Source organism: Lepidochelys kempii, chromosome 4 (assembly GCF_965140265.1).
Source record: "Lepidochelys kempii isolate rLepKem1 chromosome 4, rLepKem1.hap2, whole genome shotgun sequence".
NCBI classification, from domain to species: Eukaryota; Metazoa; Chordata; order Testudines; family Cheloniidae; genus Lepidochelys; species Lepidochelys kempii.
Window position 1 is genome coordinate 68,236,879 of NC_133259.1, and position 110,108 is coordinate 68,346,986.

General features: G+C 40.1%; 2 protein-coding genes across 9 annotated transcripts; one reads left to right on the forward strand and one right to left on the reverse strand.

The window, feature by feature from the left end:
• Nucleotides 1–346: 346 nt before the first annotated feature.
• LOC140910509 (uncharacterized) lies at nucleotides 347–18,935 on the forward strand. 3 transcript variants are annotated; one of them, XM_073341563.1, is made up of 9 exons: nucleotides 347–1,008; nucleotides 2,446–2,532; nucleotides 5,321–5,551; nucleotides 7,066–7,088; nucleotides 10,335–10,480; nucleotides 10,733–10,833; nucleotides 10,963–11,064; nucleotides 13,035–14,907; nucleotides 17,843–18,935. In XM_073341563.1, the coding sequence occupies exons 1-9, from the start codon at nucleotides 529–531 to the stop codon at nucleotides 17,890–17,892; spliced, it is 3,093 nt and encodes a 1,030-aa protein (XP_073197664.1). In that variant the 5' UTR covers nucleotides 347–528; the 3' UTR covers nucleotides 17,893–18,935. The 3 variants fall into 3 exon arrangements, with proteins under 3 accessions (XP_073197664.1, XP_073197666.1, XP_073197665.1); XM_073341565.1 differs by lacking the exons at nucleotides 347–1,008; nucleotides 2,446–2,532 and adding an exon at nucleotides 4,206–4,273; XM_073341564.1 differs by lacking the exons at nucleotides 347–1,008; nucleotides 2,446–2,532 and adding an exon at nucleotides 4,283–4,366.
• A 2,580-nt stretch (nucleotides 18,936–21,515) lies between these two features.
• On the reverse strand, nucleotides 21,516–100,352 carry LOC140910510 (probable ATP-dependent RNA helicase DDX60). Of its 6 annotated transcripts, XM_073341568.1 has the most exons (38): nucleotides 100,103–100,352; nucleotides 95,008–95,306; nucleotides 94,496–94,565; nucleotides 92,841–93,018; nucleotides 89,362–89,703; nucleotides 87,824–87,937; nucleotides 86,730–86,903; nucleotides 85,333–85,491; nucleotides 84,785–84,926; nucleotides 80,076–80,231; nucleotides 78,827–78,929; nucleotides 77,558–77,673; nucleotides 74,416–74,588; nucleotides 68,351–68,603; nucleotides 67,038–67,201; nucleotides 66,099–66,251; nucleotides 64,375–64,524; nucleotides 59,997–60,116; nucleotides 57,965–58,060; nucleotides 57,306–57,421; nucleotides 56,295–56,434; nucleotides 55,992–56,101; nucleotides 55,785–55,889; nucleotides 55,568–55,696; nucleotides 53,845–53,972; nucleotides 52,496–52,654; nucleotides 50,469–50,613; nucleotides 45,376–45,528; nucleotides 44,273–44,377; nucleotides 42,911–43,111; nucleotides 40,442–40,546; nucleotides 39,708–39,849; nucleotides 35,709–35,830; nucleotides 33,908–34,055; nucleotides 28,813–28,955; nucleotides 27,581–27,732; nucleotides 22,181–22,243; nucleotides 21,516–22,093 (listed from the first exon to the last, which is right to left on the reverse strand). In XM_073341568.1, exons 2-38 carry the CDS (start codon nucleotides 95,285–95,287, stop codon nucleotides 22,003–22,005), a joined length of 5,400 nt encoding a protein of 1,799 aa, XP_073197669.1. In that variant the 5' UTR covers nucleotides 95,288–95,306; nucleotides 100,103–100,352; the 3' UTR covers nucleotides 21,516–22,002. The 6 variants fall into 6 exon arrangements, 3 of the variants coding, with proteins under 3 accessions (XP_073197669.1, XP_073197667.1, XP_073197668.1); XR_012158614.1 differs by lacking the exons at nucleotides 22,181–22,243; nucleotides 28,813–28,955 and having other exon boundaries at nucleotides 22,014–22,093; nucleotides 95,104–95,306; XR_012158613.1 differs by lacking the exons at nucleotides 22,181–22,243; nucleotides 28,813–28,955 and having other exon boundaries at nucleotides 22,014–22,093; nucleotides 95,026–95,306.
• Between the last annotated feature and the right edge of the window lie 9,756 nt (nucleotides 100,353–110,108).

A 110,108-nucleotide genomic window follows, 5' to 3' on the forward strand; every position in this document is an offset into this window, starting at 1 on the left:
CATAGGGAACCCTACGCCTAATAGTTGTTTATACTGCACTGGGGCCATTGCCTTAGGCTCTTTACACAGGTACGTTCCCTGCCCTTCAGAGATCACAAGACCTAGAGCTGCTCCAGACTACGGCTCCCGCACGCGCTGCCGCCCCGTGGGAAACAGCAGCTGCCCCAGCACCTACATCTCAGCCCAAACCTCCTATTGGGTAGGGCTGCTTTAGTCCCGCCCCTCTCATTGTGATACGATTGGTGTTTTCCCGGGCCGCATGTTTCGACGAGTAGCAGCTAGCGTTGTCAATCTCTCACATTCCTCCAATCACAGCCGCTCCCCGGCTTGCAGTTCCGCAGCCGCTCTTTCCTCATCTCGCCCAGCTTGGAGCGCGAGGCGGGCGGTTGAAGTTCAGGGGGCTGCTGTGCCCGGCCGGGGGCGAGCTCCGTGGGAGCTGGCCGCAGGGCGGCGGCTCCAGCCCCCGGGGGAGCGGGTCTCTGCGAAGGGCGGCCCGCCGCGCCGCGCCGCGCCCCCGGCTTGGCCCCGATGGAAGCCAGCCTGACCTGCGCCGTCTGCCTCGGCCTCTTTGAGGATCCGGTCACGCTGCCGCTCTGCTCGCACAACTTCTGCAAGGGCTGCGTGCTGGAGTGCCTGGCCTCCGGGGAGCCCGGCCCGCTCCCCTCGCCCCGCGCGGGCCAGGGCCTGCGCTTCTCCTGCCCGCTCTGCAGGAAACTCTGCCCGCTGCCGCGCGGCGGCTACGCGGCGCTGCCCGTCAACACCACGCTGGCGGAGGTGGTGAAGTTGTACAGGGCCGGCGGGGGCCGGCCGGGGCCGGGGCGCGGCGAGGCGGGGGCGCTGAGCCCCCCGCCGGCGTTCGGAGCAACCTGCGAGAAGCACCCGGCCCGGCTGGTGCAGCTGTACTGCCGGATGTGCCGCCAGGCGGGCTGCGGACAGTGCGTGTCTGAGGGGCACCAGGGCATCTTCCACGCCGTCAACCTCCTGGACACCGTGTACCAGGAGGAGAAAGTAAGCCCCGCGCCCCCGACCGGCCGGCCGGCCGGCTGTGCCCATTGCGGGGTGAAATAGCAACCTGCCTACCCAGCCGCTGCCTCCCTCGAGGCTTAGCCCAGACCACCCAGCAGCGCAGGCCTGGTTGGCGAACACAATAAGCGGGGCTGCCTCCTGAGAACCTGTTAGAGCCAAATGGGCCGAGTGTTGTAATAAGTCAGAGCATTCCCCTGAAAGCTTTCAGGGCCAGGACGCTGCATTAACAAGTCCTGGTCTTTCCTGTTTATCCTGCATACCTAAGGCCAAGCCATGTAGTAACATGGCAGTGTCCTGACCTAATTATCACAGTGCCCTAACAAGCTGTTTCTCCCTCCACCTCCTCGTAGATAGTTTTATGATTTTAACTGAATAGACTGTAGACGGGTTCAAGATGTTGAAGCTGATAATCTTAGGCCTGCTCTAAACCTAAAACTGTGGTGGTTCTAGCTCTGTAAAAAAAATTCACACACCCCGCCCCCAAAAATGTAGTTAAGCCAACCTAAACCCCAGGATAGACATTGTTAGATCAACTCAGGAATTATTCTGTCAACCTACCTACAGCTCCTTGAGGGAGTAGATTAGCTATAGCAGGAGGAGGAGGAAAACCACTTCGTCATTATATCAAGTGTCACCTGTAGACAGGCCCTTAATGTCTTGTATGTTAACCGTGTTTCCCTAAAACCAAGAATATGCTAGTCCAGCCATCCGATGTAGAGGCGCTTCTTGGCAGTCACGTTACCTATCTGCTTTTTGGCCTAACACTTTTGGATTTGGATAGTGGATTAAGGAAAAGCAGTTAAGGTGAAAGAGATGGCTCCTGGGATATTTTAGCATGAAGAAGGCATGTGCCTTTTTTAGTACTTTATCTGCAGTGTATTTTTGCCAGAGAGTGGACATTCAACCACTTTTCCAGGCTCCATCTGAAGTACAAGCTAGGTAGTACATTATTAAGCAGTCCCTTTATGCTGCAGTTTAATTGCACTTGCAGAATGTCCCTGGTACATTGGATGGGTATGGGGCATAGTAGAGCACATGGCACTGTGGCTGTTCTATACTGATGTTGCAGCTTGACCAGTGGAAATGCAGGCTGGAAGTGCGGAGGGGCAAAGGCAGCTTGTCCCCTCAGCACAGGAAAAGAGGAACACACAATCTGGTCTGGAGTTTAACTATACTGGTATAGTTAAAGCAGCAAAACTTTCTAGAGTAGACAAGCCTAAAGAGGAGAGAGGAAAAATACCAAATGCAAGTTTCTTCATTGTCCTAAAGCATGAAGAGTCTTTTTATATAAGTAATGCCTTAATAGTCTAGTTAAACTCTGTGCAGTCTGTAGATATAGTATGATTAAAGAGGATAATGTAGATTTTTTTTAATTAAAAAAAAAAGTAGATTAAGTGGTTATAAATTTATGTCCTGCAGTTAACCTTCTTTAGCAGCCTGAAGAAACTGAGAGCAATAAATGAGAACTTGGTGAAGGAACTATCAAGTCATCCAAAAGATACTGAGGTGAGTTAGACATAATGACATCTGTAGAGAATAGTGGAGCCCTGTGTTTTTTGCAAATGTGAGAGAACACAAAATAAAATAAAAACAACCTGTAAAATAAAATGAAAAACATACCCTGCAGCATCTGCCCCTGCTGGCCCAGCTGTGTGTGGCGGAAGCCACTGCTGCAGGGTGAGTACAGGGCCGGCTTATTCTGCAATGCCGCTCCCGGGGAAGGATCCAACCGCATCCCCACCCCTGCAGTGGGAGAAGGACCTGATCCCTTCCCTCCTCCCCACCTGGGCGATGGTAAGAGAGAGACACACACACCCCACCCCCTGGGGACCTGGAACTAACACCTCAAGACCTCCTCATCCAGACCAGCATCATAAGTAAGGCCATACTGGGTCAGACCATGGTCCATCTCTAGCCTATCTTCTGACAGTGGCCAATGTCGGGTGCCTCAGAAGGAATGAACAAATAGGTAATCATCGAGGTATCCACCCCCTATCATCCTCTCCCTGCTTCTGGCAGTCAGATGGTACGGACACCCACAGCATGAGGTTGTATCCCTGGCTATCAAACATAAGAATGGCCATATTGGGTCAGACCAAAGGTCCATCTTGCCCAATATCCTGTCTTCCAACCATGGCAAATGCCAGGTGCCCCAGGGGGAATGAACAGACAGATAATCATCTTCTGATCCATCCCCTGTCGCCCATTCCCAGCTTCTGGCAGACAGAGGTTAGGGACACCATCCTAGCCCATCCTGACTAATAGCCATTGATGGACCTATCCTCCATGAATTTATCTAGTTCCTTTTTGAACCCTGTTATAGTTTTGGCCTTCACAACATCCCTTGGCTGTGAGTTCCACAGATTGGCTCAGCGCTGTGTGAAGAAATCCTTCCTTTTGTTTGTTTTAAACCTGCTGCCTATTAATTTAATTTGGTGACCTCTGGTTCTTGTGTTATCTGAAGGTGTAAATAACAGTTTGGTATTCACTTTCTCTAAACCATTCATGATTTTATAGACTTATTTTGTATCCCACGTAGTCATCTCTTTCCCAAGTTGAAAAATATCCAGGTTTTTAATCTCTCTTTGAACGGAAACTGTTCCATACCCTTAATTATTTTTGTTGCCTTTCTCCTTACCTTTTCCTATTCAAATATCTCTTTTTTTGAGATGGGGTAACCAGAACTGCACATTGTATTCAAGCTGTGGGCAATTTATATAGTGGCATTATGATATTTAGTGCCATCGTATCTATCCCTTGCTTAAAGGTTCATAATATTGTTAGGGCGTGCCCCCCCCTTTTTTTTTTTTGACTGCCACTGCATATTGAATAGATGTTTTCAGACAACTACCCATGATGACTTCAAGATCGCTTTCTTGAGTGGTAACATCTAATTCAGACCCCATCATTTTATATGTATCATTGGGATTATGTTTTCCAATGTGCATTACTTTGCATTTATCAACATTGAATTTCATCTGCCATTTTGTTGCCCAGTCTCCGAGTTTTGAGAGGTCCTTTTGTAGTTCTTCGCAGACTGCCTGGGACTTAACTATCTTGAGTAGTTTTGTATCATCTGCAAATTTTGCCACCTTACTGTTTACCCCTTTTTCCAGATCATTTATGCATATGTTGAAAACTGACCATTTATTCCTACCCTTTGTTTCCTATCTTTTAGCCAGTTACCAGTCCATGAGAGGACCTTCCCTCTTATCCCATGACAGCTTACTTTGCTTAAGAGCCTTTGGTGAGGGACCTTGTCAAAGGCTTTCTGAAAATCTCCGTACACTGTATCCCCCTTGTCCACATGCTTGTTGACCCCCTCAATTCTAGTAGATTGGTGAGGCATGATTTCTATTTAACAAACACTATGTTGACACTTCCCCAACAAATTATTGTAATCTATGTGGCTGACAATTTTGTTCTTTACTATAGTTTTAACCAGTTTGCCCGGTAGTGAAGTCAGGCTTATGGGCCTGTAATTGCTGGGATCACCTCTGGAGTCCTCTTTTAAAAATTGGAGTCACATTTAGCTATCCTCCAGTCATTTGGTACAGAAGCTGAGTTAAAAGATAGATTACAGACTACAGTTAGTAGTTCTGCAATTTCACATTTGAGTTCCTTCAGAACTCTTGGGTGAATACCATCTGGTCCTGGTCACTTATTACTGTTTAGTTTATCAATTTGTTCCAAAACCACCTCTAATGACACCTCAATCTGGGACAGTTCCTCAGAGCCATAAAAAGAATGGCTCAGGTTTGGGAATCTCTCTTATATCCTCAGTCATGAAGACCGATTCAAAGAATTCATTTTGTTTCTCCGCAATGGCCTTATCGTCCTTGAGTGGTCCTTTAGCATCTTGATTGTCCAGTGGCCCTACTGGTTGTTTAGCAGGCTTCCTGTTTCTGATGTACTTTTAAAAAAAAATAAAATAAAAAAAAAAACGCTATTACTTAGTTTTTGGCTAGCTGGTCTTCAAATTCTATTTTGGACTTCCTAATTATATTTTTACACTTCATTTGCCAGAGTTTATGTTCCTTTCTATTTTCCTCACTAAGATTTAACTTCCGCTGTTTAAAGAATGCCTTTTTGCCTCTCACTGCTTCTTTTAGTTTGTTGTTTAGCCACAGTGGCACTTTTTTGGTTCTCTTATTATGTTTTTTAATTTTGGGGTATACATGTAAATTGAGCCTCTGTTGTGGTGTCTTTAAAAAGTTTCCATGCAGCTTGCAGGGATGACATAGTGTAAAGACTTACTGTTATTAGATCTTTGTGCAAAATACTTTGTTTCTAGATCTTGAACAAAGAAGCAGAGATAATTATGTTGGAATTTGAAGAAATTTTCAAAACTCTGGAAATGAGAAAAAAGGAATTGCTAGAAGACATTGAAAGTCAGAGAAGTAAGAAAGAGAAGGAATATCAAATTTGGAAGAAAATGAAGGAAACTCACAAGAAAACCATTGAGAGTTTCCTGAAGGACTGTGAAAAGCTTGTTGATGAATGTGATCCTGAGCGTTTCCTGGAGGTGATAATTTTTACATTACAGTGATCTGCCATCAAGTAGTATGTGCATGTGACACCCCCCACCCCCTGTTTGGGACATCCTTTGAGATACTTAAGGCATGGCCACACTGGAAACTTCAAAGCGCTGTCATGGGAGAGAGCTCTCCCAGCGCTCCTGGTAATCCACCTCCACAAGGGGATTAGCTTCGAGCACTGGGAGCCTATTTACACTAGCGCTTTAAAGCGCTCTGACTTGCTGCGATCAGAGGGGTGATTTTTCATGCCCCTGAGACAGCAAGTTAGAGCGCTATAAAATGTAAGTGTAGCCAAGCTCTTACACTCAAGGCGAATTCTGTTTAGATGTTGCCGTATAATCTGCTTCTCTGAAGGTGCAATTCTGACAGGAGTCTCACTTCCCTTCAGAGTGTAGAAGAGAACCTTATTTTGATGTGGGGGATGTGAAGGGTTCCCACCCCTTGTATTGCACAATCTGTTTTAAAGCACTAATTTCTAATTCACTTGAATTTTTGTGAGTGACTTATTTTATTCCTTTCCAGCTCAATCAGGAACTGATTGGAAAGTTCCTAGAGACTTGGTTAAAATTCTGTGAGGCATGTACTCAAAGTAGTGGGGTGGGGCAAGTGGCTGCATTATAAAACACTATGTGACCCTCAGTGACCAAAATTTTTACGATTTTGGGAACTCTTTCTAGACTTGTCTACATGATGGGGAAAGCCACTCTATGGAGTGTGATTTCCAGTGCCCACTAACTTGTTGAACATTAATTGCTTTGTACAGATGCCATTAGTGTGCTTTAACATAGTTATTTTATAGCTGTCTTCTGTTGAAGTACCCTAGGGAGCCTTTTATGCACGCCAACAGGGTCTACATGGTCCAGTTAGCATGCTCTAGAAATCACTCCCCTGTAGAGAGTGCACTACCCTACCGTGTAGAAAAAGTCCCTTAGGGCTGGTCTACACTAACAAATTAGATCAACCTAGCTATGTCACTCAGGGTATGAAAAATCCACACCCCGAGAGCTGTAGTTAAGCTGATTTAGATCCCTGTGTAGATAGTGCTGGGTCGACAGAAGAATTCTTCTATCGACCTAGCTACCACCTCTCGGGATAGCATTTCAAGTGTAGACCGACTCTTAGTCTTGCACTAAGGAGCACAAGTCCATGGTATGGAAATCCTGCCAAAATGTTTTCAAGTACATTTTGATCTCAAAGACAGCCATGTGGCTTTTGCCTCATGCACAGTGTCTTGGATTTGACTTTTAGGAAAGATTTCTCCTTTGGCCTCAGAACAAAATATTACAAGATAAATAATTTTCCCAGACATGACACTCCCTGTGTGTGATTATTGCTCTTCTACTTCTGTGAGCCCTTAAAGTTCTGATTATGTCTTGATGAAATGAAGAGTTATTTTTTAACAAGTTGAACAGTTAACTTCTCTCAGATATTCTGGTAAAGTACTTTTGTTTTATTTTTAAATAACATCCTTAACTCTAATGCAGTCTTATTTTAATTACAGGTGGCATGTGGCTTGAATAAAAGGTACATACATTTCATGTGTTCTAGTTTCTGTAGTTTGTTAGTGTATAGTTGAGTAAGGTGGTAAGATACAAAAAAGTTTAGTTTAATATTCATATCATGACTGTGGGGGGTTGGGAGAGGAGTGTCCAGGGAATACAGTGGATTAATTAATATGGAGAGATACACAGAACAGTTTTGAACAGTTGTAGAAGTTCTGTGAATATTTGAGATCATTACTTTCTAACATTTAATTTCAAAATTCTTCTAGAGCTGTTGGAATTTCACAGATTTATTATTGAACAGATAAAAGTGGATCTTGAAATAATCACTTCAGATACTACTTCATGTTTTTCTGTAAACACTGTCCTAAAAAAGCCTTAATACTGTCTTTTTGCTTTGTCTCAGAAAATAATATAAGAACATAAGAATGGCTATACTGGGTCAAACCAGTGGTACATCTAGCCCAGTATTCTGTCTTCTGACAATGGCTAATGGCAGATGTTTCAGAGGAAATGAACAGAATAGGGCAATTGTCAAGTTATCCATTCCCTGTCTTCCAGTCCCAGTGTCCGTCCGTCAGAGGCTTAGGGACACCTGCTGCATGGGGTTGCATCCCTGATAATCTTGGCTAATAGCCATTGATGGACCTATCCTCCATGAACTTATGTAATTCTGTTTTGAGTCCAGTTATGGCTTTTGCCTTTACAACATTCCATGGCAACCAGTTCTGCAGATTGACTGCGTTGTGTGAAGAAGTACTTCCTTTTGTTTGTTTTAAACCTGCAACCTATTAATTTCATTGGGCAACCCCAGATTCTTGTGTTTTGAGAAGGGGTGAATAACATTTAGTTATTCGCTTTCTTTACACCATTCATGATTTTATAGACCTCTATCATATCCTCCCTGAGTCATCTCTTTTTCCAAGATGAAAATAGTCTGTCTTTTTAATCTCGCCTCCTCTGGAAGCTATTCCATACCCTTGATTGTTTTTGTAGCCCTTCTCTGTATCTTTTCCATTTCAAGTATCTTTTTTTTTTTTTTGAGATAGGGTGACTAGAACTGCACACAGTATTCAAGTTGTGGGCGAATCATGAATTTATGTATTGGCATTATGATATTTATGGTCTTATCTATCCCTTAATGGTTCCTAACATTGTTAGCATTTTTCTTTCTTTGACCGCAACTGCACATTGTACAGATGTTGTTGTCAGAGAACTATCCACAGTGACTCCAAGATCTCTTTCTTGAGTGGTAATAGCTAATTTAGACCCCATTATTCTGTATGAGTAGTTGGGATTATGTTTGGCAATGTGCACTACTTTGCATTTATCAATATAGAATTTCATTTGCCATTTTGTTGCCTAGTCACACAGTTTTGTGACATACCTTTGTAACCCTTGGCAGTCTGCTTTGGACTTAACTGTCTTGAGTAATTTTGTATCCTCTGCAAACTTTTCCCCCTCACTGTTCATCCCTTTTTCCAGATCACTTATGAATATGTTGAACAGCGCTGATCCCAGTGCTGATCCCTGGGGAACACAGCTATTTACCTCTCCATTCTGAAAACTGACCCTTTGAATATTTTAATCTCTTTCTGACTTAAGTTTGTGCTTTAGTTTATCAGATGCCATGCTGCTGTGGGACTGTAAAAATCTAGTTTTTGTGGGAGTATTAAAGAAGGTTTCAGGAATTATGCTTATAGGTCCTGCTAACATAATTAGATAAAATAGCTTCTTTATGTATGAAATGTTACTGAGACACACTATAAATCCGGTGATTTAAATTTTATATTAAATTGAATATAATGAATTTACTGTATGTTGAACTGTATATTAATCTTGTAATTTTCTCTGAGAAACAAAATGCTCCAATTCAGGAGCATCATGTTTTTAAAACTAATTTTTGAATACTTTAATGAATTAGAATCAAGAATGTTTGAGCATATACAGATTTGTTCAGTCAGCTCTAATATAATTAATGGAATTAAATTTCTTATTCAAACTTTCCATGAAAAGCTTGCAAAGTGTGTTTTTGTTGTTGTTGAAGTAATGGAGTACAGTACCTTCTCTTGCAATTTAAATGTTTGCTGTGGGATGCACAAAATGCCATATTTGGCTTTTTTATGGTTTTGTACTTACTTAATTAGGCAAAGCCTTTTAAAAAAAAAAAATTACAGTAAGTGAGAACAGAACTTTAAAATTCTCTTTCACAGAATGAGGAATGACCTCTGGGGGAAAAAGGTGTAATTTGGGTTCAGACACAGTGGACTAACAGTACTTTATCTCTTATTACTGAAGAATATATTTGGCAACAGTATTTCGGCCACATCTCTTATATTTTCATAGTGTACGTATTTCAGAGTAACAGCCGTGTTAGTCTGTATTCGCAAAAAGAAAAGGAGGACTTGTGGCACCTTAGAGACTAACCAATTTATTTGAGCATGAGCTTTCGTGAGCTACAGCTCCGATGGAGTGAGCTGTAGCTCACGAAAGCTCATGCTCAAATAAATTGGTTAGTCTCTAAGGTGCCACAAGTACTCCTTTTCTTATAGTGTACATATTAACCTTTTTCTGCTTGACTAGTTAATTATTTCAAAAACAGGTACAGGAGAGGTGCAGAATTCTGGATAAATAAATAAATAAAACTTGCAGTTTCTTCAAATTCTCCTATTGTGTATTTAGAATTTCTCAATGGAATGATTTGCCTCCTTGCTGATTGGTGGTTTGACAAAATTAATTGTTCTGAACAATTACCGTAAGAAGAATGTGCTTTGATGGTTATTGCCGCCTACTTGTTTAAATTTCATTATGCTGGATTATGGGCCTTTAAATGTAGGGCAAACTAAACAAATGCTTAAATAATAATATCAGTTCTTCAGTTCCCCTCCCCCCCACACACAGACACCTTTTGCTCCCTCCCACCTCCCCCAAAAAACCTTTCTCACTGAAACTTCTTTTGCTATCTGTACAGCTAGAAGGGGTTAATCCTTTTAGACCATGACATACAGCTTCTCTGGCAGACTGAGATCCCTTTTGGCTATTTTGATCACAGAATTTTTTCCAACAGATTCTCAAGTGGCCTTTTCTAAGAAAGGAAATTAGAAAATTCTAAGTAGAGGAAGATCAATCTCTTCAGATATTTTTCTGCCATCTACTGACTTCCTTTTTTAATGTAATTATTTTTATTAAGTAGGTATAACTTTTTTCTGTTTTGAGCCCAGCGGAACACACATAATTGTGTAAAAGATTTTTTTCACTTCTTTTCCAGAATGAAGACTCAGTTTGACCTGATGCACATAGCATCTAGCTATGAAAAAGCACCAGAGTCTACCCAAAAGCAAATGGACATCAAATCTGTGGTTAATGAAATCTTGGCTTTGCAGCTGACTTCAGTTGATTCATTCATTGTTAAAGGTAGAAAAAAGATACATATATTTTGAACACAGTGCACAGTTCATTATTTTTAACACATATGTTGAAAATAAATCTGTTATCCTACCACAATAAACTTTATATTAAAGCAATACTCAGTTTGCAAAATGGAAAGTGTTTTAGCTGCCCTGGTTTCATAACTTGGTAAGTTACATCTGATGAGTCAAGTGTTCTTTGTATTGTATTTAAAAAAAAAAACACATCAGTCTTATTTTTATTCCTCTTTTCGAACAGAACTTTCTTCTGGAGGAAATGAAGGTTTAACTGGAAAGTGTGTATATAAAAATAGTGCAAAACAATGGAAAGATCAGAAAAACATACACAGCACGTATTATGTAAGTTCTTGTTTACAAGAGTTACTACAGGTTTTTTGTTTGTTTGTTTTTTGTTTTTTTAATGGTTAAGTATGTTCTTTTGGCTTTGTAAAATCCAAAATGGGCAATGTCTAATGCAACTTTTTTCAGCCTGTAGTGGGACATGAGGAAACTTTGACTGACGGTAGTAAGATCTGTACTCGCTTAATGTCAATATCAGAAATGTCAGCATTTCAAAACATGAGTCATGAGGTAAGAATGCATTTTGGTGTAAGTATTGCTCAACTACTAATTGTGTTTGGATAAACAAGTTAATGTTTCATATTGTGACAGTCTTTTACTTCGGGCTCTCCCCCCTCTCATTTTGCTTAGGGCTCTACCAAATTCACAGTCCATTATGGTCAATTTCATCATCATAAGATTTGAAAATTGGTAAATTTCACACTTTCAGATGTTTAAACCTGAAATTTCATGGTGGTGTAACTACGGGTCCCGACCCAAAGGGGGATTGTGTGTTGGGGGGAGGGGCACAAACCTACTTGTAATGAGATTGCCACCCTCACTTCTGTGAAAAGTGCAGAGCTTCCTGCAACAGCAGGAGGTTCCCGGGGGCTCCCCGCTCCTACTGCGCACATGCACACAGCAATTGTGCAGGGGATGGACAGGTCCTCTTCCTGCCCAGCCAAAGCTAGGAACCGCCTTTGCTGGGGTGCTCCCAACAGCACAGGGAAGATTGGACCCAACTCTACAAGTCTCCTCCAGCTGCAGGAACCTCTGGGGCTGCTGCCCAGTCCCATAGTGTCCTGCAGCAGAGGGAGGCACCCAGAGGTGGGTCTGATGGTTTTTCTCTCTCTCCTCCTCCTCCTCTCCCCTCCCCCCCCAAACAGCAGTGCAGGGGACAGACAAGTCCTGTCCCTGCCCAGCTGGAGCTAGAAGCCCCCTTTTCTGGGACGCTCCTAGAAGCAAGGGGACATTCGATTTCACGGGGAAGGGCTTATTTCACAGTCCATGATGCCCTAATTATACTAAACTGATACTCTTGATGGGTCAGTCACCTACTTTTAATTCAGGCTACTGCACACTAACTTTTTTCTTAAATGAAATGTAGAACTACAACCTAATAGCTTTTATAGAAAAATGTCTCACTGTTGTGGATTGTTAAAAGTGCAAGTGGATTATTTTTAAACTTTATTTGAGAAGTTCACATTTTTTTGGCCACACTTCAAGTCCAAGTAGTCCATACTTAAAGATAAGGTAAGGCCCAGTTTCAGTGGGAAAGATACTGTGATCAAACCGAAGTATGAATGAGTGCCACATCTTTTCCTGAGAAGTAGTTAGTATGTGTTGATATTGGGCCTATGCTTTTGTGTGCATTTAAAGTGATAACTCATGCTCAAATTTTTAAACACTTAGTAGATTGTATGTCACAGTTTCTGCAATGATGGGTTATATGTGTCCCCTAGTATTCCAAATCCCAGTTTCTTTTGACTGCAGTCAGTGAAGGAGTATCTGAGTTGCTGTGTCAGGCATGATTCAGTGCAGCTGATAAAGCTTATCTAGCTTCTTCCTCAAGACATTTTCTGCTAAAAAAGATCTTCCCTCCGTAGTCATTTGATAGCTGTTTTGGCCTTCCATAACTGTTGCCTCTCCAGTTCCATATTCTTGAGTGTTAGAGGCATTTGAGTATTGTAGACATAAAATGAAACTTTTGCCTTGTTACCATAGATACACAGCAGTCAAAGTGGTTATCTTAATGTGACTAAGAAATTCAGAGAAATTCATTGGCGCTGGATAAAAGTACTGCATTGGATTTAGGTTTTCATTCTCAGATGAGAATATTCTCTTGCATCTTAAACAATTTTTGCTAAAATCAGAATTGATCAGTTTTTTAACTTGAAGTTATAAAGATATTACTTCTGTGTAGTCTCATTCTTTGATACTTATGTCACTGAAGTATTTGGATTTTGGTTTTGTTTAAGTCACTTAAATATTTTACTTTTAAAAAGTTATAGATTTCTTCTAATCCGAACAGTTTGTATATTTTTTTCTGTTGCCTTTTAAGTGTCCAGCAAAATATTCTAAGTAATTTAAAGTAGTCTTAGAACATATAAGCACAACAAATTAATAGTTTGCCTTCACATAATATTTAAAGAACTTGTAACTCTGATGGCTTATTACTTTTCCTTGTACTAAATAATTTGGTGATTTTTCTATAATTGTAGGAGGTACGTTATAATTATTATATGGATCATCGGAAATCAGATCCGTTGAAGATGCAGACTTCACCTGCAAATACAAAGCATACATTTGTGATAACTGATTCTTTGAAGGGTACATTCTCAGCAGTTCCCCTTCTGTCCTCACCTCCCAAAGTGAAAGATGCACAGAGAATAAAAACACAAAAATTACAAAAAGGAAGTTTTAGTAACACTAGTTTTTCCAGTTCCAGTAGTTACAAATTCAGCTTTCCACCTGTGAACTGGAATTTCTCTGAATTGAACAGTGACTTGAACTTATTTAATGGAACAAGATCTCCGGAAGTAAGCAAACTAACCTCCACATCAGAAAATTCCAATGGCTTGGTAATAAAAAACAAAGTAAAAATGGAACAGTCATCACCGGTTCCCATTTCTGCAAAAACATTAGCAAGTCCTAGCACTTCACCTGGCTTACCAGCATCAGCAATAAAACCTGTTCCTGTTTCAAAACCAAACTTTTTAGGTGCTCCTACTCAGAGCCTTTCTGTTCCACTTTTTAGCCCCAATTCGGGTAATGACTCATCATTACCCAATTTAAATAAGGCAGCCGCTACATTTTTCTTCAAAAAAGAAAAGAATAATTCGGTTTTCCCCACTTTTTATGTGGGAAGATGTGATATTCAAGATAAAATGGGCAATCAACATGGAAATTATACGAAGTTTAAGTCTTCAGCTTTAACTGAGGCTAAAGCTTCTGCTGCCTTTACAAGTCCTAAACTAGGATCATCAGAAAGTGGAAAGCCAGTTTTTTCATTTACCTTTAGCAATTCGGAAAGAGATTGTTTTACAGTATCCAAACTCAGCAATTCATTGAAGATGTCACCATTTTCAAGCCTATCTGAGAAGCCAGCTGAACAAAGTACAATATTTCAAACCGGAAAAGAGAACGTTTCTGTAAGCAAAGACGTAAAATATAACTGGCTAAAATCTCCTACAGTAGTCCCACAGGAGCAGAGTGCCAGTACCCCTGATTCCACTGCTACTGTAGCCTGTAGTACATCTAGTAGTGACACTGGGAAGAAAGATGTTTCCAAGAGCCAGCCTGTCCCCTGTAGTAATATATTTTCCTTCTCATCCAATAATTGTATTCTGGAATGTAAATCTTCACCTGTAACCTCATTTGAAGGTTCTGTCAAAAGTACTTCCAACTCACTATCTTCCTCCTCGATGCTGTTTTTATCGAATAGTGAAATTGAAAAAATGAAAATAGAATCAATTGACAAAGCACATCCAGTTGTAGAAAAATCTACACCTTCAATATGTACAGTAGCCATATCTGAACTTACAAGTCCAAAGTGTACCAATTCCTTTTTTTCTTTTGACCTATCTATGAAGACTGAAACTGAAGACACGCTTGCTCAACAGAATTCTTTGTGTGGTCCAGCTATAGTCAACTCTCTGTTTTCAACAGGCTTTCCTAGTAAAGAAAGCAATGTATTTTCCACTCATCCTGGTGTTGCATCAATTAAACCTCATATAGATGTGAAAGTTGAAGATAATGTAAATACTGCTGAAACCTATAAGTCACACCAAGATTTAGAAGAGATTTCTAGGAAGCAAGATGAACTTGACACTCTGCAGTTACAGAATGCAGCTTGTCTTAGTCCAGTGACATGTGGTGGTACATTTTTAGGAGGCTCGGCACATGCAGTAGGTAAAGAACATGAAACGCTAAATCTTTCAGACTCTGATACAGAAGAGCTAAGTCAAGCATCAATGTCTAGTGACTGTAGCAATGCATCAGAATATTTTTTGGTTGCAGAAGACAAAATAACAGTTAATGAAAAACCAGGTACATGCACTATAGAGAACGAAATTGAAGAGAATTCCCTTCAAGGTAAATAATATTCAGATATCTGTTTAGATATGTTGGAATTAGGTAAACGTTTGTACTGAAATACATAGCCAGTTTAAAAAGAGAGAACTCTCTCCTCCCTCCGAGCTCGTTTTGTGTCTTGCTATGAATCTTAAATGGGGTTTATCTGTAATAGGAACAACTATCACAATCAAGTATAATTCATAATAAAGTAGGGTTACTATGTTTGTGGTACAAACTGACAAAACAATATCAACCTCCAAAATGTCTTCCATTGTTAGAATTTAGGGTTAAACATGGTTTCTATGTCCTTATGAAGGTTGAAGCTAGAACTCTAGTTTCTTGCCTCTCTACCAGTTACCCCCAAATTTGGACCTAAATCACTCTAATACTGGCCTGCTTATAACCATAAACCAATTGTTAATTTGTTCTGTCCAAATGGGTAATAACGAGGTGGCTCGCCCTAGAGGAAATGCCAGGGTTTTACCAGGAGGGTTGTCTCTGGACTGCAGAGGACTCCCCAGAGCCAACTAATTCTGATAACTCATGGGAGGACATGGATACAGCCTTCTGCTGAAAGGATTGACGTACAAGCAGCAATTCTTCGTAAACAAAGTGTCATTTATTTAAAGGAAAATAAGCAGTTACAATACATTCAGTAAAGCAAGGAAGAATACACTAACCTGTTAAGACATCCTAAACTGCTGTTAAATCTTAATTAGAAATCATACATTAAAGTGGCAAAATAAAATAAGACCGCACAAAACACACAGCATACATAGACCATATAGCAGTTATGTAATATTCAAGGTTCATAGAGACCCCTCGTACACATGCATAAAGCCCCAATACAGTTAGTAAACAGCATATATGTACAGGGAAGCATTACAATGTTACACATTAAAACACATGAAGACCTCCAATTCATATGTATGAAGCCTACATGTAACATTACAGTATAATCCTGAATTTGATACAGTATAGCACACAAGGCTTCTATATATAGGCATAAGAGAACATCACAGTATTACATGCCTTTGCTGTTCTTCAGTCTTCTCTGTTATTCATTTGGCTACACGCACACCCACCACCACCACCCCGGCTGTCAGCCTTATATTCAGTTTCTGGTCTTCTCTGACTGGTTGCTTTCTCAAATTCAGAAATTAGCATAGATCCTCCCTGCCTAATTATACCAGTTCAGCCAATCAGCTTCATCTGTCATTCAAGCTGGTTGATCCTCCTCCTGAGACTTCCTTGCTATTATCATAGATCTTCCTCCTAGCCGCATCCTTTAGTTCTCTTTAAATATGCTGACTCATTCCCATCGAACTCTTATTTAACCCTTATCTCCTCTCAATCAAATCTGCTTCCATTCTGAGGTTTCTGATAGGAAATCACTGTGGCTGCCATTTTGGATTTTTAGCTCTAAACTATTATTACTTACCTAAAGCCTTAATTCTAAAATTAGCTACTGTTTTATGCAAGCTAAAGCGTTATGATACTGTCACCACTGTTGGTAGGTTAATTTGGAGAAGTGATTTTTAAAGATGTTTTAAACCCCTCTCTAGCTGCTTTTCTGCATGTCTCTGCTGTAGGCTGCTACACAGGATCAGAGCAGCTTAATGAAAACCTTTTTATATTAGCAGTAGAGATATGGAATGATCTTTTGCTGCATCTTGACTGTGTTATCCATGCCATTTTATTCCAATAATAGAATATTTTAGATTTCTTCCATGCTTCTTAAATAAAACCTCTGAATTAATATTCAGAATCAGTTCTTACTATTGGTATATATTGGTGGAGAATATTGCTTACACTTTATGAAATATAGTCCTAAATCAATAGTAACACAGTCATTTTGAGTGAGTTGGTGATAGTGAATCTTTGCATGATGGGCAGAGACTTCCATCTAAAGAGGAAATCAAGTGTTGTGGAAAACAGATTCTAAAACAGAAAAACCTACATAAATTAAAGGTCGATATGACAGCAAAAATTTTAACAATGACTATGCTGCATTAAATCGCCCACTGAGGAAGGACTAATCAGGTGAATTTTCAGATTGTGAAATATGACACATACTAGAGATCAAAAAATCAGTCCAGTTACATTTGATGATTATTGTTCGATATACTGCCACCTCTAAAAGAATATTACTACTGTCTTATAACTATGGCAAAATAGTATGAGGCTTAACAGCCCTTCCAAAATCATATTAACTATGATAATTATGGATATTCTTGATATCCGTATACATGGCCAAATACCTTTTTTTTTAATCTTGTCAAATTCTTGGCCTCAACCATTTCTTGTGCAGAAGTCCATCACCAAATTATTGTGTAAAAAAGTATTTCCTTTTATCAGGTTTCAATTGGCCACCTTTTCAGTTTCATTTAATCTCTCCTTGTGTTTTGAGATGGGGAGTATAGCATTTCCTGATTGATCTATCTTTTCTATACCATTTATTATTTTACATATTTATCACATGCCGTCTATTAATCTTTATAAAATAAAATCCCAGTCTTTTTTCTGTCTCATGAGTTTTTCCTATACCCTGGATTATTCTTGTCATCCTTCTCCGAACCCACTCTAATTCTGCAATATCCTTTTTTGAGATGGGGTGACCAGTATTACACCCCATCTGTTGGCCTTGTTTGTGGAAAGCTACAGACTGAAGTTGCCATAGGATAAGAGCTGATCATAGAGCTAAAGAACTGAGAGCATGGATGGACTGGTTTATGTATATATGGAAGGTGCTGGCTGAGGCCCCTATTTTGTACAGGGCTCTTCTAATCATAGAAATGGCCATGTCACTAAAACTTCATATAACTGTACCCTATATGATTTATAGACCTAAATGTTTACTGTGTAGATCAACATATTTTATAGCAGAAACATTCCGAAGAGTTAATACCGACATTCAAAAAATTAAATATGTATTGTATGTTTCTTTTCACAGGACAGGAAATTAAGTCTACGTCCATACAGAACAGTTGGTCAGAAATGTAAATGAATTTTCTAGAAACATTGGTTTTGGGCAAATCTCTCTTTCAGTTTACAGTAACGTATTTATCATAGTCTGTTGAATCTATCCTGTATGTATATGCATCTCCAGATATTTAGATTAGTGAAATGTGCCTTTTACTCTCTGAAAAGGTACATTCTAAAACTAGCAACCAGCTAAAATAGGGCTAGAATAAAGCATGCCTTTTAATAAAGACAAACATATAGATTTGAAAGGCTGTTCTTTCTACCCTTGAGCGATATATTGAATATAATCAAGTGCTGCAAGTTATTTTCTATAATAGTTCTTAGGTGACAAGAAAGTGGTGTCTTTGCATGAAATGTTTATACTTATAAAATTTTAGACACTAAACAGGATATCTAAACAAATCTGTCTTATCAGAATACATAGTTAATGGCTGAAGTGATGATATTTCTTCTTGAGTTCTAATCTTCTGATCAATTTCTCCAGGTTCAGTTATTGATCTTTACTGACCTCTATAGAGGAAGCAAGTATTGAATGCATTATTAAAGGCAAAATTTTAGTTACAGTAGTTGTCACTAATTAAGTAACAACTTTTGACATTCTCCGCTATATAAAATGGTACCAAAACTCTTCCCAATAGGTATATTTAGTATCTTCTGTACCACTACTGTTTTCATCCAAGTTTTATGCAGAATTAGATCCAACAAAGAAGTGACTTTTGTAATAATGTCTTCAGTACCACTTGACGTGGTTTTTCTGTGGCATAGAGTTCTTGGCTCATCCATCATCCAGGCTATACATAATACTAATATAATGCTGTTCTCATTGACTTCATCAATAATTAGAATGATAACACTCGCAGCTGATGCTGTTAAGAGGTTGGGATTCAGAATTGTTCTTAACTACTAATGTTATGCTTAACTTGTACACAGTGTATAGGAAAGAACACTGGAAATCATTTTCTAGCTAATCTTTATAGCATGGATTTATTTGCTTATCTGTTAGCACCAGTGTCAAGTGCTTAGTATATCACCACCTAATATATTAAAATATTTAAAACCAACGGTAGTAACTTGTTCCAGTCTGTTTTTGTCTTGTAATTTAATTACACTCAAGTGATTTGATTATTTGAGTTTGTAACTTTTTAACAGTAGCATGCTATTTCTCATTTATTTTATAGTTTACATGTAGGCCAATGTGTATGGGTCCCCATTAATGAAACCAGAGACTTTTTGTATGTGAAGATAGTTCTGGAAATTAGAATTTTATTTTTTGCCATTGCAGCAGTGCTAGTGGAAGCTAAAGTAGACATTTAGTAGACAGCATGTGCACTTCTAAACTGAAATAATCCCTGAGTTGCAAAGCATCTTTTAACAAACTGCATCTGAGACCCAGAAGGGAGCCTGATCCTTGTGAATGGCTCCTGAAAGTATATGGTTAGGTAGAGGCTGAAGCAGTCCTAAATGTGCTTGGAACAGCGTTCGAGCCATGACCATAGGTTTTTCCCTTGTAAGTCTTCTGAGTGTGAGATACAGGTAGACAATGAAGCTGAATTATTGGGGGAAGCATCCATACTGTGCTAGAAAGAAGAACTCAGAATTGTTCTGTGTCTTACGGGCTAATTGGGTGCCATTGATCTCAAGTCAATAACAGCTCTTTTTGACTTCAGCGGTATAGACTCACACTCAGAATAAATTGCAGGATTGGGCTCTAAGCAAGCCGATCCTGTGACTTCAAACTACTTCACAAGATCTTAATCGTCCTTTCATTCTCTTACATGAATAACCCATTACTTGGAAGCAAATTTACCTCTCTGCCTGTATGCTACTATTGATATGAAAGTAATCTTTTTTTTTTTTAATTAGAACATAGCAAAAACCTAAATATGCTGAAGGAGAAATTTCATAGAATCCCCTGAACATTCATTCCATAGAATGATTTTATTGGTGACAACATACTGCATTCCTCTTCCATGCTTTTATTGTGTAATACTAACAACTTTTCTGCAGATCTAATAGACTTGTAGTGGTGTTGGAGAAGTTTTTTTCCTTGATCTCAGTAAAGAGCTACCTTAGTGATTTCTCCCTTAAACCAAAAGAGCATGCTTATAAGAGAGCCATCCATTGGAATGTTCATATGGAATGCTATGGTAAAAGGACCAGTTGGCTGTCCACTCTGTGTATTCTAAAACACTAGTAAAATACTGTTTCTCTTCAGAAAAGTCCCTCTTATGGGATTGAAGTAGCAGCATTCGGACTTCTGTTAGGGCTGGTGTACATTGAGAACATATATTGGCATAGCTACCTCTCTTGGGCCTGAAAAAAATCCACACCCCGAAAGACCTAGCTATACTCACCTTAACTCTGGTTACTTGCAGAGAGGTGGATTACCTGGGCTGATAGGAGAACCCCTCCCATTGGCATAGGTAGTATCTACATTGAAGCACTGCAGCAGTTGTGCTGCTGTAACATTTCAAGTGCAGACGAGCTCTTGGAGCTTATTTCTATTTCAGGAAAGTATGATTTCAGACATTCTGTCAGTTAAATGGGGTACTAAGTACTTTATCTGGTATAGATGAGCTAGATAAATTGAACTTCACACAAGTCAGCTGGTGCCAAGCAGCCATTTTCATAGTTAGACACCAGTTGGCTTTTACTACAGTGCACATTAGCAGTACTTGGTCATGTGCTAGCTGTATCTGGCTTCATTTTTTTTTTTCAGTTCACATCTTTAGCATGGATTGTTCAGATCACTCAAGATTGAACTAACTGCTATCACTGCAGCCAATGGGGTTGTGTCATTTATTCCAGTGGTTACAGGAACAGGCCATTACTGAGCTCTTTTGAAAATCCCACACTAAAGCACCATTAATTATTAATGAAAACTAGGCATCCAGATCCCTAGGTGTCTTTAAAAATCTCAACCTAAAGCTTTAATAACATCTCCAATTCCTCGTATTCTAGGCTACAAACCATTTTCTCTAGTAATTGAAAGAGTGCAAGACTACTAGAGTGATTGCTGAAGCTTTGTTTCACTATCCTTTCCTGAAGTTTGATACAAGCTAGGTTCCACTTGTCTGATTATGAATAATTAAAGCAAATAACTTATTTAGGATCCACTACCAAGGTTGATAGGCTCCAACTTTATGTATTTTTAAAAAATAATTGGATTAAGACAATATGGGACATCTGAAAATCATCCTAATAGCTAAAAAAATAATGTATTCTTGTGAGGGACCTCCCACGGTTGAGCCTTGTCTTTAGACAAACAGTTTAGTTAACTGGTGTAAATCTCTACTTGGATATTCTGAATAAGTATTTCCATGAAGGGCAATGTACCACTTAAGTGGCTGAAACTATTTGCATATGTGGGTGTAGATATGGGCAAAGTCTACCTGCTGACACGTAGCGCAAGCCTGTGTGAACAATTTGCTACTAGCTTTTGTGCAGCCTACTTAAGATAACTTTGCAGATGTCATGCAGGATCTTTTTGGAGAATAGAGATGCTCCAGCATTGTCAAAGGGTTGTCTCTACAAGGTCATAGGTCAGGTAAGGAGGATAAATCAGATAAGTGTGAAGTCGGTATGCATAAATTAAAGGCCAGGCCAATTGATGCTTGTGTGAGAGCATCCTTACAGCAGTTTAACATGGTTTATTAGTGTACAATGACTTGCATGTCCCCTGTAGACATCGGTTAATGACAGAGAGTGAGCTACAAGTAGCTGTCCCTAGAAACTTCCAAGTGTATATAGACACTTCAAAAAACACTGGTTAAAACGAATTTTAATTTGAAAAATGATACAATTGTCTAGTTACATCCTTTTTTACAAAACCACTAAAGGTTCAATCTTAAGCTTAAGACATCTGTTTTAAATTAATCCTCGCAAGTATAGTACAAGTTTTAAAAATCATTTATATTTATAATTCAAAGAAAATGAACCTATGCCTTACTGACTAAAACCCAATATATCTATTGTAATTTTATTCCAAGTGTGTTTGAGAATGAAGAGTGATCATCCTCTACTCACTTAGCTTAAATTAGCTGCTAAAACTATTTTTTGTCCAGGTCTTCCGTCCAGAAGATTGTTACTGTCATTTCTTCATGCTTTACAGAGTATGTGATGCTCAGACTACAGTTTTTCACAGTAGCTTTCACTCAGTTGTTGAAATGCAAGTACAACATTGTCATTTGGATCATCACAAAGTTCACCTAAGGATGTTCTGTTTCAAAAAAAACAAAAAAGTGTTAAAATTGCTTAATAGGTATACATTAAAATTCTATTTTGTCAGTACATGTGTATATCATACCCGATTGCTTTAATAAGAAGTGAAAAATCTTTGAGTAGATTGTAAGCATCTCCTTCATTTAACCTAGTAAAGGGGGAAAAAAATCTCAAATTATTTTAAATAGTTATTAAAAGGAAACTTGTTACTACTCTATAACTCCTCTCTCATTGCTCTCAGCTGGTAGGCAAAGTCCAGAGTAAACAGACAGCCCTTACACAAGGCCACAAAGATCAATAAGTCTAACTTTAGCAGATTAATAGGAAATTAATTTCAAAATTGAGCTCATAATTCAGGCAAAACAAAGTTGCTGTACAGAGAGTAAGATTATACATATTTACATAATCATGCGTAACCTATTAAAGTATTCAAAACATTAGAAAAGAGTAAAAACACATCTGGGGAAATAGTTATTTAATGCATTTGTTAATTTTATTGGATAGAAAACTGCTATTGGAACTGCATGCAAAAGCAAAGCTATCTAAACTGTAATAGAAAGTGGAACAGTCAGCATGGATTCACCAAGGGCAAGTCATGCCTGACTAATCTAATTGCCTTCTATGATGAGATAACTGGCTCTGTGGATGAGGGGAAAGCAGTGGATGTGTTGTTCCTTGACTTTAGCAAAGGTTTTGACACGGTCTCCCACAGTATTCTTGCCAGCAAGTTAAAGAAGTATGGGCTGGATGAATGGACTATAAGGTGGATAGAAAGCTGGCTAAATTGTCGGGCTCAACGGGTAGTGATCAATGGCTCCATGTCTAGTTGGCAGTGGGTATCAAGTGGAGTGCCCCAAGGATCAGTCCTTGGGCCAGTTTTGTTCAATATCTTCATGATATCTTCAATGATCTGGAGGATGGTGTAGATTGCACCCTCAGCAAGTTTGCAGATGAAACTGGGAGGAGAGGTAGATACGCTGGAGGATAGGGATAGGATACAGAGGGCCCTAGACAAATTAGAGGATTGGGCCAAAAGAAATATGATGAGGTTCAACACGGACAAGTGCAGAGTCCTACACTTACGGAAGAATCCCATGCACCACTACAGACTAGGGACCGAATGGCTAGGCAGCAGTTCTGCAGAAAAGGACCTAGGGGTTACAGTGGACAAGAAGCTGGATATGAGTCAACAGTGTGTCCTTGTTGCCAAGAAGGCCAATGGCATTTTGGGATGTATATGTAGGGGCATTGCCAGGAGAGCGAGGGACGTGATCGTTCCCCTCTATTCGACATTGGTGAGGCCTCATCTGGAGTACTGTGTGCAGTTTTGGGCCCCACACTCCAGTTTTTCCACATCCTTTTTGTAAAGAGTCCAGCAGAGGGCAACAAAAATTATTAGGGGACTGGAACACATGACTTATGAGGAGAGGCTGAGGGAACTGGGATTGTTTAGTCTGCAGAAGAGAAGAAAGAGGGGGGATTTGATAGCTGCTTTCAACTACCTGAGAGGGGGTTCCAAAGAGGATGGATCTAGACTGTTCTCAGTGGTAGCTGATGACAGAACAAGGAGTAATGGTCTCAAGTTGCAGTGGGGGAGGTTTAAACTGGATATTAGGAAAAACTTTTTCACTAGGAGGGTGGTGAAACACTGGAATGTGTTACCTAAGGAGGTGGTGGAATCTCCTTCCTTAGATATTTTTAAGGTCAGGCTTGACAAAGCCCTGGCTTGGATGTTTTAGTTTGGGATTGGTCCTGCTTTGAGCAGGAGGTTGGACTAGATGACCGCCTGAGGTCCCTTCCAACCCTGATATTCTATGATTCAGACCAATATATTGTCTACATTAGGAATAAGAAGAGATCAAAGACTAGCTGTTTTGTCTATAGGCAAATAAACTGAATTCTGCAGATTGGCCCTCAGGTTATTAGTGCAATATTCCTTGCAGTGGGCTGGAAGTTTTGCATCAGCTTCAGGTAAATTAACATTTGTGGTGTTTCAGTACACTCTTTCTGTTGATATAAACTCAACTATTTGTATTGCCCCATATTTCTGTTTTCACTGTGTTTCAGAATTTTGTATAGAAAACATTGTGAGCACTACTATAAACAATGTACTAAGCATTTGTCAAACATTTGAAGATGAATGATCGCTAAGGAGCTAGCAATCAAAAGACAGACAAAAAGAAAAGGAGGACTTGTGGCACCTTAGAGACTAACCAATTTATTAGAGCATAAGCTTTCGTGAGCTACAGCTCACTTCCTCAGATGCATATCGTGGAAACTGCAGCAGGCTTTATATATACACAGAGAATATGAAACAATACCTATTCCCACCCCACTGTCCTGCTGGTAATAGCTTATCTAAAGTGATTTCCAGCACAAATCCAGGTTTTCTCACCCTCCACCCCCCCCACACAAATTCACTCTCCTGCTGGTGATAGCCCATCCAAAGTGACAACTCTTTACACAATGTGCATGACAATCAAGCTGGGCTATTTCCTGCATAAATCCAGGTTCTCACATCCCCCCCACCCCCATACACACACAAACTCACTCTCCTGCTGGTAATAGCTCATCCAAACTGACCACTCTTCAAGTTAAAATCCAAGTTAAACCAGAACATCTGGGGAGGGGGGTAGGAAAAAACAAGAGGAAACAGGCTACCTTGCATAATGACTTAGCCACTCCAAGTCTCTGTTTAAGCCTAAATTAATAGTATCCAATTTGCAAATGAATTCCAATTCAGCAGTTTCTCGCTGGAGTCTGGATTTGAAGTTTTTTTGTTTTAAGATAGCGACCTTCATGTCTGTGATCGCGTGACCAGAGAGATTGAAGTGTTCTTCGACTGGTTTATGAATGTTATAATTCTTGACATCTGATTTGTGTCCATTTATTCTTTTACGTAGAGACTGTCCAGTTTGACCAATGTACATGGCAGAGGGGCATTGCTGGCACATGATGGCATATATCACATTGGTGGATGCGCAGGTGAACGAGCCTCTGATAGTGTGGCTGATGTTATTAGGCCCTGTGATGGTGTCCCCTGAATAGATATGTGGGCACAGTTGGCAACGGGCTTTGTTGCAAGGATAAGTTCCTGGGTACTACAGGACAGGCCTAACAAAGAAAATAACAGAACGCCACTAGCCGTCACCTTCAGCCCCCAACTAAAACCCCTCCAACGCATTATTAAGGATCTACAACCTATCCTAAAGGATGACCCAACACTCTCACAAATCTTGGGAGACAGGCCAGTCCTTGCCTACAGACAGCCCCGCAACCTGAAGCAATTACTCACCAACAACCACATACCACACAACAGAACCACTAACCCAGGAACTTATCCTTGCAACAAAGCCCGTTGCCAACTGTGGATTTATGCAGGAAATAGCCCAGCTTGATTGTCATGCACATTGTGTAAAGAGTTGTCACTTTGGATGGGCTATCACCAGCAGGAGAGTGAATTTGTGTGGGGGGGTGGAGGGTGAGAAAACCTGGATTTGTGCTGGAAATCACTTTAGATAAGCTATTACCAGCAGGACAGTGGGGTGGGAATAGGTATTGTTTCATATTCTCTGTGTATATATAAAGCCTGCTGCAGTTTCCACGATATGCATCTGAGGAAGTGAGCTGTAGCTCACGAAAGCTTATGCTCTAATAAATTGGTTAGTCTCTAAGGTGCCACAAGTCCTCCTTTTCTTTTTGCGAATACAGACTAACACGGCTGTTACTCTGAAAAAAGACAGACAAGTATACACAGGTTGGGGGAAAACAGGAAATTTTTGTACAAGTTAACTAGATTCACAATAGGCAGCAGGGGAGAAATAAGCCTATCAGAGCAATTTAGGACTTATCGACATGGTAAATTAGTGTGTGTGGCAAGTCAGGGTGTGAATCTACAGCATGCTAGCTTGCTGTGCAGTCAAGTCCCATGTTGACCATAGTACAGTGCTCTAAAAGTTCCATAGTGTGCTGTAGCAGGGCCCACATGGGTGGTTACTGTATGGCAAGCTCGTGTGCTGTAGATTCACACCTTGGCTTAACAACACATTAACTCTGTGTAGACCTTAAATATGGAGAAGGGAGATGAGCTTAGAATAGTACTATATCTAAGGGGCTGCATGACAGAGTATGGAAGTGACTGAACAAGAAGCTGAGAACAAGGCAGAGAATGGATCGGGCAGGAGGCTTTGCAAAGCTTGACCAAAGAGGATAAGTTGAGAGAGGTAAACCAAACTTTGAAGGCAATGACAAGAAACTTAAATGTGATAAAAGAGCAGAGGGAGCCAGTGGAGGGATTCAAAAATATTCATAGGCAAGTAATCCGCTCAAATTCACAGGCAAGGAAGATGAGTTTAGCAAATGTGTGTTGAATGCACTGATGTGGGCTCGTAGGCTGTGTGTGTTTGGTAGGCCAGAAAGAAGAGTGTAGCAGTAGCAAAAGAAGAAAAGAGAGGGCCTAAAAGAGATTTGGCTCTGGGCAGCGGAGTTGAAAACAATGACCAGAAAGATCACAATGTGCATGGTGTGACGCGGGGTCAGCTCCAGCATTTTTGCCACCCCAAACGGCAAAAAAAAAAAAAAAAAAAACAACCTTGCCGCCCGCTGAACACGGAGGCGGAATAATGGTGCGGCTGCCAAAGTGCTGCCAGCAACTGAAGAAGAGTCGTGTTCCCGTCGCCGAATTGCCGCTGAGCGCGAAATGCGCTGTGATGGAGTGGCTGCTGAATTCCCGCCACCACCGAGGGCGGATTGCCGCCCCAGAGCCCGATGTCCTGCCACCCCTTTACATTTGCCACCCCAGGCACCTGCTTGGTTCTCTGGTGCCTGGAGCTGGCCCTGGTGTGACAGCTCCTGGAGACCAGTTAAATTGACGTAAGCAATGCAGTGTCTACGCTGATTAAGTTGACGTAGCAGGCAAGTTACATCAGTGGGAGGAACGCTCTAGTATAGAAACTGACATTAAGTCCCCGTAAGCTGCCTTACATCAACATAACTCTGTAGTGTATACCAGGCCTAGTTGTCAGGGGAAGCTGGAAATCTTAGCAGTCTGAGAGGAGATGGAGATAGTAGGAGCGTTTGATGCTTGGGACACAGTGGGAGGTGGTGTGCATTTGTAGGCTAAGTGCATTAGCCACAACGATTGGAATTGAAGTTGTGATCATGAGTTGACATTTAAATTGCCATTTTTAGGTTTTACTACTACTTGCTACTTAAATGAAGAGGCCTGTTCACGCTTCTGACATTGTATGTAGCCTCAGCAAGTCACACTGTTCACACTTGGAAGTTTGTAACTATAAATACCAGAAACTTAATATTTTAATAAGGAAAAATTCTATGCTAGTGGATAATAATGACAAGGGAGGGATCCTGTCCTATATTTTGTGGCTATGCAATTGCAGGTAGTTAACTTATATCCCATGTTCAAAAGATATTCAGCCATTACAACTTTGCAGCAAAGTATTCAAATTAAACAAGAAGTCCATACCAGTTATCTCTTGTCAGTGCAATCAAGGAGCCATGTTTAAAGAAGTCAAGGGCATAAGCATTCAGTGGCATTCTTCTTCCTTGATTATCATATTTCTCCAACCAACACAGAGGAGCATTTCTGACATTAACACCAATTGTACGCAAGACAGCCTGAGAAAATACAATTGTTTTTCAAATGTTTGTGTTTATGATACTTTTGGTGTGTTACTAATTATTGTATGCACTCTAGGATTTTAGACCTATTGCTAAAAGGAGTTGCATGTCTATAATCTGTGCCACTCTGAAAATTTAGGATCATGTTGTCTGTGGGTTGATATAGCAGACCCTTTGCACTTGCAGAGGGTCAATTTTCATTTTCTATGTTGAAGTAGCTGGAGTTTTGGCCTGTAATTGATAGGTGTTCTGAGCTCTATAGATTGCAACAAAGGCCCCGTGGTGTTGCAGTAGCTTACAGAGCAGCATGACTCTGAGCTGCCCTAGACTGCTCTCTCAACATTCAGCATTTTCTTATCCATTCTCTTATTATACATTCTCTTATCCATGAGATGTTTCTGAAGTTGGGGTGGCTATTGACCCACATACAGAGAATGTGTTCAGATCTGTTTGAAATGGGCTGAATATGAACTCCAAACTCAAACACCTTAAAACATGGAACTGTTTGGTGGTGGACTTGTATTTCCTGCTCCCAATTTCAGGAGTGTTAGGAGGTTGGGATTTATTTAGTCTATTATAGAAATAGGGGTCCTGCTGTAACCTGGGGATGGTCCTTGCACTGGGCTGCACCCTAAAGGGAGACAGCTTGCACTTCCTGTATGTTGGGGTTGGGTAGGGTTGCTGTGACAGTAGACCTAACTTACACCATGACTGCTATAGCCTATACGCTTCATAGCTTATGTAAGAACACCCCCAGCTCATGCCTTTTTCCCCACCCCCAACTTACTCTGTAATGCCCTCTTTACTCGAGGTCTTCACTAAGAGTCTTTATGGCTGCTTCATAATTGGTGCAAAGGGGCCATAGAGAAGTTAAGAATTACCCTCTCCCCCAGAATGAAATTCAGATGCAGAACATAACGACCATACTGCATCAGACCAAAGGTCCATCTAGCCCAGTATCCTGTCTTCCAACAGTGGCCAATGTCAGGTGCTTCAGAGGGAATGAACAGAACAGGTAATCATCAAGTGATCCATCCCCTTCTGATTTTGAGGCCCTCTCTACAAAAAATAACTTACTTCATTAACATTCTCAGCATCAAATAAATCCTGGTCAACGGTTCCAGACAGGCATGTGAACGGTGACACAGAAGCTATGCTTTTGGTGCTATTCATCAAATGAGATGTCAGTTCAGAGTTATCACATTCTTTATGTGTAAAATCTAATGAGAACAAGTTTTAAAATGTGAATGTAGTAAAATTTTCACAAGCTTAAGTGCCCTTTAATAATCAGTGCATTTGAAAAGCAGTTAATTTTTTTTCAGTTTTAATAGGTAATTTTAACTATCAAAATCTCAATTAGTTTGGAACTGTGTGTAAAGTATAAGTCTCCCTAATGCTTCAAAAATTAAACCTAAGATATCCTGGGTCTTGCTAAAACTGATTAAGATTTACCATATGATTGATTTTTTTTTTAAACTAAAATTAACCACCTCAAATATCTTTTTTTTCCTGCTACCTTTAAAAGAAATTTTAAACTAGGATCAAAATAATAGTGCACACTAAACACACTGAAATAGTGAGAAAATGGGCTCATTGAAATATCTTTAAAGAGATATTATTATAGTTCCTATAGGGAAAAGGGAGCGCAAAGGAACAGCTTTTCCTGAGATGATTAAAAAGAAGCAACAATGAGGGGACTGGAGGAATGGAACCTGCAGAGGGTGGCACTGAGGAACTAATCCATGAGTGTGATCCTGTATTCCCTGCACATAAAAAATAATCCCTAATGTAAATGGGATTATATGAAAGAGGCTGTCTGATGAAGCCACAATTTTCTCTTGAGCATTTAGTTGCACACACAAACCAGTCGAAGCTTCAATTTCCTGGTTTGTGACACCACCCCCACTAATTTACAATTACTTGTACCACAAATAAATATTCACTAATTAATAAATCAGTATTTGGGTTTCTCCAACAGTGCAAAGCATTTCCTTAATTATTAAAATAAATAATTTCAATATTAACATGAAAAACACTGGTATTTCACATCATTCTTGCCGATAACCACCAATGCAGCACTTCATAACTGACAGGGCATGAACCACTTTGGAAGACTCAGTGGGTCGCACCCAGCTGCCTGAGAGCTGCAAAGTTCTATGGTTGTTAGGAATCAGCAGGAGCCTAGATGGAAAGGAAGGAGCAGCCCATCTGGAATTGTATGGTGGTTCCTGCTGCTGTCGCCATCTTCTCCCTGCTCTGCCTCTTACTGCCTGTGACCTTATTACGCTGGAAGTCTGTTGTGATCCTGCTATCCATCCAGAGGAGCATAGACCTGATGGTGGTGGTGAAGCCAGGCAGCCTTCCTCCAGCTCTAGTGGCTGCTTGTCATCCCTCTGCAGGAAGCTGTCTGCAGAACCAGGCAGTCATCACTTGATCAATGACATTTGGGTCACATTTTCAGCCTTATCTTTCCCATTATTAGGACTAGACCCTTTCTTTAAATGAAAGCTGAGATTCTGATGTCAACACACGACTGACAGCTGGGGCCCAAGGGATGTGTGCGTTATCTATTTGCCTTAAACTTGCTCTGCCCAGAGCTGTGTTGGAATCCTGCGAAGGAGGCAAAGCTGAGGTGACAGTAGGAGCCTATCAGAGCATGTGATCCCATTTTGAACATTAGCACAGTGTATTGTGAGTGGCATCTCATTTGAACATCTCAGATAGGAAGAGTGGTTTGTAGGTGGAACCTGGGTGAGTGAGTTTTATTTTTTTGTCCCCAATTTGAGCGCTGCCCAGCAGTACCAGCTCCCTCCCCTTACAGTCTCTCACACCAAGAGCACCAGTCCCCCTCACCTAGATGACTCTCCCAACTCAGAAACACCAGCCTCCTCTCCTCTCCCCATCCTTAAAAGCATCAGCACACTCTCCTAGAAGGCCCTCCCCCAAACCTTTTTTGATCTGCAATCCACAAAGCGGCAGAAAAAAAAAACCCCTACCCCGTGACCAAAATTATTCAATCCTTTTGTGACACTAACAGACTGGTCAACTTGGATATGACCCATAACAATTAAACAAGAGTCACTGAAATGTAACCAAGAAAATCTACTTGTATATCTACAGTTCAAAGATATGTCCCAGACCAGCAATCATGATCCCATTTATTTGTAGTAATAGAAATCAAGGGTAGATGCTAAGTGTATTTGTCTATGTTTACCTATATCTTAGAAGTTTAACAAATGTAATAAGATTAGCTTGTAGATGCTAATTTCCTTTCATGTCTTAATGGCCCTATATTATGTATGTGGATGATTCAGTTAAGCTCAAAATTAAAGATATAAGATACTACAGGAACTAATAATATTATTTACATTATTTTCAGTTTAATTATCTATGCTATAATGAACTGTCTTGATAGTTTGAATGGCTAATTGCCCTATGTTAATAAATGCAACTAGTCTACCTGTGTATACACAGGAAATAGAAGATTAGCTTCACAGCAACAATCTGCACTGCCTATAGGGGGGAAGGTCCTGCTGCGACAATTGCTGGCAAGAGGCTTATTAGCTTGTAGGGAACTATAAAGCAAGCTTTGGGACTGATCCTTTTTATCTCAGGTCTGCTTAAACTTTAATAGGGAGGGTCTAAGCCACAACACTGAGGTCTCTAGGTTTATTCTGGATTTAGCCTGGAATGCTCATGGAAGAATTTGAACAATCTCCACCTGGACTGCCTATTGCACTATAATGTTTTTAATTGATTCCAAAAAGACTTTTACAAATCAGCAGCCTCAGCATCTCTGCTATGAAACTAACATGAGGACTTTTCACATCTCTGCACATATACTGATCTCTTAACCACGGCAACACTTTTCCTTCTTCTTCTTTTTATTATTAAAACCTTTAGTTTTAATTACTGGCATCTGAGTGATTATTGGGTAAGATCTGAGACTTATATTAACCTGAGGATCTGCGTCCAGTCCTTTGGGTTTGATGAACCACACATATGGTGAATCAGATTTTCTATAACCTCTCACTAAATTAGACTGGGCTGTCTAGATGGGGGGGGGGGCAGAATGGGGCATCAAGGGCTGGATTGCTTAAAGGGGACTGTACTTGGCTTCTTGGTAACCAGTGTGGTATTACAGAAGCTGTTTTGTTATTGGCTTGTTGAATCTAACTATAGAATAAACCCCAGCTTGGGGATTGTCTACCCTATTCTTTGCAGTCTGCCTGGAGTATAGCATCCTCAGTGTGGCCCATGTAGAAACCCGGTCACACCTTTGTACCCAAAATAGATCATGGGATATGATGGGCTGTAGGATGATTTTGTTGACCATTTTGTTTGTTATAGATCAAAAGAGGCTGAGAACCATTACACTAATGTGAAAAGGGATTAGACCTATGGAATGAATACAGTTTAATCTACAATTCATGTTCTGCCTCATCTAAAAAAAAATATCTCCGCTTGTAGCCAATAGGGCTAGCTTAGCCTTTATTATATTCAGCTTTAATGCAAGGAACCTACAGGCCTGTATCCTGTAAGACATTAGCTTCAGCAAGTTAGCATAAGTATAATCGGCCTGTGACATTTGGCAGAGATAAATGGTCTGACAGTTACTCTTAGATATTGGGGAACTAAGGATAGCTTACGTAATGGTCGGAGTTGGAACTTAATGGTAAACGGCAACTGCAGGAACACCGCAAGAATTGGAAGTAATAACTGTACACCAGCTTAAGCAAGAAATGACGGATTTGATAATGAGCTAAATGACACTAATATGTATTAATATGTTAACTTCTAGAATAAGTACACCTCAATATTATGTGGGTGAGGAAGTTAGATTTGGGCATGGAAGGTTGAGTACTATCATGAATATTCATGATGGTGCTCAGGCCCTATAAGGGGGCAAACTACCATGTACAGTTAGCTTGGCTTCTCCATCACTGTTAGCTTTTTCCATCATTTGACCCTTCAGCCCTACCATCAATCTCGGCCATTGAGGAACCTGGACCATCTGACTCATTTGGCATGCCAGAGACAGGGCTGTACTTTGTCTCTTACCACCAGCTCCTCAAGGAACAGTGTAAGTATGCAAAACTAAGAGATTATGCAAAGAATGATACCACTGATATCCCCAATTCTGTATTACTCCTATCTTTCTATGTGGCGTGGAGATTTTCTGGCTTTATTCCTTAGTTTAATAAAGATCTCTAATGCTTTGCTTTGTTCTCAATGTGAGGGTCCTTGCCATACACCCTGAGGGTCCCTGCAAGATATTGAACTTATTTGTTTTAGTTCTGTGTAGCCTGATTCTTGGACCAGAACCTTCTGATTAACTGACAATTAATACTAATATTATTAACCTTTAAAAAGGGTCAGGCAACACCCTAAAATACTAAATATTTAGGGGTGGGGGGGGGATTATAAGGTATAATATCCATCCTTGTCAAACAAAGCAACATTTAATTAGTCCACCTAGCATCTTTCTTTCCAGGAAGCCATATGATAATATGCAGCCAGTCAAGCAATTTGACTAGATGAAAATCTAGGGCTCTGTAATCTTATGATGATGTCTTTTCATATTGCTTTCTGACTGCCGTAGATTGCTTATTGGCTTATGAGGAATTCAGTTGTTTTACTCCTGGTACAATGCTCATCTATAATGGGTTACCTATCTATTTATATTCTATGATTCTATTTCATTAGGATGATGTGAGGATTAATGTTTGTAGTACACCCTGAAAACCATTATTGTATCAAACATACCTCAGAAGTTCTGACTGGATTTTTGAGCTGACAGATAATTGCCTGTTTAGCTTTTTTCTGCACAAGACAAGGCAATTTAGGGGTTCTGGCACTTTTTTCCCTTTCATAAAGGAGTATCTTTGATTTTATTCTTATTCCCTGAATCCTGAAAGAATAGCAGCTAATCCATATGCCACATTCCTACACCCCATAACACCTCCAATATCTCAATATAATCTACAACTACAGTACCTACTGTAGAATGAAAGAAGCAATGGAACTTATATCTCTGTATTAGGTTGGCTGAATTCACCAGCCTTTAGTGGCATAACATTTCATTCACCTAAGTTCCCATTATCAAAACTATCAGTCATTCACAATATAGCTTGTATCCACATTAATATGCATATGTGTTCCCAGTGCCTACCTATCTTTGATAAAGGAAGTTGGTATTCTTGTTTCATGTCAGCCAGCTTGGCAACTGTTAGAAGAAAACAACCAAAATTCTTCTCTATTTTGCAGTTGTATTCATGAACAGCAGCAGCAAACTCTTCTGGAAGATCTTCTAGAAACACCTGAAATAACATACAGCTTATTATCTTATTTAGGTAAACTATTTCTGTGTATCTGAGGTGCATTAGTCCTACCTTGATGCATACACACATTTGTGAAGATCACATGCACACACTGGAAAGACTATAGTGCCAAATACCTTAGCCCAAATCTTTAAAATGCCCAACTTTAGACACTTGGAGTTGGTCTACAATGAACAAAACTTAAAGCTGAATAGGGCTTTCACAAAACAATGTATGGAATTTCCAGAGCTTCTACTCACAGAGAGCTCAGCATATAATTCCACTTGACATGAGGGATTCATGCTGGTGCAGATGGAGGGGGGAGGGGAGTGGGGCAGTGACTGCACATAGCTCAAGAACCCACAAGGAATCCCTATGCCAGCGCTGCACATCTCAGTGCCTGACCTTCTACAGGCACCCTAGCAACATGAATGCTTCTGCTGCTTTGCTGCCACTGGTCACAGCTCTCCAATAACATCTCCTAAGAGGTTAGAAGCTATACACTGAAAATTAAAAATGTTCTTTTCCTGCTTAGATATTAAAAAGATGGCTAGAGGAGTAGCTCCACATACACTGGCTGTTCTCTGGCTCTGTCCCTTTAGCCCATCCCCAGCTGGTTTCATCCAAAATCACTTGAAGTCCCAAATACGTATTGTTTGGGTGGAAGAGCTACCAGTGACTACATTTAATGGAGGCTCCCCTCTTCTGCTCTCCCCCTGCCCTTCCCCTGTGCATAATCAATGTTACTGCCCATCTTATTACATTATCACACTTCTAAAAGGTTTGACCCTAAGTTTGGATCTAGGTGTACCAGGGGTGAAAGTAACTTAAAGGACTTACCGGTACTCCAGAGTCCTGAGCAGGGGGGCGTGGCCTCAACCAGAAGAGGTGTGGCCTTTAAAGGCCCCAGGGCTCCGGCTGCGACTGGGAGCCCCCGGGCCTTTAAATCACCAGAGCCCAGCCACAGCTACCCCAGGGGCTCCGGCAGCGGGGCTCAGGCAGCACTTTAAAGGGCCCAGGGCTCGGGCCACTGAAGGGAGCCCGGGGCCCTTTAAAGCGCCAGCCTGGGGAAGCTGGTCCGGTCCAGCACGGCATACTGGCTCTTGCTGGTACACCGTACTGCGCCATACCAGCTTACTTTCACCTCTGAGGTGTACCAAAGAAAAGGTTAAAATCTCTAGAGCCAACGCTCTTCTAGTCAATTTGTAAATTTCACTGATGCTAGTACTTTAGACTGGAGGTCAAAAGTAAAATGTGGGGAAAGAAAAGAGGAATTACTTTGATTTGGGGAAAGAGATACATGAACAGTCTTTGGAATTTTTAGTAAAGAACGATTTAATCAACACACTTAAAAGATAAAATACCAGCATGACAAGAACTGTGTAAGCAGCTGTGTCATCTCTGAAAGAATGCTTGGATAGTTTGATATTATTCACATAAACCAGGACCCACTGGTCCTTTCTTGGTTAATTACTACTGCTTTATAGTCCTTAGTAATTAGATCTTTCAAAAAGGAATTGTCTTTTCACTATATGTATGTACCCTCTGTAGAATAATGGATCACAATCCCTAATTGGAGCTTCTAAACATTATCACAATGCAAGTAATAAGTTAATTAAAAAATTGAAATAATAATAAATGTTTTTTCTTTACCTTTGACTGGCAAGATGTTCTTCTAAATTTTGTAGCACAGGCTGGTAGATATCGCCTTCCAAATAAATTTGCTAGCACTAACACTAGTTGTTCCATCACATCTTCAGAAAAAACAGTCGAGCCTATTTCAGACAGAAAGTACAATAAATATGCAAAATAAGAAAATTCTCTTTAACTTTTAAACAAACACTTCCAACTTGAATCTAGTCATTTTAAAAATTAATTCAATGTACAGTAGTTTCAGGGTCTATACATGTCTATGAGTTTCTCTACCAATTGTAGTAATTTTTACAGTCACTTTTTCTGTTTTTTAAAAAAAAATTTCTCTTCATGTTGCTGTGTGAAAGACCCACATAAATAACAAGGGAAACTGACCAACTCATTTACTGTTACATACAAAAAGCTACATTAAGCAGAACATTAAGGTTGCAAAGTACTCAAAAAATAGAAAAGGCTAGATTTAAAGTTGTCTGTGCACCCTTAATTCAGCCCCTTATATACTCATAGACTTTAAGGCCAGAAGGGACTATTATGATCATCTAGTCTGACCTCCTGCACATTGAAGGCCACAGAACCTCACCCACCCCCTCCTGTAATAGACCCATAACCTCAGGCTGAGTTACTGAAGTCCTCACATCATGATTTAAAGTCTTCAAATTACAGAGAATCCACCATTTACTCCAGCAAGTGACCCATGTCTTGTGCTGCAGAGGAAGGCAAACATTCACAAACATTCATTTATTTTCACAGACACCCATGAGATGCTGGGGTGGTATTATTCCTTTCTATGTACAGGGAGCTGAGGCAAAGAGAATATGGTCAAAAGTATTCACTAATGTGGGGTGCCCAGTTTGAGAAGACTAGGGCCAGTTTTCTCAGATTATTTAGCATTATATAGTATTTCATATATTCAAGCACAGCTCTCATTGACTTCATTTGGAGCTATGAGTGCTCAGCACATCTGCAACTCACACACCAGGATCTCATCTCAGGCATCCAGAAAATAAAGAACACACAAGTAGTGACTATCTGTGAAAAGTTTGGTTTAAGTGACTTGTCCACCATCATACAGGAACTCTATGCCAGAGTTAGGGATAGAATCCAACTCTCAATGGCAGTATTCAACTGCCTTAAGCATGAGACCATCCTTTCTCATGCTGCAGTTGTCTGCCTCATGCATTACACACCTTCAAACTTCTGCAATAAATGAAACGGGTCCTATAGATGACAATTTTTCACTAAACAACCCTGACACCTCCCCAGAGGACAGTCTATCCTGTGCATCAAATGAGGTATGCTTCCTGTGGATTTTTTTTTTAATGTGGTCATGTAATAAAAAAGTCTGTATCATGATGTAGGGGGGCCCAATTAAAGTTTCATGGGAAATTCTGGCATTTCTTAACTTCTGAGTGCTCGACTTTGCAACTTTAATAATGTTTTAAACATAGTTTATGTGCATATAATTTCCCAAGATTTTAAAAAGGCAAAGTGAAAAAACAGAATTTCTACATGTGGCTTAATACTGGCACCCCTCATGATTCACCAACACAGTAGGAGCCTTTAGATCCAACACACAGATCTCTGTCACTTGAGCTACCTGAATAACTGAGAGCAATAGTAGATTGCTATCCTCTCTGTGGACCAACACTGGAGGGGTATGACACACACACTTTGCCTGTGGGTTTCACAGAATTTGCTGACAGCAGAGGAATGGTGAGACTCGGGAATCTGGGGATCCATTGCAGGCTCTGGAAGGGAATGTGCTATACTGGACACAGGCTCTTCTACACTTTAACTCCCTTCTATTCTGTCCCCTCCAATCTGTCCCAGTCCTTTCTCTTTCCCAGTCCTGGCTCCTCATCCCAGTCCTATTCACCTCACGTAACCAATTCAGCCTCCCCTCCTCAGGCTTCTCATCCCAGTCCTGATCTCTCCCAAGTCAGTTTTAGATCTCCCCTGCTTCATTCCCTGTCCCAGTCACTCTCTGAGTCCCAGTCTTCTCCCCTTCTCCTAGCCCCCTTACCTAGCCAATACCATTTCTCTCCCTCCCCTTGTTCCTCATACAATGTGTGTCTCCCCACACTGACCTTGAATCACCCTGCTACCCACACTGGTTCCTTGTCCCAGTCTCCTCATCCAATCTCATCCCCCACCTCCTCTCTGGTTCCTTGTCCCACTCTTAGCCCTCCCCAGCTCCTGACAGTCTCTTTTCCCAGCCAATGCCAGTTCTCGCTCTGCACCCCAGCTCCTCATCTGTCTCAACTCCCTTCACCACCACACTAGTGCCAGTTCCAGTCTCTTTGCACAACCACTCCCAGTCTCTCCCATCTGGCTTCCAGTTACAGTTTCCTTGTTCAGCCAGTCCTAGTCTTCCTGGCACTGCAACTTCCAGTCCTCCTTTTCCCTCAGCCTCCAGCACCAGCCTCTGCCCGGGCTCCTTATCCCAATCTACTCCCTCCCCCTCCAACCTCTAGTCTGGCTCTTATCTCTGCATTGAAATCAAGAAGCTTCTTCCTCCACACTGTCTGCACCAAGCACAAAAGAGACAATCTCCTTCCTCTCAGTTCAGGCCTGGCACAGACTGCAGGAGCCCAGAGTTTCAATTGCAGGAAAAGTTCTGCTCAGCCCCCTGCAACCCTGGACTGGAGCATGCTCAGTGCAAACAGATTCTTCTGAGATTTTAGCTGTTAAGGTCTAGCACATTTCTACTGAGCATATGCAAACCACAATTTTTTAAAGCTTATACCATAGCCAAATTTGGAAACATTTTCATGAGACCACCAAAAGGCACATCCATGACATAAAGGCCACCCTCTGCCAAATTTCAAGTCCCTGCTCCAAAGCATGGGAGTGATAGAGCATTTCAAATAAAAAGGTTGCCAGACTGTTTTAACATGAGCAGCCTCATTCTTGGAAACACCTGACCACTTTGGCTGAAATTTTCCAAACCTGTTCAGGCAGAGGCAGGCCTCATCATGAAAAATGTCAGCCCAAATGGTTAATGTTTGACAAAAGCATGAGTGTGATGTGTCTGGCAAACTTCATAATAGGTGGTGCTACCAACCTCACCTGTAATACAGGAGAATTAGTGATACCGAGTATACAAAAAGTGCTGTCAAATGCAATAACACACTGAAAGCAAAAAGTTTTTTTCCTCTGTAAACTCTTTCAACTTTGATAATCTTTGGCATTACTTGTAACAATAGACAAACATTCAGACACATGGGTGATTTTTAAGATGAAGGCATCATTGAAACTAAACAAATCTACGATTTGAAAATTTTAAACATCTACCTACTTCCCATATTAATTACATGCCAGAACCATATTGTAATATGGACTGAAAATCAATGAAAACTAGAAGTTTGGTAAAAATTCTTAGGCCCCCATCCATGTTTACAGGATGAGGGCCTTTGTTTTTTCTTCACTCACCTCTGTTTTTGTCTGTATGTTTCAGCACAGATGATACACATGACAGCTCCAGTACTTTTGTACAGAACAACAGGGTGAATCAAAGACAAACTGGGTTTAAAAAAATCTTAATACATTTTCATTTTTGACTGGGGTGATGGAAGGGACTTCAGGAATAGACATCTATTGAATGGGGATTCAAAAGGGACCTTATAATGCAACCCAGTTGCAGCCTTAACTATGGAGTGACTGCTGTAACTCCATAATTACAATGAAGTTTTATATGATATCTTTTTAGATTTTTTTTTTTACACAATACCAATTACTAAATTTGAAAACAACTTACATTTACACTATCTAGCATGGGAACTACAAATGCTTTAGACTTCAAACTTAGTGAACATATAACAATAGAAAGGTTCTACTAACCTTATATGGAAGGAAGTACATGTCACATTTGTTTTGTAATTGTCTAAGATAATTACAGATCATTAACTTTAGAGCACATAATAAAATATGAGCACGATTTAGATGGTCATTCACAAAAATGTAGTTACATTAATTAAAAAGTATGAAATATTAACTTACTGTTCTCAACTGGCTGGCACAGTTTGTGGAATAAGCCTTTCACAAGAAAGCTAACTAGAACAAAATTTGAAGGTTCATGATAATGTAAATGGGTCACAAGTCCAGTAAATCCCATAGGGTTACCTTCTTGATCCAAGTAGCCCTAGTTAATAAAATATTTTGTTAAGCTAGTTCAAATGTGCAAGATACAAAGTGCTTGACATTGTGAAGTCTCGTGAACTGGGGCTTGATAGAAGTACAATTATTAACATGCTGTCTTTGGGAAAATTCTGTCTTTAAATGAATTTTATGTATTTGCATCTTAAAATATCATATGGATGGATACCTCAGTTCATATTTTGCCCTGTGTGCCATCCTTGATCATACTTATACATGCAACAGGATTAGCACTCTCCCTATTGTCTTGCTTCACAAAAAATGAACAGCCTTCCTTTAAATGTAGGATTGGAATACTTATTATATTTTAAAAATTGGGCTAAAAGTCTCTTTCTTTATCTGGTTTTCTTCACCCAGTTTTTCTTAACTAATGCCTGAATGCTGCTATAGAACATAAAATAAGTGGTACAATAATTATATGAAAGAAACAATACAGTTTGTAAGATTTCTGGCTTTGTTTCCAGTAATGTTTGAGAACAAATATATAATACAGAGTGCAATTCTGGATATATTCTCTTAACCTTAATCTCTTATCTCTGGATATATTCTCTCTTTAATTCTTAAGAATTAAAGCTTACCTCTTTGACAAGAAACTGCAAGGAAAAGATAAAGTATACTTTTAACATTTCAGTATTCCGTGGTTGTTTGAAGGACAGCAGTGAGTGCTTCAACACTGACAGAACCTTGGTAAAAAGATAGATGAATTTAGGAACTGCGATGTTTTAATGTCTCAAACAAACAAAGAAACTAAGACCCAACTCCTATAGAATGTTTTTAACTTTAATGGGGAGTTGGGTACCTAACTCTTTCAGGTCTTTTGAAAATACCATCCCAATGACCTGATCCTGCAAAGATTTAGGCATGTGTGTAACTTTATGTGATGGGTAAATACATAAAGTTAAGCACATGCCTAAATCTTTGCAGGATCAGGGCATTAATATGTATTTGAATATTTAAACTAAAATGTGCATTGTTTTAATATTGAACATATTACACACACTGCTAAGGGCTATGTTCAGTATTTTAATAAGCATATTTACTTTCTTATTTTAAGTAGTTAATTCAGAATTAACAGTAGTTAATTTTTCTGTAAATGAATTTAAATTAGTGCTTTTTTTCCCTTCTATTCTAGGCCTTTTATTTTTCCTCCAGCGTGACCAAATTGCTGTTCACAGTTATTTCCCACCCTCATCCCCTTTTACTCATTTCCTTCACATGTAGTTGAAATCCTGAATCCCACAGGATCTTCTGATTCCGAATGTATAATTAACATGAACAATATGAAAATGTAGGCAGAATGGACACACACCAAGCTCCATGCAGCATTCACCAGCCATGAGTTCAGAGGAGGCAGATCAGGCTCCCAGAGGAAAAGCCATCCCTGAAAGCTCTAAAAAAGTAGTCCTCAACCAGGAGTATGCATACCCATGGGAGTATGCAAAGGTCTTCCAGGGGGTACATCAACTCATCTAGATATTTGCCTAGTTTTACAACAGGCTACATAAAAAGCGCTAGCAAAGTCAGTACAAACTAGAATTTCATACAGACAATGACTTGTTTATACTGCTCTATATACTATTCACTGAAATGTAAGTACAATATTTATATATACATTGATTTATTTTATAATGATATGGTAAAAATGAGAGAATAAGCAATTTTTCAGTAATAATGTGCTGTGACACTTTTTTATTTTTATGTCTGATTTTGTAAGCAAGTAGTTTTTAAGTGAGGTGGAACTTGGGGGTACACAAGACAAATCAGACTCCAGACAGGGGTACGGTAGTCTGGAAAGGTGGAGAGTCACTGCTCTAAGACACACCCGAGCAGGAGGCCAGAAGCAGCAAAGCTTCACAACCCCTGGGGCCTGTCAATGTCCTCAGACCATTCCTTCTGTAGGTTAGATTCTGGGCATTTTTCTTCTTTGCTTGATGGTTTTTTGCTCTGACATCTTCACTCTTTCCCCTCACAATCCCTGCCAGTTTTGCTCTGTCCACCATCCTTGGTCTTCCCCATCCTCTTTATTACTCTTCCCCTCATTGACCTCTGTGCCCTCCTTTGTCTTTCTTGTTGCCTCTTTTCTATCTGCCTTCCCCACCCTTGTCCTACATCTGCTCCATAAGACATGAAAAATACAACACAAAACAAAAATGTTGAACTAATCTGATGTTTTCCAACCAACAGTGATTAAGTCTGTATGTTTCATCACTTTCTCTCTCCTTTTGTCTGGCTTCTCTAGTTAAACTAAAAACATGCTGGGGCAGTCTCTTACGTGTTTTTATAGCACCTAGCACATTAGGGCCATAATCCTGACTGGGACCTCTGATGCTACTGTTATCAAAAGGTGAAGGGGGAGAAAAGAGGAGAAAATAGAACCAGTAGAAAGAGATAAGGAGGAGACACAAAGAGAGGAAGTGAAAGACAAAATCAAAACAGTGACTTCTATAAGCAAAACTAATATTTTAACACTAAAATGTCTTTCTACAAGTAGCTATCTTGTGCTTCTTGAAAGACTAAACTTTTTAGCCATCTTGTTGGCAGCATCTTTTTTCCTATCAGTGAGATTTGGTGTCCTTATAGCACAAGAGACTTTTAGGGTACGGCTACAATGCAAAATGAAAAAAACCAACAAAACCTCACAGCAGTGAGTCTCAAAGCCCAGGTCAACAGACTCTGGCTCCCAGGGCTTGCATTGTGGGGCTAAAAATAGCAGTGCTAACATTCCCACTCAGGTTGGAGCTTGAGCTCTGATACCCACCCGAGTGGCTGAGTCTCGGAGCGCAACCTCCAGCCTGAGCAGGAACGTCTACACTGCTATTTTTAGCTCAGTAGCACAAGCCCAAGTCGGTTGACCCAGGCTCTGGGACTTGCTTCCGCAGGTTTTTTTCCTGCAGCAGAGATTTACCCTAAGAGGCTCCAGTAGGAAAATATACACTTTATTTGGTGTCAGACTGTTTACATTTGAAATGCATACTTTGTACTTGAGTTAGAGAGAATATATAAATATAATAAAATTAAAAGATTTTTTTTAAAATGAATTAATATACCTTTGCTCTGGCATCTGCTTTGTCATCTGCTTTTGCAGCCAATAGCATGAGTCTCAGTACCAGGGAAATACTCAGAGGGAACTGGCCTTTCAGTTGGGGTACATTGGATTTTATAAGTTTTTCAACCTTAGGCAGTGGGATATCATAGAAGAACACACTTCCTATCATATCTTGTCCACGTCTTCCAGCACGTCCAGACATCTAAAAGGGGTTATTTATAAATTCTAAAGATTAATATTTCACAAAAATTCTGTTCTATTTTCTTTAGAATCATAGAATATCAGGGTTGGAAGGGACCTCAGGAGGTCATCTAGTCCAACCCCCTGCTCAAAGCAGGACCAATTTCCAATTTTTGCCCCAGATCCCAAATGGCCCCCTCCAGGATTGAACTCACAACCCTGGGTTTAGCAGGCCAATGCTTAAACCACTGAGCTATCTCCCCCCCCCCAGCCTTTATTTAAATTGTATATGGTGCTCCTCTCCATAGTATATTAGGGTACAAAAGCATTTACACTAATGATACTAGTTTGAAAAATAACATATGCAACCCACAATTTTTTAAAGAAGATCTTAGGAAGCAATATAACCAGTTAATATGCCCTTAGGTAATACTGGTTTCCTTATCACCCCAGCTATAATTATATGTGGCAGTGTAGGTGTTTTCTCCTAATATTCACTAAACATCTAAAGTGATAGTGATGTTACACTTTGTATCTTTCTTGTCAAAGGATCCCAGTGTACCTCACAAACTTATGGTGTGGTGCATCTGTAAAAATGGTGTCATGGTGTTCCTCTTTTAGCATCTCTAAATACATTCTACATCAAATATAGTCAATTTATAAGTAAAGAAGTGGGCTGGTGTTTTTAATTTCAGTCTTTCAAACTCACCCTGGGCTCTGAACTTCAACCTGGATTCTTTCCTTCTCTCACATCATTACCTTAATAAAAGGTTCTACAGGCTGAACTGTACCTTAATTTAAACCTGCACACCCCTTTGTCTTCACATTATGTCTTCCATTTTACCTGTGTAACTGCATTACCTGCAATAGGTTTGCACAGATGTAACTGACTAATTTAGTAAATAGCTGTGTTGATAATGCACAAGAAAGTATACAATGCAGCTCAATCTCTGAGCAGTGTCAACTCTGTAGTGCTAACGAAAGTATCAAGCAGTAAAAACTCATTTTTGGCATTAAAGGCAGCACATATGATTCAGAATACACAGAAGCAATTTGAAAAAGAAGGTATTTTCTGCACTAGTGTGAGGAAAAGTATGTCTGTGTGTGTGTGTATATATATATATATATATATATATATATATATATATGTTCAATACAAATGCGACTTGGTGTATTTCAATACCTGTCTATAATTCAGAGCATCTAAAAAGACAGAATCTTCACTAAAGACAACCGATTTACATGGCATATTGATTCCCAAAGCAAGTGATCCAGTAGCTGTAACCACCTAGGAAAGTCAAAAGTAAGTGCATTTATTAGCAGTAAGAGAAGCAATTTTTAATTTAGTTTGCATATTTATTTGTTTTATTTTAAAAAATTGGTTTATTACTATATATTTAAAATAATGTTTGCAATCCTGGCCCACTGAAGTCATCGGGAATTTTACCAATAACTTAGTGGAGCCAGGATTTCAGCCAAATAGATTTAATAGAATTATGAATATAACTTTAACTTTTCTTCATTTATCTTTTTTAAAACTGTGCAAATAAAATATTTATGTAACTTTTTAATATAAAATTATAAAAAAGTAGTAATTTAAAGAATACAATATCTGCACCCTGGGAAATCTGCTTCTATTTCAATAATGCTAAAGCCAAGTAGCAGCACAGTTGGAAATAATTCAACAGCATGAGAAAGCATGATCTACATTTGATGCAAAGTACATACATTAAGTTTTAACATTATCTCATTAGTGCTTCCAAACATGCCATTATGTAGTTAATTTCCCTAAATATAATCACATTCAATTTTAAAGAAACTTTCACTGTTAATTAGTAAATACAGAGGCTGTGATATGGAGGTACTGTATTGATATAATGTGGCAGAAATGGGCTTTGGAATCACTACACCCATAACTATACAGTGTCATAAAAATCAAAAGGCAGATCTAGTATCTGTTTACTTATTATTTTTGTGTGCAGAGATTTACGAAAATTTTCTGATTCAGTGCCCTAATCTTGAAGATGGTAACATTTAGTCCTGAACCAGTCAATTTATTATTTTTAGAGTTTTTAGATATTTTGTTTCTAATTTAGGAACTCTCCTGTCAATGTATTAAAAATTAATGCTGGGAAACCAAGTGCAATATATTTTACCATAGTCAATGAAAATAAATTTATATCTGAATTATATGGGTCAAGCTGTGATTTAATGAAATGTAATGAGAAATTATGAAATTATTCCTTATAAAAGAATTGTCCATAAAAATGATTATAAGTTACCAACCCGGATATATCCCATCCTGAAAAGCATCTCCACGACTTGTCTTTCTTTGTATGCCATTGAAGCATGATGATATCCAATACCCTTCTGTGCCAACATTCTCAGCTGGAAACACTTCCTTTGAAACCTAATTCGATGAAAGATCTCCATCAAGGTCTACATGTAAAGAAATGTTAAGTATTAATCACAATCATTTAAGTGTTGTAAAACAAAATAAGAAAATTCTTACCTGATTAATTTTTTCTGTGAGCAGCTTCTCTCCCCACTCCTCACTAACAGGTAATACAGGCCACCTGTGGAATTCAGAGGTGGTCCAATGTTGTTGCTGGAGTCCTCCAAGACTAAGCCCACCCATCAGCTCAGGCTACCAGAATTGTTCTTCCAAAACTGTAGCAATACTCCACCAACCAATTATTAGCATTAAGAAAATCTAATATAATATATTAATAACTTTCAGGTAAGTCTATATCTAAATCTCCCTTTAGAGAAAATTTTGAATTTGTTACAAATTGTATTCCAGACACTTACCAGTCTACCAGGGTGTGCTGAATGAGGAGAGAAGCTGCTAACAGAAAGAAAATGATCATGTAAGACATTTCTCATTCTGCAGCACAGCTTCTCTTCTCATTAATTAGAAATATAAATTGACCAGATGATGAAATTTTCTGGCTGAGGTATGTCTAGATATCCAAAAGTATGAGGAAGCTAATGGAGAAACCCTCCTGAACTACACTTCTCTTCCGGTGTCTAGGCTAACTTGATCTGGATGAAGACGTCCCTGCTTCAAGACATCTGGTGTTTTCTACAGGTGCAATGTAGGTTCCCTGGCTGCCTAAAAGGTCTGAAGTGCCTTCTGGGCCAACTGGGGACTATAAAGAGGTCTTCATAGAGATCAGGAGGTCTTCAGCTCTCACTTTTCTGAACCCCTATGTAAGAACTGTCCTGAAAAAACAGCAGATTCTTCTTCTCTGCCCAGAACATTATTTCCATTGCCAAAGTCTAGAAGCTTTTACCCTGGTTTTGGAAGGGATATGAACACTCATGCTTCAATCATAAGAAAGCTGCTAATAAGAGGTATGAGAAAACTTCTCTGAGAGCACTATAGCTGTCTTCTTGTTGCGCCTTCTTCTGAAGTAACTGGTACTGGTCATAGACATGATACATAAACTTGATGGACCATTGGTACGAACCGGTATGGTCATGTCTATGTTTCTGTTCAGACATGTTACTGATAGGGCTGTTAAAGTGAATACTTTGATTGTGGGAATTGCCTGCTAGATGGCCCCAGGAGCCTGAAGGGATGCCTGCCTGCTTCCATAGGATGGCTAGCGCCCAGGTAAGTACTGTAGAAGAGACCTAGTGCCTCTTAGTGCACTACTCAGTTATTAGGTTTGGAAGGATTAGATTTTTATTGGTAAATATCAATTTCACCGTACACACACAGACAAAACATATTTTCATTGATAATAATTGATATCTACAGATAGGCAAAGCAAGAAAAGTTCTGCTTGAGAACTTATTACAGTTTGATTTAAAGACAATTGCTTTGTATATTTTGACATGTGATGTTGACAACTTGTGTTTTAACAGCTATAAAGCTTTAGCTTTTTGAACCTCATTGTCTACCATCATTAAATTATTATCATCTAAGCCCCCATAATTTTCCACAACTGTGAACATTTAAAATAAATAAAAATAGAAAACAATGTTTTAAAATAGACAATTGATATTAGCTGTCAAAATTATTTTTAAAAATTCAGATTTTGCCAAGCCTTTCAGTAGATCTGAAGTCATTTGAACATGGGGAGGGATTTTTACATATCTCCTTGTAATCCATGATGATGCAGCTGTCTGAGGAATGGAGTCCTTTGTTCTAGTCACAGTCTGCCTGAAATGTTTGTTATGCTTTAGTGTGGAGCCAACCCGTGGAAAGAAAGACCCTTTCCCACCTATCATACTCTTAGCCCCCTTCTCCTGGCAGACCAACAGGCTTTGGGCTGAAAACCAGGCAGGCACAATTCCCATTATACTGCAGCCTGAGACAGAGCTTCACAAGAGTAACAGGCCTCTCTGCATGCCGGCCAGACTGGAGGGTGATAGAAGGGTGATACGCCTTATACAGCATGTGAAAGAGCCCTTGTGAGGAGAAAAGTGTTAGCAAACACTTCCCTCAAGGTGGGAAGGCAAAAACCAAAGGGTGTCAACCCCAATTTTTACCTCACTTGCTCGTTAAAAATACACATTGTTATGAAGGATATAATGACTTTTACAGTTTTGCAATCTGAAGCCTCTGTAGTTTGCAAGACTTACCCTGAAGCAGACTGTGAGGGGATCTCCTCTCTATGGGAATCCTCATGCTACTGACCAGCCCTCCCATGGTGGAGTCGCGTCTTTAGGCAGGAGTCAATCTTTACACACCAGTCTGGCTGAAAGCCCATACCCTGGCAGTGCAAGGGTCAGCAGCTTGTAGCTGAAGGGTATAGCTTGCCCTCTCAAGCCCCATGCCCTGGCAGAGCAAAGGTCAATACTTGTGCAACAGAATATAGTTTTCCCTGAGACTCCTGAAAAGCTACCTATAGCCTCTCTTGAACTTGGCTAGATGCTTGCAAGGCTTTTCTGCTCTGACAGTAGGAGGCAGAGGGAGCCCATTCAAGAGGTGCTGTACTGGAGAAGCCAGAAAGTTAGAGCTTCAATACTGTGGTAATGCCTCACCATAAAAGAGGAGATAGAAATTGAAATGAGGCTGCCACAGCACAAAAACAAAATCAAAATTATAGTTATAGAACAAAATGCTCAGAAGAAACTGAACCACCAATTTTTTCTGCCACCAGAGGCAGAAAATCTGGTGGCCTAAATTGAAGGGTGGGGCTTAGTCCTGTAGCTTTCAGCATCAACACCAGACCAATCCTGAATCCCACAAGTGGGAGGCTTTACCCATTAGTAATGAATGAGGAAAGACACTGCACAGAAGAAACATGCACACCAGTTAATATTTCCTTATCATGAAGGTAAAGTTAAAGGCTTATATTTTCAAAAACAGCTTTCACTGTTTCACGTGCAATATTGATTAGCTTACTAGTACCTATCAAAGGCTGGGGTTTGGTTAAGAGCTAGCTGGCTAAGTCTGAACCTGTATAAGACTGAAGTGGTACTGAAGGTTTTAAGAAAGTGTCATGGTTACAGGGCTAGCTGCTCCTCTGGCAGAATTAAAAAAGGATCTTCATCTCTTGACAGCAAGGATATAATTGCTGTCTATCTATACATTCAGAATGTGGGGGGCAAACACCAGGGAGGAAGAAGAGCTATTTAAGTTAAGGATAATGTTGGCACAAAAACAAATTATTATAAACTGGCCATGAATAAATTTAGGCTGGAAATTAGAAGAAACTTTCTAACTTCAGAGGAGTGAGATTCTTGAAGAGCCTTCCAGCTGGAGTTGTAGGGGCAACAACCTAAACAGTTTTAAAACGGAGCTTGATAAATGTATGAATGGGATTATATGACAGGGTTGCTTGCAGTGACCCAGGATGTCACTTCCAAGCCTATGCCCTTGCCAGAGTTCGTTTGTCCTTCTGCCCTGGTCCTGTCTGGTCCTTCTCCTGTCCTATTCCAAAGCAGTTTTATAGTTTGGCTGGAGAGGAGGTAAAATAATAACTAGTAGTTCTGGAATTGTCCCTTAACAACTCTTAACTGTTTTCTGAGAGGTGGCTATCTTGAGCCATTCTCTTCCTTCTTGCCTGTTTTCCCCAGACAGCCTTCTCTTGAATTAACCTAATATAGTCATAGAGAAAACATCCTTACAATCTACAATTCTGGAATATGCCTTTCCTAACCACTGTCCCTATTGTGTGGTTTGACAAAGTCCACCTTTGTTGACTTTCATGGCATGCTGCAAGGCCTCTGTATTTTCTCAGGTTTTTCCTTAGGGAGCGGGTTTACAGGGGTACAAGTGTATTGAGAGGAAAACATTTATTTCTTTGTTGTAAACTGGGACTTTTTTGTACTTTGATCCAATGTAACTGTAATGGATGTATTTATTCCAAAAATAATGTTTACATACCTAGAGCTGATGTACATGATTTGAAGAAATTTAAATAAACACACACACACACACACACAGAGGAAATATGCATTAAGACTCTGATTCCAGAAAGTATTTAAATATGTGTTTAAGCATGTGCTTAAATGGTTTCCTGAATTGGATCAGAAAATCTAACTGGGAACATCCATCATCTGTTTACCTAAATAATTAGCTAATTTATTGAAATTTAACATATACAATATTTGTGGTTTTATCCTGATGAACTCCATTTTGCAAAACAAATATTTATTCATCAGAATGTCTTATTCTCTAGTCTGATAGTTTGAAGACAGAATCTATCTTTTCAAAAAGCCAAATCCAGAATTACTGGTATAAGGCACTTGAACCTATGCTTAAATTCATTCCTGTTCAAGAAAGCACTTAAGCATGTGTTTTGTCATGTATCAATGGAACTTCATCAATATTAAATTTAACATGGCAGTCAATGTTACATAAAGTTGAGTATGTGCTAAACGCTTTCCTACATAGATACCCTTGCCTGAAATGACACCATATGGCTATTTTGTGATGTGTACAAGACTGGGAAAGTCATGCTAGCTCCAAAGTGAGTTAATCAACTAATCAAAAAATACGAGTCCCAGATCAAAAACTGATGGAGCTGTGCATTGAGGAGAGTTCACAGGAATGGATTCCTTGCCTTCTGCACTCCATAATTCCCAACGGCTGGGCAAATCATCCTCTCCCCTCAGGGCATAGTGTCTGCAGGAATTACAAGAAGCTCTAATGCTAGAGTAACTCCCCTGCCTGGATCTCAGTGGGAGGATGAATGAGTCTGGATCCATCTTAAAAATAAAAGTCAAATGAAGGTGAAGGCACTCAGCATCTCACTAGAGGTGCTCTGTATCTTGCAGGACCGTGCTTTCAATTTAGACAAGTTTCATGACAGATTAAGCACACAGTTATAAAGTACAGCAATATCAGACATATAATCCTACATTTAAACATTTAAAAAAACAAAAACAAAAGTTATGTTTATCAATAATAAATTACTCACTTCTTTATCCACAGCTTTAGAATTAGCATAAGTACTGTCTGGAGGGACCTTAGTAAGCTTTTCAAGTCTTTTCCTTAAATGTTGTTTTTCATTCAAATTAAGGATCATTCTCTCAAGGTTAGTGGAAGACTGCTTTTTTAGGGTACTGTATAAAACATACAATTTTAAAGAAGTAATTTTTTGTAATTAAAATTGATTACAAAGTACTCTTTTGACTTTTCAACTTTTAAATATGCATTTCCTTTTCAAGTGACTCATACATTAAGATCTCAAAATGAATGTAAATTCACAAATCATTAAATATATATCAATTGAATTTTATATCATCGCCTTCATACAAAGCAACAAAAACATTTTAAAGGATACGGCAGAATATAAAGTGACTTACATGGGCAAAAAAGATAATGATATACAAAAATGGAGGAAACTGAAAAGAAAGCAGAAATGTAAAAGTGGAAAATATTGCCAAGAAAGTACAATATTCTTGCAAACTAAGAATAGGTACTCTACTATACAGTAAGAGAAGAGTGAAAGAATGCTACAGTAGTGTGGGAAGAGAAAGGTGAAAGGGGTTTAACACCAGTTATATGCTAACATGAATGGAAAGATTTGAAGTCATGAATCTGAAAAGGGAAGAGTGACTTTGGGCCACATATGTAAAGGTATTCGGGTGCCTAAAGATGGGAATCTACTAGGATTTTCAAGAGCAACTAGGTGCCTAACTCCCATTGAAATAAGTTAATTTAATTTCATCATGACATCAGACTCCAGCCCCCTAAATGTATACTCCAGGAGGTTACAAAGATGGCACGTAGACACTTTCGAAAATCCCATTAGGCACTTATATGTATCTTTAGGTGCCTAAATACCTTTAAAAATCTGAGTCTTAGTGTTTGACAAAAATAAGCAAGTTAAAGGTAGACAATGGAGCAGAAATGAAAGAGCTGCTCTCAACTGTAGACACTTTCAGTGCAGGCAGGGAAACACACTTAACATTCATTCACTTTGAAGTAACATACCCTTCATGGAACAATCACCACCTCAGTCCACATGAGCCCGTGCTCCAGGGGTCCATCTCTTAAACTCAGGTTGTAAGATAAGGCTGGCTATATTGGAAAGCAGCTATCAAAAGAAAAGCACTTTTTCTGCCAAAATGCCTGGCCTATAGTTTTGGAGTGAGATTCTGTGCTGCATCCTAAAAGATACATCACAGAACTCACAGCACCTCCCAGTTCTAGGCTGCTCTGGGAGCTGAAGAGGCCTCCAGCATAACTTTGACAGCCCTGGGGGCCTGGCTAAATTAAGAAAGCCTCCCAAGACTGCCCTAGGGACTGCAGCACTGCTTAGAATCTCCATATTGCTGTTTGTTGCAGCACTGCCTCCTACACCTTCTGTGCTAGAGTTTACAAACAGGTCCTTGGAAAACAGCCTTATGGCTCTCTTCTGATGTGCCTGCTCTAGAAGAATCCTCATAAAGGAGCTTTTAATGGCCCCTTTATGCTGCTCTGGCCCTTGTACATGGTGCAAAGGGGCCATAGCAGGGCTGAAAATCTCACATCTGGCATGTACTTTTCTTAGGTCTGATGTCATGACTATATATTTCATTACACCATGTTATGTCTGCCATGTCTGAATTTGAAAGTTCGATTTTGATTTGGGGGACTCAGACAGGAGTTGTTTGGACATCACAAAAATCACTCTGCTCTATTGATTATGTACAGTTAGGCTCAATGATAATACAGGAGCTGGACATTGTTAGTATTTGAAGGATGTAAATAAGTTTTTTTTATTCCATATAGGTAGCCTGCCAAAGGAAATGGTGGAAACCATCATCTCTCCCTTGCCCGTTTCATCTGTTTGTCTGTTACATCCACTTGTTATTCCTGGTATTAAAATTATAAACTCATTGAAGCAGAAATTGTCTCATGCTATGTGTTTTTACAGCATCAAACTCAATTAGGCCCTGATCCTGATTCAGGCCTCTGAGCACTAACAGAATAAAATAATAAATATATAGTAATACTTACGCAGCCAGACATCTCCCGAGGGTTTTATTCGTTTTTCTTAATTTATCTGTTAACCTTTCTATTTTTTTCTCAGTATTTGGATCTTGTTCACTCCTTTGTTTTTTCATCAAATTATAAAATGCATCCATGGCTGTTTTTTCTACTGAATGAATGTTAAACCTAAAAACAAAATTTTAGTAAGATTAGTTAACACTGATAGTTAAAGAGATACATATTTTAAACAAGGTACTTATGTCATACTGTTAGAGTAATAGTCACAAGTAGGTCTTGTAATCTGTCAGTTAATTCCATACATTAAAAAGTCCCTATCTCTATTAAACAAATCACTTAAGCACATGCTTAACTTTAAACATATGAATAGTACTATTGACATCAATGGAATTACTCAAATGCTTAAAAAGTTTAGCATGTGCTTAATGATTTGCTGAACTGGACCTTACACCTAAGCAAAGTGGGTAAGTGGATGGTAGAATTCTATGCCTACTTTGTACAGGTGTAAGTATTTATGTAAGATACAAGGCAGCTGAGAATCAGGTCCCTTAATATGGTTTGCTGACTCAATTTCTCAGAATTTTCTTTTTTACTTTTGTCATTCTGTATAGACTCTGACTTATCTCTGAGCAGTCAAATCAGTTTCCTATATTGCTGAGGACAATTTCTTGTTTTAGATTATTTTCTCTCTCTCAGTTATACTTGTAATTGTTTAAAGAATTAAACAAAATGTATGTTTTGAGTTTTTTTAAATCTATTCATTTAGATTTTTGTTTGACATTGTATACACATGTGCAAACATACACATACCACCCAACAACTCCATTGTCCATTTTCTTCAGGAGACAAAGGAGAGAAAAAAGAATAAAGCGTTTTTTATTTAAAAACATTATTGATAACACAAAATGGATTATATACCATAAATATATACACATGTGCATATACCTCTCTATATATTTATACCTATGAACCTTAACAATTCTAATGTTGCAAGGAGCTGAGCACCTTCCTGATATGCCTTTAAGTATGTAGTGTGTGTGTGTACATGTACATACGCACACGCAGTTTAAAAGCTTCCAATTGTGGTTCAGCTAGACTTTTTAACATCTCATGGAAGCAAACAGGATGAGAGTGCTTCTGATCTACAATATGAGCATTTACTTCAAATGTTTTTAAACAAATGGATATTCATACCTACTACAGTCTAACAAACCAAACTTAATCTCAGGCGATGCTTGTAAATAAATAGCACATTACAAAACATACCTTGCTGAGCCATGTCAGTATTAGCTCCAATACACAGCATTTTAACTCTTGTAAAAAGATATACATTAAAACAAATGAATTTGTATATTTACATAAAAAATATGGCAGGCAATTTATCCATGTCTTGTAGTTTTTCAACAAAATGTGCAAATCTGATCCGCTTTTCATTTTTTGAACAATCAACAGGATGAGGCTTAAGGGACTCCAGCAGCTGATGCACCTAGACAAAGTAGTGTTAGTAATCTGATTTATATTGCAAACTGTATGTTATGGAGCAGGCTATAAACTTTGTTATCTGAGGCAACTATCCTTCCTAAAGTCTTTGTTCAACGAAGTCAGAAATTCCAGACACTGAATCATGTGCTCGCTCCATTAGAGTACATTGCTCCCTTACCACTGAATCCTAAATTCTAATTGTGGGTCAGTCACTGATTAGTCAGCTCACTTCACCTCTTTCATGATTTCCCCATTTTAAAATGGGGATAATGCTTACAGGGCTGTTGTGATTATTATTCAGGGCCAAATTCTGGAACACTTGCTCAGTGTAATCCCACTGGCAACAATGGAGTCACAAGGATGTAGTTTAGGACACAACCTGGCCCAGTATATTCACAATACATATACAAGTTCTGGTAACCACAAAAGATTTCAGCAATTATTGAGTTTATTTGTACTTAAATTTAGGAATTTAACTAGCCCAAAAGATGGTACAAAGCAATGATTCCTAGTGGGTCAATCTTAAAGGAAAACACAAAATTTGGTGAGACCTGAAAGAAATCAAAGGGTGCACAATAATAATGTAAATGTTGAATGTAAATAAAGGTAATTTAAAACTCCAGCTTTCTGTTTAAACTTTCTATCTATTTAGCTTTTTATAAGGTCACCCATAATAGTGGCAGCAGTATACAGCCTATGGATGAATCCTTTGAGGACTCTGTGAAACTCAGATTAATTTCAATAAGAATTCCACATGTAGACTGAGGCCTTAAACTGCTGTATGAATGCTGCATTATTGTGAATGTAAGAATCATTGCACCACTAGACATTTTGTTGAAAATACCACATTTTAAAGAGATTTTGCTTTTTCACATTATTCATTATTGTTTCCCTTGTCCTCCATCCAGTGCCCCATCTTACTGCTTGTTATGATATATCCACTGATGTATCTTGCCTTAATTAGAGGCTGGATTCTCTTCTCACTTATACAGGTTTTACACTGGTGTGACTCCACTGATTTCAACAGAGATGCTCTTGATTTATACCTGTGTAACTGAGAGTGGAGTGAGGCCCTAGATTGTGAGCTGCTAGGATAAGAGAACTTCTATTCTGTGTTTGTAAAGTGTTTAGGACAACCCTATAAGTGTGAATGTAATCCAAATAATAATAATAATTAATATAATTAATCAGAAAAAAAGGTTTCTTCAACTGGAAACATGCCCACTACTTATAGTTTGTGCAAAGGGATTCAAGAATGCACCAAGATAAGAAGTGGACTAAAGCAAAGCAGGGTCAGTGAGAAGGCATTAAACACAAAATGTGGGATTTTTAAAACTATCTAAGGAAGTCAGGACTCCAGCTCCCCACCATGGCAGTTACATGACCCATTCACTTGAGTGCTTTTGAAAATCTCACCCAAACACATTAGAAACACCACTGATATTAGGAGTCATTGGAACTTTAGCCATAGAAAATGCTTTCAACTATTAACAAAAGAAACAGCAAAAAGTTAGTTTTAATAACTTAGGGGGTACTTGTACTGTATTAATATTGTATTTACGCTTCAGAAGGGGACATGCTTCTGACATTTTTACTTACCTTCTCTCTTTGGCCAAGTATAATCCAGTTGATTAGTTCTTTCTTCAGCTCCTGTTCATAATTTTTTGCATCTGCCTTTGTGATTACTATTTTATTCTTGAAAGAGGTAAATTCCTCAGGATCTAACTCCTTGAAAACACCAGCAATAAAAATAATAGCAAACTGCTCTCTCAGTATCTTCAAAAAATATAGTCCGTGTACAATTGTGTATACACACCTGTAATCTTGGCCACTCTTCCCAGACTTTTGCCATCATGTCATATAGCTGGATACTCTCTCGTGGAGAGAAGGTAGTGTCTGAAGGAATGCCATAGTTCTCAATCTATACGTACATTAAACAAAAGAATCAGCAGAATGATTTTTTTGGTTAATGTTGCTAATATAAGAACTGATAAAACCATTTTGTCTCTGCTATTATACTTACATGACTGACTGTTAATGCAGCACATGGGTGATAGTGATCAATGACGAAATCATTATCCTTGAGAGAACAAACATACTTTTCCAGATCATTGTATCTGTCTCCATGAAGTACTGTATATACAAGCATACATTTATTTATGAAATTGCATCAATGCTTGTTTCTTTTAAAAATTAAGGCCCCATTCTGTAAAGATTTTTACTTTGATGGAACTATTCACAGTTCATAAACTTTAGCACGTGTAAGTCTTTGCAGGATTGGGGCACAAATTGTATTTTCTATATTTAAAAATATTCTGATACAGACCTAGTCTAACTCTATATGATTTTTTTGTTTTTTGTAGTTTTTGCTTCCTTGTACATTTCCTGGCAGTTGTAGAAGAACCAGAGCTTTCTTCTATTGTACTTTCAGCAAGTTGCCAGTATCTTTTTACTGATTGTAGCCATCTAGAGTGCAAGAACAAAATAAAGGTAAAGCTTCTGTAAAAGAACTGAAATAAAATAGTTAGGTGTATTTAGAATAGGTTAAAAGGAAAGATATGTATATATGTGGCTATGTTTTTAAAATCCGAGCCTCAGCTACATTCCTTGATTTTGTAGAAATTTTGTGAAAGCAACCTTTACTACTCCCTTAACCAAACTTTCCTGCTACTTCACCAAAAAAAAAAAAATAAAAAAAAATCCTTGAATTTGAATTTTGTTCTTGGAATGGGGGAAGAAAGTCCAGCAAGAAAAAGGAGTTCTTACTTCTGCCAAACTGAATCACCCATGACTAGATGTAGACAAGAAAACAAAAATATGGCCATCAATGTAATAACAAATTACTGTTTTGTGAATGCATCTGATGAAGTGAGCTGTAGCTCACGAAAGCTTATGCTCAAATAAATTGGTTAGTCTCTAAGGTGCCACTAGTACTCCTTTTCTTTTTGTTTTGTGTATGTATGTCTATACGTGTTTCCGGAGCAGATATAGATAATTATGAAAATCAATTTCTGGCACTTCTCCGGGCAGAAGCAAGTAGTGGGGTGGAGTAGTGGAGATCATTCCACTATCTCCTCCCTGCTCGTGGCAGCGGGTATAAGGGAGGAACTTCTGCTCTCTCCACCACAGCTGGAGTCACAATGTGAGCTGGGCCAGGCAGAGGTATTGGGTCTTACCAAGTAAGAGCTGTAGCAATCCAGCTCTGAACCAGATATTTTTTTAAATAAACTGAATATTTTCATCTGTGTTTCATGCTGTACTCTCTGAGGTAATTTTGTCCCATCCAAATTTATATAATTCACATGCTCTTATAAGTAAAAAAAAAGTTCATGCTTACTCAGTAAGATGTTCAGGGTTACTGATAGTTGCAGAGAGAGCCAGAAATGGACATCGAATCATAACCAGGAGGTGCTCCCAAACTTCTGCTCCAATTTCCCCACCAAGACAATGGACCTATATATATGTGAAAAAAATCAGCCTAAAATATGGAATGACATTTTAATGAGAAAAATAACTTACTTCATAAAATGAGTGCCAAAAATTCAGAAATTGCTGCATGTGTCATTAAGGACACACTCCCTATGCCCACTGAGTCCTTCTAATGACTTCAGTGGTATTGGATCAAATCTGAAGGACTCAATACTATATTCATTTTGGACCCAAGCCTCCCACTGACTTCCCTAGCAGTCTTAGATGCATAAGGAATACAGAATCTGCCCCTAAATTGTATGTTAGGTGTCAGATTTGGTGAGATTTAGGATTTCAATTTAAAAAAAAAAATTTGGTAAATTTCTATGCAGTTAAATATAGCGGTACTATGAGGGACAAGATGGAAGTGGAAGAATTTATGTCTTGAAAATTAAGAAATTTACAGCTATATTGCCAGAGATGGGCGCTGGCCAGTAATAACAGATATTTTGAAAAATCCAGTCTTTGGTTCCTTCTTTCAAACATTTCATACATTAGCAAATTTGATTTCTGTTAAAAGACACCTACCTCATCAAATATAACATATCTTATTCTTTTGACCCAATCCTGGCGATGAGGGGATAGCAACAAGATTTCTAAACACTGAGGCACAGTCACAAGTATCTGAAAAGAAATGTTTGTGACCTATTACTTCTAAGCCTACTGACAAATGAAATGTAAAAAAAAAAAAAAAATAGCTTTCATCATTGAAAAGGGAGGGTAACTATAAATGTATAATGTCAGCAATGAGGACTTGCAGCTGCACCTGCCTAGTTCCTGGGTTGCCTATGAGCACAGCTGACCCACAGCAGGGACACTTGACTGACTACACCAGCTGATTGGCCAAGTCAGCAAGCCGGCTCTTAAGCCCAACAGCAACAAATGATCTCTGGCTGTCCAATGCATATGCCCACAGCTGTGATCTCGCTTGTGCCTGTCTTGCTCCATCTGTTCTAGGCCTGCTTCCCTACTGATTCTGACCACAGGCTTTGGTTCCTGACTCTGGCTCTGGCTCCAGCCTTTAGGCCTTACCATCCACATCCCAGGTCATGACATAGTTGCCTGATCCCCAGATATGCAAGATATAAATAAACTTTACGTTTAACCTGATCCACCATGCACTAATGCTATTATGTATATGAGAATCACAACATTTTGCTAGAGTGGCTACTGCACCAAGGTCCCTATGTACTGCATATAGTTTATGACTTGTTTCACTTTTTCCCTGAACAAGGATGCTGCTTTGGGATTGGGCCCAATATGTGTTACAGATAACAAAAAAACTTTGGCCTACTTCTGTTGGAATAATTTAAAAAATGCAGTTCTATTTATTATATTTTATGTGTTTTTAAAAGTAGTGTTCTTTTTGTGGAAGAACATCAGCACAGGAACAAGTCCTCAAATGCAATGCAGTGTATATCTCACTGATGAGAAAATAATGAATATTGATGTTGTTTACTTTATGGCAAAGCTAACAGTGTTTCCAAAACTGTAAGGGCCAAGGTAATACTATAGCTTAACTATCATGTTCAATAAATGTGATCCTATCTAGATATCTTAGGGTTTTATAATGCTGCCCACCATCACTGCAGCTGAGTATCTTCCACAGAAAATTAATAGCAACAGCAAAGTCCCTAATGGACTTTACAGAGTCTCCTCCTTTTTCAGGGTGAAAACCCTGTTTGGGGTTTTGAATCTTTAATTAGCTTGGCTGTAATAGTACTACACCTGACTTTCAGTTTAAGGCATCCATAGAAGCTGTTTTCAACCAAGACAGCAAATCTATCCATCAGTTTTTTGCCAGGATCAATCTAAATCCTACAGTTTGCACTCTTGGAGGCCATTCACTGTGTGACTGGATATCAAGAACCCCAGTGTGGTTTTGGTGATGGATGCTGAATAGGAAAACACTGGGTATGAAGACTGGTGGGGATATATGGTTTGGTGAGGCTATTGGAAGGAAGGCTGGTGCTCATGGGAGCCACTAGCGATGGGAGATATTGAAGGCTCTGGAGGTGAGCAAAAGTGTGCTGGTGCTAAATGGGCTGTATTTCCCCATCCTCTGTCAATTCCACACACAGCCTTATGTGGGCTCCACACTTTCTTGCAGCACCTCAATCTGGAGCTGAGCACTATAACAGAAGGTTAGGAGTTGAGCATGTGGAAGGGAGGGTTTGAGTTTCCATTGGAGTTGGTTTGTACAGCAGCAGCAAGAGAAAAGAAGGGAGCAGAGAATCTCTTTCATTACCCTATCCTTGAACCTGCTGGGTGCTGATGCCTGAAGGATTTTGATTGGTTTTCTTTCTGTATTTCTCAACTATAGCATACAATCAAGCAAAGGCCCCTCACGACCAATACGTAGGTTGTGCCCTACAGGTAGAGAGTTCCTAGTAGGCAGGATGGAACCTTGGGCTCAAGTAACTCAGATTTTTTCTAATCTTTACATAGTTATGTCAACATTATTTTTATCAAAAATAAACTTTATGAGGAGTCAATCAAAAGTGCAAAAGGCACTATTTAAATCAATTTAGTATGCAGTAATACATCTAGAATACTGTACCTGACAGTTCAGGGTATCATGGCGATAATCCCTTGTGAAAGTTCCACCTACTACTAATCCATGAGGCAATGTCTTGGTGAACCGATTGTATATAGTTCCCATCACTTGGTTTACAAGAGCCTAGTCATTATTACATAAAACAGATCATTAATAAAGCTACTAGAAAATGTACATCTACATTAGTATGGTGCTCTGAGATGTGCACAGGCTTCAAAATTTTCGACACCAATATTAATTTAGATCAGCAATAGAAGTTAAGAGTACTATAACAACATTTATTTTTTAGTTTTATTCATAACTGATATTGAAGAAACTTGATGTGTGAGCTGGTGTATATAATATTAATTCTGGATTTTAACTCTTTTTGCAAAAGTTTAAAACACAGATTCATAGATTCATAGATACTAAGGTCAGAAGGGACAATTATGATCATCTAGTCCGACCTCCTGCACAACGCAGGCCACAGAATCTCACCCACCCACTCCTGCAAAAAACCTCTCACCTATGTCTGAGCTATTGAAGTCCTCAAATCGTGGTTTAAAGACTTCAAGGAGCAGAGAATCCTCCAGCAAGTGACCTGTGCCCCATGCTACAGAGGAAGGCGAAAAACCTTCAGGGCCTCTTCCAATCTGCCCTGGAGGAAAATTCCTTCTCGACCCCAAATATGGCGATCAGCTAAACCCTGAGCATATGGGCAAGATTCATCAGCCAGATACTACAGAAAATTCTTTCCTGGGTAACTCATATCCCATCCCATCTAACATCCCATCACAGGCCATTAGGCCTATTTACCATGAATATTTAAAGATCAATTAATTACCAAAATCATGTTATCCCATCATACCATCTCCTCCATAAACTTATCGAGTTTAATCTTAAAGCCAGATAGATCTTTTGCCCCCACTGCTTCCCGTGGAAGGCTATTCCAAAACTTCACTCCTCTGATGGTTAGAAACCTTCGTCTAATTTCAAGTCTAAACTTCCCGATGACCAGTTTATATCCATTTGTTCTTGTGTCCACATTGGTACTGAGCTTAAATAATTCCTCTCCCTCTCTGGTATTTATCCCTCTGATATATTTATAGAGAGCAATCATATCTCCCCTCAGCCTTCTTTTAGTTAGGCTAAACAAGCCAAGCTCCTTGAGTCTCCTTTCATAAGACAAGTTTTCCATTCCTCAGATCATCCTAGTAGCCCTTCTCTGTACCTGTTGCAGTTTGAATTCATCCTTCTTAAACATGGGAGACCAGAACTGCACACAGTATTCCAGGATAGGTCTCACCAGTGCCTTGTATAATGGTACTAAAACCTCCTTATCTCTACTGGAAATGCCTCTCCTGATGCATCCCAAGACCGCATTAGCTTTTTTCACGGCTATATCACATTGGCGGCTCATAGTCATCCTATGATCAACCAATACGCTAAGGTCCTTCTCCTCCTCCATTACTTCTAATTGATGCGTCCCCATCTTATAACTAAAATTCTTGTTATTAATCCCTAAATGCATAACCTTACACTTCTCACTATTAAATTTCATCATATTACTATTACTCCAGTTTACAAGGTCATCCAGATCCTCCTGTATGATATCCCGGTCCTTCTCTAAATTGGCAATACCTCCCAGCTTTGTATCATCCACAAACTTTATTAGCACACTCCCACTTTTTGTGCCGAGGTCAGTAATAAAAAGATTAAATAAGATTGGTCCCAAAACTGATCCTTGAGGAACTCCACTGGTAACCTCCCTCCAGCCTGTGAATTCACCTTTCAGTAGGACCCGTTGTAGTCTCCCCTTTAACCAATTCCTTATCCACCTTTCAATTTTCCTATTGATCCCCATCTTTTCCAATTTAAATAATAATTCCCCATGTGGCACAGTATCAAATGCCTTACTGAAATCTAGGTAAATTAGATCCACTGTGTTTCCTTTGTGTAAAAAATCTGTTACTTTCTCAAAGAAGGAGATCAGGTTGGTTTGGCATGATCAAACTTTTGTAAAATCATGTTGTATTTTGTCCCATTTACCATTGACTTCAATGTCCTTAACTACTTTCTCCTTCAAAAATTTTTCCAAGACTTTGCATACTACAGATGTCAAACTAACAGGCCTGTAGTTACCCGAATCACTTCTTTCCCCTTTCTTAAAAATAGGAACTATGTTAGCAATTCTCCAATCATACGGTACAACCCCTGAGTTTACAGATTCATTAAAAATTCTTGCTAACGGGCTTGCAATTTTGGGTCCCAATTCCTTTAATATTCTTGGATGAAGATTATCTGGGCCCCCTGATTTAGTCCCATTAAGCTGTTTGAGTTTCGCTTCTACCTCAGATATGGTAATATCTACCTCCATATCCTCATTCCCATTTGACTTGCTACCATTATCCCTAAGATCCTCTTTAGCCTTATTAAAGACTGAGGCAAAGTATTTGTTTAGATATTGGGCCATGCCTAGATTATCCTTGACCTCCACTCCATCCTCAGTGTTTAGTGGTCCTACTTCTTCTTTCTTTGTTTTCTTCTTATTTATATGGCTATGGAACCTTTTACTATTGGTTTTAATTCCATTTGCAAGGTCCAACTCTACTTGACTTTTAGCCTGTCTCACTTTATCCCTACATGTTCTGACCTCAAAAAGGTAGCTTTCCTTGCTGATCCCTCCCATCTTCTACTCCCTGTATGCTTTCTGCTTTTTCTTAATCACCTCTCTGAGATGCTTGCTCATCCAGCTTGGTCTACAACTCCTGCCTATGAATTTTTTCCCATTTCTTGGGATGCAGGCTTCCGATAGCTTCTGCAGCTTTGATTTAAAGTAATCCCAGGCCTCCTCTGCCTTTAGATCCATAAGTTCTTCAGTCCAATCCACTTTCCTAACTAATTTCCTTAATTTTTGAAAGTCAGCCCTTTTGAAATCAAAAACCCTAGTTGCAGATTTATTTTTATTTATCCTTCCATTCAGTTTGAACTGAATTAGCTCATGATCACTTGAACCAAGATTGTCCCCTAAAACCATTTCTTCTATGAGGTCCTCACTACTCACCAAAACCAAATCTAAAATGGCATCCCCTCTAGTCAGTTCAGCAACTACTTGATGATGGAATCCATCAACTATTGCACCTAGGAAAATCTGAGCCCTATTATTATTACTAGCGCTCATCCTCCAGTCTATATCTGGGAAGTTAAAGTCTCCCATGATCATGCAGTTTCCATTAGTATTTACTTAGTTAAAAACATTTAAGAGGGCTCTATCCATATCCAAATTAGATCCTGGTGGTCTATAGCACAGCCCAACCACTATCCCAGGGGAGGCTCTAATAGTTTTCTTCCCCAATGTAATTTTTGCCCAGACGAACTCTGTCTTATCCATTTCATTGCTTCTTATTTCTTTACATTCTACCTCCTCATTGATATACAATGCTACTCCACCACCTTTACCTTTATTTCTGTCTATCCTAAACAGCACATACCCTTCAATACCTGTAGTCCAGTCATGACGACTATTCCACCATGTTTCTGTTATCCCTATAATATCTGGTTTCACGTCCTGCACCAGTAGCTCTAGTTCCTCCATTTTGTTACGTAGGCTCCTCGCACTGGTGTACAAACATCTTAATTTTTGCTGTTTGGCCTACAGTATGTTCCAGAATTTTCCAAAAGTCAGACTCTGAGGGTGCAGGCAAAATTTGTGTGCACAGATTCTTTATTTGCAAATGCAAATGCCATTTGGATTCCCAACAATCACAAATGTGCACAGAATTTGATTTCACATGCAGTATTGAAAAACTGCACATGTATTACATGCATCATATATGCACTGAATGTGCATTCCTAGTTTTCTGTGTGTTAATATCCAGACTTATAACAGTTAATGCTAAAAATTAGCTTTGAAAGGATTATAAAACCCCAAGCTTCACAGTTTAAGACGATTTCTAACTATCTGGGATTAGGATAAAACCCTCATTAAAAAGATTATCCCACATTTGCCTATTATGGGGTTTCTTGCTTCTTTCTCTGAAGCATCTGGTACTACCGCTATCAGAGACTGGATATTTGACTAGATTGACCTTAGGTCCGATCCAGCAGGCAATTACTAGGTTCCTATGTTTTTTGATACCCTGATCAAATGCTACTTTCATCATTGACATAATATACACTTATTTAGTGCTTGCCACCTTCAAAGTGCTGTATGAACATTAACACAAACTAAATTCTGTATATCAGATGGGATATTTCTAAACATGTTTAATTAAAGTAGATATGTCTAATTAAAACAGACATATATAATCTAAACCAGTTTAAATAATCACTAAAATTGTTTTAATCGTATCGGGAAACACTATAGTCAACATACAAAATATGTAATTAGATATAGCCATACCTTTGTTGGTGAAACATATACAACTACTCCTTCATTGCTCTCTTTCAGAACTTTCTCCATGCAATAATATGAAGCATAGGTTTTCCCTGATGAAGTAGGAGCAACAATCACTGCAGACTCATTATTGTCTACAACATCAAGAAGCTCTCGCTGGAGATAAAACAAGTCATTTCTTTCAATACATTTCATTTTATATATATATAGATTCTAGATTGATATGCTTAATATCAATATTATAAAGTTCAAAACATTTTTCTCTGTTGCTGCAGTAGTGTTATATTTTTTCCATCACACTTTGATTTTTAATTGTAAACTATCTTTTTCTGTAATTTGGCCTGGAAAATTCATTTGGGCTTGAATTGTTGATGCAAGGAAGTTTTCAGTTCAAAAGGGAACTTTTCCAAAAAAAAAGCAAAATATGAACCAGTCAGTTCAGCAGTATATAATTTAAAAGCAAAAAAGTCACCATTTTCTCTAATGCAGTCATTGTTTCTTACATCAGAAATGTTATACCAGTACTGCTTAACCACACAGCCCAGAGCTCTCCCCAACTCCCACTCCCCAGCATTTCATTATTCTTCTCCCCACCCTACCAATGACCTTTAGAAGTTGGCCAGGGTGGAGGTCAGAGGGAGGAAGTGGCAGCACTGCCAATCTCTTCCCCACTCCCAGCATATTTGCCAAGTTTTATGTTGCTCCTCAAGCAAGTGACATTTTTGCAGGTGTGAACATGAGAAAAGAGCAAGCTGTTTCTGATTCAGCCTTTCTCCCCCTTTCTACTGATAATATGGAGAGAGCTATGTTTGCTATGTTTGCTGAGGGAACAGGCGTTCCTTCAGAACATGCAGCAGCTTGGATCAACTGTTCTTTTCCTAGAGACAGGTGGATGGAGAAGGTCAGCCAATTCAACAAGGATTTACCCATAGACTAGGAGCTTTCCCCTGACAAAAAATTGTTTCTCTGCAGTGTAAACCCAGAGATTTGACAAGTTTTCTTATCCTTGGGCCATTGGAAGCTTTGGGTGTACAAGAAATGTGGGATTGTTTCCCAGACAGTCCAATGAAATAGTTAAATGTAAAACCCCACTACAGTGTATTTGTTACAGATATTGTGTAAATAAGTAATAACACACTAAATGCACTGAAACTATTACTCTCCACCCTGTGTAAAAAAAAAAAAGTTTGTACTTCACTGGTACATTTCTAATTGTCTTTCAATAAATAACTTAAAATTAAAACTCAGATTATGCATGAAAGTGAATCATATTACAATTATTACCACCCATGCACACAAAGTTCCAGAGGTATTCTTGATACTTAACAGACAGGTAAAAAATGATAGGTTGCTGCCCTGCAGAGTTTAGATTCTAAGGCCCTGATCTCGAATGGGGATCTGTGACTGCAGAGTCTTGTACCATGCAGTTTCACTGCCTTCCACAGGACATCACTGCATTGTCTTCTGGGACACCATATGGCCTTGGGAGTCAGTGTTAGAAGATCCCAATGCAGGACTGGGGCTTCAAGTAGCATAAGACAGAAAGTAGCATAAGACTGTAAACAACAGATAAAAGGGGGTAAATGAGAGGATAAATTACAACAGTGAGAGAAATGAAATATGTTTATTATCATGTATGACTCTCATTTATTGCTTTTTTAAATTTTGAAAGAAAACCTTGACAGAATCTCTAACAGCACTATTTAAAAATAGTTTACATGTAACATTACCTGCCATGTGTCTGGTATAAAATGCTGTACTCTGGGATCTGGATCTTTCCTCTCTTCTCTGAACAAGTAGCAGCCCATATATTGCAGCTGAAAACGAGCTGCTCCCATCTCAGTAGTATATTCAGTTATCTTCTCATTGTCACTTTCTATTATCTGCAAGGTCAAATTAAAATTCAAGACAGATTTAGAATTAGGGATAGAGTAATTGAAAATGGCATCTGGCTTTTGCATTGTAGAACATTATACAAGCTTTGAAAAAATAGTTTGATGTGTGCTGAGGAGGCGAGGTGACTTTCAGACACTTCCATACCGAAGACCATACAATGCTGGCTTGAGCAATGCATGAAATCATAAAAGTTAATGGGAATTCTACATGCAGATGTAGTGAGAATGGTGACCATAATTTTTTAATGGATCTGATAGTTATCAGCAAAGTCCATGTACTCTAAGGCAAGCTGAATATACATCTGCATTTGTCTGCTATGGAAAGATTTGATTCCACAAGTATTATTCAATGTTAAATTACAGACTGATGTAATACATGAAACAAGTATAAATGGCTGCAGTTATGTCTCCCTGAGCCTGCAGAAAGCCTAAAACAACAGCTCATACTGTATAAATAATTGCATATCAGCTACATTTTATGAAGGACTGAATAACTTGTATAAATTTTTGTTAAGATTCTATTTTATATCATTCTGTGAGGTTTAGAACCATCTTTTCTTGTTCTACAGTGTTACAATGCAACATTTGGATGATAAAAGTGGCAGTGTAAAGTAACACATTGGGAAGTTGGCTTCAATTTGGCCAGGTTCAGGCCCAATGGGTGTAAACTGTCAGGAAATGGGCACAAGTGCCAAAGTAATCTTTGTTGTACCACTTTAAATTGCATTGGTTAATTATATTCTGTAAAAATTAATTGTATTCTATAAGAATTACCTGGCTAGACAAAGAGCATGCCAAATTCTCAAATCCAAGGTATTTCAGACATCTGGACAACTTTTGTACATGTGACTTCTTTAATAGTTCCTGGTGTTTTTCAAGAAGTATATGAATTCTCCTCATCACTTGTACAGCTATGCTTAAATCTCTCGATTTTTTGCCTAAAATAAATAAAGGAACCATTTGATATATAATCAAATCATCAGAAGCTATTTCAATCTACCCTTCAGGTTTTGGGACCAGACCCCACTCCTCCAACCATGTGTGCGGTGTTTTTTAAATTTTATTTTATTTTTAAAAGATCCCAGGAGAGGTGGCATGGCTCTTTCCCCATACTTGGACTATGTGATTGGACTATGTGCAGACGAAATGCTCTAGCTGCTCATACAGGCCAAACCTGCAAGGGGCCAGGGCATAGGCTGTCTGGCCTAGTGGTCACTGCTGGGTTGGTGTCACCAAGTCAAGGATGGCCACAATGCACTAGTCTGCGAGCAGGTACCAGTGTAATTGCTACAGCTGGGCTCACTAGGCAAATGTCAGGGTCAGAGTCAAGCAAAGGTCAAAGACCAGAGGTCAGCAGTAGTTACCAGGCTGGAATCAGGAGGCAAGAGTCTAGGTCAGAGTCAAAGACCAGAGATCAGTACCAGGCTGAAGTCAGGGTAAGAGACTAGAGATTGGAAACACAAGGCAAGGTCTAGAGCCACAGCAAGTTACATGTCTGCTTGGTTGTTCAGACACCTTCCTAGGGCACCTTCTAGGATGAAATAGTAAGCATGGGCCAATCAGAGGGGTATAGGTTGCTATTGCTCTGGCCCCTTCAGGACGTACTTCCTGTGGCACCTAATCTCCATAATACTCTTTAGCTGCAGCTTTACACATGCTCCTGATAGTGTTGTGGGGATGTTAACTGCCCCAGGCTCTACAGACCAGTCCAGTCACCTTCCGTTGTACAACTCAGCTCAGTGAACAGCTTATGCATTCTTCTACATTTTGTACAGTGAAATCAAGATTTTATGTTTGTAATGTGTGCCTACTGTTTGGTGATATAAGAAAACAGTTACAATATAGTTTAAGTGGGTAATTTAAATCTGACTCATGGCATCCCTAATTTGCCAATAGTGGGCTAAATTCTGGCCAGCAATTGAAAAGAGGCTTAATTCTTCCCATACTTCAAAATTAGCATTACTATGTGCCTTTATTCTAGCTGTGAAAGTCTAATGAAAGCTTTGGAGGTGGTGGGGGTTGGGGGCTGGGACTGGGGATGCAGGATGCAGAATGATTGTGGCCCAAAATGAATTCAGAAAACATACCTTGGCTTCTACAGTGTTCCTTCCAAACTTCTAAACAAACATTCAGTCCTGCCATTTCTGCTGTGAATTTCACAGAATTACTTTGACATGTCTTAAGGAAATTCTCCAGTCTATTTATTCCACAGGTAAAATTCTCTTTAATTTCACTTTCAGTTGACACAGATAAGGCACTCCATTGTTCCTGTTCTTTCTTCTCTTCTTTAGCTTCTAGTCGCTTCTGGTTTTCCTCTGCAATTATTTCTGCTTTACTTTTCTACAAAAAAATTAATAAAGATATACAGAACTAAACACCAATGTGTGCAAGCAATATGAAAAATTGCAATATGTAATATGTAAGCCTTGAGCCCAATCCTTGGAAGTAAATGGGAGTTTCGCCTGAATAATGACTGACTGCAAATTATAGGATTTTGCCCCATTTGTGTGTTTTGTTTTGCTTTGAATTTTGTTTAAAATAGTACTGAATTCTGTGCAGGTCATAATTTATTGGTAAATACTGGTACATGTTTTACAAAAAAAGGCTTATTCAACAAATCATACTAAAAGTATACGAAATAGTTCTTTAACTTTCTAATAACTAAAGAGCCACAAACATGAACAATGAAAAAGATGGTTTAAGTCACAACCTTAAGGCATTTATTTTAAGCCTGGAAAATGAAAATTCTAATTGTAGTTCCAGGTATTTCAGTAAACTGAAGACAATTAGGGACTAATCAAATGCCCACTGAAGTCAATGAAAAGACTCTTGGGGATTTCAATGGGCATTTGATCAGGCCCTAAAACTATACTCCACACTGAATGATACAAAATGGTAATGATATTTTAACTAAGAAATACAGTAATAATTATTATTGCTCAATCTTGCCCATTAACACTTTTTCATGTATCCTGTGAAATCAGAAACAGTGCACGTATTATTCTAGTCAGCAATTTAATATGGAATAGTGCTTGCAGGATCAAATCTTTCTTGATATATAAATTCAGACATTATTTGTCACAAATGCAGGGAAATCAAAATCAAAGATCTTTTAGATTTTGCATTGGTTAGGAATATTTTCTCAAAACAAACACAAACTAATGTCCTCTATTTCCATCCCTGTCACCCCAAATGTTAGTACTAGCCATGAGTGCAACTAAGACTTGAGACTTTAACCCACAAATTGTAGCTCAGAACCAAGAGTACAGTACCTGCCTGAGAGGAGGTACGCTAAGGGCTGCATTAAGGAGGCTGTGTTGGTGAGTATCTGAGTGTTTGTTTGTTGTGAGTATCTGAGTGTTTGTATCTGAGTGTTTGTTGTGAGGACAGTTTGACCGTGTGCTTGATTGGTTGTTTGAAAAGGGCGGGAACTGGGAGTGCTTTGTTCCAGGTGAGCCTTAAGTGGGCCTGACTGTATAAAATGCCAGTCAGCTGCGAACCAGCTGAGCAGCTAACAGAAGGAGTTTGCCTGGGTGTTTGCCTGGGGAGAGCCCACTGAGGCTTACATCTTGCCAGCTTCTCTGAGTAATTACTACAAATCCTGAGGAAGCTCATAGAAGGAAGGTAATATGGATGGGGGTGTTCAGCTGTTGTGACCTGCACTGGATGTGCTATGTTTGTCTTTCTTCCACAGGACAGAAGCAACTTTGTCTGTACAAAGTGCAAGCTGGTCTCCATATTGGAAGAGAAGGTTCAAGGTCTGGAGCAACAGGTATTGACCCTGCATTGCATAAGAGAAACTGAAGATTTCCTGGACAGATGTCAGGATATGCTTCTACGGGCACAAGGTTCAGAAGATTCAGAGCAGGCTGTACATCGGGGACAGGAGTACGGTGAAGAAATTTGGCATCATGTGACCTCCAGAAGTAAAAAGGGGAACGTCCATGTACCAGCAACGCATATACAGGTAAGTAACCATTTTCATGTTCTCTCCACAGGTACTAATGCGGAGAGTGGACCAAATGATACGTCTGAGGGAAGGGAGCAGAAGGAGACTCCGCTGATTGGAAGGCATGAGATGCACTGTCCTAGGGTTGGGGGTTCCACGACCACCGCTCCCAAGAGAAGGAGGCGGGTGGTGGTGGTCAGGGACTCTCTCCTCAGGGGGACTGAGTCATCTATCTGCCACCCCGACCAGGAAAACGGAGAAGTCTGCTGCTTGCCAGGAGCTAAGATTCGCGATGTGACAGAGAGACTGCCGAGACTCATCAAGCCCTCGGATCGCTACCCCTTCCTGCTTCTCCACGTGGGCACCAATGATACTGCCAAGAATGACCTTGAGCGGATCACTGCAGACTATGTGGCTCTGGGAAGAAGGATAAAGGAGTTTGAGGTGCAAGTGGTGTTCTCATCCATCCTCCCCGTGGAAGGAAAAGGCCTGGGTAGAGACTGTCGAATTGTGGAAGTCAACGAATGGCTACGCAGGTGGTGTCGGAGAGAAGGCTTTGGATTCTTTGACCATGGGATGGTGTTCCAAGAAGGAGGAGTGCTAGGCAGAGACGGGCTCCACCTAACCAAGAGAGAGAAGAGCATCTTCACAAGTAGGCTGGCTAACCTAGTGAACTAGGTTCACCGGGGGAAGGAGACCAAAGCCCTGAGGTAAGTGGGGAAGTGGGATACCGGGAGGAAGCACCAGCAGGAGCGCGTGAGAGGGGAGGGTTCCTGCCTCATACTGAGAAAGAGGGGCAATCAGCGGGTTATCTCAAGTGCCTATACACAAATGCACGAAGCCTGGCAAACAAGCAGGGAGAACTGGAAGTCCTGGCAAAGTCAAGGAATTATGATGTGATTGGAATAACAGAGACTTGGTGGGATAACTCACATGACTGGAGTACTGTCATGGATGGATATAAGCTGTTCAGGAAGGACAGAAAAAGTGGGGGAGTTGCACTGTATGTAAGAGAGCAGTATGATTGCTCAGAGCTCAAGTATGAAACTGCAGAAAAACCTGAGAGTCTCTGGATTAAGTTTAGAAGTGAGAGCAACAAGGGTGATGTCGTGGTGGGAGTCTACTATAGACCACCAGACCAGGGGGATGAGGTGGACGAGACTTTCTTCCGGCAACTCGCAGAAGTTACTAGATCGCACGCCCTGGTTCTCATGGGAGACTTCAAACACCCTGATATCTTCTGGGAGAGCAATACAGTGGTGCACAGACAATCCAGGAAGTTTTTGGAAAATGTAGGTGACAATTTCCTGGTGCAAGTGCTGGAGGAAACAACTAGGGGCAGAGCTCTTCTTGACCTGCTGCTCACAAACCGGGAAGAATTAGTAGGGGAAGCAAAAGTGGATGGGAACCTGGGAGGCAGTGACCATGAGATGGTTGAGTTCAGGATCCTGACAAAAGGAAGAAACAAAAGCAGCAGAATACGAACCCTGGACTTCAGAAAAGCAGACTCTGACTCCCTCAGGGAACTGATGGGCAAGATCCCCTGGGAGAATAACATGAGGGGGAAAGGAGTCCAGGAGAGCTGGCTATATTTTAAAGAATCCTTATTGAGGTTACAGGGACAAACCATCCCGATGTGTAGAAAGAATAGTAAATATGGCAGGCGACCAGCTTGGCTTAAATATAAAAAGGAAGCTTACAAGAAGTGGAAGATTGGACAAATGACCAGGGATGAGTATAAAAATATTGCTCGGGCATGCAGGAGTGAAATCAGGAAGGCCAAATCACACCTGGAGTTGCAGCTAGCAAGAGATGTTAAGAGTAACAAGAAAGGTTTCTTCATGTATGTTAGCAACAAGAAGAAAGTCAAGGAAAGTGTGGGCCCCTTACTGAATGAGGGAGGCAATCTAGTGACAGAGGATGTGGAAAAAGCTAATGTACTCAAGGCTTTTTTTGCCTCTCTCTTCACAAACAAGGTCAGCTCCCAGACTGCTGCACTGGGCAGCATAGCATGGGGAGGAGGTGACCAGCCCTCTGTGGAGAAAGAAGTGGTTCGGGACTATTTAGAAAAGCTGGACGTGCACAAGTCCATGGGGCCAGATGCATTGCATTCGAGAGTGCTAAAGGAGTTGGCGGATGTGATTGCAAAGCCACTGGCCATTATCTTTGAAAACTCATGGCGATCCGGGGAAGTCCCGGACGACTGGAAAAAGGCTAATGTAGTGCCCATCTTTAAAAAACGGAAGAAGGAGGATCCTGGGAACTACAGGCCAGTCAGCCTCACCTCAGTCCCTGGAAAAATCATGGAGCAGGTCCTCAAGGAATCAATTCTGAAGCACTTAGAGGAGAGGAAAGTGATCAGGAACAGTTAGCATGGATTCACCAAGGGCAAGTCATGCCTGACTAATCTAATTGCCTTCTATGATGAGATAACTGGCTCTGTGGATGAAGGGAAAGCAGAGGACGTGTTGTTTCTTGACTTTAGCAAAGCTTTTGACACTGTCTCCCACAGTATTCTTGCCAGCAAGTTAAAGAAGTATGGGCCGGATGAATGGACTATAAGGTGGATAGAAAGCTGGCTAGATTGTCGGGCTCAACGGGTAGTGATCAATGGCTCCATGTCTAGTTGGCAGCTGGTATCAAGTGGAGCACCCCAAGGGTCGGTCCTCGGGCCGGTTTTGTTCAATATCTTCATAAACAATATGGAGGATGGTGTGGATTGCACCCTCAGCAAGTTTGCAGATGACACTAAACTGGGAGGAGAGGTAGATACACTGGAGGGTAGGGATAGGATACAGAGGGACCTAGACAAATTGGAGGATTGGGCCAAAAGAAATCTGATGAGGTTCAACAAGGACAAGTGCAGAGTCCTGCACTTAGGACGGAAGAATCCCATGCACCGCTACAGACTAGGGACCGAATAGCTAGGCAGCAGTTCTGCAGAAAAGGAGGTAGGGGTTACAGTGGACGAGAAGCTGGATATGAGTCAACAGTGTGCCCTTGTTGCCAAGAAGGCCAATGGCATTTTGGGATGTATAAGTAGGGGCACTGCCAGCAGATCGAGGGACGTGATCGTTCCCCTCTATTCGACACTGGTGAGGCATCATCTGGAGTACTGTGTCCAGTTTTGGGCCCCACACTACAAGAAGGATGTGGAAAAATTGGAAAGAGTCCAGCGGAGGGCAACAAATGATTAGGGGACTGGAACACATGAGTTATGAGGAGAGGCTGAGGGAACTGGGGATGTTTAGTCTACGGAAGAGAAGAATGAGGGGAGATTTGATAGCTGCTTTCAACTACATGAAAGGGGGTTCCAAAGAGGATGGCTCTAGACTGTTCCCAGTGGTAGCAGATGACAGAACAAGGAGTAATGGTCTCAAGTTGCAGTGGGGGAGATTTAGGTTGGATATTAGGAAAAACTTTTTCACTAGGAGGGTGATGAAACACTGGAATGCGTTACCTAGGGAGGTGGTGGAATCTCCTTTCTTAGACGTTTTTAAGGACAGGCTTGACAAAGCCCTGGCTGGGATGATTTAGTTGGGGATCGGTCCTGCTTTGAGCAGGGGGTTGGACTAGATGACCTCCTGAGGTCCCTTCCAACCCTGATATTCTATGGTTCTATGATTCTATTCAACTGTACTGTATTGACATTAATTTGATCCACAAACACTGACATAAAAGATGTGTCATATACATGTATTTTTCAAATTTGGAATATTCATATGAGCCACCTGCATCTTCCGTGTGATTGTTTCAATCTTTTTAATGGCTATTTTGATATAGTTTTCAAGCAGCATATTTAAACAAACCTCAAAAATCTCATTCAATTTTTAAACTGATTATTTCTGAAAAGGTTTTGTAAAAAGCCAACCCTACCTTAAATTTATTTTTTGTTTCCTACCCAATCACATATTAATTGTATAAGTCTCCAAAATTAAAGCTTTCTGTTATTTTACTGCTCCAGCTCCAAACACAGGTACTTGTTTATATTTCTGTACAGGGATAAAAATGGGTTTACACTAATTACCAGTTAAATCTAGGGTGCAAGGATGGATTTATTCTTTCAATAAAAATTACTAATGTTTGACAAATGAAAAATCCCAGGTAAGTATTCTTGACTAAAGCAACTACACCAGAAGGAAAAATCTTAGCTTTTACAGCAGAAAGCATAGGTATGCTATGGAACAACTTGAATATGCTTACATGTAATTTTTTTGTCTTTGTGACAGCAGCCTTAGTGCTTGTGGGAACCAAGGGCACATCCACCTGGGTTACAATTGTCTTTGAAATGTTGCCTTCCAACGATCTTCCATAAAGTCGATAATAAGACTGTAACTTTTGTATGCCCCTTCTTTCTTTTGGACCTTTGGACTTTGCTACAGCAAACAAAGAACATTATTTTTGACTTATAAGGTAATTGGTGGAATTCCAATGTGTTAGTTTTTTGGCAAGAGATGAAAGCTCCAAATTTAGGCCTTGGATAAAATTTTCAAAAGTGCCCCAAGGCCAGAATTTGAAAGGTATATAGACATTTAGCTCTCTTTAACCCCTTTTCAAAATCTGACCCTAGCTGACATAAGAATTTAAGTCCCAGTTTCAAAACTGATTTAGGTACTTAAGGCCAGATTCACAAAGGTACTTAGGCACTTATGCCCAACATTTAGGCATTTTCAAAACTATGCTCAACTGCTGCCTATATCCCCGCAGATGGGCATGTGTAAAGCCACCTAAGTCCTGAATGCTCCCTCACAGCTAGTGAGCTTCTCAGAACCCTACTGCAAACCAAAATCCTGGCAACCATGAAGCAGAATTCTCAAACTAGGTTAGGGTACATATATTTCACAAACACATCTACAGCTCAGGGCCAGCACAAAAGACAGCATACTTGTGTATTTCCAAAATACTCCCATGGGATGTGGGAGATCCAAGTTTGAATCCCCACTCTGCTTGATCTGGAGCAGGACTATAGTCTCCAACATCCCAGCTGAGTGCCCTAATCACTGGGCTATTGGTATTCTGAGGACACACACCATCCATCTATTGTTTGTGCTGGGCCTGCACCTGTAGGCATGCTGGCAAGAGAGTCATTCTCTCACCTAGTTTGAGAATCCTGCTTCAGAGCCACTGGGGCTTTGGCTTGCATTTAGGCTTTGAGCTGCTTATTTACTATGGGGTGGCATCAAGACTTAGGCAGCTTTGCATGTGCCCACCTATGGAAACTAGGTTCCATGAAGACTTAGGTCTCTACACAGCAGTTGAACAACTGTGGCTGGTCTAAGTCAGCTGATTCAGACTTACAGACCTCATATTACACGGCTGTGGAATTGTGGTATAGATATCTGGGATCAGACTGGAGCCCAAGCTCTGAGACTCTGTAGATGAGGATGGTCCCAGAGCCCATGCTCCAGCCCAAGCATCTACACTGCAGTTTTACAGTCCTACAGCCTGAGCCCTGCAAGCCCAAGTCAGCTGGCCTTGGCCAGCCGCGTGTTTAACCGCTATGTAGACATACCCTATGGGGTTAGGCAGCAGCGGGGTAGTAGTTTTGAGAATGTGAGTTGCACCAAAGTGTTAGACTAAAGAGGCATTTCGGTGTGAATCTGGACCTTAGACCTTGCAATGCTAAGTAAAGCAATGGATCTTTGAAAATCTAGGCATTAGGCACCTAAAGATGCAGATAGGTACCTACTGGGATTTTCAAAAACACCTGGATGCCAGCACATAACCTTCAAAGGAAATCCCATTTGGTCCCTTTTTGCCACTTTAGGTGCCTAAATACTTTTTAAAATCTGGCTCAAAGCTATTATACTCCCAGTAATAAGTCATATACCATCATGAATCATTTCATATTGACCCTTACATAAATGTTCAAACTACAGTAGTAAAGACCTCTCATTAAGACTAGCAGTGTTAAACAGTTTACACAAAGTTTACATTACAATAAATAATAATGAGAAGGTGTTACTTAAGCAAGGATAGAAAGATGGTTAAAACAACCTAATAGTAAAACTTCATAGCAGCTGAGAGATCTTGTCATGAGAGGGATGTGGTAGTTTCTTTTGAAGTTATAGTCACCAGTGCTTCTCAAGTGGCTGAACTTCAAGGAGCAATGCCACATATCTTCTCTACACCATATATCATAGAGATTCAGAGAAGTCTTTAAAGTTGGTCATTTTTTTAGAAAGCTGAATTAGAAACCATTTTTGTGCTACTAATTCAATTACTTAACTTAAAAGTAAAAGTATAAAGCAGCTTATCTATCTGCAACATACAGCAACTGGGCTGGAGTGGAAAAAAATGACTAATGTAATGGATTGTGGAGTTCCACCAGGAATGAAGCTCTTAAAGAAGAACATCCAACATCAATTATAATATGGCTTGAGACACTTATTGGTCAAAGGCATTTTCTGTTCTAGTTTATTCTGTTCCATTCACATTCTTATCTTATGCCCATTGCCATGGCATCTGAGCATCTGGCCACTTAGTGTCATATTCATGTTTAATCCCTACAAAACACAATCACTAGACATATATACATAGCAGGTGTACATATCCATTATAAGTAAATAGTAAAGTGATACCAGAGATGAATCTGATGCATTGAGTTTACACTAGTTATTTTATAAATGAATAACTATCTGTTAATAATCACACAGAAGTCCTGTAAAATGCCTCATAAGATGTTTTATTCACTATATAATGCTCTGGCAGATGGTAATTTTTCAACAGAGCAAGAGTTTTGTATACAAGTGGCTGGTAGCCCCTCAAATGTATATTTAACTTGATAATACAAATGTGCAAATCTAAGATCAATGTGGAGTCCTGGTTTATTTTCTGGGTATGTGAAAACAGGAAAAATTGCCAGAAAATTAAAAAGTATACAAGTTATTTTGCTTTCTACTGCTATTTTCATAGGGTAAATCTAGCCATGGCCCCATTTGTGCAGTCATCTGAACTCTTATGCATATGAACTGAGTAGTTAAATACAGTTACCCAAACTGCAATTTTAAATACCAAATTGTATGTGTACATATATATTGTCTATGTGTAAAGTTCTGCACAAGTGACAAATTTTTGCACAAATTTTTGCAAAAGGGAGCCTCATGAAAATATGGCTTATAGCATTGATTGTATCATAAATCTTTGGTCTATTCAAGATAAATTAATGTAATCAGGCAAAATATATTTACTATAAAACTAATTATTGTAATAATACCCATTTGAAGTATATTTATATAATATGTGGAAAATTATCTGGAATGAAAGCAGTCTTTCCTCTAAAATGTGATAACCTTGACAACAGTAGAGTTTTATCCAACTAGACAAGTAGGTCTTATGTTTTTACCATCATTGGTGCACTTCGTTCTGTCATAATCATCACTGAGAGGTTTGCCTGAATGCCAATGCCGAAGTTCATCAAATTCTGTTTGTTTAATAAGTGAAGTAACTGCAGGATCATTGCTGAAAAATACACACAGTATATACAGTGATACTTATGTATTTTTAGTTTTCTGGCACATCCTATATAACAAGCCTTATACCCACTTCATTATAAACAAAATGTTTTGGCATTCGTTGTAATACCTAATACTGACTAGAAGAGTATGTCATACCAAAGAGATCTTTTTTTCACTTGTATATTCTTAATTTTTCTGTGGCAGGCACCTGATTCCTCATGACTTCATTTTGCTCTTGTAGCTTCCTGTCCTCCCCACTTAACTCTTTATGGATTAGTGAAGAATCATATTGCATAAGTCACAGAATTAATCTTTAATAGTGCACATCTGTATTGTCTGACTTTGTATTTGATACTTAGTTTACTGCAAATCCACACTTCTTGGCCACAGAAACAACAAAGTTCCATGCATAATTTTGTCAAAGCAGGATTTGGGAGTCAGTACAGGAGGGGTACATCCTTTGTGTGTCACAGAACACAACTCTGTTAGGACTCCCTGTATGGGAATACAAAGCAGGTGTTTGAGCAGAGCAGGGGAACACTGAGAAAGGGACAAATGAAGAGAATCTACTGCCATAAAGATTCTCCACTCACAGCAGGGGTTCATTGAGGGTTTAAACGGCTACTACCCCCACCCCTCCAGGTAGCTTTCATGGAGCAACTCTGAAGCCATTTATGGGCCTGAGTGGAGGGAAAGGTTTTCTCCTCAGCATCCCAATACAGAGCCTGTTACTGGGGTTAAATCCTGTTATCCATAAAACCTACAAATCTATAGTTACTTAATCTTTATTCAGGTAACGCTCTCATTTGAATCAATTTGCATTCTGTGATTGGCTTCTATGGGATCAGTATCTGGCCCTTCAAGTACACATTGTATGGTAAAAGCAGCTATTTGAAACTGTAGAGCAAGCATTATCAGAGACTGTAAGGCTAATCAACAACTGGATAAAGAATACAACATGGAGTCAGGATTTAGAATCTGAGTCATCCTTACTCTGCACCTAATGTTAATATTTACACCAGTTCAAAGTGGATGTAAAATACTACCTACTGCACAAGTGTAAATAATGACATAAGATGCAGGGCAGTAAAGAATCAGCTCATAGCATCTCATTTAATTAAAAAAGAAAAACCCGGACAAATGTAAAAAGAATGTACCTGCTTAAAATAGGTAAATCTGCCAAAACAGCTCCAGCATAATCTTCAACAAGGTCAGATTTCACTGGGATGAGCCCTATACTGGGAATTTCTTCCTTAGATTCTTTGCAGGGTTAATGAAAACATGATAAATACTGGTTAACTAAAACATACACTCTTATGTTACCTTCTGCAATTCCAAAGAGCAAAAAGTATATACAACATCCTGCTAATTTTTGTCAAGTGTATGTTATAAATCAAATGGTAACAAGAAATACAAGTTAAGTAATAATCAGTGATGTTAAAGGAGAATTTGTAATATTATGGTATACATTGAATATAAATTATGAGTCTGATTGTAAATGGCCTCTATGTTGATTCACAAGAGATGTGGGGAACACAAGAGACTTCCTTTTATATTACAAAAGGTCTTCTGGAGAGCGCTGCGGTGTTTTAACAAAACATTTGAAAAACTTAACCGAAGTTACTCTCAAGTATGGAAAGAATAAATGCCTGATAACGATAGACAGGAAAGTCACAGACCTTGCAGCTCAGTCCAGAGGCAGGGGATAAATGGTCCTTAAGCCAACTGTGCATCCTTCTGATTCTGAGCTGCTATATGGCTCCCAGTGTAATTAGACAGCCCAGAGGGCATGTTTAGGTTGCAGTATCCTCCCAGGACTGCCTTATGGGCTGCAGTGCTGCCTGGAATCTCCACAGCACTGTATGCTATAGACTACCCCTGCCATACCTGTCCCTGCTCCAGCTCTGCCCCCAGCACACCCCACATGCCAGGGCTTTTGAGGAAGTCCTCGATAGACAGCCTTCTTGCTATCTACCACAATGCCTGCACATTGAGACAATTTGTCCCTGGACTGAAACAGGGCTTTTAGATTATCATTTTATTTACTCTGTTTTAGCTCTTTTGCCAGCACGAAGAGCCTGGTTTAGGGCTGAGAATCAAACCAACAGGGTGCCATCCTGGCCCCAGTAAAGTCAATAGCAAAATTCTTATTGACTTCAATGGGGCCAGGATTTCATGCACAGGGCCTAATCAGACTCCTTTTGGCATCAAATGGGAGTTTTGTCACTGATTTCAATAAAGTCATAAATTATTAGAAGACCCATAAAGACCCATAAAGTCATAAATTATTAGAAGGGAAAGAATTAAAAAGCTCATAACTGTATAGCACTTTGACTATGTAAAACATTTTATAACTGTCAATTATTATTATGCTTATACCAGTCATTTTTATACAGTTGTTAGTACCTTTAAATAACATTTGTTTCTGTTCAAGAAACAGTTGTGAGGTGGTTCTCACAGGGAAAGCATCTCCAAAATCACAGCTGGCAGCTAATTTTGTTACAGTATTCCACAGATACTGGTATTCATTCTTCATTTTTTTGCCCAATTCCAAATTTAACCCTATGAAGAAAAAAAAATGAGATTTTACAATGAAAGTTTTCTGGAAAAGGGACTGCCTCTTTATCTGTGTTTATACAGCATCCACAACAATAGGGCACAGTTCTGACAGTGTCCTTTGGGTATTACAACAGGGCAGAAAAAAACAGGTGCATTCACAATTGTTAGTAGCCATGGATGTATCTAAATATGGTCAGGAAAATATATTGGGGAGTATACAAATAGCAATTTTAGGGCTCAATCCTGCAACTGAAGCCCATGGGGCCCTGCACAGAGATGAGGGTCCTCCCACAAGAAAGCTCATTGCAGGATCTGGGCTTTAGAAAATTCCCTTTATTCCCCAAAGAATAATGGATGGTGTTATAAATGCCAACTATTGTTATATGCCCAAATTATACTTTCGTGAAAGTTCCTTAAAGATTGTTTGGATTAGATATATGCAGGAGAACTGAACCTTTAGACTGGATTCATTTTACTGCATAAATTGCTTTCATGTGCCCATTACCCTTCCCACAGAGAAACCTTTGGAAGAGGGTATCAGGGGAGCAGGAAAACTCTGGAAGAAGTTCCTGCTACAAAGTTTCATCCTCAACCTGTTGTGTTGCCAGCTCTCACAATTTTATTGTTAGTCTCCTGATATCAGATGGTTTTCTTAAAGCCCAAGCTCCCATATTCATGTGATTTCATGACATCTCAATTTCATTTTTTTAAATTTCTAGCCTTCATCGTTAATCTTATGTCATGAGATCTTTAATGTCTATATAGAGCAGAGAGAACCCCAGTTTTTAAAATTTTATTTGAAACAGAAGAATTAAAAATAAAACTTCCTGGGATTTTAACCTGCAACTCCAGTGACTCAAGGATCAGAACCTGCTCCCTATTCTGGTTTCTTTGAGTTACTCTGACAAAATAAAACAGGTGAGAAAGCTGGCCAAATCAAAAAGGAATCCCCCAACATCTGTTGGGAAAATAACATGGCACGGCACAGATTACCCAACAAGTTCTTGGAATGTATGGAGATATTTTTTTAGTTCAGAAGGTGGAGCAAGCTACTAAGGGAGAGGCTGTTCTAGATTTATGTTGACAAATAGGGAGGAACTAGCTGAGAATTTGAAAGTGGAAGGCAGCTTAGGTGAGGGCGTTCATGAAATGGTAGAGTTCATGATTCTAAGGAATGGTAGGAGGTAAAACAGCACAATAAAGATAATGGATTTCAACAAAGCAGACTTTAGCGAACTCAGGAAGCTGGTATGTAAGATCCCTTGAGAAGCAAGTCTAAGGGGAAAAAAGTTCAAGAAAGTTGGTAGTTTTTCAAAGAGACATCATTAAGGGCAGAAGAGCAAACTATCCCACTGCATAGGAAAGATAGAAAGTATGGCAAGAGACCACCTTGGCTTAAGTGGCAGATCTTCAGTTACCTGAAACTCAAAAAAGAGTCCAACAAAAAGTGAAACTAGGTCAAATTAGAAAGGATGACTATAAACAAACACAAAAGGATGTAGCAACAAAATTAGAAAAGCCAAGGCACAAAGCAAGATTAAACTAACTAGAGATGTAAAGCATAACAAGAAAGCATTCTACAAATACGTTAGAAGCATGAGGAAGACCAAGGACAGGGTAAGCCCATTACTCAGTGGGAAGGAGGGGAACAATAACAGAAAATGTGGAAATGGCAGAAGTGCCAAATTACTTTTATGTTTCAGTTTTCACTAAAAAGGTTAGTAGAGATTGGATGTATAACATTGTGAATGCCAGTGAAACTGAGGTAGGATCAGAGGCTAAAATAGGGAAAGAACAAGTTAAAAATTATTTAGACAAGTTAGATGTCTTCAAGTCACCAGGGCCAGATGAAATACATCCTAGAATACTCAAGGAGTTGACAGAGGAGATATCTGAGCCATTAGTGATTATGTCTGAAAAGTCATGGAAGATGGGAGAGATTCCAGAGGACTGGAAAAGAGCAAATACAGTGCCCGTCTATAAACAGGGAAATAAGGACAACCTGGGGTATTATAGACCAGTCAGCATAACTGAAGCTGAAAGATAATGGAGCAAATAATTAAGCAATCAATTTTCAAACACCTAGAAGATAATAAAGGTGATAAGTAACAGTCAGCATGGATTTGTCAAGAACAAATCATGTCAAACCAACCTGATAGCTTTCTTTAACAGAGTAACAAGCCTCGTGGATGGGGGAAAGCAATAGATCTGGTATATCTTGACTTTAGTAAGGATTTTGATACTATCTCGCATGATCTTCTCATAAACAAACTAGGGAAATACAAACTGGAAGGAGCTACTATAAGGTGGGTACATAACTGGTTGGAAAACCATTCCCAGAGAATAGTTATGAGTGGTTCACAGCCAAGATGGAAGGGCATATTAAGTGGAGTATTACAGGGATCAGTTCTGGGCCTGGTTCTGTTCGATAGATTCATGAATGGTTTAGATAATGGCATAGAGAGTACACTTATGAAGTTTATGGACAATACCAAGCTGGGAGGGGTTACAAGTGCTTTGGAGGGTAGGATTAACATTCAAAATGATCTGGACAAACTGGAGAAATGGTATGAAGTAAACAGGATGAAATTCAATAAGGACAAACGCAAAGTACTTCACTTAAGAAGGAACAATCAGTTGCACACATACAAAATGGGAAATGAGTGCCTAGGAAAGAGTACTGCAGAAAGGGATCTGGGGTCATAGTGGATCACAAGCTAAATATGAGTCAACAGTGTAACACTGTTGCAAAAAAAGAAAACATTATTCTGGGATGTATTAGCAGGAGTGTTGTAAGCAAGACAATTGCTGTAAGTAAGTAAATTGCTGTAAGTAAGTAAAAAAGTTCCAGCTTGCAGAGATTTCACCACTCAAGAAAGAGATCTTGGGGTCATTGTGGATAGTTCTCTGAAAACAGCCACTCAATGTGCAGCAGTAGTCAAAAAAGCGAACAGAATGCTGGGAATAATTAGGAAAGGGATAGATAATAGGACAGAAAATACCAGGTTGCCTCCATATAAATCCATGGTACGCCCACATCTTGAATACTGTGTGCAAATGTGGTTGCCCTATCTCAAAAAAGATATATTGGAATTGGAAAAGGTTCAGAAAAGGGCAACAAAAATTATTAGGGGTACGAAACGGCTTCCATATGAGGAGAGATTAATAAGACTGGGACTTTTCAGCTTGGAAAAGAGATGGCAAAGGGGAGATATGATTGAGGTCTATAAAATCATGACTGGTGTAGAAAAAGTTGATAAGGAAGTGTTGTTTACTACTTCTCATAACACAAGAACTAGGGGTCACCAAATGAAATTCATAGGCAGCAGGTTTAAAACAAATAAAAGGAAGGATTTCTTCACACAGCACAGAGCCAATCTGTGGAACTCATTGCCAGAGGATGTTGTGAAGGCCAAGACCATAACAGGGTTCAAAACAGAACTAGATAAATTCATGGAGGACAGGTCCATCAATGGCTATTAGCCAGGGTGGACAGGAATGGTGTCCCTAGCTTCCGTTTGCCAGAAGCTGGGAATGAGCGACAGGGGATGGATCACTTAATGATTACCTGTTCTGTTCATTCCCTCCGGGACACCTGGCACTAGCCACTGTCGGAAGACAGGATACTGGGCTAGATGGATCTTTGGTCTGACCCAGTAGGGCCATTCTTATGTTAAGTAATTCTTCCACTCTACTCCACACTGATTAGGCCTCTGCTGGAGTATTGTGTCTAGTTCTGGGCACCACATTTCAGGAAAGATGTGGACAAATTGGAGAAAGTCCAGAGAAGCACAACAAAAATGATTAAATGTCTAGAAAACATTATCTATGGGGGAAGATTGAAAAAAATGGGTTTTAGTTTGGAGAAGCAAAGACTGAGAGGGGACATAACAGTTTTCAAGTACATAAAAGGTTGCTACAAGGAACAGAGAGAAAAATTGTTCTTAACCTCTGAGGATGGCCAAGAAGCAATGGGCTTAAATTGTAGCAAGGGTGGTGTAGGTTGGACACTAGGAAGAACTGCCTAACTCTCTGGGTAGTTAAGCACTGGATTAAATCTCCATCACTGGAGATTTTTAAGAGAAGGTTAGACAAACACCTGTCAGGGATGATCTAGATAATACTTAGTCCTGCCATGAATGCAGGGGACTGGGCTAGATGACCTCTTGAGGTCACTTCCAGTCTTACGATTCTGTGAACATAAGACAATCCTCATGTGGCACGGAGTCCTCATAGTCTAACCTATACCACCTCCCCTCCTTGCTTTTGCATATGCATAGTGGCATGGGTGTGACCACGGAAAGTGGGTCTGAACAGATTCTTGTTAAGTGACAGGAATTATGCATATAATTCTCTGGACTCAGTACTGAAAATTCTTTTTCTACTATTCCATGCAATAACTTTATTAACATATATATATATATATATATATATATATATATATATATATATATATATATATATATACTCATTAGCTAATACTTTTGCTTTTCATTTATAAACTTAATAAAATTAGATATTAAAAAAGCAAATTATTCAAGGGCAAAGATAAATACCTGAGCAGTATTCTATTTCATAGTAATGTGAAAGATTCTTTAACAGTGAATTGTCCCTTAAATCAGGCAGGTGAGTTAAATCCAATTGCCAGTCACTTTCATCATTTAGTTGCTTCAGAACAAAATAGTCACAATGTTGTTGCTATTAAAAAAAATGCAGTTAATTCTTACATAGCACTTTTTAGCTGCAGAGATCAAAGCATTTTACAAAAGAAGGTATGATGATCCCATTTTTACAGACTGATAAAATAAAGCAGTGAGAGGTGATGTGACTTGTCCAAGGTTACACAGCAAGTCAGTGGCAGAGCTTGAATATAAACTCAGTCTTGTACTCCTAGCCTACCTACTGGACCACTCTGCTTCAACAGCAAGCTGTTCAAACTCCACTTGCTTTTAAAAGATCTAAAGACCTTCCAGGCTGCCACTGTACTATGTACAATAAATCTGTATGGTTTGGCCAGGGGGCTAGAGTACCATACCAAGAAAAGGAAAACAGAGGCATTTGCTGCACCCAGCGTCGGTGGGAGGCAAGGCCCTGGTATACCTACCATGATTATAAATGGTAAAACTTGCTTAGTCCAGCAGGAATTAATGATCCTAATCCGAGCTCGTTGCAAAAGAGGCAAGTGGAGAAGAAAAACCACACTGAGGCACTGCATTCTACACAGATCTGTGGCTTCTTCCAGTGTTAATGCTTCACTTTTCTCCTGTTGGGACATAACCAATATACAGTTCACTAAGTACCTCAATAATAAATATTAATTAGTGGTGAACATAATTCATATTAAAAATATAATTCAGTGATTTTTCACTTTGTCAGTGCAGCAAAAAACTGTTACTGTTTTACAATTTGCACATTACAGTCACTTTTGGCTATCCTTAGTTCATCACATGCCTTTTATTGTAGCATTAGATAACTGAGGATCAGATACCACTTCCATTATAAATCCAAGAAGAAAGTAATGTGACCGTTGAAGATCATATAGAATTTAGTAAACCAATTACCAATCTGCCTGGATAAAAATTACATTCTTTTAAGATGAGAAGCTAATATTTAAATAGAGTCCTTTGTTTTTTTTTTCTTTGTAAACCCTATTAATTAATTTTGAGATAGTTATCACAGTTACTTTTTCAATATGTTCCTACAACCTACCATATGTGCTACTCTACATGTATACTGTTACACTGCTTCCATATTAGACTAATTAAAACATAAGACCTTTAGCATAATTAGATATTAAAAAAAAGATATTGATGAAGGGTTACATATGGCAAGTAAGAAATTGAGACTTTTTCCCTGAACAAAAAAATATGAAAAATTATATTCTTCTACAGTGGTTATTATACTGCTGTGTATGAGGAACGAGAAAAAAAGAGTAACTGGCAAGATTGCCTCCTATGGTAAAACTTCTCAGGAAAGAGGCCATGGGACCCGGTTCCAAACCCCATGGATTCCTTAAGTAGGTGGCTTAAGTAGGTGTCATAATGCCCTGTTCCTTCATACCAACTATGGCCCAGAGTAGCTCCATCCCCCACCTATAGTGCAACTCCACTGGAGCACCACTGCCAGGGACTCTTTCTGGCTATGGCTGCCCACCTTTAAGTGGGGTTCTGCTTAAGCGGTGATCTCATCCACAGAGAAGACTCTGTAGAAACAATAATACAGCCCCAAGCCACATCATTTTTTCCTAGTTAGAGAGGCTGGTAGTAGGATGAAGTTCACCCCTTGGTCCACCCACTCTTCTGCCAATCCACCCAGTCAACGTTCCCTTTCCGTGCAGTTCTCTGGACCAGCAGATACACAGAGGAAGCAAGACATGATGTTGCAGAAGCCACTGGGACCCTCTTCAGCATGGGATCTTGGGGGACAATCCTCTCCAACATTACCAAAATACTTATGTTAAGAGAATGAACAGGGTGATGAGAAGTTATAAAGAAATCTCACCTTCTGACTGAAATTTTTTGTTAGTTGTTCCTTTGTTTCCTCAGAGACTTTTGCATTTTCTAACATGTTACTGTACATTTTTAATCCCACTGTACATGTAAGAACACAAACTATACGTCTAATGTCGGATCCTTCTGGCCACAGATGCTTCAGCAGCAAAATAGTCTGACATACCTACAATCATAAGGTGTTAATATTATTATTTTTATAATGAAAAGATTATAAAGGAGACATATACATTTATCTTAATATAACTCTATCAATGAAGAAAAGCAGTGCATCAAGATATACCGAAGGGAAAAAAAAGTTAGTTAAAATAGTTTCATTTTCTGCTCCTGGGATAGTGCGTTATTAAACTTAGTTTTTTAAAAGCAATTCTACTACAATCCAAAGCCCACTAAATATTTCTATTGACTTCAAGAGACTTTCAATAAGGCCACATGTGCAAAAAGCCAGTAGTTTTGGGGGTGAACATCAGCTTATGGAGCTGGTCTGGCTCCCACTGAAGTCAATGGGAGTTTTGCTATTGTCTTCAATAGGACTAAAAGAAGTTCAATGGTATAGCAGGCATATTTAATACTTAAAAAACTGAATGGGGAAACTAGTCATAAAAATGCACCCTCAAACTCTTGGATTTGGTGGTCTTCATCTCAGCTAGTGCTGCCAATTGATTTCTGACAGGGTAATTTATACTCAGCGTGGCAGAGGGTTTGTAATTGTTTAAAATTATTGTTTAAGATCATGAAGGAAGATTTACTGTGTCTCTGTATAGTAACCTAAAATCAATATATCGGATTAATATTTGTCTATTATTTTGAACAGGAAAGCACAGTATAAGTGCTAAATATTATTATTATGAAATATCCCTGTAAGCAATCTCTCTTCCAAAAAATATCCTTTGTTGTGAATAGTTTACTACACAGTGAGGCCCCTGGAATTCCAGAGGAATCCATGAGATTTGGGAGTGGGTCCCATGGCCTCTTCCACAAGACCATTATCTGACTTCTACTGCACAACTGTCAGATTGTTGCATGAACACACTTTTTGTTACTGAGCTGTGTAACTAGAAAAAAATAGTAAAATAGTTAAGTTACCTCTTCTTGTATGTTTCTCAAACTCATCTTTAAATTATACAGATAGGCTGTATCCTGGGTTTTTTGTAAGTGTTTGACTGTGGTTTCACAAGTATGTTGCAGATCCTTTTCATGCTAAATGAGAATAAAAATATACAAGTCAAAGTTATACATTAAAGTCAAAGGGAAATCAATTTTAAGTGCCTAAGTCCCATTTTCAAAAGTCACTTAGGCACTTTTGAAAAATGGGACTTAGGCAACTAAGTTACTTAGGTGCTTTTGAAAAATTTACCCAAAGTTTATTAACCTCAAATACCGGTGGAACATGAGTTTATATGGCCATTCTGCTTAGGCCTGCAACTAACATCACTTGTAAAGAAACTTCCTTTGTCACAACAGGGTAAAAACCACATGCCGAAGACCTAAACTCGAGTGGTATGAGTTACTATATATGTTAAACAAAAGCAGGGCCTGATGCACACCCACTGAAGTAAATGGAAAGGCTCCTATTAAGGTCAAAGGGCTTTGGATCAAGCCCTAAATGAACAGTACAGGAAAAGAGACACGCTGCTCACAAATTCCTGAGGCTGCCTAATAAGCTGTATTTCAACAAGTGCTTGGGACATCCAGGCCATTAGGAACTTAAGAGTGACAACGAATATGATCTACAGTCCATCATATAAGCTTTCTTCGAGGACAAATTCATGGCAAATAGGCACAAGGGAACCAGAACTGTTTCTGTTTAAAATAAATTAATTAATTAAAGCTGAGGACTGGGAGTCAGGAAATCTGTAATCTACTCTGGCCCATCACTAACCTACTATGTAAACTTGGGCTAGTACATTAGCCACTTTATAACCTGAGTTTACCCCCTCTGTAAAATGAGGATAACAATATAGGGCCTAATTCTACCATCCTTACCCACAGTGAGTACAACTTAGTATGGGAGCAGTCCCATGGATTTCAATCAGATCACCCACAGAGTACGGTACTATTCAGTGTAGGGAAAGAAGGATCAGACCATTTACTGTACAGTAATTAAGTGCCAAATCCTCAACCCAGCTTGATTAGCTGGGCTAGGTTACTGCAAACTGAAGGAACACGTTGTGCCTCTCTCTCTCGTCCCCTCCCCACCCCTTATTCCCATGGCAAGAAGCACTGGAAGATCCACACAGCACTGAATCCTATAGCCTAGCATGTTGCTATGGAGAAGGGGTCTAGAATTTGCCCCAAATGAATTAATGTATGCAGAGGTCTTTAAGATCCTCAGATGAAAGGCATACAGACAAGCCAAATGTTATCACTGCATCATGATTTTAATGTATAAAAACCTGGTTTTCAAATTCAAAGATTCCAAGTTCAGAAGGGACCACTATGATAATCTAGTTTGACCTCCTGTAGTACTTCCCCAAATAATTCCTAAAACATCTATTTCAGAAGAACATTCAGCCTTGATTCAAAAATTGCCAATGAGATGTTATAATTAAAAATATAATTCTACATATAAATGGTACATTTTTCCTACTTAAAATCCATAAAGAAGATGTGTTGCAATTTACCTGCTGAAAAAATGACCTGTGTTCGTATGCATTCTGGACATAATATCCATAAACTCTAAGAGCATCAGACTCCTGTCCTGAAGTGAGCACAACATTGATTTTCTTTGACAAGGTATGAGCAATGAATATATGTAAATAGTCTTCTTGTAGAGAGGTGAGTCCTAAATCAGAGATTATCACAAAATATGGATAACTTTCCTTGAGGAAAATCTGCCATTCTGGTGAGAAACAATTGGAAAACTCTGTATGAATGACAATGTCAGTGTTGCACTTCAGGTGTTGTATTAATGCAGTACGATGGAAAAGGAAAATAGGGTAACTGAAATACATCTGTTCCACATCCTGGGGAAAGTGAAAACAATTGAGAGATTATTATTTCACATTTATATTCCAATAGACCCTATTCAGAACTCTTTCAACTAGTGATATACAAACATACACAAAGACATACAATGAAGAATACTAAAATATTATATTTTTGTGCATATCACTGCTGTTTTCTTGTATGCTATTAGTAATGTTGTACAGAATGATATATTTGTTCCTAAACATTTCATAGGAGTAAAAGGCAATACAAAGATTTCCATATATATAAAGGATGCGATTGATATATCCATTGCCTTTTTTTTTAAATATGTTAAAAGAACAGTAAGGTTGCAAAGTCAAAAGTTAGGGAATGCCAGAATAAAGGTTTAATTTGTCTCCTTAGTGTATATGCCTTATGATAGTCTTTAATTACGTGATCATATACTACTTTTTTTCCACCTGAAAACAGGGTCTTACAATAGGAGGTGCCAGTTAACCTTAAGCATAGGCAATGCTACCAGCTCCACCCATAATTACTATAGCCCCAGTAGAAATGTAATAACCATTTCAATATTCCAAATAAAGAAGATACAATCATCTTCTTCCTCCATCCCCACTAGGAAGCTGCAAAAGTCCCTCTACAGAAGTGGTTCTCAACCAGGTGTATGTGTACACCTGGGGGTACACAGAGGTCTTCCAGGGGGTACATCAACTCATCAACATAAAAAGCACAAGTGAAGTCAGTACAAACTAAAATTTCATACAGACAATGACTTGTTTATACTGCTCTATATACTATACACTGAAATGTAAGTACAATATTTATATTCCAATTTATTTATTTTATAATTATATGGTAAAAATGAGAAAGTAAGCAATTTTTTGGTCATAGTGTGACACTCTTGTATTTTTAAGTCTGATTTTGTAAGCATGTAGTTTTTAAGTGAGGTGAAACTTGGGGGGTACACAGGACAAATCAGACTCCTGAAAAGGCAGTAGTCTGGAAAGGCTGAGAGTCACTGCTCTACAGGCACATTGTGGGCTAAGACCTCAAGCTCTGTGTAGATATGCCAAGGATGGATGGAGCCATGGAGAAACAACTTTGCAACATGTGCCCTCAAGACCCAGAATTTCTCCTGGGAGATACTGATCCATGACTCGTCTATTCCCCATGAAAAGGAAGACAGTGTACAGCCACCAGGAATTCAGAAAACAGAAGTAAGACTCTTAAAGGATCCAGGTTGCTGTGTGGGAGAGGAGCCCTGGGAAGCTGAGTGAAGTGGCAGGCCATCTCCAGTGGCAATTGAGGACCCACTCAGTTGCACCATGTCTACACAGCTTGTCTCTTCCCCTTTGTCTGTAATCCCCTGCATTTGCAGTGATGTATATGAGGAAAATTTTACAGAAACAATTTTGCAGTTTACAGCAGACTTTTCCCCTTCCCATGGATTTCTCCATCGAAGGGGAACATTGGGCCCAGGCTGCTATTATTTTATAGGCAAGCTTCTTTACTGTAAATTATCAAGATTTATAAAATTCTAGGAATGCACTGGTAAAAATTTCATTAAGGTGAATATAGTTGCGTATCTCTAAATGGATTTTAATGGGTTAGCGACATGATTATACATTCATTTTAATACACTACTAAACAATTTTAATAGAAGCTTCTGCAAAACAATTCTTACAAAAAAGAAGTCAGGAAAATAAGGTTCAGATGTGTTTCCTGGGGGTTATTGTGCATCTCTTTGCACATATAACTGAAATCAACAGATTTGCCTTTCTTACACTGTTAGGATATAGATATTCAGGGCTGTCTGTAAAGGCCTATACTCTAAGAATTTAGGTGTATTCTTATCACTTGGCTAATTATAGAGGTATAAAAGAAAGAATCAAAATCACTATCTGCTGGTGTAAGGGCCTTCTCTTACTGTGACAGTCTGAGGCCCTGTTCTTAGACTAAGGCCTTTGGCTAAGCAGCAGAGGCAGCCATAAGCTAGGAAGCGAACAGTCACATCCTCACATTCCAAACTAGTCACATTGAAATAAGGTGCTATTGGGCTGTTAGACACTATCAGGACAGGATTGTATTCCTATCACCTTCAGAGAAAGGGAAGTGCCTAAAAAATGTAAAAGGAAACTTAGTTTGATAGCATCCTGTCTGGCAAGAACTCACTTATCAGTAGCTGGGCTGAGAAATCCTCACTTCTGTATTGTCTTGTCATTATAGTTCCCACTTTGCTATTGTTTGCCTGTATAATCTCTGTCTGGTTCTGTGATTGTTCCTGTTTGCTGTATAATTAATTTTGCTTGGTGTAAACTAATTAAGGTGGTGGGATATAATTGGTTACATAATCATGTTAAAATATGTTAGGATTGGTTAGTTAAATTTCAGGAAAATGATTGGTTAAGGTATAGCTAAGCAGAACTCAAGTTTTACTATATAATCTGTAGTCAATGAGGAAGTGGGGGTGTGGGTGTGGGGGGGAGTGCAGGTGGGTGTGGGAGATGGGAACAGGGAAAGTAAGTGGGTGAAGGAATAAGCCCCCTAACATACATTCTGGCCCAATAACCTTGTGCTGTGGGAAAACCCACAGAGCAAAGGAAATCTCTGCAAGGTTTTCATTGTGACAAATTGTTTCCTAATCAGTCCATCAGGAGTAGCATGGCTTATCCAATGCAAGGAAACAGGTTGCAGGGCCTACTCCCAAGCATCCTGCATCCATTGAGAGCCACACAGATCCTGGCTGGGGAAGGAGGGCTGAAAGGCTGCCAGGGACAACTGCACAGGGACTCTCTACCTCCTCATTCGCTCACCATCCTCCAATGCCACAGAATAGCTACTACAGACAGAAGCCTGGGTCCAATGTCTGCAAGACCAGTGAGGGAACAACGTGAATCTTTCAGAACTGCTCATTTTTGCCTCCTCAGCAGAGCCCTGGGACAGAAAACCAGCTGTTGCTGAGTCAGTCTTGTGCCTGGGGATGTGAGGTCTAGATAAGCAGATCCCTTCTGCATATGAATTCGGGGTAGGGGAGCAAGATTGGGTTCATAATTATTATAGATTGTATTTTTTTTAAAATCTACTGATGAAATTTCCTTTCTTACAATCCATTCCTTTTGAAATAGTGCAGTGGTTTAAACAGTATGCAAATAAGAGTTGGTTGTTACAGTACCTTGAAGAAAACAATTACATATTTTGCTCCTTTTTGGGTGAAATCCAGCAGAAAGCATTCAACTAAGTAAAAGAAGGGCAGATATTGTCTTTTCTTGCATAAATACTTGAGAAGCAGGGAATCCCCATCGATCACAAAAAATTCAGACTCCACAAAGTCATTTAGTAAACTGACATACCTGAATGAAAAGAGAAAGAGTATAAGCATAATCTTGCACAAATGGAAATGCCGGGGGCGGGGGGGGGCAGACATTTGATTGCTAAAAGATTTAATTCACTAGAAAACTTGTTTTAAAATCTACAAAATTGAGTAGTATAGGCCAATTCAGAAGAAATCTATCTTTCTTGCCTCTAAAGTCGGTCATAAGCTGCCAACATTCCTCTTCATTTATTCAATGTAATGGAAATTTTCTCACTCTTCAACACTGTGGATGCTATCTAGCCCAAATCAAATTTTATGGCTGCTACCACTCATATCTGTTTCTGCGGAAGCTGTTCCTGATTCTGACAGAAAAGTGTCCCATTGGATACAACCACAGAATGTATAGTGGGCACCATCTTGCCAGACGCCCCAGTTATAATATATAACAATTATATTCATGCCAATAACTTCAGCGAGGTAAGGGAGTTCTTTTAACATCTTAAAAGGATGAATTCTTTCAAGTAGGGAAGAATTTTAAAAGGAGATGAAAAGATATTGAATATTACCTCTTTCCTCAGCCCCAGAAATGTCAGCGTATCCTATTAGCAAGAAGAATCTAATCATGATGGATTCCCTCCAGCAAACCAACAATTAGGGAGATTCTTTCTTCACTCCACTCCTAATATGAAGGCTGCTTATGTCAGGAAGATATAAGATTTGCCTTAGCCCAGCCAGAAAGAAGACTTGGAGCCAGACCTCTTCCTGCTGAAGATCACAGGGAAATGAGGGAAAGATGGCACCTGGGCACTTCTGAAAAACCCAGTAGGATTGTCACCTTGTCACAGGGTGACTGGCCTCTTTAAGAGGGATTAGGTTCAGTGCACCTATGACTAGTCAGCTGCCTGCCAACTGGGCTTAAGAGAAGGCATCTGGGCTGTATAAAGAGCCAGGAAAGCAGTGGAGGAATGCTGCCTGAAAGAGATAGGAAGGGCCTGTGAGCGGTACCTGAAAAGGAAAGGAGAGCCACAGAGACAGATAGGATGCAGCATGGGAGAGCTGCTGGAGGCAGAGAGAAGCAGTGGAGAGCTGGCAAGAGCTACTGGGAGAGAGCTACAGGAGACTTGTGAGAGAGAGGGTGCTAACAGAGATGAGAACTAGTAACAAGAGCTGTTGGGAAGAATAGAAGCTGAAGAAAGATGTTGGGGAGGACTGGCTAGAGCTTTGTGTAAACCTCCCATTGGTGTCAGTGGGCATTCTGCTATGGACTGAGCAGAGTATAGAGTCCTAAATGCCCAGCCCACTGACCATAATTAAAAGTGGAATTCAGTCTCTTTCAGAGAATTAATTTGACACCCCGATCGCCTGATTTTCAATAAACCTGGATGAATAGTGGACAGTCACAGTAAAAGGTACAGTATTATATTATGCTAACAATGCCAACTACTGGATTTAATGGAAACTTTTTCCTAACAAATTATTTTTACATTTATTTCAGTGAAACTCACTGTACATACTTAGCTTGTGACAGGGATTTCCAAATGAATAAAGACAGTTTCTTCAGAAATCCAAGACATTCTCTTTGTTCTAAAATAAACATATGGATTTTACTCAAACAGTTACAAGGGATTCATGTGGTAAGAGAACACCATAAAAATTAGACATTAGCATAAGCCACTGGTTCCCAAACTTGTTCCACCGATACTGCAGGGAAAGCCCCTGGCGGGCCAGGCCAGTTTGCTTACCTGCTGTGTCCACATGTTCAGCCAATCGCGGCTCCCAGTGGCCGCGGTTCGCTGCTCCAGGCCAATGGGAGCTGCTGGAAGCGGCGGCCAGTACGTTCCTCGGCCCACGCCACTTCCAGCAGCTCCCATTGGCCTGGAGCAGCGAACCGTGGCCACTGAGAGCTGCAATCAGCCAAACTTGCGGATGTGGCAGGTAAACAAACCGGCCCAGCCCACCAGGGCTTTCCCTGCACAAGTGGTGGAACAAGTTTGGGAACCACTGGCATAAGCAGCTAACATCTCACCAGGATTTGGGGACTCACGTGTGTCCCTGAGTTCTTTGGAATCTTCTCTATCAGCTTTTGAAACATGTTGCAACTCTTCTTCAGCTCTCAATATACCTGAAAAGTCATGATGGCTTTTATCTTCTTCAACTTCTTTTTCTCCATCTTCTTCTCCATCAAATGGGGAAGAATAATGCTCCAGACTACTGTCCGTGGTCTCGCTCTCTTCATCAGCACTACTGTCACTCTCACTCCCATTCACACTCCCATCTTCCTGAGGATCAGTTTGTGCAGAAGCCATCAGACTTTCTTTTTGGTCTCTAAAAATAAAAATGTATTTAATCGCTAGTCATTAATTTTCAGTAACTATGGTGTGCTCTTAGACTTGGTTCATTAAATTATCCACCTTGCTATTAGAGGTGACTGGAAAATTTCCATTGAATAAAACTTGGGCAAAAAAAAGAAAGCATTTTGTGACTATCCCTGTGAGAATTTTTTCCATTTTCCAACAAACTCTACTCACTATTACATTCTGCAATAATTACTCAACATTTTCATATAATTCAGTTTCCTAAAATTTGTCAAATCTTTTTTCTTCGCACATCAAGTCAGTCATCCTTATTCAACAAGAACTTATTCAACAAGAAAAAAATTGTGTGGCCCTTCAATGGGTGAACAAAAGGGGAAGGGGAGGAAAGGTGCAAGGAACCTCTTCTAATCTTGCACCTTTTAAAGAGGTGCTGTAGTAGCTTTCTTTCTCTGGAGTGCCAGGGAGCTAGGAGGCATGTCCCACAAAACTGTTGCTGGGTTGATTCATCTCTATATTGCCCCATACACAGGGCCATGGCTTATTCACCTAAAGGAATATGGAGAAAAATAAAGCACCAAATCTTGCTTGCTTTACTAACACAGAACTTCCACTGCAGTCAATGGGCTCAGCTATGTAAAATGTAAATCCAGAATAAGGGAAAGATGGTTCTGTACCACCTTTCAGCTTTTTCAATCCTGTGTTGGTCAGGGGCCATTGGGGCTCTGCATAAGAGCAGGGGTCTGCCTACATGCACTTCTTTGCAGGATTGGGGCCTTTTCAACACAAATAGCTTAAAATTACTAAAAATCTCTTTGCTTTTAATGGAGCTACTTGTATGAGCTACTTGTACTTGTATTTGCTCGTATAAATAAGGGTTTGCAGAATATCTTCTAATTCATCCTATGCTGACACATCAGCATAGCCAACATCTCAGTGATTACATTTCATTCACACACACCAAAGACTTATCCAGCCCCCTCCTATCTTACATAATTCCCTATCAACCTATCTTATTTTATTTATTTTATTTAATTTTTTTATTTTATTTATTTTATTTTAATTTTTGAAGATTGTTACTAGAATAAGTTCCACACTACAAATATAGTAAGGAGAATATGTGGCAGGTTTATTACTGCAAACATTTAATGACAATACTTTTTTATGAGAAAATATAACTTACAAATAAAATGCAAACTCCAGTCATAAGAAGGAGAAGAAGAAAAAGGACAGCCAATATTTTCAATAATTGTGATAATATAACACACTAAGATCCAGGAGCATAAGTGTTGGATTCATATATGGTTCCCAAATAGCAGAGTATTATAAGGTTTTTTGGATTTGGTGCAGTGAGTTTCTCCACAGCAAAATAATATCACACCTTATTGATCCTAGTACCTAATGTTATTATTTTCTGATAGATGTATTTAAATGAATAAAAATAACTATTGGTGCCCATCCTACTTTACAGGGTTGAAATTCACCTAGCAGGTAGGCACAAGGTATAAACACCACTTGTTATGTGTTTGTTTAGTGTCTGCAATTTTAAAAAATGGATATCACTGTCTCTTTTATTTTAGTTACCAAAATAAAACAAAAGGAAAAGGAAAATAATCTTACAAATAATGGTTAGTAAATATAAATTTCATTTATAATGGTTTTGCATTAATAAAGCTCCCATCTCCAGACAAGATGCTCAGGGTGTCAAATAAACAATCAAATACAAGAAAACAGTACTTTCAAAACATATGAAAGATAAAAGCAAATAAAACGTATTGTATACAATATTTGCATTGTTACAGCCAGAGGTGAAAGTAAGCCGGTACAGTACGGTACAGCGTACCGGCAAGAGCCAATACGCTGTGCCGGACCGGACTGGGTTCCCCAGGCTGGCGCTTTAAAGGGCCCCAGGCTCCCCACAGCCTCCTGAGCACGACTGCTGGAGCCCCGGGGTAGTGGCGGCAGGGCTCCAGCGCTGATTTAAAGGGCCCGGAGCTCCGCTGCGGTAGCGATGGCCAGAGCCCAGGCCCTTTAAATCGCCCCGGGACTCCCAGCTGCCTCTGCAACTGGTAGCTCTGTGGGTGATTTAAAGTCCCTAGGGCTCCTAGTCACAGCCGGAGCCCTGGGCCTTTAAAGGCCCTGCCTCTTCTGGTTGAGGCCATGCCTCTTCCAGTCGAGGCCACGCCCCCTGCTTAGGACTCCGGTGTACCGGTAAGTCCTTTAAGTTACTTTCACCCCTGGTTACAGCTATTTTTAAAATATCATACACAAATCAAGTACTATATCTTATATGGTTATCATAACAATAAATTTGAACTGTAATAGCTATAATCTAATTTGAACTGTAATAGCTATAATCTGTACTTAGAATTTGTACTGTTATAACTACTTTTAAGATATCATACAAGTCAAGGACTACATTTTTATGTGGTGGTTATCAATTTTAAATATGAACTTTAATATTCATTATCTTTAGAAGTACAAAGTTTATAACTAAAGAGCTTCACAACATTCTATGTATTTGGTAATAATAAACGGCAGAAAGTAGATTAAAAGCTTTGATTTTTTTTTATTTTTTCATTTATGTGGAAAAGCTGGTTTTAGGGATCTTTTAAAAAAATCTTTAGTGTCCCCCTCTAAGGACTGATCCTCAATTCTTTGCACCCCAAAACTCCCACTGACTTTGTCAGAAGAACATGGGTTCCAATTCAGCAAAGCACTTACACAAATGCATGAGTACATGGGTAGTCCACTAACTTCAGAAAGTTTAAATATTTTGCTGAATCTGATATATTTTTTTCTTACATGCAACCTTTCCAGCAAATGTCATTGGTTGTTTGTACTGTGCCTAGCACAATGGGGCCCCAATTTTGTCTAGGACTTGTGGGCTACTGAAATACAAAATACTAGTAACTGCCCACTGAACTATGGTAATGTTGAGCAAAGCATAGAATCATAGAATAATAGGACTGGAAGGGACCTTGAGAGGTAATCTAGTCCAGTCCCCTGCATTCATGGCAGGACTAAGTATTATCAAGACCACCCCTGACAGGTGTTTGTCTAACCTGCTCTTAAAAATCTCCAATGATGGAGATTCCACAACCTCCCTAGGCAATTTATTCCAGTGCTTAACAACCCTGACAGGCATTCACTATGTTAGACATCCAATCACTGCTAACCTTCTTGGTGAAAACCAAAACAAAGAATATTCAGCTCCTCCACAAAACACTATGACTCCATATATGTGGTCTTTTATGTGTATGTCTTCAGACTGTGGGCCCACCTACTATTTACTCAGGAAAAACTCCTTTTGACTTGTCAGATTTTGCTTGAGTATGGCATGGAGGACTGGACCCTGCACAAAGCCTTCTGAACAGGGACCACCCACTATTAAGCACCATGTACTCACTATTCTGTCTAACTAAAAAATTATACCACACAGAGAGCTTTGGTTTACACCTATAAAGTTTAGCATCATGGAGCTAAAAGAATACATTTCACTGAGTATTTGTTTAAAGTGGAATAAATGTAAAATTAAAAAGATGTTATACCGTAATGAATAATACAGTATGACCTCAGAGTTACAAACACTAGAGTTACAAATTCGAACTGAGCAGTCAACCGCACACCTCATTTGGAACCAGAAGTATGCAATCAGGCAGTAGAGACAAAACAAACAAACAAAAAACCCAGATACTGTATAGTACAGTACTGTGGAAAATGTAAGCAACTAAAAAAATAAAGGGGAAGTTTAAAAAGAAGACTTGACAAGGTAAGGAAACTTTCTGTGTTTGTTTCATTGAAATTAAGACGGTTAAAAGCAGCATTTTTCTTCTGCATAGTAAAGTTCAAAGCTGAAGGAAGTCAACGTTCAGTTGTAAACTTTTGAAAGAACAGCCATAAGGTTTTGTTCACAATTACAAACATTTCAGAGTTACAACCAACCTCCATTCCTGAGGTGTTTGTAACTCTAAGGTTCTACTCTAAGGTTCTACTGTAGTTTACAAATATTCCACTATGGAAAGAGATAGTACCAAATACAGCATTGCCTTCTTGCAGAATCAAGAAACATATAACACCACAGTGTTATCGAAAAGAAAAGAAAAGAAAAGAAAAGAAAAGAAAAGAAAAGAAAAGAAAAGAAAAGAAAAGGCCTGTTTCAAATAAATAAACAAACGGTATTAATAAACTTCATATAAATAATTCACAAATATAAGGTAGAAAATCAAGTGGGTCAAATAAATGTTGCATCTAGTCAACTTCAGCAAGCTTGGCAGCCTGTGCATGCCAACGAGATGAGTTTGCAGAGCAAGTATTGCTCTCTTAAACAAACCGCACTGAAAACAAACCAGGATAGTAGGTATCATTGTCTAATATCGTAAACAACTTCCGCCCTGCCCTTCGAAAACAAAAGGCCCCGCGGTGCTCCCCGGTCGGGGTCAGGTCTACTCTGCCTTTTAGAGCGCTGAGAACGCTGCTAAACGCAACACTGAAGAGTGAGGCACAGTGGCCCACTAATCGCAGCCCCTCTTCCAGCAGAGGCAGGGCGGAGGCGAACCCCGCCGGCTCCATGTGAGGAGCAGCAGGTGAGAATGGGCAGCGGCCGGCTCAGGTTGTGCCCAGCATCCCTCCATCGCCAGCCCGAGCTCAGGCGAGCGGTCCTGGCACCCCCTCCTCAGTCAGGGACAGGTGCGGGCATCCCCTCCCCGAGCGCAGGAGGCAGGTCCCGGCGCCCCGCAGCTCAGCCCCCGGCACAGGTCCTGTCTCTCCCCGCTGCGCTCTGTCTCCCGCCTCGCGCCCGCTCCTTACACTTTTGCTCCCCGCGACCAGCGGCTGAGGACGCGGCGAGCCCGGCATCCCGAGAGGGGCAAACGAGCGCTCTTTATAGCCACTGCTGTCGCCGCCCCCGCCGAGCTGCCGCGGCCTTTGCTCCGACTCCTCTCGAAAGCACCCGGGACCAGTTTGGTCCGCTGGCGCCGCTCCCGGCTGCTGCAGGCGCCCGCCCCGCCCGGGGGAAGGAAGGGGAAGACACCGAGACAAAGCCCGGACGAGCCCCCAGTGCCCCCAGCCTTTGGCTGACTCTGAACGCAGACCCAGGCCTATGGTGCCGAGCCGCTCTCCCTTTCTTATCACAGCAGGCGGAGTCAGAGCCGGATCCCCCGGACCTGTGGGGGCGTCAAAACTTGGACCAAAATTGTGCCTTATGGTTCAGTTTCTATAATATGCCCAAACAAAACATCAGAGCCCAATATTATCCCAAGTCTGGTCCGCGGTGCTGAGCCTCATGGACCAGCCTCTAGATGTCATGAGGTGAGTATGGTATAAATAGCTATGTGGATTAGATAGTAGACCTGTATGTTGCAGCTATTCCTCCACATTTCTATAATAGGCCAAACCAAACACTGAATCCTTATTTCAGGGTGTTGCTGGTTCAGGATCTGAATTTTACACCTCCAGAACATGCCTACCTGCCGACATTTGAGATAGGGAAATGGGGACAATTGGGGAGAGAAAATGTAATTTAAAGAGAAGAGGAGCTTTCTGAGGAAAAGAGTTTTAAAAAATATTTTTGTAACTCATATTGATTGTCACTTCTAAATACAGTAGTAACAATTAGCGTATATGATTTAAGAATTGTGGGGAAATTGCATGTCATGGAGGAACACTCTCTACACCTAAACTTTCTAAGTAATGCAAGTCTCACAGCTCCCAAGAAGAGGAAAAGAATAATGCAACTAAGGCACATCAGTCTTTCAAGCACCGTTTTGGTTGGACCCAATATAGAGATAGTGTTAGGTTCTACCCATTATTATAGTGTTAGGTTCTACCCATTACGAGTTAGACAGTGATATCCTTCCCCATATTGAATGGAATCTTACACCTATAAGGTACTGTTCAACACGTGGAAGGATATCACAATATGACCCTATAGAAATAAGGGCTGACTACAAATTTCAGGTCCAGATTGGGGTTCAGATTAAGAATCCCCCCAGATCTGGGTGGTTTTCGGTGGTAGAGTCTGGTTTTGGACCACCTCTATTACTAGTGCTATTAATGACAGGTTTCAGAGGAACAGCCGTGTTAGTCTGTATTCGCAAAAAGAAAAGGAGTACTTGTGGCACCTTAGAGACTAACCAATTTATTTGAGCATGAGCTTTCGTGAGCTACAGCTCACTTCATCTGATGAAGTGAGCTGTAGCTCACGAAAGCTCATGCTCAAATAAATTGGTTAGTCTCTAAGGTGCCACAAGTACTCCTTTTCTTAGTGCTATTAATAATTCTTCTGTGCCCTAGGCATTTTACAGTAAAGACAGATAAGGGCCCTGCTGTGAATAGTTTACAGTGATGTGAGTGAGGATAGCAAACAGTAGAGAGGTAGTGAGGAAAAGAAGGACAAAGGTTGTAGCAATTAGATCACGGGATTTCATGGTTTTAGTCCTGCACTCTTCCTGATGGTTCAATTAAAAGTACTTTTATATAATATATTAATCATTATTGACTCATGTATTGGGATTATTGCCAAAAGGTTAGTCTTAAGGAAAAAATTGATTCCTAGTTGGCAGGTATGCCCACCTTAAATCCCCTCTGGCATAAGCGCCGACTCCGTGGGTGCTCCGGGGCTGGAGCACCCACAGAAAAAAAATAGGGGGTGTTCAGCACCCACTGGGATGACCAGCTGTTGGCAGCCAGGGATCAACTGTTTTGCGGGTGCCTCGGCAGATGAGTTGTTTCCTAGGGGCAGCCTACGTGCAGCTGTGATCAGCAGTTTGGCGGGTAGGCTCAGATCAACTGTTTCCCACCTCTCTGCTCGGGCAGGGGCTGAGTGAGTCTCACAAAAAAAAGACTTAGGGTTAGGCATGAGCAGGAGTGCTGGGCTACCAGCAGCAGCACAGCCAGCCCTTGCTCGCCTAGGGCTGCCCCACACCTCTTGGGCTTTTGGCCATGACGTCCACCTGTATGGTTGCTCCCTGCCAGCCAGGCTCCACTCTGGCCACAGCAGGCATCAGGTGACCCAAGGGAGCCCAGCTAGGCTAGGGTTGGGTGCAGTGGTGGGTTAGGGGGAGGAAAAGCCTTGGACCCTGGCAGGAGCTGCACTGGGGGGAGTGGGAGGGAAGAGAAGCCCCAGACCCCGGCAGGAGCCGCGCTAGGGAGAAGCCCTGGCAGGAGCCACGCTGGGGGTAGGGGGGGCGTGGAGGAGAAGCCCCGGACCCTGGCAGGAGCCATGCTGGTGGGGGAGGGGGAAAGAGGAGAAGCCCTGGACCCTGGCAGGAGCTGCACTGCGGGGGAGAAGCCCCGGACCCTGGCAGAACATGTGGGGCTCAAGTCCCCGGCTCGGGAGCCCCAGCAACCCTAGTGGCAGAAGCTGCAGAGCTAAAGCCCTGATCCCACTCCTTGCGGAGCTGGACTGAGTCCCTCTCTCTCCCATCCCCCCTGGTGAGCTGGCTCTCACTCTCTGGCTCTGGAGAAATACACCCCAAATCTACCAACATTGGTATCTCCATTTCCCCCATCATCACACAGCCATGAATGAATTTAGCCTAGGAGGCAGGGTCAGCAATAGCCCCATTTGGCAGGTGGGATCTAGGGCACACAGAGGTGAAGTGACTTTCCCAAGGCTAAGCAGGGAGTCTATGGCAGAGCAGAGAATCAAATCCAGAACGCCTGAGCCTGAGGCCTGTGCATTAACCACTAAGGGAGGTGGGGAGCAGAGAGAGATGGGAAAAGGGACATGGGTGGGAAGCAAGAAGAGGGAAACAGCTGGAAGGGGAGCAAGGACTTAGAGAAGAAACAACAGAAAGGGAAAGGGGCAGGAAGAGCGAAAGGAAGGGAAAGGAGAAAGGGGCAGGGAGAGGGGAAAGACTCTCCACTGCTTGTCCCTCCCATCCACCTTCTTCCCACAGCCATCAGTGGCCTCAGATCCCAAACAGGCCCTAAGCAGGAGTGAAGCCCAGAGTGAACGTAATGTCTTTAAATTGGGATGTTAGTGAAGACAGCTTGTAGCTGAATGTAATGATTTTAATATACTGTAATTCATCATTATTAATGATATATTTCATTACTATTTTAATAATGATTACATTGTTAAGATGCCAATGATAGACACACATTCAATAACAGAATATGAAAGAAGAGTATAAATATGCTGAAAATTGCCAGTTTTGGCGGGCGGCTGAGCCCCCCAAACACAGACACCTCACCTTCAAGGCAGTAGGGGTCAGAAAGGAGTGAGCAGTGGGCAGGAGATGCTCAGGGGAGAGGACCTAAGGGGAGGGGGCAGAGCGGGGGCAGGAAGAGGTGGAGTGGGGGAGGGGCCGGAGCCAGGATGGGGCATCCACCGGCAAAACCAAAAGTCAGCACCTATGCCCTCCGGGTCCTGCCCAACCAGACTTCAAACTTCAAAGGAAGTTTTTTTTTAATAAGAATTGTTCCAAGCAGAAGTCTTTTCAGGGTTTCTGAAAACAGCTTTTTCTATGTCATGTAACTTGTAGTCTATAACACTGAGTCTGCAGCTCTGTGAAGGCATCAGGAGCCACAGGGAGTAGTGCTGCAAGTGTCATGAAGAGTTCCTCAGAGATAGTCTGGGAGCCTAATGTAGTGAAATCTCATTGTATTGGGCAAGTTAGTGATAGAAAAGTAAGGGAGGCGTCATTTGATTTGTAAAATTTGATTTCTGCTGGAAATGGCCCAACTTGATGATCACTTTAGATAAGCTATTACCAGCAGGAGAGTGGGGTGGGAGGAGGTATTGTTTCATGGTCTCTGTGTAAATAGTGTCTTCTGCAGTTTCCACAGTATGCATGCGATGAAGTGAGCTGTAGCTCACGAAAGCTCATGCTCAAATAAATTGGTTAGTCTCTAAGGTGCCACAAGTACTCCTTTTCTTTTTTTGTAAAAATTGTTAGAGAGCTTATTCCTTCACTCTCCCACTTCCCTGGTCCTTCTCGCATGAACAGAGAGCAACAATACCCGAAGTCCGAAGGTGCAAACAATTCGATGTTTATTGGGGTGAACTTCCAGCGAGCTTAAATACAAATTCCTTTTTCCTTATTTTCTAATCCCAACTTACTTCCTGTTTGCCCCTAATTTATATAGTAATATTCTTAGCTATACCTTAACCAATCATTCTACTGAAATTTAACTAACCAATCCTAACATATTGTAACATGATTAGCTAACCAATTATATCCCACCACCTTAATTAGTTTACACGCAGCAAAATTAATTATACAGCAGACAGAAACAATCACAGAACCAGACAGAGACCATGCCAATAAAGACAGGTTTCAGAGTAACAGCCGTGTTAGTCTGTATTCGCAAAAAGAAAAGGAGTACTTGTGGCACCTTAGAGACTAACCAATTTATTTGAGCATGAGCTTTCGTGAGCTACAGCTCACTTCATCAGATGCATGCCGTGGAAACTGCAGCAGACTTTATATATACACAGAGAATATGAAAAAATACCTCCTCCCACCCCATTGTCCAGCTGGTAGTAGCTTATCTAAAGTGATCATCAGGTGGGCCATTTCCAGCACAAATCCAGGTTTTCTCACCCTCCACCCCCCCACACAAATTCACTCTCCTGCTGGTGATAGCCCATCTAAAGTGACAACTCTTTACACAATGTGCATGATAATAAAGTTGGGCCATTTCCTGCACCCCTCTCCCAAAAACCACACACACAAACTCACTATCCTGCTGGTAATAGCTCATCCAAAGTGACCATTCTCCCTACAATGTGCATAGTTAAGGTGGGCCATTTCCAGCACAAATCCAGGTTTTCTCACATTCCCCCACCCCCATACACACACAAACTTACTCTCCTGCTGGTAATAGCTTTGGATGGGCTATCACCAGCAGGAGAGTGAATTTGTGTGGGAGGGTGGAGGGTGAGAAAACCTGGATTTGTGCTGGAAATGGCCCACCTGATGATCACTTTAGATAAGCTATTACCAGCTGGACAATGGGGTGGGAGGAGGTATTTTTTCATATTCTCTGTGTATATATAAAGTCTGCTGCAGTTTCCACGGCATGCATCTGATGAAGTGAGCTGTAGCTCACGAAAACTCATGCTCAAATAAATTGGTTAGTCTCTAAGGTGCCACAAGTACTCCTTTTCTTCATGCCAATAAACAATAGCAAAGTGGGAACTATAATGACAAAACAATACAGAAGTGAGGATTTCACAACTACATCTATAAAGACATAAGAGTTTCCCAGCTGTGTCTATTGATAAGTGAGTTCTTACCAGTCAGAAAACTATCAACCTCAATTTCCTTTTACATCTTCTAGGCACTTCCCTTTCTCTGGAGGTGATAGGCACTATCAGGACAGGACTGTATTCCTAACAGCCCAATAGCACTTTCTTTCAATGTGACTAGTTTGGAATGTGAGGATGTGACCAGTCGCTTCCCAGCTTATGGCTGCCTCTGTCGCTTAGCCAAAGACCTTAGCCTAAGAACAGGGCCTCAGACTGTCACAGTAAGAGAAGGACCTTACACTGGCAGACAGTGATTTTGATTCTTTCTTTTATACCTCTAACTAGCCAAGTGATAAGAATACACCTAAATTCTTAAAGTACAGGCCTTTCCAGACAGGCCTGAATATCTATATCCTAACAAAAATCTACAGAATCATAATTTCAGTGGTGTCACCCTCAGTGGTGTAGCAGAAGGACTTGCTGTCCCTCAGCTCCAGGTCCTCCGGGGGTGGAAATTTTGATAATACAATGTCATCAGAAATGGGTTGTGTTAGGGTTTTCAGATACCTTTGTCCCACAACCACAATGTACGAAATATGGCAAACCTAGAACAATTATGTAGATATGTATTTGAGAAAGTGTTTAAAAATCAACTTTTTAAATTATTCTTTAACTCAGGCATGCATTGCTTACATAAAAAAGACATTGACCTGTGGTAATCCTAGGGAAATTAACCTTGACATGTAGGACTGAAAACATTTGTGCATCAAAGTCATCATTAGTGTCATCTCCACACATCACACTGATCTCACACTCACACATGTCCATATAAGACAGGCTGTCAAACATTTCCATGGTGGTGAGTATCTGGTCTTTGCACACAAGCATTTGATTAGCCGAAGGATTGATATTTCACATACAACTGGTGTGATTTATATATATTTATACATATAACATAGTCCATCCTCCAAGACCCATCCATGCCTGATAAGGGAGGGTAGTTTTGGATGCACTCGATCGTTCCAGAGCCATTCCATTGTTTGATAATTTGTCCTATTGACAGGAGGTATAAATGCACCCATGGTTGATGGCAATTTTTCTCCATTTTTCTGCTTCTTGGAGAACATCCACCAGCATAGCTCTGCAAGTGTTGTAATACTGGTCTTAAAATGGTAAACTTGGCATATGAACACCTCCTGTGCACTTATGGCCTCATCAGTGATTGTCTCAATTGTTAGGAGCAACTTCATATTGAGGAGAGAGTCTTTGAAGGCTGAATCAAAGTCAACCTTCCAGTAGTGTCACATGCTAAAAGGGCATGGAAACCTGGCAGGACAATGGCTTTTAATGGTCCAAATGAAAGAAATGCATCTCTGAGGAATATACTGTAATTTTGTTTTCCAGCAACAGGCACAAAAAACACAATCTTGAGGAAGTCTTGAGTAGCATCTCACAGAAAACACTAGAACAGCTATGTCTTGTGCAAAAATCCAAACTTTAGTAGCATGTCTATCTGTGGCATTGATTGCATGCAAAATAATTTTAGTGTCATGGGAACTATGAAGAAACTCCACTAAACAGTGTGAGGCAGCAGATACATTATGCCATGCAATGATGAAATTCTTTGAGAAATTGTTGGAATGCTCAAGCATTTTTCCTGCAAGGTACACAGTAAACTTGTCTTTTGTGAGAATATGAGACAGTAGCTTCTTCATTGTGACATTGGAGATGTTCATGGAGTCAATGATTTTGTATTGGATAGGTGCAATACCATTGAGTCTCTTTTTTTTGTAATATTTTAATTGATTCCTCTGCATACATGTCAAACACAAGGTAGACTTCTTCTTAGCACCAGAATTTTCTCAATAGCCTCATAATAAAGTGTTCTGCCAAATCTCAGCAAGTGTTAGTTTCTAGTTTGTCTAGAGCTTGTACTTCAGCCATACCATCCTTGATTACTGTGCTGACAGGCCTCTGTTGGTCTAAGGTACCGGTCATGTTGTTAATAGGTGCTGGCTTAGGAAGACCATGCAAGATGTGGATTTGTTTGCTTTTTGCCTGGCACATATGCATTCATAGAATCATAGAATATCAGGGTTGGAAGGAACCTCAGGAGGTCATCTAGTCCAACCCTCTGCTCAAAGCAGGACCAATCCCCAATTTTTGCCCCAGATCCCTAAATGGCCCCCTCAAGGATTGAACTCACAAGCTGGGTTTAGCAGGCCACTGCTCAAACCATTGAGCTATCCCTCCCATTGATCCATCGCATTTGAATTTCAATCATGTCTGGTACCACAGAGAACTCACACTTTCCCAAAGTCTCACATAGATCAGTGTCCTGCAGAGATCTGGTGTGAGATCACAACCAGGAATGAACAATGACCTGTCTGAAGTTAGCTCTGAAATAGTCCTTGCCACCGTCACTCTGATACTTTAACTATCTTACCACTGAAGACTGCTTTCATCATGATATTAATTAGCTCCGGTCCATCATACATGAATGGGTTACCAGTGCAAATAAGCTTATCCTGTAGCTTTAAAATGGTCCCTTCCTGGCATTTAACAGCATCTAAGGAGTCTAGATGGTGTTTGGTTACTTCTAGGGAAGTCATCCCAGTCATGCTTAATATTTTGTTCGAAATTCAATAGAGCTCTGTGTTAACCAGGAACTCAGATCTTGCCTATGGTTAACTGGATGTGCTCCAGGTTCCACATCTCAGAGTCCCCACCCAACAGACTCACTGCCCGAAACCACATGTATCAATGGAGAGAAAACTAAGGGCATGGTTAACTATAAAGCAAATTGGTTTATGAAACAGTAACTTATAGGACCCCCAGCAAAACAATACACAAAGGGCACACAGATACAGGTTGACACAACAAACTGACATAAAGTCAAGGTACCAAACCCATGAGGACAAAGGAGAATTTACTACAGGTAAGGTACAGTGGTACACAGCATACAACACCAGGTTCAAAGGAATGGACCCACAACAGAAGACATCACGGATAGAATACATCAGGACAGCAAGGTGAGAACACAGGAGTTCAGGATACAGGTAAGATAGGAATCAATCAGGAAGTGATAGCGGAACTATGGAGTTTGGATCTTCTTCTGTGGTCTTCTGTAGATCCCTCCAAGTCTTGGCTAGGACATGTACTGCACTGCCACCAGGAAGGACAGCTTCTCCTCTCGGGTGCAGCAGTCTTTTATGCTCTCCTGTTACTAGGCAGAACACAGGCCATGTGACCCTTGCTCTTTCCCACCTTAGAGAGAAAAAGGCGCCAGTTGTCTCAAGAAGGTCACCAACATGGTGCACAAACAACTCCTTACGAACAAAATGGCAAAGTGCCTAAACAAAATTGAACTTGTAGTTTTCCATCTTCATCTGGGTTTGTCAGGTTGTGCTGGCATTTTCAACTTTTTCCCAATGCTTAATGTACTTCCTCCCCAACCTTGCCAAATTCAGTTTATATGTGCATTTCTTATAGCATGCAAGGTGACACTGAGCATTGTGTTTAACCAGATCCTTTGTGATGGTGTTCTCCAAAGATACAGCTACTAGTCAGTACTCTTGTCTCCCCATTGATACCTAAAAATTATCAAGACCAGAGTAAAAACAAGGATTTTGTAATAAATTATTTTTGGACTGTAATTAATTCTGTTATGAAATGTATGCTATGTAACTATGTTTGTGGATGGATTCCAGTAGTTTCTAGCCAGATGCTGATGTCTTAACCTGTACTTACGCATACGGGAAACTGAGGATTTCCTGGACGAAACTCAGGATAGGCTTCTAGGGGCACAAAGCTCTACAGATATAGAGCAGGTTGCACAGAGGAGCCAAGAGGCCAGTGAAGAAGCTTGGCAACATGTGACCTCCAGAAGAGGTAAGCGGAATGTCCGGGTTCCAGTAACACAGACACAGGTAACTAACCGCTTTCATGTTCTCTCCACAGGTATCGTTGCGGAGAGTGGACCAGATGATATGTCTGGGGCGAGAAAGCAGAAGGAGACTCCGCTGGTTGGAAGGCATGAGATGCGCTGTCCTGAGGTTGGGGGTTCCACGACCACCACCCCCAAGAGGAGAAGGCGGGTGGTGGTGGTCGGGGACTCTCTCCTCCGGGGGACTGAGTCATCTATCTGCCGCCCTGACCGGGAAAACCGAGAAGTCTGCTGCTAGCCAGGGGCTAAGATTCGCGATGTGACGGAGAGACTGCCGAGACTCATCAAGCCCTCGGATCGCTACCCCTTCCTGCTTCTCCACGTGGGCACCAATGATACTGCCAAGAATGACCTTGAGCGGATCACTGCGGACTATGTGGCTCTAGGAAGAAGAATAAAGGAGTTGGAGGCGCAAGTGGTGTTCTCGTCCATCCTCCCCGTGGAAGGAAAAGGCCTAGGTAGGGAGCGTCGAATCGTGGAAGTCAACGAATGGCTACGCAGGTGGTGTCGGAGAGAAGGCTTTGGTTTCTTTGACCATGGGATGGTGTTCCATGAAGGAGGAGTGCTGGGCAGAGACGGGCTCCATCTTACGAAGAGAGGGAAGAGCATCTTTGCCAGCAGGCTGGCTAACCTAGTGAGGAGGGCTTTAAACTAGGTTCACCGGGGGAAGG

Bases quoted from the DNA above. Each gene is read 5' to 3' on its own strand.
- LOC140910510 (XM_073341568.1), bottom strand. From the start codon at position 95,287: ATGGCTTCTGCACAAACTGATCCTCAGGAAGATGGGAGTGTGAATGGG. The intron at 66,252-67,037 runs GTAATTCTTATA...TTGACCTTGCAG, and splicing joins CATGCTCTTTGTCTAGCCAG to ATAATAGAAAGTGACAATGA. The intron at 44,378-45,375 runs GTTGGTAACTTA...TGACTTTCCTAG, and splicing joins TCAGGATGGGATATATCCGG to GTGGTTACAGCTACTGGATC.
- LOC140910509 (XM_073341563.1), top strand. From the start codon at position 529: ATGGAAGCCAGCCTGACCTGCGCCGTCTGCCTCGGCCTCTTTGAGGAT. The intron at 10,834-10,962 runs GTAAGTTCTTGT...AACTTTTTTCAG, and splicing joins ACATACACAGCACGTATTAT to CCTGTAGTGGGACATGAGGA. The intron at 11,065-13,034 runs GTAAGAATGCAT...CTATAATTGTAG, and splicing joins TTCAAAACATGAGTCATGAG to GAGGTACGTTATAATTATTA.